This window comes from Spermophilus citellus, assembly GCF_964194105.1.
Source record: "Spermophilus citellus genome assembly, chromosome: 1".
NCBI lineage: Eukaryota > Metazoa > Chordata > Mammalia > Rodentia > Sciuridae > Spermophilus > Spermophilus citellus.
This window is the reverse complement of record NC_138182.1, coordinates 159909616-160043452: the sequence shown is the minus strand read 5'-3', so window position 1 is coordinate 160043452 and position 133837 is coordinate 159909616. Positions and strand designations below refer to the sequence as shown.

General features: G+C 45.1%; 2 pseudogenes across 2 annotated transcripts; one reads left to right on the top strand and one right to left on the bottom strand.

The window, feature by feature from the left end:
- Nucleotides 1-26300: 26300 nt before the first annotated feature.
- LOC308652702 (cTAGE family member 2-like) lies at nt 26301-54354 on the top strand (annotated as a pseudogene). The gene is made up of 2 exons: nt 26301-26424; nt 52089-54354. The product of its transcript is annotated as a cTAGE family member 2-like (transcript).
- A 9349-nt stretch (nt 54355-63703) lies between these two features.
- LOC308652642 (melanoma inhibitory activity protein 2-like) lies at nt 63704-91474 on the bottom strand (annotated as a pseudogene). The gene is made up of 2 exons: nt 91444-91474; nt 63704-66053 (listed from the first exon to the last, which is right to left on the bottom strand). The product of its transcript is annotated as a melanoma inhibitory activity protein 2-like (transcript).
- Nucleotides 91475-133837: the final 42363 nt, after the last annotated feature.

The window sequence follows — 133837 nt, the reverse complement described above, 5'->3', positions numbered from 1 at the left end:
CTATGCCTGGGACATTCATGAGAAATAAAAGGTCTCAGCAGAATGGCCCTTTGGCGAGTTCACGGCTGGAATGAATCCACAAATGGAAAGGCTGCCAATTCCCAAGGCCGATCTTCTGCAGGACCACCTAAGTGTCTCCAGGCAGATTGCCACCCCTCAGTCGAATGTCAGCACCCGTGGTGAGGTCCTGAGTTGGCAGTCAGAGTCCCAGGAAGCCAGAGACAGCCTCCCTGGCCCAAAAGCTGCTGTTTGAACTGCCACAGAGCCGAAGCAGAGCAGAAGGAGAGGGCTCCCTTTCAAGAAGAACCACTGTGCTCTATTAGCAAATGTGTGCCATGAATTTGCTCAAGAGGCACAGAACCAAGAGAGGAGGGTAGCCAGGAGGAACACTAAGTTTAGTGGCAGTGGCAGGCCAGGCCCTGGGAACCCCAGCCCACCCAGCAGCCTGCTGCTTCTCCCTGGCTTCCTCCTACTCTAAACGCTGCTGTCCACATCTGTATTCTACCCTCTGGAGGGAGAAGCAGCTACTGGCACTCCCACAGGCACAGAAACGGAGGCACAGAGACATGGACTTCCTGAATCACTAAGGCCAGAAATAAATCCCTTTTCCTTTCTCCCTCAGTTCCCTCCCTGCAGGGGACTCCTAAGAGCATGTCCACTGCAGTGGGATACACAGAGGACAAGTGCTGATATAATTTGATAACAAGGGAACCACTTTCTCATTCTCCTTTACCACAGCAGGTCTGGTGTGAACCGTTGCCCCCGGGTTTGATTGCTCAGGTAGAGCAGGTGGGCATAGGGAGAAATTGTGTACTTGGCCAAGAGAGTGGTCAGAGAGGGAGGAGCTGTAGGCTGGAGTTCAATGGCCAATGCTCTTCCAATGGCAACAGAGATGCCCTAAACAACAAATACGTGCCAGTCTGTCTTAGAGAGGAGGTAGTTTATCCAGAAAGCCCCACAGAGGAGCCTGTGAGAGCACCGGAGGAGATGTCCCTTGTGCTTCCAACAGTCCCGAATCCAGCCTACAGCTCCTCCCTCTCTGACCACTCTCTTGGCCAAGTACACAATTTCTCCCTATGCCCACCTGCTCTACCTGAGCAATCAGACCCTGGGGCGACGGTCCACACCAGACCTGCTGTGGTAAAGGACCTGCTCCTGGCCTTCTCTTGGTTTTTGGAGCCTGCTCTGCCCTGACCTTCTTCTCCTTTCTCTTGAGTCCTGCCTGACCTTAGATGTGGGGCTCCTTGGGGTCCTCATGTGGACCCTGACCTCCCCACATCCACCATCTCTCAGCTCACACCCTGTACCTTTCCTTCAATTCAGACCTGGATTCTGAGCTCAGAACGTTTCCTCTTCTCCATGCCTCCATGCAGATGGCCCCATGTCTCAAACACAGCACATCTCTTGAGAACTCTGTAACTAACTCTTCAAAGTGTTTGTCCTCCCATGCCCCCACAACCTAAAATGCATCTCCACCCAGTCAGCCAACTCCACCCCAACCCTGGGGACATCCCAAGGTCTCACTCCACCAGCCATGAAGCCCTGAGGCTCCATCTTCTCAATAAATTAACATCCAACTTTCTTTGGCAGCCAAGTCTGGCCTGTGCCACTGGGTCATGCTGGACAGAGGCCTCTGGGTCCCTCTGCCCTGGTCCTGTCTTTCCATCAAGACTGTGAGTCCACAGGAACAGGGCTCTGCCTTATTCTCTTTAGGTCCTGCAGAGCCTGGCGTAGCTCTTGTGCTCAATTTTCATTCAGTCCGCTGGGTCTTAAGTGGAGAGACCAAGGGCCATGTCTGAAGAAACTGCTGGCTGCTGGCAGCTGAAGAGAGAGTCCAGGTACAAAGCAGAGCTGACGAGGAAGCCATCTCATTTCTGGAGCAAGGCCCCTGCCTGGGCCTTTCCTAGAGCATCAGAGATGCTTAGCTTATTTCAGGCCCTTCAAATAAGCTAAGCCATTTTTTTTAACCTCCGGGCCTTGGCACTGATCATTCCCTCTGCGAGCAGCTCCCTCCAACTTGCCTTCTCAGAGTCAGCTTCTTCTGCTGAAACAGGGAGGCCTCTCTAGATCCTTCAGAAGTCAAGGTCTCTTGTCAGGCACCCCGTGTCTCCCTCCAGTTCTCACCACGTGGGTCCATCTCTGTGCAGTCTCTGGTGGCTCCAGGGGTAGCACTCGTCTGACTTGCCCACTGCTGCATTCCTGGGCTCCCCACAGAGTAGAAGGGGGGTAGTGACTGAAGACTGAGTGTTAGTATCTGATGGTAACAGGACCTTGGATGTGATCCTTGGAGTTTGGGCAACTGCCTTGTTCCTGCACTGGCCTCAGACAGTGGGAGCTCAGTCAGGAAAAGGAGAGGACTGCACTGTCATTTTCCAGGTGCTCCGTGAGCTTCTCTTTAGGAGCAGGGATTCCTTCCACGTTTGACCCATTACCCATTCAGTATGACACTTAGAGTTAGGAAAAGAGGCAAATGGCTGTAAAGTGAGATGGGCAGGCGGGCCACTGGGATCTGGGCCCGGTGCTGCTGGTACCCCGACTGTGTTTTGGAAGGTAGGGGTGGTGCCCTCTTAGGTGGTGTCCAAAGGATGAAATTCTGGGCCATGGACACACCAACAATGGGTGTCTTGCCAAGATGTGCCAGAAGAGGGCGCTGCTGCACAGCACTTGGGGCTTTCAGGCAGAAAAGGCCCCAAGGCTGCCCACTCTGGACAATGGCACAAGTTTTCCTGTTCCATTTATCCTGGCACTGACTGGCAGGGAGGCAGACTCAGTATATACCTGGGTAAGGAAAGATGCTGATCTGGAAGCTCAGACAGGAATCTGAGGGTGCCAGACTGAACCTTAGAGGCTTCCTAGGAGCTGTGTACTTGGAGGGGAGAACACCCCAGCAGCGACAGAACACCTGGGAACTTTCCCTGCCTTGATTTATCAAGGCCTCAGGGTGCCAGCCTCCTTTCCACCCAGGGTTCCAAGCCCTCAGTGCTGTGTGCTGTATTTATGCCATCCCATTTTTTAATTCTGGCAGGTGGGACAGAACTTTTCCCATTTTTCGGGTGGGAAGAATAAGCTTTAGAGAGGTTAAGCAATTTCTGCAAAACCACACAGCCAGTAAGTAGAGGGATATGAATTCACACCTGCTGCTTGACTCCTGGCCAAGACTCAGAAAGTGGAATTGACTTTCCTAAAGGTCCTTGTTCTCGGCCCCATGACTCTGCATGAATGTCCTAATATTTCTGCCTCAGTTTCTCTGCCATCAGTGAGACAGGATTCACATTTGTCAGCTCCATCATATTCTTAGGGCTCCTGGAAGAGATGACACAGTAATCGAGAGAGGAAAATGCCTCCCTGAATTCCATGCCAGTGCCTGGGCCATGCTGGTCCTTTCTTCCATGACTGGACCTTGTGGGCTGAGGCTGGCTTGGTGGGCTCTGAGTAGAAGTCCTGGCTCCCTTTGCTTTTTCTTCTCTATTTATGGACACAAAAGGGCTAGTGCTGAGGATAAGTGGAGATCAGGCAGTCAGGGATCCGGGGGCCTGGGCTGGGGGGGATCTGGAATTGAAGGGCACCTCTGGGAGAAGAGAATGTGGGAGGTCCTGGAAGGAGCCCTTGCTGGTGCTGAGGTCACCTCTCAAAGCCCTGCTGAGCACCTGCTAAGTGCTAAGCTGCCTGACACAGAGAAGTTTATGGTGCTGGCGGTGAGAGAGGCATTTGTGTCCCATGGTGGGTGTCCTCTGCCATGCACTCACCAGACATCAGCTGCAGGGCTCTTTGTGGAGACCAGCAAACCTCCCTGCCATTCCCAGCCCCCCCCCAAAAAAAAATAGAGGCCTCAAACAAACTACCATAGAGAGTCTGAGAGCCCACTCAGAAGAAGATCAGGGGGGCACTTGGTCATGGAGAAGGGACAGCAGGTGGAGGGACAGCCTGAGCTGTGGCAGGAGGGACAGAGTCTGGAGTTCTGCTCACCCAGAGCCCTCCCTGCTGTGGGAGAGGAGGCTGCAGTCTGATTCTGACCTTGACCAATAGGGTGAGTGCTCGGATGAAGTCTGGGCACAGTGGCATCTGCAGGTTCATGGCGGTCCTCCGTCCTTTTGCTGCTGAATGGATGGAGAACCCATGGGGTCCAGCTGCCTCTCTCCTGGGGGACCTCCATGGCCCACACTGGGACAAGCATGGATTTCTTATAAATCGACGTTTGCTCTCTGTGGGGACCTGGAGGGTTTGCCAAATCAGTGCACCATACTCAGTGGTCTCCTAAGGACCTGAGTGGGATGGAGACCAGATTTGGGGACATGAATTTGGGTGTCTGGAATGAAAATTATCAGTGTATTTTATTTCCAAGGAAAGCTCAGGTTTTCCCAACAGCTGTGAGACTTTGATACACCCCTGTTCCTTCTGGGCCTCAGTCTACGCATTTATAAAAACAAAGTTTGGCACCTTGCAGAAAGAGTCAGAATGTGATGCACCTCTCGGCTCTGAGCCCACCCAAACCCCACTATCCTCTGCTCCAGGGTCAGCGTGATCATGACAAAAGGCAGACTTCCTATGTGTAACAGCAGGAGGATTGTGAGGGATTCCAAAAGTAATCTCATTTTTTATGCAAACACAAAGAAAAACATTTTAAAAACCAAGGCTATGGATTTAGAATTTCTCCAGAACATCCAAAAGTTTCTTAAGTGACAAAAGCTATACCCAGGGTAAAGGCTCGGAAGAATCAACCTTATGTGAGGTGCCAGCCCAGCTGCGGTGGGGTAAGGTAGACAGCAAGCTGTTCTGTGCCCAAGTCTCCCAAGGGTCTCCTGGCCACACAGCCAGGCTCCTGTCTCCGCTCCTGCCTAGCTCCTGACACACAGGGACCAGAAGCACAACACCACAGCAGTTTTTGAAGTCCCTGCCAAATAGCCATGTCACCGTGAGCCACATCCTGGTAAAGAGGACACAGCACCATTCAGCCTCTCACATGGTATCAGAGGAGAGAGATCCTCAGGTGAGTGCCTCGATTCAGCCCACACCCTTTGGTCTTGTGTCAGGGTCTTCCTGGAGCACCTCCTGCTTCCACTCAAAGTGAAGTTCCTTTCACACATAGGTGGGGCAGGGGCTCAGGGTCATTGCCAAAAACCTCAATATGGAGAATGGGCCTCCCTTCATAGCCAATCTCAGGAGGGCCTCCTTAGGAAAGCTGGAAAAACAGGCTCAGGCTTTGGTCTCCTTTAAGAACAAGGGGGAAATGCTGAGGTGACCTCTAGTCCTCCCTCAGCCATGGCTACAAGATGCTCCAGAAACTTCAGTGGTTACCCGTGCTGATGGCACAGAATTGTCATCACCTGACATTCAAGTTTCTGTCTGGCCTCAATTCTGTCCTTCCACTCTCCTTCCTCTACTATTTCCCTGGCTACAGGCTCCATTTAGCCAGAAGGTGTCCCTTTTTATGATCTTAACCAATGCCTCGTTCATTATTCCAACAATTAAGACTCCACTGCTTGCTGTGTGAGCCCAGGTACATACTAAACCTCTCTGAATACCTACTAGGGATTACTGCTAGGTGGCAGGGATATAACACTTTTATTTTAGGCACGTCTTCCTCCATACAATGCTAATGCTACCCCCTGAATCCCCTCTCCAACTCCAGGGCTTGCCTGGTAGGATCTCTCTCCAAGAATCACCAGAATTTGGAACTATATTACAGATGATGCCATTAAGATAGCCTGACTTCAGGACGGTCCCCCGTGACCTCACCTCTCCTGCCCTTCTGAGGTCTCTTTCCACCTTGAACTAGAACCAATTTCTATGACAGAGCATGGCCTCTCCACGTGGCTGCGAGAGTGCTTTCATAACAAGGTGACTGCCTCCCAGACCAAGTGATCCAGGCACCCAGGGAAGGCTGAGGTCACTGCCAGCGTCCTGTGGCCATGAGTCCTGTGCTCACCCCTGCATCAGCCCAGGGCAGCTCCCAGCCCTCGTCGGCTGGGTGGGCCACAGGCCAGCTGCTCCTCCAGCTCAGTGCACCCCCTCGCCCAGTCTCCCCAGCTCTGGATGCTTCCTGCAGACTGCCCCCTCAGGGAAGGTCTCCTCAGTGCTGTGAGCAAGTGAGGTCCCTGTTCCCTCAGGCCCAGGATGCCACACACACAGTGAGAGGGAACACGCCTTGGCCCAGCTTGGACTGCCCAGGGACAGAGTGGCCCAGCTGCTCACACACATGTGGATACCTGTCAGTTCCAGTCTGTTTCTGAGGCCCGCTGAGGCCAGCTCCCAGGCCTGGCTCAAACCTATGCTGGTGGGAAATTAGAGGAAACAGGCTGATCCAGGCATGGAGTGTTCCTGGCAAAAATAGCTTTATTTCTCTCATGGTCTCCAACCCCAAGTGCTCTAACCCAAAGGGAAGGCATAAGAGTGCCTTGGAAGATCATTAAAAGAAGCTCCTCCTTGTACCTGGGCTGTTCCTCAGCTTCCCCGTCCTCATTCCAGGCAAAAACAGCAGAGACCACCCCATGGGGGGCAGAGGGTTTAGTGGGGGGCGATAAACCCAGCACCACAGGACAGAGTGGCTGTGAACTTGGGACCCACGGGTATGACTGGGTGCCAAAGGAGCCAGGCCCTTTGGCTGGTCCCAGGAATAAGCAGGGCCAGCACACTCTCACCCCTCCAACCCCTGTGTGCTTCAGCCACTTGGCCTCTGCCACGAGGCTGTGTGAGCCTGGGGTCGCAGGTCCAACTGGCCACCAGAAAACATGTCCACAGGGTCCAGGCCTAGAAGATGTGGGCTGAGTCTCTGTCCCCACCTGCTGCTTCAAAGGGCAGGGGCATGGGAAGGAAACACACATAGGCAACGGGTAAAAGGATCAGGTGGGGCTGGGTCCAGGGGAAGCCTGGGGGGCAGCATGTGGCTCTTTTCCTGGTCCCTTCAAAGGAGGGATGCAGTGGGGAAGTGCTTAAGGATTTAGGCCCCAAGGCCAGACAGAGCTGGTATGAATCTAAGCTCTACTTCTTTCTGTGAAAGCTCAGGCATGTTGCTTCACCTCTCTGAGCCTGTTTCTTCATCTGTAGAATGGACTTTAAGGATCATGGAGATGGTCTCTGTTCAGTGCCTAGTCATGGTCCATACATGGAAGCTGTGGCAGTTACTCCGAAGAACCAGTGCCAACTCTTGTAGTGATATGATTTATTTGCAAAACCAGCCTCTGGGTGTCTGCACCCCTTGTTGCTCAGCAGCCCCTCTGTTCCCAGCCTAGGGCAGGCTACAGATGGCACCGTTGAGGCCTGAGAGAAGATGGACAGCCTTGATGGAATCCCTTGAACTGGGCTCTTCACTCCTCATCTGACAGTACTTCTAGCTAGGAGAGCAAGTGGGGGCAGCCTGGGGGGTCTGCATTACTTCCTGGGGGACAGTGGGGTGGCTGAACAGGAGCCCAGGTGGAGCTTCTGACCTCAGCTCCTCCAGGAGTCAGGCAGACCCCAGGCCTGCTGGGGTGAACCCCAGGGTGCAGCGTTACCCAGGGGTCAGCTCAGGGCACTGAGAGGGCAGAGGGCCTTCAGTGGTGGGTTCCTCCTGCTGGCTCTGCAGGGCAGGGTGGTGGGATGCCCCTGTTAGCAGCCCCGGGCAGGGGGAATAAAGGCCTGATGTCTGGGCTCCCGGGCCAGCTCTGGTCCCGGGGCAAACTACTGAACTATGGTGAGTGACGCACTGAAAGGACTGACCGTGGGTGCCAGGGGCTGGTTGTCCAGGGGCCGCTGCCTCCTCACAGTGTGGCTGCACTGGGCCCAGGCAGCTCCCCTGAGGACCCCAGGCTCCCTGACTGAGAGACAGGAGGCCCTGGGCTGGTGCGCAGCTCCTCCTCGGGGGTTCTGTAGTAGGGCACCAGGCCCTCGGCTCCAAGGTCATGGCTACTGCAGACAGTGATGCCCAGGTTGCTGTCCCGGAAGCATCCCTCTGAGACCAGCAGGATGGGGCAGCAGCCCAGGGAGCATGAGGACCCAGAGAGGAGGTCGGAGCCCACAGAGACAGCCTGGAGCGGAAGGCCACAAGATGGTCGTCAGGCCCAGATGCCCGGCCTCAAGAGCACAATGGCTGTCGGGGGTGGGGTGGGGGGTTCTGCCAAAGGGGAAGCACCCGGCAGTGCCACTAACCCATCCAGAGGCACCAGTGGGGAGGGCAGAGTCTGGGATTCAGAGCCACCTACCGACTCCCCCAACTGTGTGGGCCCAGTTCACAGGGCCCAGCCTTGGGGGGCTGGTGTTAGGTATCGGTGAGGTGATAGGGGATAGGTTGGGGCCAAATCCCAGCCTTGCTACTTGCTAGTTTGTGTCCTTGGCCAAGTTATTCAACTTCCTTGAGACTCAATTTTCTTATCTTTAAAATGGGAATAATAATATGACTTACAGAACAAACTGGGGTTAAACGAGCTGAGGCACATGAAGCGTTTGTCTGGGTGTCTGGCAAGTCAGAGGTTGCTGTGAGCTCAGCTCCAGGCCAGGCCCTCTCAGTGTGTCACCATGTGCAGCGCTCACGGGGCTCTCAGGGAGGCCACTATGGCTCCCTTTCCCTTCTACGAAACCTGAGGCTGAACAGCATTCACCAGGCCACTTTCCTAACAAGGGGCAGAGCTGGGATTCAGTCTCTTCCACCCGAAATCTTAACGGGTGACCAATGACTCTGAAAGCCCCCGAGAGCCCTCTGGAGCCTGGCCAGTGTCCTGTGGAGTGGGGGCCTTGGTGGAGCAGTCTGGAGCATGTCAGGGACCCGGGGCTCCCCCATCCTTCCGCGGTCTCTCAACTCACAGAGCACTTGTCCCTAACAGTCATCCTGCAGAAACAGCCACCCTGTGCCTCCCTGTTGGGGAGTGGGCTTTGGGGGCCCCTGCACCACCCGTTGGGAGGGGCTAGGCTGGAGAGGCTCTCCTCCTCTGAGCGGAAGTAAGGGCAGAACCCGCTGGGCGGCTCGGAGTCCTTGGGGAACGGTGTCTTTGGGGTACTCCAGCCTCCTTGGTCCCTGCGAAACTCAGCCTGTGGGGCCAGCTCCTCCTCATCCTGGAGCTGCTCATCGGTGCGAAAGAAAGGCAGGTACTCTGAGGCCACCAGAGTCCTGTGGGGGCGTTCGAGATTGCTGAGGGAGTCCTTGCTCTTTGAACTGGTGGCCTGTAATTGCTGGGACAGGGACTCCCGCTCCTTCACCTCCAGGAGACTTGGAGAGGATGAGGCTGTGGACGGGCTTTTGCAGCTCTTCTGGGACATCTGGGAAGAGAGGGGTGTCCCATCTGTTCCTGGACCCCAGCTGCCTCCCCAGTCTTGTCCCCATTGGAGGTCAGAGAGGTCTCCCAGTGCCCACCCTCAACTGTGGTTCTCCTCTGTGAAAATGCAGCAATGGCTTCCAGCCAGGGTGAGAGGGGCCAAGAGCCCCAGGGACCCCGGCCCTGCCAAAATCTACAGCTGCATCCTTGGTCCTTGCCCGCTATCCCCTCCCAACCCATCCGTCCTCTTACCGTTCCTCAGTCACACCACACTTGGAAGCTACGCCCAAGCTCCTTCTCAACTCTCAGCTCGGAAAACCCTTCCCAGGTACCTGGCCCCCCAAGTTGACTTAGATCTCTTCTCCCTCACTGAAGGAGTTGTCTGGGTCTCTGGGCTGCCTGTTCTGTGTTTGAGAAGGTCTTGCCTATCTGGTGCCCCTGACTCATAGTAGATACTCAATTGGTACCTTTTCAAATCTGTTGATTCTAAGCCTGTCTCATATTCCTGTTACTTTGTTCAGTCCATCCATACAGACCTTCTCTTGACCTTTCTCTCCTGACACTCACACCTCTGCCACAGGGCCTTTGCATTTCCTAATGGTCCTTCCTACCTCTCCTTTTCTCTAAGTGATAGCTTTCTCCGTGCTTGGCTCAAGGTCACTTTCCTTACCTCCCTGGCTTATTATATCACTTTATTAAAGAAGGGTGGATGGAATAAAAGAGGTACAAAGAAAGAGAATATCAAATGGGACTTGGCCAGAAACTAAGTGCTTGCCAGATTCCATGTTGGTAGAGGGAGAAGCCATGTCTTGGAAACATGGTGGCAAAGAGGAACTTCTCAGGCTGAGGGGACTTAGAGGTCTGGAGTCTTTGAAGTGAGTGAAAAGCCAGCCTATTTGCCTGTCTGGTCATTCCCAGAGCTCATGGATACATGGTGAGACCTCAGCTGTCCCAACGTGTAGACTGAGTCCCAGGGGAGGGCCCATTGTGGTCTGGCCCCTGGTCTCCCTGGCTCCACTGGGGCCTTGGGGCCTTGAACCCCCTTCTGCTGCCACATGCCCATGTGGTCAGTGCTAGGCCCTAACTTCCTGCATGTAGCCTGGCCACAGAGGTTCCCTTTTAGCAAGAACCCTGGGAAGGTGCTGGTGCATACAGCTCCTCAAGAGCAGGGGCCAAAACTGAACTCTGAGCCCCAAGTACCAGTCCGGGGCCATCTTTGCTTAGTTCCTGCCACCTAACACTCTCCGCTGTAGTCTGGGGTCCCTTCTCTGCCAGGTAATCCTGAGGAGCCTGCCAGGATGGACTCACCTTAGGCTGAGTGGCAACACCAGGGCCTGCGGCCTCGTCTGCCCTCCTCTAAAGCCTGTACTCTTGGCACTGTGACTTGTATGTTGCTGCATGTCCCATGTCAGCTACGCCCAACTCCTAACCCCTTGTACCTGTGAGCACAACCTTATTTTAAATAGCATCTTGACAGATGGAACCAGATTAAGATGAAGTCATGCTGGTTAGGGTGGGTTCTACATCCTGTTACTGGTGCCCATATCAGGTCAGGGAAGTTTGGACACAGCCACACAGGGAGAAGGCCAGGTGACCATGGAGACTGGAGTAATGCAGCCACCAGCCAAAGACTGTTAGTCATAGCCATCCTAGAACGGAGGCATAAAACAGATCCTCCCTCTGAGCGCCCAAGAAGGAACCAATCCTCCCTTGATTTTGGATTTCTGGCCTCCAGAACTGTGAAAGAATAAATCAGGTGGGGTTTTTTTGGGGGGCGGGGTGGCGGGCACAGAGAATTGAAGTCAGGGGCACTCAACCACTGAGCCACATCCCCAGCCCTATTTTGTATTTTATTTAGAGACAGAGTCTCACTGAGTTGCTTAGGGCCTCGCTTTTGCTGAGGCTGGCTTTGAACTCGAGATCCTCCTGCCTCAGCCTCTGGAGCCACTAGGATTATAGACCTGCACCACCGTGCCCAGCAAATCAGGGTTTTTTTAAGCCACCAAATTGTGGTGACTGGTTATGGCAGCCCTAACACATGTAAGTGGATGGCTTCTTTGTTTGAAGGAGAGAATTTAGCTCAAGGGTTCTCCCAGTTTGGCCTTGTGGGGAGAAACCTGTTGTCATGACCACGGCCCCCTCCATGGGAGGCTCATTGAAGGCCTTACCCTTTCTGCTATCCAGAGGGTGCTGGCTGGGGCGGACTCCCCCATGGCGTGGGCAGCACTCTCCCACACCTCAGTCTTGCCCACGGGGGCCCTGGCTCCACTTCACCAGCGAGTCCCGGATTGCAAGAGGCCAAGTGTGACTCCACAGACTCCTCAGAAGGCCCTCAGTAAAATGGCACATGCACAGTGCCACTCACACTCTCCAGCAGGCTCCACCACAGTGTCCTGTGTTGAGCCAGCAGTGTCCCCGGGGCCTGATAATTAAGCATGATCTTCAGACTCAGATGGGAAAGAGAAAGCACCTCACAGGCCTCCTCCTCCTCACCCTGGCAAACGCCCCTCTGCCTGCCCAGAGAAGATTCCACCATGAAGTCACAAGGCCTGGTGCCAGGCAAGAAAGCCAGATGGCTCTGTTACCATGGAGACTCCTGCCCAAGCGTCCAGCACGTGTGGTCCTCACCTGCCTCTTCATTCAGATTCCCCCAAGAGATTCAGGGGAAACAAAGAGAACCCAAACATCTTCTGGCATTAAATCAGCTCTCCAGGGCGGGGCCAGTGAGCTCGCCCAGGGACTCTGCCCAGAGACTTCTGGGTGACGGGCACCTCAGTGGAAGGTGAAGGGAGGTCCCAGGGGTCTGCTCCACTAAGTCCGGACAGCTGGAATGAGCTGCCCAGGGCTGTGTGGATGTCCCCTCCCCTCGGCACCCCAGCCTCTCAGTCCCCTCAGGGTCGTAGCCTAGACATGGGTCTCAGCCCTTGTCACTTGATTTCAGCTGCTGGTTCTCTGTGGTCACTTGTGAACGGAGACAGTTATGGGAGAACAGGTGTGTGGAGCGTTTTCTTCCTCCTGCAGAGCCACCATCTCAGTCCTGTCCCTGAGGCCTGGTGCTCCTGCTTAGAGGGAAGGGACCAGTATTGTTGACACCATCTCTGTGTCAGCAACCGCCCTGGGCAATTCCCACATGGTGTCAGGACATCCTTAGGAGAAGCTTTCAAGTCTCCAGAGTTGAGCCACTTCATAGACGGGAGGACTGAGCCTCAGGAAAGAGGGCTGGCGCTTGTGTCTAGCCTTAGGAGTGAGCAGGGGAATCTGTACCCCCAGGATTCCCCAGGGCTATACCCCAGCAAAGCATGGCCCAGCAGGGTTCTCCTGCCCCCCCGCCAGGGTGCCCCATCTCTCCACCTTCCTCCTCCGCTCCTGTCCCTGCTGCCTTCCTGCTGCTGGGCCATCTGAACTGACTTTGCTTTTTTACTTTTTAATAGATTTAACTTTAAATCCTTGTGAAGTTTATTTTTTGTAAGTGGTAACAGGCTTCAATGTTACGTTGCACTTTGAATGATCCGTTGACTCAATATCTTTTATGAATGATGCATTTCTCCCCCAACTTGATTTGAAATACCAAAGTAACCCCATTATAAACTCACATTAGTTTCTAGAATTTATTTTTCCAGCCATCTCTTTGTCTCTCTTGATACCCATAACCATATTATAAGGACCTCTTTAATTTTATATAACTAATTCATATTATATAGTTATACTTCAAATCAGCTCTATTAATGGCGCGCACACACACACACACACACACACACAAAACATAAAGTGTACTGTTCACAAATCTATATGCCCATGTAACAGTCCCCAAATTAATAAATAGAAATGCCTCTTTTCAAGTAATGCCTCGCTGCTTCTCAGCCCCAAGCAACTACTAATTTGCTTTTGGATACTATATTACTGTTCTAGAATAAATGGAATCTCACAGCAGGAACTCTTTCAGGGATACCTAGCTTCCTTTTTCAGCACTATGTTTTTAAATTCGTCCCTGCCGTGTCGTGACATTTGCTCCTTTTTATCAATGACTAGCGCAGCATTGCATGGTATAATGCAGTTTCTGTATCCACTCATCTGTGCATAGACATTTCAGTTTTTTCCATTACAAATCATGCTGCTATGAATAGTTAAGCATAAGATTTTGTGTGAGTGTAGTTTTTATTTCTCTTAGGTAAATAACTGGAATTTGAAGAGCTCGATCATATAGTAAGTGTATGTTTACATAAGAGACTGCCTAATTGCTTCCAAAGTGGGTATGTTATTTTTGCATTCCCAACAGCAATGTATAAAAGTTCTAGTTTCTTTAAATCCTCACCATGATTTTTTAATTTTTGCCATCCCAGCAGATGTCGAGTGGTGTGCCTTTATGGTTTTAACTGTATTTTCCTGACGACCGAAGATGTTGAGAATCATTTCATGTGCACATTGTCGATTTGTGTCTTTTCATTCGTTAAGCATTCAAATGTTTTACCCATTTTAATAACTTAGTTGATACAATTAAGTCCAATTTTTATTAAAAAATTACAATATTTATTTAAATAGTAAATTTGACCAGTTTTCATCTACAGAAAACAGGAGAAACTATCACTACAGTCAGGATAGTCAAACATTTCTATCAACACTTAAACTTTCCTCTTGTACTTTTATAATCCACCCTCCCAGCATTCCCATCTCCAGGCTACCACTGATCTGCTCTCTGGCACATTCTCTAGAATTTCAGATAAATAGAATCAAAAGTAGATACTTTTATTTGACTTCTTTTACTCGCCATAATGCTCTTGAGAGTAATCCATGTTGTTTCAGTCAATATATTGTTTCCTCCTCTCTGTTGTTGAGTGGTATCCCACTGTATAGACAGACCACAGTTATTATTCTACTACATGTTCTGTGACTTTTTCTCTAATTTTTTTTTTTTTTTGGATACCAGGTTGAACCCAGGGGCACCTAACCACTAAGCCACATCCCCAGTCCTTTTCATTTTTTTTTTTTTTTTAATTTTAAGACACGGTCTTGCTAATTTGCCAAGGGCCTCTCTGAGTTGCTGAATCTGGCTCTTGAACTGAGATCCTCCTGCCTCAGCCTCCTGAACCATTGGGTCTCTAAATGTTTTGAAGATATTTATCTTTGTTTTCAGCACTTTATGCTGTATCTAAGCATGGTTTTCATTGGCCTTATCTTTTGGGGGTTTACAGAGCCTCTTGAATAGGTCAATTTATGTTTTTCACGAAATTTTAGGTGCTTTAGGCCTTTATGTCAAATTTTTTTTTCCAGACTATTTTTCCTCTCCTTCTGGGACTCCAATGGCATGCATGTTAGAGTTTTATAAATGTTTCCCCCAGAGCTCTCTGAGGCTCTGATTGTTTTCTTCTCTTTTTTTTTCCTTGAGATTGTGTAATTTCTTTTGCTATGCCTTTAAGTTTACAGACTCTCTCCTCTTGCTACCACCATCAATAGCAGATGATTCTTCTCTTGAAATCATCCACTGAAATTTTCCAGCTTGGATTTTATATTTTTTGATCCTAACATTTCCATTTGGTTCTTTTTTTTATTTTTACAATTTCTGTAGAGAATTATTTTCTTATTCATTCTCAATGTGTTTTTCTTGACCTGATGGAACATACTTGAATAGCTTTTTTGAAGTCTTTGCCCTGTAACTTCAACCCTACTCACTTTGGGATTAGCATCTGTTAACTTTTTCCCTTGAGAATTGGTCACATTTTTTTTTTGGCTCTTTGCATGGTAGATAATTATGGACTGTCTTAAATTTTGAGAATATGTCGACTTTGGGTTCTATCAATAATCCTCTGGAGAAAGTTGATGTTTTTTGCTAGGCAGATAATCAATTTAGTTAGATTCAAGCTGCAAGTTCCGCCTTGCCTTCTGTATACAGTGGTTGAATTCTCAGTTTAGTTCCCTAAGCTTTTGCTGAATTGATTTGGGTCTGTCCTGAGCATGCATTATTTAGCAATTATGTTAAAAATGTGTGCACATGGTTTAGATCTTAGTTTGGTTTTCAAAGCTTTGCTGTGCTGGTTCGGGTCTTTTTCATTGATGCTTAGCTCAGGGGTTAAGCTCAGTCTGAAGTACATTTGTTCACAGAATTAGGGAACAACTTTGCCATTTACCTTCCTGGATTTCCCTCATACTCGATCCATCAGAGGCCCCATTCCTGGTACTTTGGGTCAGAAAGTTGGGGTTTCTTCTGCAGTATTCTTCTGCCACCACTTCCTTGCTATGTGCAATTGGATCTGGCTTTCTGGGCAAAGCTGAGGGAGGGAGGGAGAGAACCTGAGCCAGGTACCATGGCACACACTCCTGTAATCCCAGCTACTCCGCAGGGTGGGGGTGGAGGAGCTGAGGCAGGAAGGTAGCAAGTTCAAGCCCAGCTTGGGCAACTTGGCAAGACCCTGTCTCAAAATAAAAAAATAAGTAGGGCTGGGAATATAGCTCAGTGGTAAAGCACCCTGTGGTTCAATCCCCAGTACCAAAGCAAAAGCTGGGAATGGGCATGAATCTGGAGGGAGGGGAGACTCTCTTATCCATGTCCAAGTTTTGCTCTTCTCCTCAATCTACTTTTTAGAGTTCTTGGGTATAGCTTTTAGTTATGGTAATTGGTAAGAATGAGCTACAGTGAGCGTATGCTATCACGGTTATTATTCTTATTTTGCCAATGTCTTATGGGGCCTCTTGTCTTCCTGTTGAGATATTGTAAGAGCTCTTTGTATATCCTGGACACTCCTTTGTCAGAAATATGTAGCGTGACTATTTCCCCCCAGGCTGTGCCTTAACTTTTCATTTTATTAACAAAATCTTCCTAGGAAACAGGAATTTCAATTTTTTATGAAATCAAATTTATTATTATTATTATTACTGCTACTTCTACTACTATTATTTTCATTTGTGTTCAGAGTCCTTGACCTTCCATGGCCTCACTGAATCCTCACTGGACCCTCTCACCCTTGGATTGGACAGGTATGATCAGGCCCAGGGGTGGGGAATGACTTGTCTAAGCATGTGGAATGGTGGACCCAGGACTCAGCAGAGGCCCTGAGCCAAAAAAGCACTTTAATGTGGCCTCTCAACACCAGGACCTGGGATTCCGCTCATTATGTGAACATGCAGCCAGCAAGTTCAGTTGGCTTAGAGACTGTCCCAGGTCCCTCTGACCCACAGCCTGTGCTGCTAGCCCCCGCTCTGCAGGAGGAGTATGCTCTCTGCAAGGCCTGGGTGGGAGGAGCACTAGCCTTTCCTAGGCCTCAGGTCTCATCTGTGGAGCAGGGACCATCTCCTTCTCATCCTGGCAGGCGCAGGTAAGGACAGTGTGAGCCTACCATCTTGGGTTTCCAGTAACACATGGTCCCCTCACTGCTGATTGAAGTTGGAGCTCTGAGAAGGCAGTGACTAGGGAAGTCTTGTGGGGGAAGGTTCTAGATGAGACAGAAAGCCTGGCCTGCCACCAAACTGATTCCCCCTCTCCATGGAACCTCTCTGAGAGACAAATGCCCAAGTAGCAGCAGCTACAGGAAAGGTACCTGAACAAGGCCCAGGGCGCAGAAACCCATGTGGGGCCACCCACTGCAGTGGCACTCCTGGGCATAGGTCCCATGCTCAGTGAGACATCAATTGCAATTTTGTCCCATGGTAGAGGGGAAAAGCCCCTAATAATCTGAGACTTTCTTCTTTTGCTTGAAGTGACATGTTCAGGACCCAGAGGTGGCTCCTAGGGTTTGCAGCAGTTGCACTGTTGGAGTGACATTGGGGAGCTTTGGTTGTGAGTTGCTTGTCGTGGGGTCCATCAGAAGCAGAGCCTTCCTCTCACCACTTGTGGACATTCCCCGCCCCCACCCCCGCCCCCGCCCCCATCATGCTTCTCACTTCTCATTTTCTTCCTTCCAGAACTTTCTCATTCTCTATGGTTTTTTAAAGAATAGGTCCAGTAAAGTTCCCACTCTAAATCATGGCACAGGATAAAGGCCCTGTGGCTTTTTAATGATGGAAAAACCACCCAGTACCTTTCATGTCTTTCATTTCTTTCTGAAAGGATGGAGCTGCTTGCCAACTCCCTCCTCCAATCCTGATACGAGTTTACAGCATCAGAAAGACAGGCATTCACTTTAAACTAACCCCTGCCTTTCAACACTGGCAAGTCAACGATGTGATTTCATAGGTACCTGTCATGTGGGGACACCTACGGGGGTTCTATGGCTCCTACCTAAGCCAGCTCCAGGCTCCCTCCCTCGTACCCTCACCTCCCTCCCCAGCATGGTCATAACATCCCACCTATCTGACCATGTCATGTGGATTCCTTGTACATGGCCTCTGGGTCACATGGAGCTACTTCTTCTTGGGGACCCTCTGCTGACCCAGCCCACCACATCCATTCCAACCCCTAAGACTCTGATCCTGGAAGGCAGCAGCCTCTCTCAGCCGGTCCCGACCTTCAAACACTCCCCCAACACAAACCTGCTGCTGAGCTGCTCTGGAACTCTGATTTATCCCATCACTTCGTTGTCCAGGACTTTGGTGACTCCTCTGGCTTTGGAAGCCAAATCCAAACTCTGGTTTGGTGTTCCAGGCCTTTCCTGGTCTGGATGCCTCTTTTCAGTAGAAAAGTTCCCCACTCTGGCTCCATCCTGGGCTTACTGTCCCCCAACATACCTGCTGTCTTCCCTGCTCTGTGCCCTCTCACGTGGCAGCCCGTGACAGTCCCAGGAAGGTGGTCATCGGCCAACAGCCTTCCTCCAAGGGCCTTCTTAACAACTATGGGCATGGGACTTGCAGGGTCAGGCTCCTGTAACAAACTGCCAAAGAATGGGCAGCTTAAACAACAGGAAATTATTTTCCCATAGTTCTAGAGGCTAGAGGCCCAAGATCAAGGTGTGGGTAGGGTTGGCTTCCTTTGAGTCCCATGGTCTGCAGTTGGCTGTCTATTCTCTGTATCTGCTCTCCCTTTATGTGTTTGTATCCAAATATATTTTTCTTATCAGGATCCAAATTATATTGGATTAGCACTCACCCTAAAGGCCTTGTTTCAATTTAATTACCTCTTTTAAAACTTCGTCTCCAAATGTAGTCACCCTCTGAGGTACCAGGGTTGGGATTTCCACATAGGGATTGGTGGGAGACTAATGCAGTCTGTAACAGGTTCTCGGATCGCTTCTGCCCCCTTTTCTCAGATTGCTGCAGGGAGAATGGCCACAATCTCCCGAGGACAGGGACCTCCCGCTTCCCCCAGAGCCCAGAGCTTCTCCAGAGCTTTCAAGTGCACCTCGCAGGGAGTCTGCCGCTAGGCCTCTGGTGCACCCCGGCATTGGGCTTTGGAGTCAGGCAGGCCTTCCTTACCCCCAAGCTCTGCCGCTTACCAGCTGCGTGGCTGAGAAAGAGCAAGGTACTTGGCCTCTCTGAGTCCGGTCTCAGCTGGAAAGTGTAAGCTTGTATGGGAATTAATTCAGAGAACAGTCATAAGGAGTAAGAATAGCACCGGACTATTCTCATTCACTCTCTTCTGAGTCCCCAGAGTTTCTTACTGTGACCTCTTTGTATAACCTGGATCTCTCAGCTCATGAAGTCTAGACAGGGACAGGAGAATGGCTTACTGATGAAGTTGCCCATTGCTCCAGATATATGAGACAGGAAACGTGAATTATATACACACACATATACAAATACTTAATTGTTATATGTATAAATACACATTATATGTAAATATGCATGTATAATTAATATATAAATTATATATGTAAAATGTCACCCCTTTTACTTTTTTAAAAATATTAAAGTGTCAAAGTATTATCTTTAAATACCAGTTGTAAAGTCATTAGCTATTACAAAGGTATGTGTAGTTGCTCTAACACAGATTTTACATAAAATGTCCTTCCTATTACTTTTAAATGAGGAAGAAAAAAGAATACACTCTCTGCTTTCCCCTCAGAACTAATTTCTACATTCCAAGTAACTTTTAGTGGGGAAGAAAAGGCACTTTCCTAGTTATCCACAAGGGGGAAGACTGAGTCCATTCCTTCAGGAAGGTACCATCGAGTCATCATTAATGGTCATTTAAAACTGATATTTCTGGGTTTTGTGACTGTGTCCTTCACAGAAATGAAGTTTTCCTACGCAAGGAAGACACCATGTTTTAAGCTGACAACTTGCAGATGGCCATTTATTTGGAAACATGTTTCAAAATCATTTACATCCATGCAATCATTGAGGATTCTAACAAATGCCACATTCGGAACATAAGAGCACTGTGGTCTTTCCACTAGAAAGCCAGGCAAATTATTTAAACTCACAGGAAAGGGGGAAAAAATCTTTTCTCAACATCAAACAGAAAACATTCTGTCTTTGAAAATGCAAATCCCTTAAACATATTCAAGAATTTTAACAAGCATCCCAGAAAGCTATCCTATTACTCTTTGAAGCCCTTGAAGACTTTTCTTAAAATAGTCGCAGCAGGCTCCTCAGGGTGGGGAGAGGGCCCCTTCAGCAATGAGGGAGGTGGAGCCTCTGCAGCCGGCGCCCAGGAGCTCCTGGGTCCCTAGGTACATTCTTCCAGAAAGGAAGAGCAACCCCCAGAGAATCACTAGACAAAGGTAAGGGGGTAGGGGAAATCTTCCAGAAAGAGTTAGGCACAGGATCCATTTCCCATCTGTTCTGCATCTGGGGTTAGGAAAAGGACACAGAGCTACAGGGACAGCCTCGAAGAAGATGCTGAGCCCTGGGTGGTGGAGAGCTGGGACGGCTCATCGGCCTGGCATTCTGAGAAGACAGGTGGGGTAACAGGCAAGGCAGGAGTGAAACAGGGTTTAAGCTAATGACCAAATCTCAGCTTCGGGTCAAGGAATTGGATCTCCACCTAGCATCAGAAAAGAGAAGAACCAAGAAGATATCAGCAAATTCACTCAACAAAATCTTTGCCAAGGAAATGATTTAATATATTTCAGAGATATGGCTTTAGGATATTTTTCACAGTGTTGCTTATAACAAGGAAACACACAAAAAAAATTCCAAAAGGAAAACCTCTAAGCATCCAACAATAGAGGATTGGTCAGATAAATGATGCTGTAGCCACAAAAGAGAATATTACAAGACAATTGAAAATTATGACATAGAAATGTGTTTATTGTCATGGAAAAGGTAGTAATAGTCCACTTATCTGCTAAGTAAAAGCTGGTTATCAAACAGTCCTTTGCAGGATGTTATACTAGAATTTATATGAAAAGACCAAGTAGAATTGCTAAAACAATTTTTGAAAAAAGAATAAAATGAGAAGGGTCACTCTCCTGGACTTCAAGACTTACTATGCAGCTGTAGCAATCAGGACTGTGGGATTCTGATTCGTTGATCAACAAGTCGGAAGAGAGAACCCAGGAACACACTGACACAAATATGTCCACTGTCATTTGACAAGAGAGCAAATGTGAATCAATAAGAGCACGGAAGACGCTCCTCCAACAAACAACACTGGAACGATTGTGAACAAAAAAGAACTTCAAACTATCTCCCGCATGTTACATTAAAATTAAAAATGGATCACAAATGTAAATGTAAAAAGGTACTGCTTTAAAACCTAAAAAGAAAGTAAGAAAAAAATAGAAAGAAAGAAGAAAGGGAGGGAGGGAGGGAGGAAGGGAGGGAGGGAGGGAGGGAGGGAGGAAGGAAGGAAGGAAGGAAGGAAAAAAAATCTTCAGGAACTGGACTAGATAGAGTCCTTCAACATGGCATGAAAAGCATGACCCATAAAGGGAAAAGTGAATAAACTGAACTTCATCAAAATTAAAAACTTTCCCTCTGAACAAAGCCCTGCAAAAGGAGATAAAAAATTCAGCTACAGAGCAGGAGAATATATTTGCAAACCACATATCTGAAAAGAACTAGACTCTAGAACACATACGTGATTTGTAACACTGAGCAGTAAAAAACAGACCAATTAGAAGACAGACAGAAGAAGAGGTTTTACCAAAGAGGGTGGTGTTCAATGTCATTAGCTGTTGGGAAAATGTAACTTAAACCACAATGAGATACCACTACATCAGAATGGCTAAAATAAACCCAGTGACAGTGCCGACTGCAGAGGAGGCTCATTCAGACACTGAGGAGAATGTGAAACAGGACAGTCACCCTGGAAAAGATGCATATGGGGAACCACCGCAGTTCCCATAGAACCCAGCGGCGGCAGTCCTGGATACTCATCCTGGAGGAATGAAGATTTATGTTCAGGCCCAAATCTGCACGAATGTGCATAGCCGCTTTATTCACAGTAGCTGAAAACTAGAACTAATCCAGACAGCCTTCAGTGGGGGAAAGGTCCAATAGACTGTGGTACATCCATACTTGGAATACTACTCAGTCCCTGGAAAGAATGATCTATCGACAAGCACCATCTAGATGGACCTCTGGAGAATATGCTGAGAAAAGCCAATCCCAAAGGCTACATACGGTCCGATTCCATTTTTATAACATTCTTGAAGCGACACAATTTTAGAAATGGAGAACAGTTTAGTGGCTGCAAAGGGTTAGGGAGGAGACAGGCAGGAGGGAGGCAAGTGGAAGTATAAAAGGGGATTATGGAGGCTTCTTCGATGGTGGGAAGGTCTCTATTGACCGTATCAGAGTCCATATCCTGGCTGTGACACTGTGCTGCTGTTTTGCCAAACGTTACCATTGTTAGAACCTGGATAAAGTGCCAATGGACTCTGCTATTTCATCAACTGCTTGTCAGAATGTATGATGACCTCATAAATTTAAAGTTTAATTAACAGAACAGAGTGCAAGACTGTCCCCAGGAAACTGGCAGACATGGGTGTGTGGACTGTGCCACTAGGCTTCCCGAGGTCTGGCATTCTGCAGGGGACCCTGGTGGGGTGAGGCTTATTATATATTCCAGGGGGCATCTGGGTGGTGAGGCAAAGCCATGGGGTGGTGGCAAGAGGAGTCCCCACATGGCCTGTCAGTCTCCTCTGAGCCCCTGGGGCACTCTCTCTCCTCACCTGTCAGCAACCCTCACATCATGGGAGTGGGATGGAGGAGAGGACCCTCCAGGCAGCACAGGGTTGCAGGCAGAGCGCCGTCAGACACCGTGGGCCCTGCTCAGGCACTGTCTTCAGGACTGGTGCACACCCACCCCAACCCTGCCCACAGGGGAGGAAGCAGCTACACCATGTCCTTACAAGTGAGAGCTACCTGTGAGTTAATGTCCATCAGCAACCGGCAAACGAGCAGGCTCATTGTCTCCTGGAGTAATGGACTATACTGCTGATTGCTTAACAAGAGCAGCTTTCTCCAATTAAATAACCACAGACAGGTTTTGTTGCAAACTTTAGTGCTCCTCCTAGTAACCAAAAGGTAAACAGGATGTGATTTATCATTTTGCAAGGCCCAAGAAATGAGATTTCGATCTGTTAACTTCTCCTGACAAGGACGCGGCCATCAGAGATGTAAACAAGCTCTGAGACTGAGAATCCGGAGGGAGATGAGAGTTAGAAAAGCTGATGCTGTGTTAGCACACCAGCCACACACGCATGCACACAAATACAGGCACCCACAGGAGAAAACATGACCACAGAGACAAGGAGGAACTTGGCCCAAAGAGATAACACGAGGAAGGGGAAGTAGGCCTGGAATCCTGGGGGTTGGGGAAAGCTCTCTTTTTACTCTAAGCAGCACTAGTGCTAAAACTAAAATAAAATCCTTCCCATTGGCTCATGGAGTTGTTTCCTACCTCAGGGCCTTTGCATTTGCTATTTCACCTGAGAACTCTGCCCCCAGATCTGCACCTGGAAGATTTCTAGGTTCTGGTCTCTTCATAAGTACCATCCCTAATCACTCCCCACAAACTGGTTTCCAGCCCCAGCACCTCCAATCACAGTTCCCCTGTTGTGTCTCCCTGATTATCTATCTCCTTCAATGTGTTTATCTTCGGGAACTATCTCATTTGTTTATGGTTTATTCCTGCCAAAGTGGAAGTTCCATGAAGGTAGGATGCTGGTTCATTTCACTAAATCCCTGTGCAGAGGGTCAGTGACAGAAGCTGTTTCTGCAGTAGTTTTAATTCTGTCCAGGAAATACTTGTGGTCCTCATGAAAGGTCCCTCCCAAGTTTTTGCAGCATGAAAAACTCAAAAGGGCAAAAATCCTTCACCTTTTTGGAGATATGGGGAGCTTTTATGAGAGGCCTGACAAGGCAAGTCAGTGGGGCCCCAGAATTGTGTCCCCTATATGTCTGAGTCTGTGCCAGGTGCCCCCAGGTGTCTCCAGGTGCCAGGTGCCCCCATCTCTCTCCACCAGGCTCTAGCCACTGCCTTCTTCCCCCCCAACCACCACACCCCGGGCAGTCTGCTCAGGTGACATCACTAGCTTTTTTTTTTTTAATTACCTGGGATTGAACCCAGGGGCACTTAACCATTAAGTCACATCCCCAGATCTTTGATTAAAAAATCTTTTATTTAGAGACAGGGTCTCACTTAGTTGTTGCCTCACTAAGTTGCTGGGGCTTGGTTCCTGAACTCGCAGTCCTCCTGCTTCAGCCTCTTGAGCCATTGGGATTACAGGTATGCACCCCCATGCCTGGTTCTATCACTAGCCTTTTCTGAGCACAGAGCACTTGGCGAACTATAAAGCCTGGTTTTCAATGTCAGGTGGGGCCTGTTGGAATCACTTCCTAGAGAGGGGGACAGAGCCCTGGTCATCAGGAAACTTGGATTCGCCTAGCAGTGCCAGTGACTCACCCTGTGACCTTTAGTCTTGGGCCCTGATTTCTGCCAGACTCCTGGCCTCTCGGTTCCCATCTCAGCCAGGCTAGCTCTGTCCTGTCCAGGCTGTGGGGTGTAGAGGGCTTGCTTTTCCTCCTAAAAAGAACTCTACCATGGGTAAGGATTCCCAGGTCCAGCAGCCTGCTTTAGGGGCGTAAGATCAAACTTCCCCGTGGGGGAGAGGCCCTCCCTGGAGGAGCTGAATGGTGCAAAGGTGCACTCCTCCCTGGGGATGGCTCCAAGGGCCAAGGCACCGAAGGAGGCAGGCAGCCTCTGGTAGTCGAGCTTGGAGAGCCATTAGACCTCCAACAAGCCACGCCAGCATGCTGCGCCTCAGGGACCACAGCCATAACTGAGAACAACAGTGGCAATGAATGAGATTCAACAAAATAATGATCCAAGATATATAGAGTGCCTGGCGCAGGGAAAGACTCAATAAATGGCTGCTCCTAGAAAGTCCATGACTCCGAGGAGGAGGATGGGGCAGATGAAGAAGAATTGAAGAAAGTCACTGAAAGGAGTGCTCTCTGGTTGGGCGGTGTAGACAAAACGATGTGCACACGCATGTGGGCTTGAGCCTCTTTAGAAGACGGAGGCATGCGTGTGAGCGAGCGGATGATTGCCGTCTGGGAAACACGGATGCTCTTGTTCCAAGGAAGTACATGATTGCCAGATATTTCTAGAGTTCAGCAATACTGAGAAATTATAGAAATCGTCTAAATGGTTGTTTTCCAGCTAACTCTGGCTCTTCCAAGTAACCTTGTGATGGCCACTTAGGGGGATGCAAATTCCAGAAGCCCCACTTGATGGAATGGAGTGAGTCATCAAAAGTATACTTGAGAGAGTCCATAGAGCAGCGTGGGTCGAGGGTTAAGAAATAAGGGGGAGACTTCGAAACTGTGTTATGATTAAGTCTGTTTAGGAAAATGTCTGCTTACAGGCAGAGTTTGGGAAGATTAAGGAAGGGAAGATTAAAAACAGTCGATGTGCTTGAGCGGTGGGATTAGGGGTGATTAAAGCGCATTTCTGTTGCGGTTGTTACAGTGTGGCTTGTGCCAAGTTTTAAGTAAAAAAAAAAAGAGAGAGGATTGCAAGGGAGTCCATGTACCTCAAGGGTCCCTGGAGCTGTCCCCTCTCCTTTCTCTCTCCCTTCCTCTTCCTCTTTGTGACAGTCTCTTCCACTTGCTCTCATTGGAAATGCACCAGTGTGAATGTATGAATATGTAGCAACAAATCCCATCATTATGTGTAACTATAATGCAACAATTAAAAAAAAAAGTGAAAAAAAATGTCTCCAGCTCCAACAAGACCCAAAGAAGGGGGAATTTCGAAAATTTAAAGTAGCCGAGAGAATACTAAATTTGTGACTTTGCAAAAGGCTCCATCAGCCCGCCACATGATGGAGGCCAATTGGTGAAGAGGCAAGGCAGTGGCAAAGAGAGAATTCTGTTACCATGAGCTAGCTGATCAGATAGATGATGGTTTCATCCAGAGGGGCCATGCTCCCCAGAAGCAGATTTGAGGGAGGTTTATTTAGGAGATGGGTAACTGGTGGGTGCCTTCTCACAGGAGGTTTGTACCTGTCACTGATGAGTTTGCCCACTTGCAGTCACATTATATAATAGACAGGCTAGAGGGGGAAGTTGCCCAAGGCCTGCTTGCTGATCAAACTCACAGCAATGAGAAAAAATTAAAACATACTTTGCCTGATGACTGTGAAGGACAAGGGTCGGGTGAGATTAAATAGGGAGTTGGCAGGAGATGTGCTTTCACTGTGCAGCTTCAAATTGATTAGTCAATGCAAAACCATGTGTTGGGGGCTGGAGAGTGTAGCTCAGAGGAAGAGTATTGCCTAGCATGTGTGAGGTCCTGGGTTCAATCCCCAGTAACACACACACACACACACATACACACACACACACACAGAAATAATTGGACCTTGTCAGTCAGCACACTGGGGAGTTCAAGAGCAGGAGAACCAAGTGATGAGGGGACAGACCATGTAAATGTGTGCTTTAAGGAATCTTGAGTCCACAGGTAGGAGCCCACAGGGGCCAGCTCTTCCTTAGCCAGAAGATGACTAATGATGCAATCTTCCAGGAAAGAGAGCAGGTGTTGTGTGGCACGCAAAGCAGTCATTGAGGGTCCTATCTGGAGGCTGTGCACAGCTTGGGTGGAGAGCTGCAGCACCTCTGGGTGTTGATGGACTCTGCCTGAGAGAGGCCATGGGAGCTGGAGAGGCTGAGATGAGATCAGCCTGACTGGATATTACCCACAAGGACAAGGCTGGCATTCCAGAGCACCCCCATTGTCCCCTGACTATTGGGACAATGATAGTCGTTGCTGTTATTTCCAACACAAGCCCTTACGATGGGCCACCACTGCTCTATGAATGCACTATGGAATCCTCACAGTGCTACACAGAGAGCACGCTCATTAACTCTCACCTCACAGGTGAGGAAACTGAGCCTCCAAAAGAATAAGGAATTTGCCTGAGACCCAAGGCCATGCATCCTTGGAAATGAAATCGTGTGACTCAAACCACCATCATTTCCCTAATGGTTGCTGTAATCAAGAGTGTGGAACACAGCCAAGAGCCTGGAAAGAGGAAGGAATAACACAGGCAGATGCCCTCTGCTCACATGCACACACATGTTCACACGCCCCTCAGAGGGACCCGTCCAGGCGGTGCCAGCTGCTGCTATTAGCATGAGGAGCTTGGGTCAGGCAGCATGGAACTTCAGCTGGATGGACCAACAGACAGGCCCAATCAGCCAGAAAAAGTGCTGTTTTCAAGTACAACAAACCTGAATGAGAAATGTTAAAGATTTCAAAGAGACAAAGAGGAAAAAAAATAGATTTTTGATCCATGGCTGCTTAGTTAACTTGTTTGTACACAGATTCAGAAGGAGAATGTACTTGATTTTGTAATTTTTTTTCTGCTCTGGGCCTTCAGAAATTGTGGACAGCAATGACAAAACCACAGTTCACAATTCATGTCCATGGGGGTTCAGAGCCCCTTGGGCTAAACTCTTCTCAGGGCTGCTTTGGAGCAGGCTTGGAGGAGGAAGAGCCGACCCCCACATACCTGGGCTCATTGCCCTCCTCGATGGTCATCTCTGGTTTTCAGCAACATGCTGTCACCAGAGCACAGCTTATAATAATTGAAGAGGAATTCCAGGGCACCACAGCCCCATCTTCCTTGGACTGTGCCCAGGTTAAGCTTCGCAGAGGTTTGGCATCCCCTCCCCGTCTGTGAGCAAGGCTGTCAGCTGCTCGCCCCAGGCACCCAGGACTTCCTAGTGGGTCTCTCCCTCCCCCAGCCTGCACCCCCTTAAGAAGTCTCCTCCTCTACAGGAACGGTCCCCCTACCATCCGTCCAAGGTGTCACTCTCATTCTGGAAGCTGAGATCTGTTCTGGTGGTGCTCACACATCTAGCTGATAGCTTTCGAGCAGCTTGAGCTGTTGAGTCCTTTCAAAATAGCTTTAGGTGGGCTCCAAAGTGCAATCAGACAGAAGAGGCACAATTCTGGCTAAATGGGGTGGGAGCCATGTCTCCTTCTGCCACCTGTCTCTGGGTACACCCCTGATATGCCCAAGAATGCTGAGATATCTGGGCAGAGCGGTGCCAAGGTAGGGACAGAATCCAGGTTTCCTGACGCCAGCTGCGGACTTCTACCGTACTCACCCTTCTGCCTACCACCAGAACAACAAAACGTGGCCTTCCTGCCCTAGCCTGCCCTGTGCCTTTCCTTGTTAGGTGAGTCCAGTGGTTCCCAGATCTGGCTTATTTTCGCTTTCCCCTCTTTTCCTATGCTGGTAGCTCTGTTCAATGCATCATGGGAGACAGCCATGTGACAGGACCCACCATGATTGTACCAGGACTGGGCTGTGCATGGGACAGAGAGGTGGGTGTTAGACACTGTGGGCATCATTCTGAGGAACCCACCATTCTTCAGTGTTAGAGCAGTCCACATTGGACTTGTGTCATTCACTCCTGTGACTGGTCACTTCACTCCTCTATACACGCGTCCTGAGTGGCGTGAGGCTAACTGGTCATAGAGGGTTTTGCAGTTTAGGTGGAGGGACACTGGAATGGGTGTCAAGAGAGGCAACTCTGCTGCCAACTCATGGAGGGGAGGGGTCTCTGGACAAGCCCCCCTCCCTGAGAGCTACAGTCTTCTGAGGCCCTGCTGAGTGTACCCTGGGGATAGAAAGCGAATGGCCGTGCTGTGGAGAGCCCGGTTGCTGGAATTGAACATGCCTGGGTTTCACTGTGCTGTGGGACACCAGGCAGGTTCCTTCATCCCCACCCCAACCCAGAACAAGGGTCAGCTGCTAAAGTGAGGAGGGCCTGGAGGGACTTAGGGCCTCTCCATTTTTCAACCTGTAGCTGCCAACTAAAAGAACAAAGAAACAGATGACATCCACTTTCAAAACAAATGGTTCAGGGAGCCAGCCGATCAGCTCATCCAGGAGTCCTTCGGAATCTGGTTCCAAGGAGGTTTTCTGAGTGCACTGCAGGCAGACAGCTCAATGACAGCACCTCTGCACCTCTGACCTCCACCCAGCCACTGCAGAACGTGGTACATGTTCTAGGTGTCTGCCTCAAGGAATGGCCGCAGGTAGGCAGGTGAGTCACGACTCCCACAGAGCTGGACGTGCAGAGGGAGCAGGTGCATTCCCCAGAGATGATGATGAAGCCTTCTCCAGGGATGCCCTTGGCCTATTTGTGGCCAGGACAAGCAACGGTCATGTGGTCATAGGCAATGGACACTGCTGTACTTGTTCTCCCTACCACATTCCTGAGCAGGTCCCGGCAAGTCCCTGATGGAAGGTTCTTCAGGCTCAGCCTCATCCCTCTTCAAGTAGCAGCTTGACGGCAAAGCTTCCCTCCCTGCCTCTGCTGCTCCTTTGAAGAGACATACCCAGAGGGACTATGGGCAGCGTCCTCACTTGTCCCAATCATCTCTCCCCATCACTTCCCTTGGGGCTCCACAGGCAGGGGTGGGAGCCAGGCTTCCTTCTCTGGCTTCTCCCCCACTTCCATTTCTCCAGCCTGACTGCTGAGCAGCCCCAGCCCAGACTCTGAGACACACACAGAGCCTGGTACAGTGGGCTCACGTACACATCTCCCAAGTCAGCGTAACTGAACACGCTACATGGCCCTAAGGAAAATCCCAAAGGGAGCTGGGTGTGATAATGCACACCTATAGTGCCAGCTGCTCAGGAGTTTGAGACAAGAGGAACTGGCAAACTTGGACAACTTAATAGGACCCTACCTCAAAAGAGAGAGAGAGAGAGAGAGAGAGAGAGAGAGAGAGAGAGAGAGAGAGAGAGAGAGAGAGAGAAAGGGAAAATTCCAAAGAGAAAAATAAATTCTGGATTTGAAAAATGAGAACTCAGTTTCAGTTTCATTCTCTGATTTATTTTGTTTACATTTCTATTTTCAAAGTTAGCTTTTCTCAATTTAATGCTTTGAGATAATCACAGATTTTTATGCACTTGTAAGAAATAAAAGCTCCTGTGTGCCCTTCATCCAATTTCTTCCAATGACAACATCTTATGAGGTTATGGTATAATATGACAACCGGGATGTTCTCATTAATAGGTCCATTGATCTTGTTCACATTTCCCCAGATGGACTTGTTCTGTACGTGTGTGTGCACACATGCGTGTTTGTTGAGTTCAGTTCTGTTTTATCTCCCATAAAGGTACATGTTCCACCACCGCAGCTGATATACAGAACAGTTCTGAAGCCACAATCACCCCACGCCCGCCCTGTTGCCCTTTTATAACCACATCCACTTCCTTCCCGCCCCTCACCTCTGCATCTGCCAGCCTGCACTCCGTCTCTAACACTTCGTCATTTCATAATATAAATGGAATCAGACGGTACAGAGCCTCTGGGGGGGCGGATTTTCTCAGGCGGCATAATTCTCAGGAGATTCATTCGAGTCTCTGTAGATATCAATCACATTTGTTCTCTCTATTGCTAAGTGTATTCCAAGGCTGTTCTTTTTCAGAAGAGGATCTTACTCTTTACAATTAGGATCATCATCATCATAAGCACTTTCTATTTGCTGTTACCACAGGCCAGGTGTGTTGCTCTTTTGTAAATCTTACTTCCACTTGATCTGGAAACTACTGTTACCCCATTTTACAGAAGCAGCAGCTGAGGCACAATGAGGTCGGTGGGAATAATGTTCAAAGACACAGCTTCTTTCCCTATCATTGTGACCTATGTGATTTGGGGTGAATCACGTAGCCTCTCTGGACCCATTTCTCCACCATTGATTCACGGGGTTGATGGGAGGAATCAGCTTTGTAACTTGAGCCTGGTGTCGGTTTATTATTTTTCATCATGACTAGACACAGTGAAGGTTCTAGAATGTTTTATGAGAGAAGGCCTATTTGAGAGGAATTGGCCTCCCTCCATCCTCTCTTCAAAGTCTGAGGTTACTCCTTGAAAGGGCCTGAGAGGCCATGATTAATTTCCAGAAAATTGACTTAAAATTTTACTCACATAGCCATAAACTGAGAAATATGTGTGAGGGGGGAGGCCCTTTACCTTCTCCTTCCTGTTACCTGCCTGTGTTAACTTCCCAAGTGGACGGTAACAGAGGCTGCACCTGAGTGAACTATGGGGATGTGTTCCCCAGCGCTCTGGAGGCTGGAAGCCCAGAATGAAGGCTTGGGAGGTGGTGATCCTGCTCCGGGCTCCAGGAGGAATCTTCCCTCTCCTCCTCCAGCTTCTGGTGGCTCCAGGCAATCCTAGGAGTTCCTCAGCTACCTCCTGTCACTCCAACTTCCACCTCCATCATCACACGGTGTCTTGGGATGTGTGTGTGTGTGTGTGTGTGTGTGTGTGTGTGAGTGGTCTTAGTCTCTCGTAAGCACACTGGTCATCGGGTTTAGAGCCCACCCTAATTCACTATGACCTCATTCAATTTTATCTAGAAATACCCTACTTCCAAATAAGGTCACATTCATGGATACTGGGATTTGAACTTCAATGTCTTTTTCAATTCAACCTACTGTATCACCAAAAGCCCTCAGTGTCTGCTCTGAGAGTAGATTGGCTTTTATATAAGGCAACCTTGGTGACAAGCAGGGAACAAATGTGGCATGAGTGGTCACTTGTCACTGGCTCACAGGTCAAATGGGCAGCGGGGACAGGTAATGTACTCTCTGTGCCTGCAGGAAGCAGAAATAGGTCCAGAAGGTGAGACCTACAGGAGGAGCAGTCTCTCAGCACAGACTGGCCATCTCTGGTTCTCCCCTCCAGAGGAGCAGATAGGGAGCTCTCCAGTGCTAGGGGCATCCAAGCAGAAGCTGCACAGCTACTGATCAGGGAAATGCTATAGAGCAGGCTCCCTCACAGAGGATGGTGTCACCTGCAGCAGGACAAAAATTCATGACGGCGGGGGGGTGGTTGTTAGCTGTCATAATGTCCCTCCAAGAGGACATAAACAACAACAGAGTAGATCTATGATATTGAAATCTCATGGAAGGGACTGATTAAGGTAAATGATATTTAAATAGTCTCTTTTAGGAGACAATAAAGAGAAAAGGCTGCTGTGGAGGGAATACCCAGCCGTGAGGAGTTCAGAACAGATGGTCCCCAAGGCCACCTTCCTGTAGAACTTCCTCCTACCTAAATTCTACTTTTGTAGTTTAAGTTTGCAGGCCCACTGACTGCCCCTAACTGACCTTTTACACAGATAGAAATTGCCAGGGATTGCACTTTTATTAGGAAAGCTTTGCTGTTGGACAAGATTTCTTTCTTTATCCCCTACTGGCTCACAGATTCCTGAAACCTCTTGAAGAGGAAACAAAGCCAGTCATCCCCATAAGAGGGGATTAGAAATGGCAGGCACCTTCACACTGAGTTACAAAGAGAGGATAACCAGTGAGGTCAGAGAATGACCGTCCCTTTGAGAGTTCTACTCACTCTTGGTGGTAGCAGAAGAGATTCTGGTGGCGATTAGATCAGCAATAGGCTCACCCTCTTCTTGAAACCTAGGCCACCACATATATACCTGCCAGTCCATTTAAAGGTGCTCATCAAAAGCCCAGCTGTCTAAGCCAGTATGGCAGCTGTTCACATGGTGGATGGCATTGTGAGGTCAAGTGGCTCTCTTCAGTTTTCTCAATGATTCTGCTCACCTCTGCTTCTCTCCCATATGAGGATCCTGCGGGATATCAGGATCTATGATCAGGTCACACAGAAGAATCACTTTTCTCTGTAGCAAGCAGCCTCCATCTCGGGGAAAGGAGGAATGGTTAGCCAACCAGGTAACCAAGTAACAAGGGCTCCATGATACAGCCATCACCTAACCTTAGAAATCCAGCTGTCAGAATCATGCTTCTGGGTAACTGGCAGTTATTACTGCCAGCGAAAAAAGAAAAAAATCACACAGGAATCTACTTTTCCACTCAAAACACAGGAAATAAAAAGCAGGAGCCTCATAGCCAAGAGAAAGAGCATGTGAACCTGATTTTAGCCTCAAAAAGAGCACATCCCGATCAAGCCAGGCCTTCCAGCTGTATTAAAGAGCCACAGCCTCCTAATTACAGGCACAAGTGGGTCCAAGAGAGAAAAGGCTTGGGATCCAAGTTGGAAGTTTTCTTTCAGGAGGCATTAGCATAGAACGGATGGATTCTAATTTAAGAAATTTCTTTTTTTTCCTACAAATGCCCCTTTATGTGCCAACATTCTGGTGCCCAAACTTTCATCATCCCCTGGGGCTTTAGAGAGTCCTGAGAGGTGAAGTCACCTCCAGCCATTGCAGCCTCCCAGCACTCTCCTGGGCAACAGCCCACCCAGCCACACAGTTATCTGTAGGAGCCAAGAAAGGACAATGGCTCAGGCCATGCCAGGGATGGCTGAGGTTTGAGAAGTTCACCAAGGTCAACTCGACTCCTCCCTATCACTTCTGGAGGTACCAGAGCCTACCTACTACCTTGCTAGGCTTGCTGGGAAGAGCTGTGCTGCCTTGGAAAGGATGGGGGCCACTGGGCCAAACTTTAGGAACCAAATCTAACCTCAGTCCACTTCATCCCTGCCATGTGTCATGTAGAGAAGAGACACAGGGAGCTTGCCCATTCTGGTTTGGAAGCCCCAGCCTGGGAGAGGAACCATTGCAAGCACCTTTGTAGGGGCTGCATTCTATCAAATGCACCTCTGCTCTAATACACAGTTTGTCTGCTCTGCCCTGCTTCATCCCTCACCCCTCATCTCTGTCCTGCTAAAAGAGCCTCCTCCCAGCCTTCAGGCCTCCTGCCTTTCCAATCCAGTCCCCAGGATACATAGCCCAACAGTTGACAGATCCTTCTATTTGTCCCAGGGTGAAGCTCTGATTCACATGTCCCTCTGTCAGTCATTTCTCCTGGTCTTCATCCACAGGCCTGAGCCCAGAGCACTGAGAAGCATGGTCTGTGTCCCCTGGGCACAGGTCCTCTTGCTGCACTGTACAGCAGGCCGTGATGCCTTTCTTCACTAATTTACTTAAAGAGGAGCTGGGGTTGTGGCTCAGTGGTAGAGCACTTGACTGTCATGTGTGAGGCACTGGGTTTGATTCTCAGCACCACAAATAAATAAATAAATAAATAATAAAGATAACTACAACTAAAAAATATATTTTTATATGTACTCTAAGAGGTGGTTGAAAGGGCTCTTCCACTCTGTGTGTGGCTGTGGGCAATTGTGTGGCATTTTGTAGTTCCTTTGCCCCATCTGTAAAATGTAACAGGTCTTTCCTATATACTAGGGTTGGGATTGGGATCAAATGATTGAATGCATGTAAAATGCCCAGTACTGGATATGCTCAGAGTGTTAACTGTCACTAACATTATTATCTTTGCCCATCTGTTCTTCACAGTGAAGGCACCCAGGTCAAAAAGTGAGTGAAGTTGCAGGGGACAGTGACACACCATGAATCCCAACCCCTGAGCACCTTGCTACTATGGCCACCACTGCAAATTAGAGATAGTGTGTGGAGCTTGCAGTCCCCTGCACTGAACCTTCTCCATGTCAGCATGGGTTCAGGGGCACCATGGTGGAAAACGGAAGACAGGGCACTGAAGGAGAGACATCTGCCCTCCCTGTTCCTTCGCCCAAATAGAAAAGGTCTTTTCTAAAGCCAGGACTGAGACAGGAGGAAATTGTGAAACAACAAAGCCTTCATCTGCTTCTCTCCTTGCAGTTGATCCCTAGTGAAGCCTGGAGCATTCTTGCTGTCCAAGGTTTCCGTGCTGAGACGCCCCTGCCCTTCCTGATTACTATGCCTGTGTCGGCCTCAGCGGAGACGTGGGAGCTCCTCTGCTAATGCACCTCCCTGCACTTTGGCCACATCTAACCAACTCCAGGTGGATGGCCAGAGCCCAGCGCCCTCGAGGAAGTGGATCCTGGCTGGGGTAGATAGTTTCAGCTTCACAAGCCCCACAACCCGGAAACCATTATCAATAAGCCCTGCCTCACCTCTCACCCACACTCTTGCAAGGGCTTCGTGGCCCCTTCCTCTCTCTGGGTCCTGGAGAGGTGGGGCTCAGGGGATGAGCAGCAGGTGTTCGTCTCCTGGAACAGTTCCCTGCTTGGTTTCCCAATGAGACCCAGATCCAAGGAGGGGGGGCTGTGCCTGGTGCAGATCGGGTCTGCAGCTGCTTGCAGGATGGAGCTCTGGGGGGCCCGTGCAGATTGCCATAGGGCTCTCTGTCCCACAGGCAGTAAGCCCATTCCTGGGCCTCATTTTAGAATTTGAAATCAGAGTCCTTAGGGCATGATGGGAGGGGGTGAGCCCTCAAATTTCCCTGCTACAGAGCATCAAAGAGACTCCTCACCCGAAGAACTGACTTTAATAACAGGACACAAAGACAGAAGCCTGGGCTGGAGTATGAATCCTGCTTTTCATGAGCTGAGTCATCATGACCTAGTTGAGCCTTAGTATTCTCACTAAAACACAAATAGTGTCCCCTGTCTTGTCTCAGGGGACTTTGCATTTATTAATTGGTTAGCTACTAATTAAATGACTATTAGAATCTTTCAGGATCTTGGTGCTTTCAAGAACTCACAGACTAGCTGTTCTGACGAAATGTACAAGTTCATATTTGTGAAAAAGCTTTGTAAAAGTGTGAAATGCCAAACTACTGGAATCTTTAACATGAAATATCTACCCTTAAAAGTCATAACACTATTGAGAGGGGCAAATTATATAGATCAGGTTAATGCTTCTTGGATTGTAATGTGTGTTTGAGTCACTTGAGGGTCTTGTTAAAGTACAGATTGCTATTCAGAAGGGCTGGAGTGGGCGCAAGAGTCTACATTTATAATGCACTCTCAAGGGGTATTATTATGTTGCTGCTACTGGTCTGTTATGGTTTAGGTATGAGGATTCCCCAAAAGCTCATGTGTGAAACAATGCAAGAAAGTTTAGAGGTGAAATGATTGGGTTATGAGAACCTTAACCAAATCAGTGCAATCCCCTTATAGGGATTAACTGGGTGGTAACTGTAGTTAGGTAGGGTTTGGCTGGAGCAGGTGGGTCATTGGGGGGCGTAGCTTTGTGATAAATATTTTATTCCTGGGGAGTGGAGCTTTCTCCCTCTGCTCCCTGGTGTCATGTCCTTGGCTACTTTCCTCTGACACACACTTCTGCCAGGACATTCTGCCTCACCTCAGACCCCAAGAAATGGAATTCATGACTATGAAACTGTGAGGCCCCCAAGTAAACTTTTCCTCTAAAATTGTTCTTGTCAGGTCTTTTTGGTTGCACAGAAAAGCAGACTAAATCATGGCCTGTGGGCCACATTTTGAATAGCAAGTTCTTAGGATAGTGTTGAGCAATTACTGTTCTCTAAACCCCCCAATATAATTTAGTTTATCAGGTTAGTTTGCTAATTGCAGGATTTGCTGGGAGGGATCAGGATGCCTGAGACTGGGAAAGTTCTAGAACTCAGGGCCTGCTTGAGTGGTGGCTATGGAGGATGGTATGTGCACCAAGATGTTTTTCAGGGTGAGTCAGTACATTTGAGGAAAGTGAGGTCTGGGGCAGAGAACAGGTGAATGTACTTCATGTGCTTAACAGTTGTATCCAGAAAGCTCTGTGGAAAGGCAGGTCACCCAGGAGCAAGGGGCAGAGGTGGTTTGAGCTTACATCTGTGGCAGCTTCTTTCCCCAAGTGTTTAAGGGAAGGCAGCTGGTGGGTTTTTTTTTCCTTTTGGTTGGGGAGGGGGTCTCAGCAGAGGAGACTACTTGGATTGAGGGAACCACCTGACTTAAGCCAGAAAGTATCCTCAGGATGTCACATCAGCTCATGAGCCTGAGACAGAAAATAAAACCAGGTCTCAGGGGCAGCAGAATAAGGACTGGCCTCTTCCTCAGGTCCTCTGCCTTGTCACTCAACTTTGTTCCTCTCTCTGTGTCCCCCAGAGTGTCTACCATAAGGCTGCAGAAGGGCCCCAAGGAAGTCAACAGAAAAAGGGTTCAGTGAGTATTGGAGTCATCAATTTGACCTTGAAAGAAGTAGACCACTCTGAGACATCCTCATGCTTTATGCTTAGAATGGAGTGGGGCACCTAGAAAATTCTGTTCTTCACTTGACAAACTCTTTGCTCCAAAAATAAAGCCCATAAGCTCCTTCAACAGCTGGAATTTTCCCTCTGAAGAGAGTACCTCCTCTGGCAGTTGACTTAAGCAGTTATTTGCAGCCTATAATTTTCACAAAAACAGTAGGGTGTGCCTGGCGGGAGATGTTTTCTACAATCCCATGGAAGGAAAACAATGAGAAAACTTTGGAACAAAGAAGGCTCTGATTCCATTAGAAAACCATCGACAATTCAGGGTCAAAGCCAACAAAGACATGGAAAGTTTTCAAGCAGACTGTGAGGAGCTGGGGAGCTGCGTTGCAGAGGGATAGGAGGAATGCAGCCACAGAACGGCTGAGTGGGAGGGCTGGGGTGCTGGGGCAGGGGATTCTGAGCAAGGGGCTGCAGGGGGCCAGGTGAGAAAGCTCAGAGGCCCCTGGAGGTGACAGCAGTGGAAGTTAGGAGGAAGAATCCAGGTGAAAATTTGCATGGGGGGGAACTGTCAGGGCTTGGCAATGAGCAAACTGGAAAGAACCAGTCTAAGAGACAAAGGTAGCCTTGTAGGCTAACCCCAAAGAGCTGAAGAATACAGCCCAGGAGGCAGGAGGGGGCACAAAGCAATGGGCCCATCTTGGCACAATGGGAAGAGTTTGAACACCAGTAGCAATTGAAAGTAGGCCTCTGGTTTTCATGTTTAAATGGATCTGCCTCCTAGGGCACTGTCTTGCTAGTGGTCCTTAGCACCGAAACTTTCTTTGCTCCTAAATAGCAGGGACAGAGAATCACAGGGTACTCCTGAGAGTCCACCAGTGTAGTTAGTTCATACCTACACAAGGGACCAAGACAACCTGCAAGGCAGCTCCTAGAGAGGTTTGCCAGTCTTTCCCTACAGCCTGGGGACACCAATATAACCACAGAGCTGACGTTCATCAACTCTCTGCAGGGCCTGGGCCATGCCTCATCATCTCTGCACCCAAGTTTCCCTTGGAGAGTAGCGTAGGACAATACAGGGCAATGGATAGACCTTTGCTCTTTATTCTAAACCAGCTGACCTGCCTAGGGTGGCTTGGAAGATACTTCTTTCTATTCAAATTAAAAATTGGGGGGATGTTGCCACATAGCACGTGTAAAAAGCACATGGCAAACCATCTGCTGTGCAGAATCTGTGCCCTTGTACCTTTTTGAATCTGCTGATTGCTTTCTCTATCTGGGTCCTCCCACTAGGCAAGTTTACCTAAGACATTGACAGGACCATGAGAGTTCTTCCTGTACCTCAGTTTAGTGGCTCTGGAATATTATTATCTATTTGAATGGTTCCCAGGTTGCTTATATGATGTATTAGTCAGATTTGCCAAAAGTTAGCTGCTGTGATAGAAATATCTAGAATCTCTATGATTTATAGTTGATCCTTGAATCACACAGGGGTTAGGGACACTGACCACCTTCCTCACACAGTTGAAAATCCACATATAACTTTTGATTTCTTAAAAACTTATGATAGCCTGCTATTGACCAGAATCCCTCCTAATAACAGTAAGTTAACACATATTTTGTATGTATATGTGTTTTACAGAAAAACAGTGAGAGATCCCTTTTTGTGAAGATAAGCAATTTAGTGAGAGAAAACTGCTCCTACTGGGTGATCAGAGTTACATGGCATTTTAAGTGATGTGACCCTTGAAGGGGTCTATGAAATTATTACAATAGTACAGTGTGTACTACAGTCAGTTTTATGCAGGTATGATTTAATATTGTATCTTTGCATTTCCAGATTGCATGATGCAATATGCAGTCTGTAATTGTGAAGATAAATTTTGATACGTTTAGCTTTGTAGAATAGATCTGTGGATATTTTCTGGTAGCAAATGGTGATATAGACTTATGTACATGTGTTTTTATGATATAACTTTTTCTTAATTTTTTCAATGCTTCTAGGTTCGTAGTTCATCTGCAATTTTTTTTTTTTCAAACTGTTACAGATCTGGAAAAAAAAAAGAGAGAGAGAAAGGGGAGAGAAAAATCCATGTATAAGTAGACCTACACAGTTCAATCTGTGTTGTTCAGGTTCAACTGTATTTTTCACTCATAGAAAGTCTGCAGTGGGTTTCTGGTCAGGCAGCTGTCCTGCAAAACTCTCTTCAGGGGAGACTCAGACTCCTTTCATTTTGTGGCTCTGCTATCTTTGAGCTTTTCTTATCTTATGGCCAGGCTTTTAAGTGACATGTAACCATTTAGCTCAGATATATAGATCTGAGGTGTTCATTAATACTCCCACTTTACAGAGGAGCAAACTGAGTGCCCAAGAGTTTGGATAACTCTCAAGGTCACAGAGATCTTATTAAGTAGCAGTGCAGGGATTTGATCCCAGACAGTCTGGCTCCAAGACCCACACTTGTTTTATGCTATAAACTTACTATTCTCTATGATCAAAACAAAACCAGAACCAGCAAAGGAGACAGAAGTGGCTTCAGAGGCATCACACTCTTTCATGCGGTCCATGGCAAATGGTAAATATTAGCGGGTTGGAGCCTTCTCTGCTCTTTGATAATCATTTCTGCCCTGGGTTCCCAATGACAGTAATTTGAGGCTACAATTCCCATTTCCTGCACCATCTATGACTACACACAGACTGCAAAAATGTGCAAAACCCAGCTGCCCCTTGCAGCAGGAGGTAGCAATTACATCAGATCCTCTGTGCATAGCTGTTTGCATTTACCAGATCCAGCTGAGGCTGCAGCCATGCACTTCGGGGCTCACAGTGAGGGGGACTTATTGGTGGTACATGGGAGCCAGTTTATACCAGCACATGTCAACCGATTGTGCATATCACTTCCCAAGTCCATGTTCAATCTGATCACTTTGGAAGCTCTAAATTGCCTGTGGTGTGAATATTGAAACCACAGAAGTTGATAAATACTTCATATTGGGGTCTAAAACCCAGAGATATAATTGATCATATTCTAAAAAAAAAAAAAAGCCAGGGTGCAGGAAGGGGAATATGCATATGTGCAGTGGGGGAAGGGTGGGAATTAGTATACTAACATACTAACACAGCCAACACAAACTAAGCCCTTGCATCATGCCAGGCACTGTGCTAGACTCTCAAGACATTGTCTCACGTCACCCACAGAAACCAAAGGTTGCAGATATTGTCATTATCTGCATTTAAAAGGGAGAAAACTGAAGTGTTGGCAGGTTAAATTAGACAGTCAATAAGCCAAGATTCAAACTCAGGATTTCCAATTCCAATAATCTTGCCCTTTACTCACCATGCTGTGCTTCTCAGCAGAGCAGTGATTCTGCAATATGGTCCAGGGTGTCCTGCTTCAAAAGCACTAGGGCTAGCTTAGCAAACTGCAGGGTCAAGGCCCCTGACCTGTGTATTCACTGTCAGAACCTTTGCTGTGGGGCCCAAGAATCTGGATTTGTATCAAGCTCTTTGGCTGATTCTCCTGCTCACCAAAGGTCATAAATCAGAACCTATGGGTTAAGATTTTGGAAGAGTCTTCCCACAGCTTCTCATAAAATTTAGTAGGAAATCTGGCCAAAGGTCTAGGACTTGGGTGGGGTTGGAGAAAATGGCCCAAGAACCCATGGGGAGGGAGTCCAGACTGATTCTAGCTCCTTCCCCAGAAGCAGGTCAGATCCAGGTTCAGTGGGCTCTGTAGGCAGCTGGACAGCTGGTGGCTGGTTGGGCCCGGGGACTGGGACATCTTAGGAGACACCAGGAATCTTTATTTCACTGTCATGAGAAGAGTTGTTAGTTGAGATCTGTTTTACAACAGATTTCAATATGTGAGGCCAAATCTGCTTTGTATTATTTTCTTTTCAAAATGGAGTTTTCCATATTTTATAATAAAATCATTTTGGCAGAACAGTCATGCAACCTAAATTAAAAGATCATCCAATGAAAATGGCACTTTACCAACTTTGAAATACAAAGGAATGTTCTAGAAGGACAGAGAAGGGAGGCATTGATGTAACCAGCCCATCTAGCCATGGCTGTGGCGAGGGCCAGCTCAGCTCTCACAAGCAGTGGAGGCCCCACCCGCCTCTCAGGGATCCACAGGGATTGACCCTGGTGTTTTTCCACCAGAAGTCACCAGGAATGACTTCTGAAGACACTTGGGCTCCCCCAGAACAGCCCTAGCTCAGGTCCTGACTCACAAGGAGCCTTCATTCCTTTCACTGTCCGCACCCTGCTCTCTGCAGAGCACCCAGCACAGGCTCTAGCCCAGCTGAAGCTTGGGTCACCCAGGGACAGGGAAGGCTTGGTCATCACTCCCTGCCTGCCCCACCATTAAAACACGGAATTTGGAAGAGCATATTGTCAACCTAAGATCCAGTGCAAATCTCGGTCATTTATACCTTTGTGGGAGTGTACTTAGCAGATAGGTAGCATGTTGAAAGTTAGTCTTACCTGGGAAGAAGGCAGGGCTTCTGAGGACTCTGGGAAGAGTGAGGGAATCTGAGAGGTTGCAGGAAAGTATTTCTAAACTTGCTACAAGAAAGAAGCGCCCAGGGATTAGCTTCAGAAACCCTGGAGTGTGGGGCTGTAGAATATATTTTAAAATTTTGCCAAGGGTTGGCCACTGTGGAAGGTGAGTGAGAAGTGCATGGATTGGATTGGTTTGTACTATTCACTTTTTGCAGATGGTTGAAAGTTTCTATAATAAAAGTTAAAAAAAAAAAAAGCCCATAGATAAAATTTACATTTCTGTCCCCAGTCCCTGATGCCTGAAAGGATGAAGGGTCCATGTCACAGTGGACTAGACCCAATAATGGCTCCTGACTTTCCTCATGCCGGGCTGCCAGGCACCTTCCTCACCCATTCTCCATCACCCAAGACACAAATTTATTGATTGCCTACCACGAAAGCCTGCCCCATGCCAGGAACCAGGGTACCACAATCAACACAATAGTCATGGGCCTAGTTTGATGAGTTCACAGATGAGCTGAAGGGAAATAGACAATTACCACCTGAACAAACCCTTGATATTATTTCAGACAAATAAGACATTGAAGGCAATTAAACACGTGATAGGAAGGAAAGGGATGGAGAGGCCTCTCCAAAGAAGTGACATTAACACAGCGACATGAGTGAAAGGATTCGGTGCCCTGTGAAGGTATCTGTGGGAAGTATTCCAGGCTGAGGGAAGGGCAAGTGCCGAGGCCCTGTAGCAGTTTGGGGGATATATGAGAAATGATAAGGAGGCTGTTATGATTTGGATCTAGGAATGTCCCCCCAAAAACTTATGTGTTAGGCCATGCAGCAATGTTCAGAGGTAAAAAGATTGGACTGTGAGAGCTGTAACCTCATTGGTGGATTAATCCAGTTGATGGATTAATAATTCAAATGGACTACTGAGTGGTAGTTGTAGGCAAGTGTGGTGTGACTCGAGGAAATAGGTACTGGGGTTGTGGTCTTGGATTCTACCTGTCCCTGCAACTGTCTCCTTGCAGCTGAGAAAATTTCCTTCTTCATGCCATTCCACCATGATATTCTGCCTCGCCTAGAGCAATGGCATTGGCCAGCTGTGGACTGAAACATCTAAATCATGAGCCCAAAATAACCTTTTCCTCCTCTAAGTTTTCTTGTGAGGTATTTTGGTGGCAGTGATGAAAAGCTGATTAATCCAGGGGCCCAAGTCGTGAGAGTACCATTAGCAGGAGAGAGGAATAGGAACTGAGATAGGAGAGGGGCTCAGGCAAGGTACGGCATGCAGGAAGAGACATATGGATGCAAGTGAGGGAGATTGGAGAACCGGACTGCAGACGGTGATAGTTTTTGAGGCAGGAGGTGAAGAAAGCTTGGGCCATGCTGGTGGTAGAGGAGAGAGAATGAGGACATCAGACCCAGGAAGTGTCTTGCTTGGGGATTGGCTGGAGCAGTAAGGGAAGAGAAGAATGAGGGGTGGCTTCTTGGGTTGAGGTCTTGGCAGCTGGATGGAGAGATGCTGAGCACTGAGAAGGGGAGGCCTGAGGAAGGACCCACCAAGAGAAGGCAAAGGAGGAGAGATGAGGGATGATGCTCGAGAAGCCAGCAGGAAAGCAAAGGGCCTTCTTTTGGGTTATAGAAGAGGCTGAACAGGTGGGGTCAGGTCCTGGGGACCTGCCACCTCCCTCGTCAGTAGACTAGAGGCTGTAGTTTTAGTCTCCAAACCCAGTGCCGTGCCCAGTGGGATATGAACAAAGGACCATGGGAGACTCCCTGGCCAGACTCCCCACCCCGTCCCTATCACTCCAGGGACACAGCGGGGCCACGGCCGCCCAGCCCTGAGCCCTGGCTCCTCCACCTGGGGGAGCTCAGAGCCCACACCATTCGCCCACACCCTCCCTGCTACACTCTTCATTTTCTTGTGCTCTCCCTGACCTGCTCTACGTGGCCAGAAATTGGCTGCTGGTAGAAGCCATCACATACTTTAGTTCTCTTACGATGACTTTCCAATCACTGAAGGGAGAGGGGACTCCTGTCCTCACCTACCACTGCCCTTCACTCAGAAATTCCATGATACTTGTCATGGCCGGCATGTCACATGGTCCTGAAATGGGGAGATAAGACACATCCACGTGTTAGTGGCTGGAAAGAAGGGATGTGCCCCTTATACCTCGGGTCCTCCTGGAGGCTTCCTTCCCCTTGGCCGTCATACAGTGACACCTTCAGGATGTCCAGGCAGCTCTGGGTGCCCTTTTCCAGATCTCCCACTGCATCTGGGACTTGCACTAGGACAGTCCACGCTTGTCCAGCTCCTTACTAACTAAAAGCTTCTTGGCGGAGTATAATGATGCATGGATAATGATGGTAAATCGTGTTTTACACCAAGCCTTGTGCTAAGTGCATTTGATCCCATCCACCCTTGAGGAAGATAATGTTGTTAATCCAGGTGAGAGAGGGGGAAACTGAGGCTAGCAGGAATCACGTATGTTACCAGAACTCACAGTTGGGTGAATGGCAAAGCCAAGGTCATGTGCAGAGTGGAGTGCAGAGATCCCAGTCTTGCTCTATTATATCTCCTGCACCCAACTCCAGGGCTCATAGGCTTGGGTCACCTTTGCATTCCCAGGGCCTGGCACATGTCCTCAGGGTCCCTGGAGGCTTATGGCTCACATCCTGCTCCTGACTGCCCAGCCCAGAGCCAGGCCCTACCCTAGGGAAGTGGCCAGCAGAAAGGCAATATTTACTCAGGTGCCAGGTGTAATGGGCAGGGAAGTCTGGCCTCAGGGGCTGGGCACCTTCTCACAAAGAGGAGGTTCATCACAAAAAAAGGGCTAGGCTGGTGACCGGATGTGCAGCCCCAAAGAGGCAGCCAGTTTCAAAGAAAGCGATTGCAGGTGAGTGGCTCCTGAGAACAGAGGCAGGAGAGCTGCTGCACAAACCCATCACCTGGTTCAGCCAGACCAGCTCTCCTTCAAGAACGACCTCTGCCACCCTGCTAGCGCCACCAGCAGCAAGAATTTGCCAAGGAGACCAGCCACTCATCAGATCTGCTGACATCTCCAGTGCCCTGGGAAGACCTAACCCTACCTCCCAGGAACGAATGAAGCCCAGTCCTACTCCTGCGGGCAAAATTTCTTCCCAGTGGATGGGCTCAGAGTGACTAAGTAACTTTCTTTCTTTTTCTTTTTTTTTTTTTTGAGAGAGATAGAGAATTTTAATATTTATTTTTTAGTTTTTGGCGGACACAACATCTTTATTTGTATGTGGTGCTGAGGATCTAACCCAGCGCCACACGTATGCCAGGCTAGCACGCTACCGCTTGAGCCACATCCCCAGCCTGCTAAGTAACTTTCATGAGCTCACACAATTTGTAAAAGTCAGAGCCTCGATACAAATTATAAGAATGACTCCAGCCCACTTAATATATTGTCAGTTTTATGTTGTCATTTGCTCTTCTAAGAAAGGTCACCCCCTTACATAGGCTCTGAACCATTCTAGTTCATAGTCTAGCGCGGGCTGGAACCTAGTAGATAGAGACCTCCTGCATTATTGTCACTATTGCCAACCCCATCATCGTTATCCTTATACTCAAGGAATATTTAGCTCGTGCTGACCATCTGCATCTATGATCTCATGGACTCCTCTTGATGACTAGATAAACGTTAAAATCCCTAACTTATGGAAGAAGAAATCAAAGCTCTGAGAAGTTCTAGAACATGCCTGAGGTCCCGCAGTACTAGATGGCAGAGCCAGTCTTCCCATTGATTGACAGTTGCCACTGTGTTGGGACCATCACAGCTGCTGGCCCTGCAGGGGGTACAGAGGCCACAGAGGATCTCAAAGGTACAGGCCTGAATGGAGCTCTGAATCAAGGGGTCTCATCCTTAGAGCTTCTGGCACAGGCCTGCACAGAGGACCCTGGGTCTTACGAACTAGGGAGTGATTTCAGAGATAGCAAGAGGAAGTCAGGAACCAGGAGACAGTCGGTGCCTGTTGGTCCCAGGTCATTATCACTCACTTAAGAGCATTACTGGCAGCCTCCAAGTCCCCTTTAATTATCCCAGCCATGCCCATCTGTGTCAGAGGCCATCCGCAGTAGCCCTCCCAGCTGCCAGAGCCTGAATGGCAGTCAGAGACACTAATGGATTTTTACATTAACCCAGGGCACATAGGACATCTGTCTGACCTTAGGGGACTAGCTGGATATCTGGAAGCTGCCAGAAAGTCAGTTAAAAACATAGCTTTCCTATCAATCATCAGCCAGTGTTTGGTCATATATCAGTTGTGTTATCCTGGGCAAGTTATTTAACCTCTCTGTCCCTCAGTTTCCTTATCTATAAAATGGGGATAATGCCCACCTCAAAGAGTTAATGGAGGGATTAAATGAGATCATGTACATAAGGCTTTTAGCAAACTTCCTGGGACATAGCAAATAGTAAACAGATAAAAATTTTGATTCAACCTGATTCTCTTGTGTTCATTAAAGTAACCATCCAAATAACAGTAGTCTGGGAGTCAAAAGTCCTGAGCGTTTGAATTTAACCAAAAGAACAGCCCATTTCTGGCCCTCAGTTTTCTCTTTTTAAAATGCCACCATCTTGAGATTGTAAAGTAGTACCACCACTATGGAAATCAACATGGAGGTGCCTCAAAAGACCAGGCATGGAACCACCATATGACACAGCTATACCACTCTTGGGTATTTATCCAAAAGAATTAAAGTCATCATCCTACAGTGATACATTCATGCCCATGTATGAACTAGGGAGTGGTTGGCACCACAATTCACAATAACCAAACTATGGAAACAGCCTAGGTATCCATAGTTTTAGTGGATAAATGGACAAAGAAAATATGATAGACAATGGAGTTCTTTTCAGCCATAAAGAAAAATGAAATCATGTCATTTGCAGGAAAATAGATGGAACTAGGGACCATTATGTTAATCAAAATAAGTCAAACTCAGAAGGAAAGGTTTGTATGTTTTCTCTCATATGTGGAAGCTAGAGAGGAAAAAGGGGGGGGGGAGTGGGAAGCCAAGGATCTCATGAAAATCAAAGGGAGATCTGTAGAAGAAAGGGAGAAAGGGGTGGGAGGTAGAAGTGATATTGGCTAAATTACATCATCATATCGTGCACATGTATGAATATGTAACAACAAATCCCATCCTTATGTACAACTGTCATGTACCAATAAGAAAATGTGGAAAGAGAAAAAAAAAAACTAAAGTATTAGAAGACGGCTTGGACTCAGCTGCCATTTAAAAAAATAAAATAAAATGCCACCATCCTACTCCCTAGTGAGGAAAATGACATATGTTGCTGATGTGGGAGAATAATCTTTAGAAATCCCAAAGCCCAGGGGGAGATGAGTCCACTGGTCCTCTCTGTAGCTAACCCAGAATCTACCTGTTCTAATTAAATGCAGTCCTAGAGTCAAGACGACGGGTGTAACTGAACCTGAGCTGGTTGAGAAAACAGTCTTATTTTTAACTTGATTTGCCACTGATACACTTTCAGAGAAATTGCTCCACAGCAAACCCCATAACAGGAGACCTCCTCCTGGACCCCGGGCTCCCTCCTCTCTGCACCTGCACAGTCAGGAACAGCACATGAACCCATCACTGAAACCTTGACCTTCTTTGCAACCTCAAACCAAGTTCAAAATGGGATGTGACAGCCAGAACACTAACTGAATGATGCAAATTGACACAGATATTTGTTGCACCTCAGGGTGGAAATCTTTGCAAGAGCTTGAGACTGCCATAAACACTGAACACGAAGGTGGGGGGTGTTTGAGTAAAGATAACCAGAGGATGCTCAGTTAAAGGATGCTCTGGGCAGGGTAGTGGGGATTGAGGGGAAGACACATGCATTCATCATCATCTGAGGGACAGACACCTCTGTGTGCTGGGAATATAGCTGTGAACTTAGCCACCCAAACCTCAAGTCACTGTGTGGTGTTCAGTGCCTCAAAGGAGGATGTCCAGGGTGGCTGGTACATCTGGGCACACAGTAGGCTGGGGAAGGCTTCCCAGAGAAAGAGACATTTCTGCCAAGAAGTTACCCAGGAAGAGATGGGTGTTGGGAAATATGGTGGGCAACAGGATGCCAGGTGCAGCCCCTGACCTTGCTTCAAGGTGTCCACTGTTAGAACACAACAGGGCTACCTGAGGGACACGGCCCCTTGCAGACCCAGCAAGTGTGTGGCCTGTCTGTCCTCAGGTCTACATATGGGTAAGTTCAAAAGATGAGAAAATGCTCCCTTTCGCTTTTTGGGCACAAGCAAAAGGGAGGCCTAGCTGGGCTGCCCCGTGGGTGCTGAGGCATGCTTGGCCCTGAGATGGAGGCCTGCTGGGGCAGCATCACAGAGTAGTGATTGAGGGTTTTGAGCTTGCCTTTGGGGAAATTCCTCTCAGAAGCTGCTGTAGAATTCCCCCAGAGCTGCTCCGCAACTCAGCCTTCTTGCCTTTCACACTTGAGAAAAGGCGACGCAGGCCTGCATGTCTGCCTCTGCTATTTTTTGCCTGTGGGTCCCTGTCTGATATTAAATATTACCACGGTGAGTGGCACTTTCATAGCGTTTCAGATAATAATTCAATGTGCAGAGGTCTTTTGTGTTCTGGCACTGATGAGAGTGGGCCAGGGCCTGTCAGAGCGATGACTAAACATGAACAGGCTGGATTAAGGAGGAGGCCCACATGTGGCTCTGGGGACTGCCCTGGCCGAGCCAGGGAAGAGACTTGTTAGGCACTGAGCAGCATTTCTAGAAGTGTGCTCCCCCTGCTTCACACCATACTAAAAGGTGTTTTGTGAGAAAGAGACCCCAAGGTCAACTTCATTTAGGAAATAATTGATTAAAAAATGTTGAACAAGTTTCCTGGCTTTGGGCCTTTGGCCTTTCATGTGTGGATGGCATTGAACATCTCCACGAAGCAGATTCCCTTAGAAATTCAGAGAAACTTCCTGACAACGGTTTTTCTAGCTCCTCACACTGAGAGTGGAGGCTGAAGACCTCCCCTGGCCTGGCAGGTGCTGGGGAACCACAGGCGGACACGATTCTGACGAATACAGCCTAGTTAAACCGACACGTGTCCTTCCTGCCTTTGGCATCATTCTGCCTTCTTTTCTCTTATAAAATCTTTCTGCCAAACCCAAGGAGCCCAAAGATGGAGATTTGAGACAGAAATTTCTCCTATTTCTTCCTCAAAGCTGGCTTTGAATAAAACCATTTTTCTTGCTTCCTGCCTTCCAAGTTTTAGTGGAGCCATAAGTGGTAAAGCCATTCCTTCTGGGAATATCCAGGAGCAGAATGCAGCACTGCATGACTGGGACTCTCCCCGTTGGAAGAATAAGATGACACACAGCTTCCCTGGGGATGTCATAACTACTACCACCATTGAGTACCTTAAAACAGTAGAAATTTGTTCTTTCACGGTTTGGAGGTTAGAAATCCAAAATTAAGGGGTTGGCAGGGCCATGCTCCCTCTGAAGTTTCCAGAAAAAGGATCCTTTGTTGCCTGTTCCATGCTTTTCTGGTGGCTGTGGTGATCCTGGGGCCTCCTTGGTGTGTAGATACCTCACTCCAATCTGCCTCTCATCATGTGGTGTCTCCCTGTGTCTCTGGTTCTCACATAGCCTGCTGATTAGGACACCAGTCCTTGGATTTAAGACCCACGCAATCCAGGCTTATCTCATCATAACTGCATCATACCTACAAAGACCCAATTTCCAAATAAGGCCATTTCACAGGAACTGGTGGATGGACTTGGATATGTCTTTTAAGGAGGCACTGTTGAACCCGCTATGGATGGGTCAGGAAGAAAATGAAGAAGCAGGAAGCAGGGCATAGGGTGACTCAGTGAATAGACTTCCTAGCCAGATCTCACCTTCTACAATACCTGGCTGTGATTTCCAACAAGGTAGTAAGTGCAATCTCCCCAGACTCACCTTTTGCATCCATATGCAAAAGTGTTAACTCCTATCCAAGGGATTATTATAGGACTAAAGACACAAATATATATATATATATATATATATATATATATATATATATATATATATAGAGAGAGAGAGAGAGAGAGAGAGAGAGAGAGAGAGAGAGCGCATAGACCCCAGTGCATGGGAACATATTAAGGGCAGGAGATGACATGGTTAGGGTAGTTTTCTGGGAGGCCAACAATTACTCTGATTTCTATAAGGAGGATGGGTGAGCAGAGGTAAGACTTGCTTTCATCTTGCTGGGCCCCATTTTGGGTACATTCAAAGAAATACTCCACAGAGCCTGGCGAGGTTTTTAGCCCCCTCTCCCCTCCCCCGTTTCCTCCTGACCTGCAGGAGAGATGGGGAAAGCACGCCCTGACCAGGAAGGAGCCAAGAAAGGCAAAGGTCGACTGGCCACCTGCACCCAGCCATCCCTCTCCGGAGGACAATCAGACACACCAGGGAGACCAGCCAAAGCAGGATCTCTTTCATTGAGGAAGTACACACAGCTAATATAATGCGCAGAAACCAATCAGGATAAAGGTCAGAAGGGTGGAGCGAGTTCACATGTACACCCATCCCATGGTCTGTAAGGGAAAGCACAACCTGTCCATGAGGGCAGAAGAGTCCTGGACCTCTCCTGGAGGTGGTCTGTTTTTTCCGTCACCACCCACAGCACCACCACATGGCTGATCGCCAGGTGCCATCCCAGCCACATGTGCAGCCCCAAGACCAGGAAGCAGACAGCAAGTCATGCCCTACAAGAGCCTACCTGACCACAGAGCAGGAGTGCCTAGATCTGGGCCACTATCAGGCTCTGTGAGAGAATGAAGTATGGGCTGTCTGTCCATCTGTCAATCAGATACCACCATGGATGTGAGCGAAGCCACCAAGCATGGAAGTGATAGTCCCTTGTTGTGTCTCTCACAGGATAACATGGGGAATGGATGACAAAGTGCACAACAAAGAGCTTGGTCCTATGCAATTCAGTCTTCAAAGTGTGGGTAAGGGTAAGATGTGCTCATTCAATCAAAAATAGTTTGGTAAAAGTATGAGTAATTCCATGGATTAAAATTGTATCCCAATGAGTCAAAAATTGTACAAAATCACAGGGCATAAATGCAGGGATGTTATCTGTTTTTAAATAAGCAGGCTTGCCCATAGTGGCAAAGCAGAGTAATAAATGAGAATTGGAAGCAGATAATTTTTAGATCAATCTGCAGTAGCTCAAATAAAACCAGAATGAGTATAAGTGGAAACAAGAAGAAAGTAATAAGGATGAAAAGAAGGGAAATGGGTTAATACCCATGTGCCTAAGTGCTTTAGAAATGTATAAATTAAGGGCACAGAAAAATATTTTATACCCAAAGAATGGTTAAAATAAAAGGATGGTTGACACCATATGCTGGTGAGGACACAGAACAACAGAGATTCTCTGACATTACCGGTGAGAATGTAAAATGGTAGAATGGCTTTCTAAATCACATTGACAATTTCTTATCTACACATGTTTATAAAATCCCCCAGTGTTTCTATTCCTAAGTATATATACAAGCATCCTCAGTGCCCCGTCTCCTGGTGGTCATCCTAAGGATGCTGCCCACATCATGCTCTCTTCCAAATTGTCATGCAGCCAGGCTCCTAAGAACTAGCTGGGCTTCAGAGGACAGAACTTCAGAGGGAACCCTCAGTGACCAGTCTCCTGGTGGTCATCCTAAGGTCGGGGTGGGAAACTTCTCTGGTCCCAGGGCTGCTATAAGGCCACATTGTGGTCGGCTGAGTTAGTAATCAAAGATTAGTGCCACGTGGTTGGATCTAGGGAAGTCAACATAGTTTTTCTTTGGCTGGGGGTTCTGTTTGTGGCCTCAGGTCAGTAAAGGGTACTTCTGTGGATGGTCAAGCCAGGACTGTAACAAAAACCCTTTCTTAGAACTGAAATTAAGTCTTCAGCCTGAGGCTTAGTTCAGGTCTAATCCTGCAGAGAACCTGAGTGTTTTCTTAGCACTTATGACTCTAGACAACCACCATAACTGAAATAATAATAATAATAATAATTGGAGGCAGATCATCAACTTAAATGTAAAACATATTCTACAAGGGGAAAACAATAGGAAAACAACCTTACAATCTTGAAGTAGGTGAAGATTTCTGAGACAGGATACAAAAGGCATTAACCATAAAAGGAAGTGGAATGATCTGAAAATCAAAAAGTAAAAGTTTCTATTTTTCATCATCAAAGAACCCATTAAGCCACACATGGAACAATATTTTAAATACATATGTCTAATAAAGGAATTATAACCAGAATACTTAAAGACCTCTGTAGATTGGTCAAAATAAAAAGATGAGCCAGTTTTGAAGATGAGAACAAAGGTCTCACAAAAGAATGGAATGTGTGGAGTGTCCAGCAAGCTGGTAAAAGGGTGATCAAGATCATCAGGCATCAGAAATAATTCCTATGACTTCTATGATAAGTGTCAACAGGACTGGGATGAAGCTCAGTGGTAGGGAGCTTGCCTAGCATGTAGAAGGCCTTGGAGTTTAACCTCTAACACTGCAAGAAAAGAAAAGGGAGAAAGAATAAAGGACGGAAAAAGAGAAAGGACTGGGGGGGGGTAGAGGAATGATTCATTAGAAGGGCAAATGATACAAAAATAAATATATGATTTACTAGCTCTTTAAAAATTTTACAAAGGTTTAGAATTTTCGTTACATCAAACTGGGTGATATTATGACTGTATAGAACACACATAATAAGTTCTGTCCTCACCTGGCCTAAACCAAATCAACAGGTAGGTGACCTGGAGAGGACTCCTCTCTGGCTCCACTGGGACAGACTTGAACCTGCGCTACTTCAGGATGCACAGCATAGGGGAGGGGCCCAGATTCCCTGACAGGCAGTGTGAGTATGCTAGGCCCCTGGGAGCCCATGACTGGGGCTCCCATGCCCATGCCCACAGCACCCCCCACCCTCACTGGTTCACAATGGTCTGCTCCGTTGCCTGGTGCAGCTTTATATTCCTGACCAAAGGCCTGAGTGTCCATAGCCTCTTTTGGCTGGGCACGGTGTGGTTGTGGAGGAAATAGCCAAAGTAGCCCTAGTGTGGTGGAGGGGCAACAGGAGCCCCTCAGCCATACTTCGGGGTGGTCCTGGAAGAAGTAAGTAGGGTTGTGGTGGGCCTTGTCTGAAGACATGGAAACACACCCTAGTCCTTATGGCTGTCCATGGGAGTTGGGGATACGTACAGCTATTGGATTTTTTGTTGTTGTCTTGTTTTTGTGGAGAAGTTTTCAGTCTGTGAGAAGCAGGCTTTACTTGAGAAGAGAAAAAAAGCTTGCTCTAAAACTTTCTGAAATAATTGAGAAAAAATGTGGACTACTTGAAAAAGTCAGTCTTGTCCAAAAAGAATATGAAGACTTAGAGTCATCTTTAAAGAATGCCATTTTGGAGAAGGAGTCGATACAAGTGGAAAATTTGGAGGCAATATATGCAAACCTGGATAGGTCCGTATCTAAATTGGAGGATGAAATACTCTTTCTAGAAGAAGAGCTAAAAGAAGAGAAAACTAAAGATTCTCAACAGGATGAATTGATAAGAGTATATATCAAAAAGGATTAAGTCCCCAGAAGAGGAATCAAAAGCCCTTAGATCACATATACCTGAAGCTACAACAACCTTAACAATATTTCACCTGAATGCAGAAGGACTGAAGGTACCAATCAAAGAAGTTTCAAATGAAAATTCCCAACTCCTGGAAAGTCAGAAACAGCTTTTACACGAAGCGGAAGTATGGGAAGAAGAAGTGAATGGCCTTAATCATCAGAAAACAACACTTGAAGACTCCAAAGAACATGAAGAACAAGTTCTAAGAGAGAAAGAAAATCACATTAAGTCTCTGTCTGAACACTTGATTGGGCTCCTGGGCTTGAAGAAGACCTAACAGACGATGGTAACTTGGACTTGGAAATGAAAAGTGAACCAGAAATTGGTGCTCACTTAGAGGATCAGCCAAAAGGAGCTTTGGAGAAACAGCTTTATGCTGATAAGTTAAATTCCTCTTTTAAAATCTTGGAAGGAGAAAGAAATCAAGTTTTTACTTTAGTATCTGAAGTTGTTGAAACAAAGGAAGACCTTACAGAGGAGATTAAAAATCTGAAGACAGAACAAGCATCTTTGCAGTCAAACAATACACAATTTGAAAGTGAGAATCAGCATCTTGAGCAGAAACTTAAACTCATTATTGAAATATATGAAGCCATTGTAAGGAAACTCCAGAGGAAAGTAAGAGAAGAGGAAAATGACCGGGTAGTGCAAGAGGAGAAACTTTTCAAAATGGAGGAAATCATCAGCCATGCAAGTGAACAGCTTAAGACCTAAAGAAAGCAGGTCAAATACCTTGAAGAAGAATTAGAGAGAACCACTTATTTTTATCAGGGGCAGATTACACACTATGAGGAAAAAGCACAAGATAATGAGTGGGCAGCTCAGAGGGCTGAAAGATACCTCAATGATTTAGGGAAACAAGAGGCTCACGACAGTCAAAACTTCCCCGAAAATGAGTTTAAATTTAAAAAAGATCCTTCTGCACTTCATGTTTTAAATACAGCCATTGGCAGAGAGCATTTCCCAAATGGTCCCTCACCATTGGGTCGACCTTCATCTGAAATGAGAGCTCCACTTCTGGGAAAGGAGGATCCACTCAGACTCTCACCTTTGCTTCCAGGGGTAGGAGGAAGAGGCTCAAGAGGTACAGAGAATCCTCTGGGCCCTCAAATTATCAATGAAAGAAGAGAATCCGGCTATGATGGGATAACTGATCATCAGAGAGTGCCTTATAACATTAGGCCCCTGTCATCTCCATGGGAACAGAACCCTAAGATGATGATGGCTCCACCAGGCCAACCATATTGTGATCTACGTCTTCCTCTACCAAGGCAAGATGGATGTTACTCCAAATTATGGTGGACCATCGGGACCAGCAGAACTCAGAAGTTCTACTCGGCCACCTTTGGATCAAATGGATGGGCCTATGTTTTCTGAAATGGAATCCAGTAGAAATGATTCCAAAGTGGATCTTGATAATTCCAATGTGTCTGATTCATCTCTCCCTGCTGAAAACCAAGAAACTGCCTCTGGCTTTGCTTTCTCACCTTTCCCTCCAATCAGAGGTCCATTGTTTCCAGTGGATCCAAGGAATCAGTTCATGAGAAGAGGACCTTTTTTTCCTCCACCTCCTCCAGGAAACATGTATGGAGCATCTCGAGAATATTTTCCATGGGGCCCACCACCCCCTCCATTCCCAATGGAGCCATGGTGTTTTCCTCATTATCTCCCTCTAAGAGCTGAATTTCCCCGCCCTCCCTCCTGTGCATTCTGAAAGTAGAAGTGAGTTCCCTTCAGGGTTGAGTCCACCTTCAAATGAGCCTGCTACCCAACATACAGAACCACAAAAAGAAACTTGACAATATTTTTTATCTGACTTCAAAAGTAATCTATCTCTCATTTTTAGTTTAAATATAACTGCTTTTACTCAAATGATCATACTTTTAAATGATTAAGCTTCCAATTGAAGGTTAATGGAATTATAATTGTTAGAATTGTATTTTGTAAATAAAGATTATTTAAAAATTGATTTTATCAGTAAATTATTTTTATTTCATTTTATTCTAGATAGAGTAAGTCAATTTGATTAATTTACTATTACATAAGCATCAATGGGAGTTCTATACACATAATCTTGAAGTCGGGGATTTTTAAAAATTCAATCAAAACGTGTGCCTTTATGCAAAGAACTGTACATATTATGATTGTAGCATATGTGAAAGTAACTATGCTCAATGAAAGATTTTTATTGATTTAAAGTTTTGTTTGGCATTGAGGATAATAATAAAAATCAGCTAGTTTTTCCATTAAAAAGTAACCAGAGAGGTGACTCAAAACAGAGTAGGAAGGAAGAGCATGAGAAGAAGATTACCATGAAACAAGGAAGAGAGGAGTGAGGGAAAGGGCAGGAGAAGGGGAAGTGCATGGAAGATGGAAGGAGACCCTCATGGTTTCACAAAATACATATACAATTGTGTGAGGGGGAAGGGAAGAAAAAAAAGAGAAAGAGATAAGTGTCACAGTAGAATGGGTAGAGAATAGTGACGGGAGTGGAGGGGAGGTGAGGGAGGGGTAAGGAGGGCATCAGAATACAGCTGACACTAGGATTGCTGTATGTATACACAAGGATGTATAATCAATGTGATCCTGCAATCTGTACACATGGAAAAATGAGAATTCATACCCTATTTGAATCAAATATATGATATGTCAAGATCATTGTATTGTCTTGAGCAACTAATAAGAAAATATTAAAGACTTTCAAAAGTGACAAACCAATGGGGGGAAAAAAGAAACACTGGGAGATTTTATAAACATGTGTAGATAAGAAGTTGTCAATCTGCTGAGAGCTGTAGCCAAGTAGGAATGATGCATGGCATTTTTAGTTGAAAGGTGAAGCCAGGGAGCCATTGAGATGATAATGGTTATGTTAAGATCTGCATTCAATTGGATATTAGACCTCTGCTGTCCGCCTCATCCTGCTACTTTGGAGCTCTTGCGGGACTCCCGGAGAGTTCCCATTGGTTGGGGAAGTTGGGTAGGAGGGATTTCCGGAGGAAGGATGTCCTGTTGGTGGAGTGTGTCCCTGGAGAAGGCCGCGTGCATGGTGTGTGGGAGAATTCCTGGGGAGCGTATGTGGAGCATGCTGGTGGAGTTCAGAAATAAAGTTGTTCCTGCTTCAGTGGCTCGTGATTTGTGTCCAGCCACACTGTAGCATTTGGTGGCCCATACGGGGAACACCTGAAGCTCGGAGGTAAGTGAAATTGCTCACCCCTGAGGGAAGGCAAGAGAATGGGTGACCATTTCAAAAAACAATGTGTTCTGGTTTTGATTTATTTTGTTTTTGTTTCAAGCTGTCTATTCCTAGAACTTTCTCAGGCAAACTTGGAAAAATGGTTGGCTCAAGGTTTGAAGTTGTTTGGCCCTGAGGAAGAGAAAATTGATTCAATGATGTTTTCTTCCTTTTTTGTTTCATTCTGTTTCGGTTTTGTTTTGTGTTATCTTATTGGGTTGCATTATCTTTATAGTAATTAGAAATTAGTAAAAAACAAACTGAAAGAGTGTTTAGTAAATTGTTAGAGGTTCAGACCATGGAGAAAGACATTTTAGATCAAGCAAAAGAGAAGGTCTCTCGAGCTAGTCAGACAGAGGAAGAAAATTTAAAGGAAAAGGTGCTATTAGGGAAAAAGCTACAACAGGAGGCTGCTACTAACACCGTTCTATCACCAGAGGGCGTAATTCAACCAAGAGCTCCACCTATAGAGACAGCTGAGTGGCCCTCAACCCCCGTAGTTGATAGATGGAATCCTGAGACAGGACCTCAAAGATTAGCATGCCCTGTACTTGAGCAGGCAGGAGGGCAGGGAATTCACCATGCTCTAGATTTCAAAACAGTGAAGCAGTTAAAGGAAGCTGTAACAACCTATGGTCCCCAAGCACCCTTCACCGTAAGCATGGTGGAATCCATTACCAACTTGTACATGACGCCAGCAGATTGGGCTAGCACGTGTAAGTCTTTGCTAAATGGAGGACAATATTTGTTATGGAAGGTTGCCAATGAGGAATTTTGCACGGAGACAGCTAGGCGAAATGCAGCAGCCGGGTACCCTCAAAGAAATCTAGATATGTTGTTAGGAAAAGGACCTTATGAGGGTCAACGGCAACAAATTGAATATGAACTTGCTATATATGCACAAATTGCTGCAGACGCAGTTAGGGCATGGAAGACTTTACAAGGAGAGGGAGATTTACAAGGTCAATTATCCAAGGTAATACAGAGAGCTAATGAACCTTATGCTGAATTTGTAGATAGGCTTATTCAAACAGCTGCCAGAGTTTTTGGGGATACAGAACAAGCAATTCCATTAATAAAACAACTGGCTTATGACCAAGCAAATCGTTGCTGCAGAGAGGTCATTAGACCATGGAGACATGAAGATTTAAACACATATATTAAATTATGTAGACACATTAATGAATAAGGGCAAGTCTTGGCAGCTGCAGTACAACAGGCTTTAGATGCCAGGCCAAAAACATGCTACAATTGTGAACAAACAGGACATTTTAAAAGGAGTTGCCCCATAGGAGGAGGGTTTAACAAAGCTAGGTATCAAAGGAATAGAATACCGGGTATTTGCCCACGATGCCATAGAGGGAGACATTGGGCTAATGAATGCCGTTCTCAAACCACCATAGAGGGTACTCCATTATCAAAAAACGGACAAGGACCAGGTGTTTACCCATGATATCGCGGAGAAAGGCATCAGGCTCCATTGCCAAAAAAACGGACTGGGGTGCCCAATGCTCCAGGGCCCACAACCACAAATATACGGGGCAATGGAGGAACCCAGCAACACCATCAGGGTAGTGACCAGGACACATTATCCATTAAATCCCTCATCAGACAATCCAGAGGGAGTGCAGGGTTGGACATCTGCGCCTCCACCACAGCAGTACTAACTCCAGAGATGGGAGTTCAAATCATTCCCACAGGAGTAAAAGGACCTCTTCCCCAAGGAACAGTAGGCTTATTATTGGGACGCAGTTCTTCTACACTAAAAGGACTTATGATAAGTCCTGGGGTAATTGATCCCGATTATGAAGGTGAAATAAAAACTATAGCTAGTTCTCCAAGAGGTATATCAGTAATTTCACCAGGAGATAGAATAGCACAGTTATTAATAATACCCAGCCTGCATGATAAATTTTTCCAATCGTATGTAGAAAGAGGTTCCAGGGGATTAGACTCCACAGGTGTAGATTGGGCTATGCTGTCTTTAAATTTAGATTCTCGCCCAATGCTAAAACTAAATATTCAAGGACATGAATTTAATGGGCTACTGGACACAGGTGCTGACCTTAGCATCATATCTCGTCAAGAATGGCCAAAACATTGGCCATTACAACAAGCCACTCAAACACTTCGAGGCCTAGGAGTGGCAACTAATCCCCATAGAAGTGCAATGGTATTAGATTGGAAGGATCCTGAAGGATGTGAAGGAACTATACAGCCATATGTATTGGATCATCTTCGTATAAATTTATGGGGATGAGATGCCTTAGATCAATTAAGTTTGACGTTAACAAATAACATCAATCCTAATGCGCCCACTACTAGGGCTAGACAAGGTTTTAGGAAAGAAAAAAGATTAGGAGAACAAGAACAAGGTATAGCAGCACCAATTCAAACAGATCAAGGAATAAATAGACATGGATTGGGTTTTCAGAAGGGGCCACTGAGACAATCAAAATTACTTGGAAATCAGAAAGACCAGTATGGGTTCCTCAGTGGCCCTTGACTAAAGAAAAGATACAAGTAGCCCATGACCTGGTCAAACAACAATTAGCGTAGGGACATATACAACCTTCTGTATCTCCCCATAATACTCCCATTTTTGTCATCAAAAAGAAATCTGGTAAATGGAGATTATTGCAAGATTCAAGAGCCATTAATAATGAGATAGTTATTATGGGACCTGCTCAATCAGGGATTCCTCAATTGTCTGCTTTGCCAAAAACCTGGTGTTTTAGCTACAGATATTAAAGATTGTTTTTTTTTCAATTCCAATTCATCCTGAGGATAGTCCACATTTTGCATTTACTATCCCTGCACTGAATCACGAAGGTCCTGATCAGAGATATGAATGGAAAGTACTCCCTCAAGGGATGGCTAAATTTATGTGTCAAATTTATGTTAACAAAGCAATCCAGCCACTTAGAAATCAAAATCCTGAACTACAAATATTTCACTATATGGATGATGTATTATTAGCACATAAAGATAAAAACACATTGCTAGAATGTTATGCCACACTTACAAATTTATTAAAAAATTATAATCTAGAGAAAGCAATAGATAAAGTACAATTAAATTTTCCAATTAATTATTTCTTAGTTCTATTATCCTCGACCATGGTCCGTCCACCAAAAATTCAAATACGAGTAGATCAACTCAGATCACTTAACGACTTTCAAAAGTTATTGGGAGACATAAATTGGATAAGGCCTTATCTAGGCATACCAACAGGAGAGTTGGGACCTTTATTTGATATCCTAAAAGGTCCATCAGATCCAAATTCACTCTGCATGTTAATGCCTGAAGCAAGAAAGGCATTAAAAATTATTGAAACATATATGGAAAATATGCATTTGGATAGAATTGATATAAGTTTGCCTTTATTATTTATTGTACTACCAAGAAAAAATATTCCTACAGGAGTATTTTGGCAACAAGGTCCATTATTGTGGATACATTTATCTTATTCTCCTAACACTATTCTTACTAGGTATGCTAAGCCTGTAGGACAATTAATACTCAAAGGAATAAAAGCAGCAAAGGGAGTGTTTGGAATTTCTCCCAATAAAATTATTACTCCATATACTATGGATCAAATTGATGAGTTAGCTAATGAGTTAAATACTTGGGCAATAATCATGTGTAAATCTAATGTTTCATTTGATAATCACTTACCATCTAATCCTTTGTTGTCTTTTTGGTCTTCGCATCCTGTAGTTTTTCCAAAAATAATAAGAAAAACACCTATCATGAATGCTCCAAATATATTCACTGATGGGTCAAATAATGGTACAGCAGCAGTAGTTATCCCTGATCAAACTTTTACATTTTTAGTACCCAAACAATCAGCTCAAAAGATAGAGCTTAATGCAGTTTTACAAGCTTTTGTGATGTTTAAAGATTCTGTATTTAATTTATTTTCTGATAGTCAGTATATAGTTAATGCTATAGTATCCCTTGAAGTTGCTGGTAGGATTTCCACTTCCTCTACTGTTTTCTCTTTGTTTTCCACTCTACAAAGTCTAATCTGGGACAGAAAAGATCCATTCTTTGTAGGACATATCAGGGCACATACAGGATTGCCTGGAGACCTTAGTTTGGGCAATGATTTAGCAGATAAAACTACACATGACATACATATTTTCTCTACACTAGAAGAAGCTACAAATTTTCATAAAAGGTTCCATGTCAATGCTAATACTTTATAAAAGCGTTTTAAAATAACTAAGGAACAAGCTAGACATATAATAAAACAATGTCAAAATTGTGTAACCTTTTTACCACAAGTTAATCTTGGAGTCAATCCTAGAGGACTAATACCTAACCATATTTGGCAGATGGACGTCACACACTGGCCAGAATTTGGAAAATTAAAATATTTGCATGTTACAGTTGATACTTCTTCCGGATTTTTGATGGGCTCCCTTCATGCCAGAGAAAAAACTAAAGATATTATTTTGCTCATTGCTAACAAAATTTTGCCACTGTGTGCGTTCCAAAACAGTTAAAGACAGATAATGGTCCTGGTTATACTTCTACCTCTTTTAAACAATTTTTATCATCATTTGGCATTACTCACATAACAGGAATTCCATACAATCCACAGGGACAAGGCATAGTTGAAAGAGCTCATCAAACTATTAAAATGTACTTATTAAAGCAAAAAGAGGAAATTGGTAAGGGGTATATATCCCCCAAAGATAAACTTAAAATAACCCTTTTTATTCTAAACTTTTAAAATTTTGATTCATCAGGGCTTAGTGCTGCAGAAAGGCATATGTATCCAAAAATGTACATAAGCCTAAGGTACTTTGGAAGGATATTCTAACAGGACAATGGAAAGGTTCTGACCCAGTGATTGTCTGGAGTCGGGGTTTTGTTTGTGTGTTTCCACAGGGAGAACAACAGCCGATTTGGATTCCAGAGAAACTAACCAAAGCGATTTCTACAGACCAAAAAGAAGATGATCTGACTCAAATCCATAACAGCTGATATCCAGAGCTCCAGCTTGGCTATTCTTACATCTGTGACAGTGATTAACCAGGATGCTTTTTTCAGGATCTATTTTATTATTGCCTTTTCCCACATCATAAAGTTCTATTTTATTTTTTGAGCTCATAAAGACCTAGGTTAATGTTTTTCTGATCAGTTTTATTTTTTGACTATGGAGTTTTTAAACATTGCAATGGAGATTTCACCTGTGTAAAGCTACAAGGCCTTTACTATTGTCTTATGTGTTGTACGTTTGTGTGCACACTTGTGTTTTGTGTTGTATGTCTGTATGTGCGTATGTCCATAGATCATATATGAGGAGTGCTCATGAAAAAATGGATCCAAATATTTTTATTATTCACGTGATTTAAATAGTTTAATTTAAATTGGGTAAACAGCTGTTGAGGATTGTTTTAATATGTGAAGAAATAAGGAGGTTAACATCTGTTTGTTTACTTTCACCTTTCCTTTTCATTATATTTAATAATTCTGTTCAGGTAATGTAAATTGTTCAGAAAATTGTTTTTTTAGTACCTGTTGGAATGTTACATTTTTTTTTTTTAGCCATCATTGCCAGAATTCCTATCTTCATCCCAGTGCCGGTGAAGACAAAGATAAAACCAAACTACAGCTTCTTCGATAGCTATCACAGTAAACTGTATAAACTGATGCATCAATGAATAATAACTCAAATAATGCTCAATCAAGGAGTCGATTTACTTTGGGAGGAAATGGACATATTGATAGATTCCTCCGCTTTGAACTGCTTGCAGAACTTGCCTGGACTATGTATCACTTGTATACATTGTGAACTATCTGTTGGTACAGTGAATTGTGGTAATGCTGGAGTATCTTTGCTGATGGTGTCACTGGTGGTACAATTTTTCAAAGGAGCCATCAATTGGCTTAGTGTCATGGCATTTCTGTATCCTCCTCCCTTCTGCTAGTGATGGTCTAAAATTTGGGGGCCAACAGAGGTGAGGCAGAGAACCTCACCACCCCTACTGGCACCAAGGCCAAATTTGGGGGCCAACAGAGATGAGGCAAAGAACTCACCCCCCCACTGGTGCATAGGCCTATCCAAAAGTATGGCTGTATACTGGACCTGTAGTCAGTGACGGGTATGATCCAATTGCAGTGGTACCAACCTAACACAGGAGGCTGACGCCTAGACGTCAGATCATCTGATGACAGGTAAGGAGCATATGTTGTATTGGACAACCTAACAGGCACAGTCCCTAAGCCACATTGCTTGTTGTTTAATTAAACAGAAGGGGGTAGATGCTGAGAGCCATAGCCAAGTAGGAATGACGCATGGCATTTTTGGTTGAAAGGTGACACCAGGGAGCCATTGAGATGATAATGATTATGTTAAGATCTGCATTCAATTGGATATTAGACCCCTGCAGTCTGCCTCAGCCTGCTACTTTGGAGCTCTTGCGGACTCCCAGAGAGTTCCCATTGGTTGGGGAAGTGCGGTAGGAGGGATTTCCGGAGGAGGGATTTCCTGTTGGTGGAGTGTGTCCCGGGAGAAAACTTCGTGCGTGGTGCCTGGGAGAATTCCCTGGGAGCATGTGTGGAGTGTGCTGGTGGAGTTCAGAAATAAAATTGTTCCTGCCTCAGTGGCTCATGATTTGTGCCCAGCCAGACTGCGGCATAAATCTCTTTTAGAAAGCCATTTTACGATTTTACATTCTCACCAGTAATGTCAGAGAATATCAGTTGTTCTGTGTCCTCACCAGCATATGGTGTCATCTGTCCTTTCATTTTAATCATTCTTTGGGTATAAAATATTTCTCTGTGGCCTTAATTTATACATTTCTAAAGCACTTAGGCAAATGGGTATTAACCCATTTCCCATCTCTCCATCCTTATTCCTTTTTTCGTATTTCCACTGATACTCATTCTGGGTTTATTTGAGCTACTGCAGATTGATCTAAAAATTCATGTGCTTACAACTCTCATTTGTTACTCTGCTTTGCAACCGTGGGCAAGCCTGCTTATTTAAAAACAGATAACGTCCCTGCATATATATTCTGTGCTTTTGCACAATTTAGGACTCATTGGAATACAATTTTAACCCATGGAATTACTCATACTCCTACCAAACAATCCTTGATTGAATGAGCACATTATAACCTAAGACATGGCAATTAATAGAAAAATTTTTAAAACGAACCAAACCCACAGCATTATACAATCCTTAATTTTATGAAAATGGGAATAAAAGAAAAGATATAAGAGACAATGGTGATCAAGTGAACTTAAATGGGGGTTTATAATTCCGAAAAATTTTCCTGAGAACTGGAAATTTTTTCTACTTAAAATCTCCTGTTTACATGACAGTCATGTTTTCTTTTATACTCTTAATATGCTCTGTTTTTTTTTATAAAAAAACTAGCTGATTTTTATTATTATCCTCAATGCCAAACAAAACTTTAAATCACTTTAAATCTTTCATTAAGCATAGTTACTTTCACATATGCTACAATCATAATATGTACAGTTCTTTGCATAAAGGCACACGCTTTGATTGAATTTTTAAAAATCCCCGACTTCAAGATTATGTGTATAGAACTCCCATTGTTGCTTATGTAATAGTAAATTAATCAAATTGACTTACTCTATCTAGAATAAAATGAAATAAAAATAATTTACTGATAAAATCAATTTTTAAATAATCTTTATTTACAAAATACAATTCTAACAATTATAATTCCATTAACCTTCAATTGGAAGCTTAATCATTTAAAAGTATGATCATTTGAGTAAAAGCAGTTATATTTAAACTAAAAATGAGAGATAGATTACTTTTGAAGTCAGATAAAAAATATTGTCAAGTTTCTTTTTGTGGTTCTGTATGTTGGGTAGCAGGCTCATTTGAAGGTGGACTCAACCCTGAAGGGAACTCACTTCTACTTTCAGAATGCACAGGAGGGAGGGCGGGGAAATTCAGCTCTTGGAGGGAGATAATGAGGAAAACACCATGGCTCCATTGGGAATGGAGGGGGTGGTGGGCCCCATGGAAAATATTCTCGAGATGCTCCATACATGTTTCCTGGAGGAGGTGGAGGAAAAAAGGTCCTCTTCTCATGAACTGATTCCTTGGATCCACTGGAAACAATGGACCTCTGATTGGAGGGAAAGGTGAGAAAGCAAAGCCAGAGGCAGTTTCTTGGTTTTCAGCAGGGAGAGATGAATCGGGCACATTGGAATTATCAAGATCCACTTTGGAATCATTTCTACTGCATTCCATTTCAGAAAACATAGGCCCACCCATTTGATCCAAAGGCGGCAGAGTAGAACTTCTGAGTTCTGCTGGTCCCGATGGTCCACCATAATTTGGAGTAACATCCATCTTGCCTTGGTAGAGGAAGACGTAGATCACAATATGGTTGGCCTGGTGGAGCCATCATCATCTTAGGGTTCTGTTCCCATGGAGATGACAGGGGCCTAATGTTATAAGGCACTCTCTGATGATCAGTTATCCCATCATAGCCGGATTCTCTTCTTTCATTGATAATTTGAGGGCCCAGAGGATTCTCTGTACCTCTTGAGCCTCTTCCTCCTACCCCTGGAAGCAAAGGTGAGAGTCTGAGTGGATCCTCCTTTCCCAGAAGTGGAGCTCTCATTTCAGATGAAGGTCGACCCAATGGTGAGGGACCATTTGGGAAATGCTCTCTGCCAATGGCTGTATTTAAAACATGAAGTGCAGAAGGATCTTTTTTAAATTTAAACTCATTTTCGGGGAAGTTTTGACTGTCGTGAGCCTCTTGTTTCCCTAAATCATTGAGGTATCTTTCAGCCCTCTGAGCTGCCCACTCATTATCTTGTGCTTTTTCCTCATAGTGTGTAATCTGCCCCTGATAAAAATAAGTGGTTCTCTCTAATTCTTCTTCAAGGTATTTGACCTGCTTTCTTTAGGTCTTAAGCTGTTCACTTGCATGGCTGATGATTTCCTCCATTTTGAAAAGTTTCTCCTCTTGCACTACCCGGTCATTTTCCTCTTCTCTTACTTTCCTCTGGAGTTTCCTTACAATGGCTTCATATATTTCAATAATGAGTTTAAGTTTCTGCTCAAGATGCTGATTCTCACTTTCAAATTGTGTATTGTTTGACTGCAAAGATGCTTGTTCTGTCTTCAGATTTTTAATCTCCTCTGTAAGGTCTTCCTTTGTTTCAACAACTTCAGATACTAAAGTAAAAACTTGATTTCTTTCTCCTTCCAAGATTTTAAAAGAGGAATTTAACTTATCAGCATAAAGCTGTTTCTCCAAAGCTCCTTTTGGCTGATCCTCTAAGTGAGCACCAATTTCTGGTTCACTTTTCATTTCCAAGTCCAAGTTACCATCGTCTGTTAGGTCTTCTTCAAGCCCAGGAGCCCAATCAAGTGTTCAGACAGAGACTTAATGTGATTTTCTTTCTCTCTTAGAACTTGTTCTTCATGTTCTTTGGAGTCTTCAAGTGTTGTTTTCTGATGATTAAGGCCATTCACTTCTTCTTCCCATACTTCCGCTTCGTGTAAAAGCTGTTTCTGACTTTCCAGGAGTTGGGAATTTTCATTTGAAACTTCTTTGATTGGTACCTTCAGTCCTTCTGCATTCAGGTGAAATATTGTTAAGGTTGTTGTAGCTTCAGGTATATGTGATCTAAGGGCTTTTGATTCCTCTTCTGGGGACTTAATCCTTTTTGATATATACTCTTATCAATTCATCCTGTTGAGAATCTTTAGTTTTCTCTTCTTTTAGCTCTTCTTCTAGAAAGAGTATTTCATCCTCCAATTTAGATACGGACCTATCCAGGTTTGCATATATTGCCTCCAAATTTTCCACTTGTATCGACTCCTTCTCCAAAATGGCATTCTTTAAAGATGACTCTAAGTCTTCATATTCTTTTTGGACAAGACTGACTTTTTCAAGTAGTCCACATTTTTTCTCAATTATTTCAGAAAGTTTTAGAGCAAGCTTTTTTTCTCTTCTCAAGTAAAGCCTGCTTCTCACAGACTGAAAACTTCTCCACAAAAACAAGACAACAACAAAAAATCCAATAGCTGTACGTATCCCCAACTCCCATGGACAGCCATAAGGACTAGGGTGTGTTTCCATGTCTTCAGACAAGGCCCACCACAACCCTACTTACTTCTTCCAGGACCACCCCGAAGTATGGCTGAGGGGCTCCTGTTGCCCCTCCACCACACTAGGGCTACTTTGGCTATTTCCTCCACAACCACACCGTGCCCAGCCAAAAGAGGCTATGGACACTCAGGCCTTTGGTCAGGAATATAAAGCTGCACCAGGCAACGGAGCAGACCATTGTGAACCAGTGAGGGTGGGGGGTGCTGTGGGCATGGGCATGGGAGCCCCAGTCATGGGCTCCCAGGGGCCTAGCATACTCACACTGCCTGTCAGGGAATCTGGGCCCCTCCCCTATGCTGTGCATCCTGAAGTAGCGCAGGTTCAAGTCTGTCCCAGTGGAGCCAGAGAGGAGTCCTCTCCAGGTCACCTACCTGTTGATTTGGTTTAGGCCAGGTGAGGACAGAACTTATTATGTGTGTTCTATACAGTCATAATATCACCCAGTTTGATGTAACGAAAATTCTAAACCTTTGTAAAATTTTTAAAGAGCTAGTAAATCATATATTTATTTTTGTATCATTTGCCCTTCTAATGAATCATTCCTCTACCCCCCCCCAGTCCTTTCTCTTTTTCCGTCCTTTATTCTTTCTCCCTTTTCTTTTCTTGCAGTGTTAGAGGTTAAACTCCAAGGCCTTCTACATGCTAGGCAAGCTCCCTACCACTGAGCTTCATCCCAGTCCTGTTGACACTTATCATAGAAGTCATAGGAATTATTTCTGATGCCTGATGATCTTGATCACCCTTTTACCAGCTTGCTGGACACTCCACACATTCCATTCTTTTGTGAGACCTTTGTTCTCATCTTCAAAACTGGCTCATCTTTTTATTTTGACCAATCTACAGAGGTCTTTAAGTATTCTGGTTATAATTCCTTTATTAGACATATGTATTTAAAATATTGTTCCATGTGTGGCTTAATGGGTTCTTTGATGATGAAAAATAGAAACTTTTACTTTTTGATTTTCAGATCATTCCACTTCCTTTTATGGTTAATGCCTTTTGTATCCTGTCTCAGAAATCTTCACCTACTTCAAGATTGTAAGGTTGTTTTCCTATTGTTTTCCCCTTGTAGAATATGTTTTACATTTAAGTTGATGATCTGCCTCCAATTATTATTATTATTATTATTTCAGTTATGGTGGTTGTCTAGAGTCATAAGTGCTAAGAAAACACTCAGGTTCTCTGCAGGATTAGACCTGAACTAAGCCTCAGGCTGAAGACTTAATTTCAGTTCTAAGAAAGGGTTTTTGTTACAGTCCTGGCTTGACCATCCACAGAAGTACCCTTTACTGACCTGAGGCCACAAACAGAACCCCCAGCCAAAGAAAAACTATGTTGACTTCCCTAGATCCAACCACGTGGCACTAATCTTTGATTACTAACTCAGCCGACCACAATGTGGCCTTATAGCAGCCCTGGGACCAGAGAAGTTTCCCACCCCGACCTTAGGATGACCACCAGGAGACTGGTCACTGAGGGTTCCCTCTGAAGTTCTGTCCTCTGAAGCCCAGCTAGTTCTTAGGAGCCTGGCCGCATGACAGTTTGGAAGAGAACATGATGTGGGCAGCATCCTGGGGCTGGATGGAGGCAGATGGTCCACAGGGGCTGAGTCCTGAGCCCAGCAGACATCAGAGCCCCCAGCATGACCCTACCTGCCTAGCAGAGACAGAGTGATATGGGACCTTGGGCCAGAAGGTGTAGGAATTCATGGGATAAGAGGCGAGGCCCTGGGAGATGGTGATTTTAGGATCGAATGCTGGTAGCATCCTCAGCCTGAGAGAGCCTGCCCAGTAAGCTCACCCCATAGCTAGTGCCTATGAGCTGTATTCTTATTGCTCTGAGGACACAGCAGAGATGGCCTTCTCTCAGCCCTGGGAGAAGGTTGCTGAGTGTTCTCTGTCTGTAAGGCTCTTGCCTGCACCTCAGTGTCCTGCTTGTCTACATGCTCCTGGGTGGTACATGGCAGAAGTTGAATCATGGTGCTGGCTTGTGAGGGGCAGGGGTACAGAAGGGGCTCATGGAAGGGCAAAGTCCAACTTCCTGCAAAGGGAGCTTCCTCCTGGGCACTCTTGTACTGGCCCAGCTCCTCAAGGAGAGGAGGGGCTCTGCTGGGTCACAACTAGTGAATGGTGGCACATGGATTTGAGTCTGGCAGTCTGACTCCAGAGTCATGAGATATCTATCCCCAGGAAACCAACAAACTAAAGGTGCCTGATGGCCCCCTTGGTTCCCTGAGCCACCCCAGGGCAGAGCAGGAGCCTCTGCAAACACACAGACAACGGGGGTCTCAGATGGCCCTCCACAGGAATAATATTGGAGGCCTTAAGTGGGTAGCAAGAGATGAGCAGAGGGCAGGCTGTGTCACCTCTTTCCTGAGGAGGGAAGCATCACCTGAGGTGACCTGGGACTTGCTGGGTTTATCCACAACTTCAAGTTTTTAAAAAGCCAAGTTTCCTCTCCCTGGGTCTCTGGAAGAGGCTCATTCCAGCATCGTTTTTGTTCAAATGATTTTGGATGTCAATTGTCTGTCTTTAATGAGCCCAGAAATTTTCATAATTATCCTTTTTTTTTCAAAAGCCATAATTATAGGTTAGAGTATATGCTACAGGCAAGAAATTTAAATAGAGCTTTTTACACACTTAAGCATTCTGCTTCTTCTTTCAAAAAAACATTTTTTTTTAAAGAGGGCTTCCAATTATCCTTCTGTTACCTTTGTTCCCTTCCTGAGGTGATCGCTGGGAGATGCAATGGTCATTGTCAATGGTAATTGTCCAGAGCCTCATCCCCAGGTGGCGTCCCCAGCTCCAGGCCCATCCATCCCCCTGCTCCTTCAGTTGACACCCAGCTCTCCTATGTCTGCACTGAGACTGGAAGGAGGTGGGAAGGGTTGGGTAGAGCTGCTCCCCAGTTTGGAAGGCTCAGAGTAGCCCCAAAGCACACTGGAGACCTCCCACAAGTACCCAGGAAATGAAGGAAAGAAGCCCCAGTAGCAGGCGCTCCTCAGGTGGGTCTCTCGGAGTTGAACCTGCATCCAGTGAAAATCTGGGACCTGCCCCAGTTCTGAGGCATAGATGTGAATTGGCATGCAGGTGGAAGGCCCAGCAGAATAGGACAAGGGGTTCGGGAGATCATGGTACTGGATTCAACCATTCATTCACTCAGCCTTCACCAAGCATCTCTGTTCTTCTGGAATTTTCTTCCAGGCATCTCTTTCTCTTCCCTCATGCCTAACTGTGTTTCTGGCCTAGAATTTGGCACTTGGGGCCAAGACCAATGAGGCTCAGGTCTCTCTCACCTAGCACACTTATGCTTCCAGACAGTATCACCAAGTTTAAATCGAAATGTTCCCTGGAGGACTCAGCCTCCTATTGTGTCCTCAGCTGGAAGCAAGGGGAGGGCTTTATCCCTCCCATTTCCCTTTGATTCACCCCCATGAGCCAAGGGTTCTTTCTGCAATGTTTTCCACTAACACTCCCTGGAATTCCCTGATTTTTCCACACTGAACTCATTCCACGCTCTTTCCAGGGCTTGTACTGCATTCTGGACTTTTCACAATTGCCCTGGGTCTTAGAAGTTACTGCTAGACCCATTTGTGAACAATGAAACTGAGGCTCAGAGAGGTCACTTTGCAGCCATGGGGCTCTAGCCCACATATCTCATCCCTGGCTTTGCTTTAAGTCCTAGTAAAGGTTAGAGACTGCAGGCTTGTGTCCTCTTGGGTTACAACAGGTTGTCTCACCTGTGAATGGGCAGAGGTCCTGCTTTTGGTGAGAATTCTACATTTTCTCTCTTGCCCCGTGACTAAGAATTGACCTCCCTTCCTCCCAGAGCTTCTGGGAATTTGTTTACTTCTGAACTCAAGAGCCCCTATCCCAGGGAGAAGGTCAGGACAGGAGCAAAGGCATGTGGCCAGCATCAGAGGAGATACTCCCAGGAGCCTCTGTCCTCTGGCTGGGCTCCAAGAGGAAACACAGCCACCTCCAGCACAGGCAGAGGAGGAAGGTGCCAGCACAGCTGCCCGAGGTGGGGGGCCGGCCAGAGAGAGGCCCCTGTGGATGGAAGCAGCTCATTCTGTGTGAAGCAGAGGCTGAGTGAGAAGGGTGGTGCTAGGGCTGTGCACACATCACTTTGGCACACAATCTGCAGGAGGAATGAGGTTGTGCCCATTACAGCTCCCACCTCATAAAGCCTGCTGGGAAAACACAAGGAAAGAAGATGATCCTCTAGTCCCAGGAATCCTAGGAAAGGTCCTTCCCTTGTCCAATTCTTATTGAGAACACACTCTGCACCAGGCACTAGGTCTTGGCCATAATAGGTCTTCTAGAGCGAGACTGACAATAATCAAGGAAAAAAGTAACTAACACAATTGTTTCAGATAGCTAAGAAGACAAGCAAGGTTATATGAAGAAATTACTGGAAAGGGAAAGCAACTCCTTGAATCTGGCTGGTCAGGGAAGGTATCTGTATGGAAGGACCCTTGAGTTGACCAAAGCAGTTAACCCATACAAATCCAAGGAAGAGTGGCAGAAAGATGCAAATTGTAAAGCAGAAGAGCTTTGAGGAGGGGAGTAGCTCACGACCTTATATTCTAGGGGGCTAAGAGTTGGAATTTTGCACCAAGAGACTACAGAGAATTAAATTTTGAAATAATTTTGCACCTACAGAGAATTAAATTTTGAAATAACCATCTGGCTGCCAGATAGATAATGAAATTCCAGGGAACAAAAGCCCAAACCAGACAGTGGGAACTGAGCATTCTGATTTTAATATTATCATCTGCAGCTATTGCCTAGTAGGCACGTACATCCCTAACTGCCCAAGAGGTATTCTCCTAGCAGGAAGAAGCTGTTTTCATCTCCATACACCTCAAGGTGAAGACCATTCACATAGTTTCAGGCTCTGCAGTGAGGACTGGGCCTCTGAAGCCTGCGTGGGTGGGACACATCTGTATACTCGGTGGTTCAATAAAAAGCCTTAATACAGCACACCAGGCCGCCCAGGGGACCGGCTGCGTTTCATCCAGAAGCCAAGAGTCCTCTTTAAAGTCTCTGCCTGCCCCTGTGCAAGGCCCCGCCGTTGTTCCTGCCCACCGTTGTGGCTGTCTGACTTCCTCTGAGATGCTTTGTCCAGAAAGACACCCCTGGCAGGGCCAAAACAGTGAGCTCCCGGCCTGGAGTTCACCAGCCACACCCTCTAAGCAGCCTTTCTCATGAACCATTTGGTGAAGAAGTGCTCTTTCTCTGGAATGTTCCATCTTACCAATCTCAGAAACCCACAAAACAAGGATCCAAGAGGCTGATTGTTTTTCTGGGAAGCTGGGGAGACTCATCTCCCACATGCCCTCAAACACTGTGAGGAGAGGGGGATGCTGCAGGCCCATTCAGACTGTGAACAGTGACTTCCGGTGGCCATTTCTCTCTTCCTTTCCTCTAGCAGGATCTCTCTCTCCCATGGCAGGCACTCAGACAGGCTGCTGTGAGGCCAGGATGGCAGCTCTGCTTCACTTTCATCTCAATTCTACTCCAGTGATAAGTGGCTACTTTGAGAATGGTGTTAATAGGGGCCTCAGATCATGTTTTGGCACAAGAAGAAAGAGCACAGAAGAAGACTAAAGGTGCAATTGTCATTTATCTTCTAGTCCTATAAAGGCTGGAAAGCTTGGTGACCTCAGCGAGAGACCTGGCATACCACTGCATCTTCCTCTTCCTGCTGCTGAGAACCACTAGGCAGAACAGGTCCCAGTATTCCAATCAGCTCACCTCAGGGTGGGGCTCACAGGATAATCCCTACTCGGGAGAATTGTCTAGCACTACTCAGGCCTGACTCATTCCTTTCCTTGATTGGATGCCAAATTTTCTATTTACATAGCAACTAAAACAGGTTTCAAACCCAGAATCCTCTTGGAGAGGCATTCTCTATAGTAGACTATGCAGCCTTCAGATCCCACTAAATATACCAAGCTTAATGGTAGGTGTTTAAATTAATTATAAATTGAAGGAAAGTATAAATCTAGATAAAAAGCTAGCTATGAACACTTCAAATTATTAAAATTTTCCTCATGAAAGTAGTATGGAGATTCCTTGGAAAACTTGGAATGGAACCATCATTTGACCCAGCTATCCCACTCCTCGGTTTATAACCAAAGGACTTAAAAATAGCTTACTACAGGGACACAGCCATATTCACGTTTATAGCAGCACAATTCACAATAGCTAGAATCAACCAATCAATCAATCAATTGTAGAATCAACCAATCAACCAATCAATTGTAGAATCAACCCAGATGCCCTTCAGTAGATGAATGGATAGGGAAACTTTGGTATATATACACAATGGAATGTTACTCAGCATTAAAAAAGAATAAAATCATGGCATTTGCAGGTAAATGGATGGAGTTGGATAATATAATGCTAAGTGAATTAAGCCAATCCCAAAACACCAAAGGAATGTTTTCTTTGATATGAGGTTGCTGACTCATAATGGTGATTGGTAAGCATTGGAGGAATGGAGGAACTTTAGATAGGACAAAGGAGAGGGAGAGGGCAAAGGAGTAGAAATGACGGTGGATGAGTTAGACATCATTATCCTAAGCACATGTATGAAGACACGAATGGTGTGAAAATACTTTGTGTATAATCAGTGATTTGAAAAATTGTGCTGTATATGTACAATATGAAATGAATTGCATTCTTCCCGCATGTATAACCAATTAGAATAAAAAATAATTTTTAAAAGTTTCCTCATGGATCAAACAAAGAAAAAGTAAGTACCATGAAGAAAACAAAGAAAATGCAAGCCAAACACACAAATACTTTTGAAATTCAAGATGATTTGATTTGAGCTTTTAATTTGAGCTTAATTGATATAAAGATTCATTTTCAAAGGAGGACAGACATTTAGAGAAATGTCACTCTTTGGACCTTACATTCTAATCTAAATTTTCAGTCTTCAGCTTCAACTAAAGACAGGCAGGAGCAAATTCAGCTCCATTTGAAAACAAATATGCATCTCGTAGCTGAGTGGCAGCTTTAATTAGCAGGCACGTTCCATTTTAATTGCTAGATTATCAGCAATGACAGCATCTCCACGGATGACTGCACTGCATGTAAATTTGGAGTGAGATATTCTGCTGTGTAACTTTTTTCCAAAGAGATTCAAACATGTGGAGCGGGCTGATAGCTTCCCTGAGTTCCCAAAGGGGCGCTTCCTGTCTTGTCTGTAGCTTTGCCTCTGTCTTTTTAATAGCAAAACCTCTCTGAAAAAAAACAAAGTAAGAGAGAGTTCTTGAACACTAAAAAGGCCTCCTTAACAAAGAGATAATCCATCTGAGTTGTGGGTTTTCCCGCTTGTATGATGCAGCCTTCTCAAAATATGATAAATTAGAAAATCAACAAAGCCTGTCTCAGAGCAGGACATCTGACTTACCATAGGACACTCACCCTCTTCACTGGGCCCACTGCCCGATGAAGAACTACTGTGAACTATTGGCCACCTCTTCCAAAGATTTGTTAGTTTGAGTAACACAGTTTGAGTATCTAATGGGGAGGACTCTGGACTTCTCTGAGCCCTGAAGTTTCCTAAGGCTGCTGCAGGGTAAATAGAAGAGCCCTGTAAACCAGCCACACTGAGCAAGGACAGAAGGTTAATGGGCTCCACAGCTGGTCAGTAGCCTTGACTGTGTCTTTGCCCTGGGCTCAGCATGCTTAATCCTCACATGAGGGCAGAGGGTGGAAATATACAGATTCCCATTTTATAGCTGCAGAGGTGGAGGCAGGGGGTCTAAATCCAACACCTTTAATTTTATGTTCATTTTGTGAAATTGTTGGGCAGGAAATAACTCTTGCAAAAAAAATATCAGACTCATTTACAGAGTGGCCAGATTATCCTAGTTTGCATGGGACTCTTCCAGTTTTACCAGCCGAAGTCCTGCATCCCTGGACACCCCTCCATCCTGGGCTAACTAAGATGGCTATTGAGCCTATTCCTAAATGCCCAAATAGAAGCACACAGAAGACATTCCAAGCGGGGCTTTGCACCTCCCAAGAAGCTACAAGAGCGATGCTGAGCTTCCCTGAGGACCCTGACAGCTCCCACCTCCACTCCCCTGCAGCAGCAGGTCAGAGCACAGGCCTGGGCTCGCTGGAAGGCCCCCAGGACAGCTGGCAAGCACGACACATGCCTTTTATCACCCAACTCTGAGTGAGTAGGCGCCTGCTCTCCTACAAGTCTCTGAATAACGAGGATATCTGTGAACAAAATTTATGAGTCGTGTTTCCACTGGATTCAACCTTTTAACCCAGGGAGCGCTTAATTGCCTTTTCCAGATTTTGCTTTAATAACCAGTTCAACTCTTGCCAATTGTGGCTGAATTGAGAAGCACTGAATGTGTGACTGGAAACAGAAAGCTCATTACTTGATACTTGATATAGCTTGTGCCAAATCCTCAATCCATTAATTTCATTCATTGTGGCATCTTCTCCTAAATGATAGAAATTCAAGTCATATGTGAAACTTGCAAACTCAGGGGGTACCCTCAAAGTTGAATTTTAAAAAAATGCCTTCTCCTAAGACATACTTAGGGGGAAACTCCTGGCCATAAATCACAGGATGGCTTGGAATTCTCAGTCTTTCCCAGAGGAGCCCAGCCTTTCTATCAGAGCTCTCAGGCCCCACACTCCTCCGTCCAAAGCAAGCATGGAGTAAGGTGCAGACATCTGGTTCCTGTTTCTGGATTCAAAATTGATCTGCTGGGTGCTTCTTGGCAAGTCACTTAACCTCTCTGAGTTTAAGCTTCCTTAATCCTGGCTCACCAGACACCTCTCATGGGGAGGGGCAGGTGGCCAGTTAATGAGCAGGTGTTTTGGGGAGAGAGGACTCGTCTGTAGCAAAGTCTAAGTGAATCCCAAGAAAGGGAGAATAGATGAGGGGTGAGGGCTGGAGGAGGCTGGGAATCATAGCAGAGCAGTAGCTAAACCCTGCAAAACACAAGTGGTTTCAAGTAGGGAAAAAAAGTTATTTCTAGAGTGACTCATGTCTAAGACAAGCTCCTCGTACAATCTCAGACCGAGTCCCATTGGTTCTTAAAACCTCTGCAGCATGCTGGTCTCCAAGAAGCTGGTTCTGTTCTACAGGGAATGCTCCACAGCCTCAGGTGACTCTTGTCTCTCTGCAATGCTTCTCCTACCCTTGTTGCAGGGGTCCAAGCTTCTCAAGTCTTATCACCTTTAATTCTGTCCTACATTAACTTTGAGGACTTGTTAGCATTCTCTATTTTCAGATAAGAAAACTGAGACATAAAGAGGTTTAGTAGGTTGAGAAAGATGGCAGAATAGAGGAAGGGCGCATCTCCCAGAAGTTCTGTGGCTTGGGATTCAAGCAGCCAGAGTCCAGCTTCATAGGAAGGTGGGTGAAAGAGGGAGCTCCCTGAAATTTCATATCAGACAGTAAAAAGTCCCAGAGATGTGGAGATTCAGGCACTCTGAACACAGGGCAAGACACAGTACTTTGGAAGCAGGTTAGTGGCACCAGTAGCACCAGTCTACCTCGGAGGGGAGGGATGACACAGGCAGAAAGACAAACAGAGCAAACAAATTGGCATGGGAAAATTCATGGAGCAGAGAGGTGGTTCTGATCTTAGCTGAACCAGAGGCTGTGCGGGAAGCTGGTGTTTAAAAAGTGCTCCGTGTTGCTGGGCTGGTGAGCAGAGAGCTGAGGCAGGGAGCCATCCCAAAGTGACCATGCTGAGGTTTGCTGCTGCAGGAGCCTGGGAGATCATAGGAAGCATTGCCAGGCTGTTCCAGTGAGTGCCTCTGGTGAGGCACAAATGAAATGAGCATGGAAAATACTGTGCCCAGGGGAATTCAAGTTGGAGATATGGAAGGGAGTATGGTTCATTTTTCCTTTGGGTCTGGCAGCTCCCAGTAGGGTTCAGAATTTGGACAGGCAGGTATGATTACACTCAGCATCTGATCCATGGGTAGTGGAGTGTAGAAGATTGTGGAAGGTTACTTACCCTGCTCTCCCAGAGGAGTTCTTGGGAGGCCCCTGAGATCCAGACGCCCAGAAGAGATCAGCATCTGCCCAGCCTTAGAATGTGTGTGGATCCAATCTCTCTGGAGCAGATAACTCATGAAAAAGTCATAGGTTCTGATCAGAGCTGAATGCTAGCAGCAGGAACTTCCCACTTAAAACTCTGCATCAGTCCTGCCCTGGGAGTGCATCCATCTAGTCTGTCTGGAAAAAACTCCAATTGTCAGTATTTCCTGTTCCCTTATGCTGGTGAGTACAAGGGAAGCTGAGAACTATTTCAACCAGCATCGATTCCAGGCCATTCCAGTTAGTGAGCAACACAAAGAAGAGAGGTGTAACAATGCCCATCCTTGATCTCCCTAAAGGATTAACAGCCCAAGAAGTGGGAAGAAGGACAGTATGGCAGGGTAGTGTAGATCTGTCCTTATCAGCAACTTTGAGGACCTCAGAGGAGACAATCTCTTCATTTTTCATTACAAATTTTTTCACTTTTTTCTTTTTCCATTTGTGTGTGTGTGTGTTTTATTTTTATCATCTTTTCCTCACCCATTTATTATTTCACCTTGTTTTGTCTTTAGAGGGATAGGACCATTGTTTGGTGGGTTGATTTGGTTTGAGTTTTTGTTTGTCTGTTTGTTTGGTTTTCAATTTTTGTTTCTCTTGTCACTCTTCCCTTTCCTTTCTCCCCCCTTTAATAGCCAAATTTCTTGTTCTCTATTTAGTTTGTTTATTTTTAGTTATTTTTCACTCCTCCTTCTTTATAGCCATCACTTATTATCTCTCTCCTGCTTTCCTATTTTTTTAATATTTTAAGTCTTCTTCTGCCTGCCTACCCCATTTTCTTTTCCCTTAGTGAATTTCAATTATACCATCTTTCAGAACTCTTTAGTTTATATCCATCCTGTCCTCACCATTCTTGTTGCTGTGGTTATTAGTACTGTGGATGGTGTAGGTGACACCTGCTATTTACTTTAATGCTATATCTGGTTCATTTATGTTTACTATTGTTGCTGTTGTTAACTGCTGACCCTGCCATTTCTCTTTTTGTGGTAATTAGTGTTGTAAATGTCATAGTAGTCACCAGGCATTTATTTAAATATTGAATATTGTTCACTGCTGTTGTTGCTGTTGTTTATTTCCTGTTTTTCTGAGAGGAGCTTGGAAGTGACTGGGACACTACCAGTTCACAGGATAGAGACTCTGCTGTGTAGCTACATGCCCAAGTCAGTCAAGTGACAGTGCACCTTGCTTCATGCAAACCAACCCTGCTCAAGTTTCAACAGTACTTTAATACGCAGAATAGAGGAGACAAAAACCCCAAACCAATGACCCAGGTATTGGGCTAGGGAGGACCTTGGTTCCCACTTTTAGACATCTGTTCCTATAGCAAAAACAGAGAGAGATTCCAAGATGGTAGCTCAGAGGAACCCACAGTATTGCAGAAGCACTCCAAGAGTGTCTGAAATCATCAATTCTACAGAACCAAAGTGAGAGGCAAAATGAGAGACAGTTGAAATTTACACTTGGATTATGCTGAGTCTAAGAGTCAAAGCTAAGATATACCAACAACACAAGACTTATTACAAAAGAGATAAGGACACACGAAAGTACTCTCATAAAACATGAAAAGGAAACCATCTCAAAGATGCACTAGTCCAAGACCTCTGAAAACATGAGGAAACTGTTACAATGCTCTCAAAAAGGAACCCACAAATAAAGGAGATAAAATTCCTGAGAAAGAGTTCAAAATTGATCATTAAAATTATTAATGAGATTTTTAAAAATCTAAGAAATAAATTAAGAAAGAAAATATAAGAGGTTAATGACCATTTAAATAGAGAGATTCTAAAAAGAAACAAAACAGTAGTCTTGGAAATGAAAAACACAATAAATAAAATAAAAATTTACTGGAAAGTATCACCAACAGATAAGATTATATAGAAAACAGAGCTTCAGGCCTCAAAGATAAGAAATGTGAACTTTAACACTCTGTACACAGAAAACAAATAAATAAAAAAGACTATGATCAAAGTATACAAGAACTTTGGGACAATATTAAGAGAACAAAGTTAAGCATCATTGGATTTGAAAAGGACATGAAAATACAGGATAATGGCATTTAGAACCTTTTCAGTGAAATAAAAGCAGAATATTTTCCAAGCCTTATAATGAAATAGAGAGCCAGATACAGTAGGCATAGAGAACCATAAATAGAGAATATCAAAAAAGAACCTCTCCAAGATAGAGCATAGTCAAAATGCCAAACAAAGAGAATTAAGCTAGACTATTAACAGTTATAATAAAAAGGTCATTTTAGAAGTAAACCAGTAAGATTTACTTTTGATTTCTCAGGTTAGATTCTAAAATTCAGAAGGCTAGGAATTAGATAACACAAACTCTGAAAGAAAACAATTATCAATCAATATTTTTGTATCCATCAAAGCTACTATTCAGAATCAAAAAAGAAACTTTAAAAAAACTTTTTAGAATAAGGATTAATTTTAAAAATTCATGACAACTAAGACAGCTCTACAGAAAATACTTAAAGGAATACTACATAAAGAAGAATTCAAAATTAAACCCCACAGCCCTCAAATGGATGAAGTTCACTAGAATAGCAATTAAGCCAGTGAAACCTAAGCTCAAATTAAGTATATGAAACAAACCAAAATGGCAGGAAGTAATAAGAATCTCTATATAATAATTATTAATGTAAATTGTCTCAATTCTCCAATTAAAAGAAATAGACTGGGGAGTAGATTTAAAAACAAGACCCAATTATATGCTGTTCGCAAGAAACTAACGACATCCATAGGCAGGATGTAAAAGAACAAGAAAACATACTTCATTCAGATGCAGTCAAAAAACAAGTAGGAAAAAAGATTTCAAGTAAAAATTAATCAGAAGAGACCAGAAAGAGCATTACATACTGGTAAAGGTAGCAATCCAATGAGAAGATATAACAATAGCAAATATTTATGCTCCAAATATAAGTTCACCTAATTACACTAAACAAAAACTTGACACAAAGTGTCCAACACAATAATAATGATGATTTCAATGCACTCCTGTCACCAACAGACATGTCACCCAGACATAAAATCAATAAAGAGACTTCTGACCTAAATAACACTATGAATCAAATGATCCTTATAAATATCTATGGAATATTTCATTCAACAACAGTTGGATTCATTTTTTTTCTCTGAAGATAATGGAAATTTTTTCCAAAATAGACTATATTTTAAGACAAAAAGCAAGTTTATAACAAATATCTAAAAAGTCAACATAACCCCTGATTTATTAGAATATAAGTTTATAAAACAGTCCCTAATGATTTTATCAGATCATAATGGAATAAAATTTCAACAGCAAGAAAAAGTATAGAAACTACATAAACACATGGAGTTTGAACAATAGTCATTTAAACAAGGAATGAATCATAGAAAAAATTAGAGAAGAAATTTAAAATTTCTAGAATCAAACTAAAAAGTGATACCGTGTACCAGTTTCTATGACACTAGGAGGGTGATTCTAAGAAGAAAGTTTGTTGCACTAAGTGCCTACATTAAAAGAAATATCTGAAATAAATACTTTAATGCTACATCTCCAGGCCCCAGAATAGTAAGATCAAAATAATTCCAAAACCAGTAGAAGAAATAAAATAATTAAGATCAGGGCCAAAATTAATGAAATAGAGAATAAAATATAATACAAAGGATTAATGCAACAAAGAGTTGGTTCTTTGAAAATTCATAATTCCTTACTTAAACTAATAAAAAGAGAGAGAATACCCAAATTTTCAAAACTAGAGATGAAAAAGAAGATATCTATCACCACAGACATTTCTGAAATTCAGAGAATCATTATGGACTGTTTTGTAAACTTGTATTCTAATAAATCAGAACATCCAGATAATACTGACAGATTTCTAAATGTATATGTCTAACAAAACTGAACCAAATATAGAAAACCTGATCAGACCAATATCAACCAATTAGTTTAAAGCTGTAATAAAAAACCTTCCAACAATGAAAAACCCACCACCAGATGTAAAGAAGGATGAATGCTATGTCTTCTCAAATTATTCCATGAATATAAAGAGAGGGAACACTCCCATTGTGTACCATGGTATACAATCCTCATAATGTGTTTTGAATACAATTTGCTTATATTTTATTAAGAATTTCTGCATCTATGTTCATTAATAATATTGTTGTGTAGTTTTCTTTCCTTGATGTGTTTTTATCTAGTTTTGATATCAGAGTGATACTGGCTTCATATAATGAATTTGGGAGTGATTCCTCTATATTTCATGAAATAATTTCAGAAGATGTGGCATTCATCCTTCCTTATAAGTCTGGTAGAACTTAGCTGAATATCCATCCAGTTCTGGGCTGCTCTTGTAAGCTATTTTAGGGAAACATCTTGCACAATTCAGCATTACAGACAGCAGGCACTTTTGAGCACATCTTTCCTCTGTTCTCTTGTCCACAAGGTTCTGAGTCCACATGGAGTTTTAGAACATTTAGGTTTCTAAACAACATCTGCCTCCCATCCTTGGTCTCAGTAGATCCAAATGTGCTAATGCACAGAATAGAACTTTGAAAAGGTACCTCTGTTATCACAGGACTCTGTGATATCAAGTTTAAGCTTAATGTTTCACTCAAGGGCCTTACTTTTAGTTTATGTTCAATAATGAATGCTTGCTCTCACTGGGACTTGGTACTAGGGAGCACAAGCCTCTGTTGACCAAGTATCTGATTTCTCTCTCCACAGCCATGAGCAGCAGAGGGAGGTCTATTGTATGGGGAGTCAGGAAAGCTGGCCCACGTTTCAGGGTGACAGTTTAGAGGGTGCCTGTAGATTCCCTCCTAAGACTTGGAAGGGTCCTGCCTTTGAGACAAAAAGAACTGATAGAAGATCTGGGAGGCTCTGGTGCACTCAGATCCTTGCCAATGAAGAACAGTAGTGGGAGAGTATCTGCCTTGTCTCATTGGCTTTGTGCAGACCAGGATCAGAAGCATCAAAGCATGTCGGGATGAAGTTCATAGATTCTGGAAATAGACAGACCTACTAGACGTATATGTTCTAACAAAACTGAACCAAGAGTATATAGAAAACCTGGTCCCATTAGCTCTAATTCACATACACACACTCACACACACACACAGAGAGATCTCTGCCAGGCTGGAGTGGTGAGAGCATGTATTCATTGTCCCACAGGCGCTTGCTTGCCTTACTGTGCTAGTCAGAGCTGGAATTGCTCCTCCAAAGGCACAGACCCAACCAGCAGGGGCAGACTACTCTTCCACTGAACCCTCTTGCGTAGGATGAGTGTTGGCTTTTCACACCAAGTGTTGGTGTTCTAGCCTTTGTTTTCAGCATGTTTACAAAATCCTGAATCTTCAAATCAGTAGTCCCTGGATAATAATCTCCTTGTTCCCTCCTGGAATCAGTTCTTGAGACATTTCCATCCATCTGAGTATGTTTAAGGCTGCAGTGGATTGTTCCATGATGGGTGTCTTCAGCTTGGCTGTATCTTGTCACATCTGCGCAGCCCTGAGTAAACACAAGGGAACATTTTGGTTCCTAAGTCATCTCCCACAGGAAGGTGTGGGTTGTCCAGAGACCAGAACTCAACAAGGTCAGCCTTTCAACTGGGTCAAAGATGCTGTAAAGAAGCTTAAGAGAAATAGAAGCAACACAAGTTTCAGTGACAGATGAATGTAAGAGCAAAATGTGGTACCTGTGTCTAAGGAAGCATTATTCAAAAGGAGCATGATTAAAAAGGAAGGAAATTCTGACACATGTCATGACATGGATGAGCCTTGAGCACATTGTGGTAAGTGAAGTAAGTTAGTCATAAAAAGGAAAAATATTGTTTGATTCCTCTCATGTGGAATTATAGTAGTCAAATTCATAAAGACAGAAATTAAAATGATGGTTTCCAGAGGTTGGGGGAAGAAGGGAATGAGGAGTCATTGTTTAATGGAGATAGAGTTTCAGTTTTACAAGTTGAGAAAAGTTATGGAGATGGATGGTGGAGATGATGGTTGCACAAAATTATAAATGTATCTAATGCCACAGAACTGTGCACTTAAAGTAGTTAATATGGCAGGTTGTGTATTATGTGATTTTACCACAATAAAAAATTTAAAGGTCTCATAGAAGTAGTTATCTGAAAGTTCATGCAAAAAAAAGTCACCCTCAGGACAAAGGGAGACACACAAGAGGGAATATGCAATAAAAAGGAAGAGGAGAAGAATCATTAATAAAAGCAAAACAGATGCCATTTCATGCAAGACCAACTAGCACAGCATGAGCAACAGCCCCCAAGAGCACTGAAGAATACAAGACTTGGGGGAAAAAATGTCTGTTATAATGATAACCCTAAGCCTTCATGAAAGTGTGACTGTTTCTATAAGGCTGTTTGTTACGTAGGGAAAGGGATATATCTTTATAAAGACTTAAGAAGATGCAGAGAAAGAGGAACTCTCATACACTGATAGTAGAAAGGTAAATTAGCGCAGTCATTATGGAAAATGTATGGAGGCCCCTCACAAAACTAGAAATAGAACTGCCATATGATCCAGAAACTCCACTATTGAGTATATATCCAAAGGAAATGAAATCAGATGTCAGAGACATCTGCACTCCTATGTTTATTGCAGTACTATTCACAATAGCCAATATATGGATCGATCCAAGTGTCTACCAAATGGATGAATGGATCAAGAAATGAATAAAAGAAGGGAATGTTATTCTGCCAGAAAAATGAAATCCTGTGTTTTGCAGCATCATAGATGAGATGGGAGAACATTGTGCTAAGTATCAGACATAGAAAGACAAACACTAGATGTTTTCACTTATATAGAAGCAAAAAAAAAAAAAGCTAATCTCATAGATGTAGAGTGTAGAGTGATTATCAGAGTCTGGCAAAGCCATGAGGGAGGGGGAATCAGAGAGAAGATAGTTAATGGGTACAGAATGAGGACACTGAGGTTCATATAAGCACACAGCTTCACATGCTTAGGTAGAGAGAACGTGGGTAAAGCAAGTCTATCAGCCATGGTTTCTTAGTGGATTAATGAGAAGAGGTTGTTCACATCAGGCTTCTACTGAAAAAAATGTTTCTCTTTTTTTGAAATTAGCAAGTCAGGACCTTCAGAAGTTCATGAGGCCCTTCCCAGAGTGTCTAATGACACCCTAGGCTCCTCTATCCCTCCCCACCCTCCCTCACTCCTTTCCTTCTTTCCATTTCTCCATTCCTTCATTCTTCCATCCAACAGCCCATTCATTCAACCTTCCATCTATGCTTCAGCAAATCTTCGCTGAGAGCCTAGTGCCCTGCTTTCTGATGCTGTCAGCCTGGAGGAGACAGGCCAACAGGAGTGAGAAGTGCTGTACTGCAGCATGCCAGGGTAGAACATGGAAGGGGCAACTAAAGCTTCCAGGGAGCAGGAGTGTCCTGGGAGGCATCTATAAGCAGGAGACCACTCTGAGACTTACAAGATGGTGGGCCTTAGTCCAAGCACGGGCACCCAAAAAACTGAAAGACGTTTGATGTGGCTGGAGTGCAAGCATCAAGACAGGGACCAGGGAGCTGAGGGACAGAGAGGGACCCTCCAGTGAAGGGCCTCTTGAGTCATGTTGAGTAGTTTGAACACTATCTCATCCAATTCTCTCAGCAACCCATGCAGATGCCTGTTATTTTCCCTGTTAAACAAAGCAGGGATTACATCTCAGAGAGAGATTCACTAGCATGACCAAAGGGACATGGTGGTTAAATGGCAATGGGAACATTTGAACCCAAGTTCAACTGTCATTCCTATAACCCAGGACACTCCACCTGAAGCTCCAACCAAGCTCAACTCTCTCTATCCTCATATAATCTAGTCACAGAATGTACTGAAATGTGGGGGGTCAAGGGGCCACTGTTCAGTCTGTGCTCTGGATCCATAGGTTCCACATCTGCAAATTCAACCAAACATGGATTAGAAATATTCAGAAAAAAGTGCTTCTGTAATGAATACGTACAGTTTTTTTCTCATCATTATTCCTTAAACAATAAAATATAACAATATTTACATAGCATTTCCATTGTTTCCATTATTATAGGTAATCTAGACTGAAGTTCTAAGGGAGGATGTGCATAGGTTAATTTTATATAAGGGACGTAAGCATCCATATGGGCTATCCATTGCTGGGTAGAACCCACCCCCACCCCTGCGGAAACTGATGGACAGCTAGAGCACCAACCCCATTGAACCAAGAATCAGGAGCTCACAAAGAAGTTCAGGTTACGATAGACCAGATCCAGGTCAAAGATTCCCAGGGAAATTGCAGGACTTTCCGTGCTGCTTAAATAGGGCACATGTCACTAAAGGAAGAAAAGCTGCCACTGGCTTCAGCCCCAGCATGGGGACTCAGTGACGGATGGAAGAACTTGGTACAAGTGCTGGAATTTGAAATGGCACAGAAACTACTCCTTAAAGTGTCCTCAAATACAGGACAGTTTCTTCTTCTTCTTAAATTAAGTAAAGAGTGAATGTTGATTTATTTTACAAAAGTCTCATTTTCGTAGTTGTTATGGTTTGGGCTTAGAAATGTCCCCCCCACCAAATCTCATGTTTTGAAAGCATGAGTATCAGTGCAGAAAGGCTCAGAGGTGAGGCTTTTAGACAATGATGAGGGCTGTAACCTCAACAGTGGATTAATCCATTTGATGGGTTAATAATCTGAGTAGACTACTGAGTGGTAACTATAGGCAGATGGGGTATGGTTGGAGGAAATCAGCCACTCAGGGATTATATCTTGACACTGATTCTCCTCTCCTCTCCTCTCCTCTCCTCTCCTCTCCTCTCCTCTCCTCTCCTCTCCTCTCCTCTCCTCTCCTCTCCTCTCCTCTCCTCTCCTCTCCTCTCCTCTCCCCTCCCCTCCCCTCCCCTCCCCTCCCCTCCCCTCCCCTCCCCTCTCTCTCTCTCTCTCTCTCTCTCTCTCTCTCTCTCTCTCTCTCTCTCTCTCTCTCTCTCTCTCTCCTTCCAAGCTGCCATGAGCTAAGCAGCTTGCTTTCCTCCACCTCGCCCTTCCACCTTGATGTCTGCCCCTCCTCAGGCCCAGAGTGATGGAGTGGGTTCACCATGGACTGACTCTCTGAAACTGTGATCCCCAAACAAGCTTTTCCACCTCTAAGTTGTTCTTGTCAAGTATTTTGATCACATCAATGAAAAGCTGACTAATAATATTACATAAAGAATTTCTGTCAATCAACTACAGAATGGCCAATGGCCAAAAGAAAATTGGACAAAACATTTTCAGAAAATTAAATTTAAACAATAACAACAAGATACTTAATCTCACTCATGAAAAAGAGAAGTACAAACTGAAACTACCACAGGATTCCATTTGCAACCTAATTTGGAAAAATTTAAAATCCGATAATGTAAGGATGGCAAGGGTTGGAAAAACAGTCTCATACCTTGCTACTGGGAGGGTGAACTGATAGCGCCCCAGACAGAACTGGATAATATCTTCCAGAATCAGGGATGCACATATTCCTTGACCTTTGTACTTGTATTTGACTATTTGTCCATGCGTGAAATGATAATTCTATACTGCAGAACAGGGTGTAACTACAAAAAAAAAAGATAACTACTTGTCCATCACTGGGAAATATGTAATTTATGCTATGCCCACACAATGGAACACTGTAGCCATTAAAAACGGAATAACAAGCTTATCTATGGTGAAAAATATCTTCAAGATCTACTGTAAAGTGTTTTTTTTAAAGCTATGTACAAAATCATGTACATCATATGCTGCTGAGTAGATGCTATGCGGGCTCACCCAGATCCCCCAGTACTGTGAGTATTGGTGATTGATAGCTGAGTTCACTCCAGAGAACAGCTTCTCAAAAATTATACCCGTATCCAAGGGCTAATATAAGGCCTGCTCAACTTACCCCAAACTGGGGCATCTCTGGAGGACCACTTCAGATTCTGAGCTCTTTGTGGGACCAACTGAGGCTTCTACTGAGATTGCAGTATTGTTTAATTCCTCTCTTTGCTCAGTCCTATTTCCTTCTCTTCTCTTACAGATGCTGACCTCAGGAGCACTTCCAGTAAAAGCCCTACCCTGTAAATCTCCCTGGAACTTAATTGCTACCCAATCTGTGAAGGGAAAGGAGGGGGTCGTAAAAAAAAAAAATTACACATTTACATACTAGCTGAATTTGTACAAAAATTACCACTAGAAAGACATGAAAAATATGAACTACTGGGTAAATCTGGGGGAAACAGGGTAGCTGGGAGTTAGGAGAAGAAAGAAGACTTCGTGGTTTTACTTTTTTTGTGCTTTTGAAATTTGTATCACGAGCACATATTACCTATGGAAAATAATAAAGAAGGAAAGTAACGATGCCCTTGAGAAGTGAAGGTGGAAGATGTTCAGGACAACCTAACAGGTCTCTCCCAGCTGTTAGATGTCACCCGCATGCAGCACAAGTCTCTGCCAGGCCCATGTCCTAGGTCATGGCTCTGAACCAGAGTTCAAGGCCACCATCTGGCTGCTGACAATGCAAAGAGGATATTACTTCTTATCCATTTCAAATCCCACAGGGATATTCTGGATCCAAGTTGGGATGTGAATAAGAAATGGCTTTTGTAGGGCTTCCTTGCCTGGGTGCTCCATGGGGCTGTTTCCAAAGGCCAGACATCTTGGAAGAACTTTGAGCCTTCCATGATAACCCACGTTCCCATTACAAAGGACTGGAAAATGCAAGGTAGTGTTTGTCCTCTGACTGTAAGCAGTCTGATGATGACGGGGCTGACCCTCCCTTTAGGCCAACTTCTGGGAAGTCATCAGAAGTTTGGCCTCACCCCGTCTTGGCATTGCTGACCACCCAGCTCTTCAGCACATATTTTGGGGGTGGTGCTTTTCTGGATGATCCCTCCAAACCAGAACTGCCTCCTTAAAGATTTGCCAAGTCCTCACTTTCAAAGTTTCTTTGTTGCCCCATTTGTGAGTATAGAACTGAAATGTTACAAGAGGTAAACTTTTAAATAATTGCTCAGTCAGCAAGAATGCCGCTTGGCAAAAGGCAAGATTGGGAGTGGATGCACTTCCCAGCTCCTGCAGAGCCTGGGGGGCCAGTAAACATGTGATGCCAACAACTCTCATCCTGGCCACACCATAAAATGCCTTTATGAGGTTCAACTCTTCTCCTTTTACTAGATGTCTCCTCATTCCCAGACCCTTTGCCCCCTGCCCTCCTCCCACTCCATTCCTTGGTCAGTACTGATTAAACACACAGTACTTTCTCCATTTCCGTTCTGTTGGCAGCAAAGTGTAGAATCTGGAGGCAGGGCCAGGCCCATGGAGGGTTGAGATGGATACTGCAAATGGAAGTAGGGTTAGCAGAGGAGAGTCTCCCTGGTCACCCTCCAGGGGCTTCCTCAATAGAACTTCAGCTCTCAGAAACAGCTGTGGCCATTCAGTGACCAGCAACTCTTCTGTTTCTCACACTCAGCCCTGAGATGACTTCTCAGAAGCAGAATTGTGTGGTAACTGGTAACAATCATGCTAATAAAGACAATCTGTTGTGCCTTCCAAGGAGATCATGATAGGATTACATTTTTAAAATAAAAGTGATAGTGTCAGGTATTATTTTGACCCTATCTTCCCTACCCCTTGCCACACACACACACACCTGGATTGACTTATTATCTGCTACTCATCTTTAGAAAGAGAAATTTAGCTTGTCATTTCTGGAACCTGAATTATCATTTCAACTGGACCCACCTTCATATACAAAAATCTCTTGCACATAATAATGTAAAATTTGCAATGTATGTCATTCAATAAAAAATTATTAGGTCTGCAAAGAAGGCAAAGACTTTGATACATGCTCAAGGGAAAACTCAGTCAAAACAAACAGACCTACAATTAATATATGGAAGCTTCTCCCAGCCGTCTTCTCTCTTTTAACACCAAAGGAATATGATTTGTGTACACCCTGCAAGTATGTCCTACACAGAGCCCAAATGATGTACAGATTAGTGAGTCTTTTTATGTTCTTCAAGGAGAGGCACACATATCTGCAAGTGTACACATATACATATGCTCACACATAGGTATGCACACATGTATGTATTTATCACACATGTAAACAAACAGAAACACACACATGCATACTCATACCTACCTTGCTTCATCCCTGACCAGAATGGGAAGTATCAAAAAACTGCCTTCACTGTGAGTGAGGCTGGAGATGTTGGAGTAACTGGAATTGGATTTATTCTCCCACCCTATACAAAAATATATGAAATAGCTGTTTTCAAGCATTGATCTATATTAAACTATACAGAATCCATAAGAGAAAGGAAACCAAATGTGAACCCTACTTGGCATCCCAGATTACTGCCAGTAAAGTTCCCAGGCCATAGCACAGAGCAAGAATCCAAACTGAGCCCAGAAGTCTCCCTGAGTTAAAAATTGGGGAACGCCAAGGCAGCTAGAATTCACAGGGCAGAGTGCCACAGAGGAGGAAGCTGTGAAGAGAAGACGGAGTAGCACAGTCAGCTGCAGAGATCTGCAAATTTGGTGAAGAAACTACCTAGGCCAGAAATAATTCACTAGAAAGGAATGGACAGCATTTATCATACACATCCAGGAATAGTTCATAGACAAAAATCTCTTGCACATAATAACGTAAACTTTGCAATGTATGGCTTCAATAACAAATTATTAGGTCGGCAAAGAAGGCAAAGACTTTGATACATGCTCAAGGGAAAATTCAGTCAAAACAAACAGACCCAGAAATGACACAGGTGACAGAATTAGTAGACAAAGACACTGAAAAGCTTATATCTCTATTCTCTTTGTTCCAGAAGGTGGAGGAATGCACAGGATGTTAAGGAGAAGTAAAGATACAAAAAGGACCTGAACTGAACTTTGAGATAAAAAAACACAAAGTCTGAACTGAAACTACTTTGGATAAGATTAACAGAAAAATGGGGTGGCTCAGTGGTAAAGAGTTTGCCTGTCACGTGTGAGACACTGGGTTTGATCCTCAGCACCACATAAAAATAAATAAATAATAGAAAGGTATTGTGCCCATATACAACTAAAAAATATTTTTTTAAAAAGATTAACTGAAAATAAGACACTAAAAAGAAAAATTAGTGAATTGAATACATAGCAATAGGAACCATTAAAAATGAAATGAGGAAAAATACTAAGGAATTAGTATTTGAAGGAATTAGTAAGCTGCAAGACAATTTCAAATGGCCTCATATACTTTTAATTAGAGTTCCAAAAGGATAGGAGAGAGGGGATGGATGGAAAAAAAATTTTAAATACTTTAAAAAAGTATGGCTTATAATTTTATCATTTTATAACAAATATATCTATAAATTCACTTTAATTCCAATCAAAATATCAACAGAATTTTGGGGTAGAAATTGGCAAGTCAAATGTGGTGAATGGAAGTATGGAGGACCTATACTAGATAAAACTACTTTGAAAAAAAAGAATATTGGAGAACTTACGATTCCTGATTTCAAGATATATTATAAGGCTACAGTAATTTAGACAATGTGCTATTTACAGAAAGATAGGTATACAGAAAAATGAAACCTAAAAGAAAGTTGAGATATAGACTTAGACATATGTGGTTGGTAGATTATTTTTTACAAAAGATGCCAAGGCAATTAAGTGGGAGGGAAATAGCCTTTCCATGGATTGCATAAGAACAATCAGATTTGTTAAAAGAAAAAGAATTTTTACCCTTAATTTCTACCACATATAAAAATTAACTTGAAATAGGCAATAGATCCAAATATAAGAGCTAAAACCATGAAAGAAGGAAACTTGAGAGAAAAATCTAAATTAAAATCTCACTAAATTGCTGAGGCTGGCTTTGAACTTATGATCCTCCTGCCTCTGAACTCTGGACTTGGGAAGGATTTCTTAAATGAGATACAAAATCAAAAACCATTTTTTTAAAAACAATAAATTGGACTTCACCAAAATTTAAGATACTCATCCACTAACAGACACCCTTATGGAAATAATAAAGGCCACAAGCTCAGAAAAAAAAATTGAAAAACATCTGATACAAGACCTGTAAAAAGAATCTATAAAGAACTCTCAACAATTCAGTAGTAAGAAAGAAAAAAAAACAGCTGCTTTAAAATTAGAAAAAGATTTGAGCCAGGCATGGTGGCACATGCCAGTAATCCCAGTGGCTCCAGAGGCTGAGGCAGGAGGATCATAAGTTCAAAGCCAGCCTCAGCAATTTAGTGAGGCCCTAGGCAATTTAATGAGACCCTGTCTCAAAACAAAAAATAAATAGGGCTGGAGGTGTGGTTCAGTGGTTAAGTGTCCCTGGATTCAATCCCCAGGGTTCTTTTTTCAAAAATAAATAAAAATATGAAAAGATTTGAGCAGACATTTCCCCAAAGAAGATGCACCAAGGTCAAGCACATGATAAAATATTTGATAATATTAGTCATTACAGTTATACAAATGAAAATCACAGATGAATGCAAAGCATGGATGAATGTCAAAATAATTATGCTAAATGAGATATCACTTCTCCCAGAATGGCTAAAATCGAAGTGTCCATATTGTGTGTTAATGAGTATGTGAAGCAACTAAAGCCCTCATGAACTAAAATTTCTCAGGTAGGAAGACCTATGGAACAGCCACTTTGAACAATGGTTTGGCAGTTTCCTAGAAAGTTAAACACTTACCTACCAAACAATTTAGTCATTTGATCCTTACGTATTTACCAAAAGAGAAATGAAAATACATTTCCACACAAAGTCTTATCCATGAATGTTTATTGCAGTTTATTTGTAATAACCCCAAATTGGAAGTAACCCAAATCCCTATCAACAGGTGAATGAATAAACACATTGTGGAATAATCATGCAATGGAACACTACTCAAAAAGGAATAAATATGGATATATGCAATGCATGGATGAATGTCAAGATAATTATGCTGAAAGAAGCCAGACTGACAAAGATACATATTGAATGATCCTATTTGTATATAAAAAATAAATGTAGAAAATGCAAATTAATCTATAGTGACAGAAACCAGATCATTGTTAGCCTGGGGATAGTCAGAAAGGGAGAAATGGATTTACAAGAACCTGAAGAGACTTTGGGGGCAAGAGTTACATTCATAACCCTGATTGCACTTGTGGTTTCATTGGCATATACTCATGTCAAAACTCATCAAAATGCATACTTTAAATATGTGCGATTTATTATACACCAATTCTCTTCCAATAAAACTGAAATTAATAACAACTAACTTTTGCAAGTCTATGAAAACAAAAGGGGGAGGTCAGGTGTCCATTCCTGGAACACCTGGCCAGGATCTGACGGCCTAGCCTCACTTTCCCGTATCCTCCTCTCCAGCTTGGCCATGGTTGGTCTCCCTGGTCAACAGCTGGAGCTGTGACCTTCACACTCTGGTACCGACATCTGAGATGAGACCATGAGTTTGAACAGCAGTGGCCACAGTCTCACACTCTGGCAGGGGAGACTCTCTTCCTGCCATTTAACCTGCTCATCGATGGAATAATGGCAAGAAATAAATAAAAGGAAAGGCTCACCGGGTGTCTCGGGTGCTGATGACAGCTGCTCAGAAACCTGCTGTGGTTATGAGAAGTTCAACATGGTCCGCTGCTCATTTCAGGCCCAAAGCCCACATGGACCTCCTTACATTTGCTTTCACATCCCTCGGAAACCCTCTCCCTTTACATTCTCCACCTCTTCCCTGGCACATCTCCAGAGAGGTCGGTGATTGGGTTACATACAAGTTTCCGAGCTTGCAACCTCCTTGCGGTCATAAATCACCTCGTACACACTCACTTTTTCCTTCTCATTGTTCGTCGGTATTAATAGCCCCAAATCCTGGGAGCATTTGGAGAACTGTTCCAATTTTGGTTTGAAAATCAATTTGGAAGCTAGTGGTTGGCTTTGTTCAGACTTCCAGTCCCTCCGGGAAGGCCAGTTTCTACAAATTGGCCAAACCAGGGATGAGGGGCTTCTCTTGTAATGCTAGATACTTTGGTCCTTGTGTTTTTCTTTTCCTCTGCCTCTAAAATTAAAACATTAATTCTGGGGGAAGAAAACTGCTGTCTGCTGAGTGAGAGGATAGTACTTTTTTTAATGTTCATTGTAGGATAGGTCAAATTCTGTTATGAAAACAGAAAAATAAATTTGAAATCTGGTTGTGTTTGTTGAGACTCTGATATTCTTCTCAATTTTTTGGAAACATCTTTAGTGTAAGTATGTTCTGTTCCCTCTGTAGGCTGCTGACCTCTTGCAGAGCATGTGAAAAAAATATCAGATAGAGCACTCACCTAGCACGTAAGAGGCCCTGGGTTCGATTCTCAGCACCACATAAAGATAAATAAAATTTTAAAAAGCATTGTGTCCAACTACACCTAAAAGTAATAAATAAATATTTTTTTAAAAAGTGTCAGGTCTCATCAAATACTAACAGGGTGCAGCACCAACCTAGATGCCCTTCAGTAGATGAATGGATAAAAAAAATGTGGCATATATACACAATGGAATATTACTCAGCAATAAAAGAAAATAAAATCATGGCATTTGCAGGTAAATGGATGGAGTTGGAGAAAATAATGCTAAGAGAAGTTAGCCAATCCCAAAAAACAAATGCTAAATGTTTTCTCTGATATAAGGAGGCTGATTCCTAGTGCTGTAAGGAGGGGACCATGGGAGGAATAGATGAACTCTAGATACAGCAGAGGGGTGGGAGCAGGGGGTTAGAAATGAGGTGGAATGTGATGAATATCATTATCCAAAGTACATATATTAAGACATGAACTGGTATAAATATACTTTATATACAACCAGAGATATGAAAAATTGTGCTGGATATATGTAATATGAATTGTAATGCATTTCACTGCCATATATAAAAAATCAATAAAAAAAACAATGACTTTATGACTTTTTCTGGTAAATGGATGGATCTGGAGACTACCAGCTAAGTGAAATAAGCCAATCCCAAAAAACCAAAGGTTGAATGTTGTCTCTGATATGTGGAGGGTGGATACAAGCTCAGCAGATTAGACAAAGGGGAATGAAGGAAAGAGAGGGAGGATATGAATTGGAAATATAGTGGAATAAATCAGATATAACTTTCCTATGTTCATATATGAATACACAACAATGAATCTCCACATCACAGACAACCATAAGAATTGGATCCTGATTGGAATAAGTTACTGGGCGTGGTGGCATATGCCTATACTCCCAGTGGCTCTGGAGGATGAGGCAGAAAGATTGTGAGTTCAAAGCCAGCCTCAACAAAAGCGAGGTGCTAAGCAACTCAGTGAGACCCTGTCTCTAAATAAAATACAGAAAAGGGGTGGGGAGGTGGCTCAGTGGTCAAGTGCCCCTGAGTTCAATCCCTAGTTCCCACCACCCAAAAAAGAACAAGTTATACTCTATGTATTTATAATATATCAAAATACACTCTATTGTCATGTATATCTAAAAAGAACAACAACAACAAAAAAGTAGAGAAAGTGGGCCATGAAAGGCTCTGTTCTGCTGTAATATGACACAGAGCCAACACAAGTCACTGGGCTGTGTCTGCCCTGAACTGCAACTCAACACGGGTAAAGAATGAGTGCCCTTTACATTTGGAGGAATGTAATTCACACATTAAGAATTTATTGACTTTAGCATATGCAACTATGTGACCATGAGCCCCATCATTATGTATAATTATAATGCACCAATAAAAATTATGGGGAAAAAAAGTGAGAAGAGGCTAGTGTACAGTGTCCATCAGCTCACCGGTGACAACAGCCTCCCAGGCTTGCCTGGACACATCTGCAAATTACAAGCCGGAGTCCAAGCTTGAGAGGCCTGCTTTCCTTTTCCTTTCTGTAGCTCCTTCAGGTCTCACTCCACCCTCTGATGTTGAGTCAGAGTTTTGACTTTCCCTGCACAGCTGGTTAGGGGGCCAGCCCATGGGCATCTGCCATCTGTCCCCTGACTGACCCTCAAGCCAGTCTATGACCACAGGCTCCCACCTCCCAGCCAGGGGTGGGACTCAGGTGCACCAAGGATGAATTATTGATTTCAGCATGGCTCCCTGCAGCTCCCCCTTTGAAATGTCATCAGCGTTTTCAAGAGGTGGATAAAGACTTGCATCTGGGGAGGGAGGCTATTAATCTATTCATTAGTATGAGACAATGTCTCTTTTGAACCTGATATGTCTAATTGTGGAAGAGAACAAAGCCTGACAATTACAGACAGAGACAGGCAAAGAGCATCTGCTTCCATGACGTCAAGACCTCTGAACAGCTCACAAAGTGCCTAGCGCTCCCTTCTGGCACCACTGAGTGGGATCCACACAGGACAAAGTGATGGTAACAGGAGGCAGAGGTGAACAGGGTCCTTGGTGTGCACCGCTGGCTGTGCAAAGCCCTGTGCGTGCTCAGTCTGATTCAAGTCTCAACAATACTAAGAATTGTGTGTGTTTAGTTGCATTGTATGAGGGGGAACTGAGGCTCAAAAGGTTGTTTGGCTGGGGTGGTACAGCCAGGGAGCAGTAGAACCAGAACTCTGTCTCAGTCTGCTGGTCCCAAAGCCTGAACTTCTACCCAGCTCTCTGGGTCTAGCCCTAGGAAAGAGCAGCAGGAGGCAAGACCCAGATCTTGGCAGTCTCCAGCCAGCAGCCCTCATTATGAACCAGAGAGAGTTCACACAATGTGTCATTTGCCCTGTGTTCCCCAGAAAGCATTCTAGATCTGCACTGGGGAAGCTCATGCAGTAGGCTGGCCAGTCAGGAACCCAGAAGGGCTGGTCTGGTTGACAGTCCCTTTTCACAAACAAGAAACCTAAAATTCAGGGAAATTAAACAATTCTCCAAAGACGCAGAGCCACAACATGACAGGGCAGAAGCTCAAATCCACGTCTGTGCCCTGGCACCCAGTCTGGCCTGAGACGCTCATGGACAAAACCTTCTACACCAGTCTACTAACAAACTTGCAGGTCAGTGATCTCGAATTACTGGGACAACGGTCATTCTAGGCATCCAGAAAAGGTTTGCAAAGTACCCATGGCCCTTTATGCATAAGTTTGCCTCTGCTAGACTCAGACTTGCCACTGAGGAGCCCAGAGACCTCAAATCCTGAAAAGGAGTTAATGTGGCGGGTCTCCAAACTCCAGCACAGCATGTACCTCCCACCAGGGGTGGGGGACTAAGATGTGCGCTGCCATCTCTTCATCCCTTGGCCTTGAGGCTTCATTGTCCAGGGGCCACAGACTTGGGCACACCTGGAGCAGAGTGCTCACCTCCACCTTAGCATGTGAGGCTGTTTATTGAGAGCTCAGAGACTCCCAGCTGGGTGGCATTTTGCTAGCTGTGGGGGACATGCTTGGCCATCACACAAGCATGTCAGCAGCATTCCTGAGAGTTAATGCCCCTGGAAGTGTCCCCAGCTATTGGTGGGTGATGAATATTCCCAGCTTCACACTTAGTTGGAACAACTCTGAGCCATGATCTGTGTTGTCACACAGAGGTCCCCAGTAGGATTCACTTCCAGTTGCCCACATAGGCTGCTTGCTCAGTCATGTGCCCTTGCTTAGTTTCACTTCCTTCCCTCTGTTTCAGCCCTGCCCCCTTACTCCTGACCAGCACTTCCTGGGATCACCTCCCAATAAACTTCTCACAGTCTACCCTGTGTCTGAGTCTGCTTATGGGACAACCTAATCCAGCAGAAAAGTGTCTCTCTCACCTCCAATCCCCAGAAAATGTCCTTTTCATCTCTTCCAAGGATGTCAGACAGAGGATGAGTGCTCAGGCTGTGGAGAAGACTGGCCTGGATTTGTACATCAAATATGTTCCTTATAGGTTGTGTTATCCTGGGCACATCAGCTGACCTCACACAGCCTCTGTCTGCTTTTGCAAAGGCAAAACAGTGTGCTGCCATTACCCAGGTATGGGATGTATGTGACAAGAACTTAATCTCTGTACCAGACACACACTGAGTGTTCACTCAAGGGCAGCTGCCATAATGGTTATTCCTGACATTTTTTTCTGTTAAACTCACCCAAATTCCTGTCTTCCTCCCCTCACTAATCTGTCACAGTTTCAAAACCACACATCATTGATATTCATCTCTGCCATCTCCAGAAAGCCCTTCCCAGAGTTGATGTTCATTATATACCTATTGCATCAAAAATGGATTTGTTTGATCTTTGCATTACTTCTTCCTGGATGAAAGCAAAGGGGACATGCTAATTATTAATACTATGTTTCAAACTCAGGGAACAGAACTCCTAAAGTACTTCTAGATCCTTCTACTTCAGTCTTTGTTTGTTACTCTGTGCAAGTCTATGTGCTGGAGGAGCAACTGTGATTTGTCCCTGGATTAAGAGTTCACTCTCCATACCTTCATGTCTGCCTCACTCCAGACAGTGAGTGCCTCTAGACAATGTCTGGATTTATCCATGCCAGGCCCATAGTAGATGCTCAATAACTGTCTGCCATTTACTGAAATAATCTGTTATGAGAATGTCAAATAGCACCAGGGAGCTGTTATATGAACTCTAGTCACTGACAGTTGGAGATATCCAGAGCCAGAGTAGGCCGATTTTTGAGAGAGATTTCAGAAATTAGAAGGTGGCAGGTTGTTATTACTTTATAACTTTGCCTGGCTAGCTCTGCTATAGGGATGTCAGGTTACACTTAACTTTGCGTTGTGCATAGCTTATATTCAATTTTCAGATCATATGTGTTAAACCTTCTCAGTTTATAGGACCCTGAGTTCTGATCATTTGTCCATTATGATGAAATCTCTGGCCCCTTGTTAGCATCAATATTTATTAGCTGAGATTTTAAACACCTGATTGGGAATGAACTCAGCCACCATTTCATGACTGTTCGTGAAGCATTAAGACCTCTTGGAGTGTGGACAGGGCCATTTCTTGGCCCTGGGCAGCTCCATCATTGGAGTCTTTCACTGGCAGCTACAACTTGTAGAGAGGCCAGTGCTACATCTTATCACTCCAGAGATTGAAAAACAGATTTTGTGCTTAGGAAAGAGCTGTCTCCAAGCCCATGCATTTAATTCCACAGGTGAGACTAGGGTCATCCCCAAGCCTGATTTGAATATATGGATTTAGAATTGCCTACAAACCCTAACTGCATGTTAGCTTCAGCTAGGGAGTTCAAGACCCACCTTGAATAATTAAATCAGAATTTCTGAGCATGGGACACAACGATGGAGATTAAATGAATTTCCCAGGTGCCTGTAATGTGCAGCCAGCCAGGGTTGAAACCCACTGCTGTAAGGTAGGCATGTTGATTCCACAAGTTCAACCATCCATTTTCCTAGACATCAGTAGATGAGAAGTGGCAGGTTTAGAAGAGAAAGAGAAATGGCAAGAGGCAGATGTATCTATCAGGTCTATCAAAAGTGACAGTGAAAACAGAAGAATATGGAAATCACAGAGAACTTCAAAAATTTCTTTGTCTTAGGCTATTAAGCATAGGGGATCCACCCCCTTTGCTAAGCTCTCTGGCATGTGGGATACACCCCAATGGAGTACTTGTGATATTGAATTGTGTCCACTGTAATTTTGTTCATTTTAGATCATTAGCTTTTTGAGGGGAAGAACTAGGTTTGATTCATCCTTATGCTCTGATGTTGGAACCATGTCTGGGAAACATTTGCAGAGTGAGTAAAACAATAGACCATCTTTCTCTTTTGGGGATGCCCTTGGAGCATTACCGTTTGGAAAACAAAAGAAAGTTCTTTACCAACTAGACAGAACTTTACAATGGTAGGGGCATTTTGGCCCTGTCATTCATTCACAGATATTTATTTGGCACTTGTGTGTGTGTGTGTGTGTGTGTGTGTGTGTGTGCGCATGCACGCACGCACATGTGCATGCTCATGCATGCATGTTTGTCCCAGATGCTAAGGAGAATGCAGAGATGAGAATGCAGAGGATGCAGACACAGAGCCAGGGGCACCAAAAGCTCAGAGATGGAAGAGCATGGAGTACGTTCCAGGATGTGGAACAGGCAATTGGCTGAGCTCAGGGTGCAAGTGAGAGTAGACAAAGAGGAAATATGGAAAAGGCAAAATGATGCCCCATGTACTACCTTTAAGATGGCAGAGAAGGTGTAACCATTAGAAAGATTTTCTTCCCAAATAATTATACTTTTCCAAAATCTGCCTACAGGGTTAATATACTGTATTCTGGGAAGTCCATTCATGGTGAACCTTACTCCTGATTCATACTGATTCTGGATAAGTGAGGCATTGTTCATCTATACTTTCTCATCTCCTTCTTCCCTTCACCACAGTCATCAACTCATACCCTCAGTTCTCCAAAATGAGCTAGGATAGGAATTCTTTCCTTTTCCAAGTGAGTAGCAGCTACAAACCTCAGGACCATCACAACTCTCAACTGGACCTCTGAAAGACAAAGCCTCTCATCCCTAAACCCTCTCTGATTCTTTGAGCCATGGACTTCTGTTAGAAACCAAATCTTTCCCAAAACCTTTCCAGAGTGAGTACCCTGGTTTTTACCTGCAGCTGTAAGTTGGTCTCTACTTCTAGAAGTTTCTCAAGACTACAAAAAAACTTTGAAAGAGCTGAGGGATACAGGCCAGGAGGGAAAGGAATTGGGTTTCAGTCCTCGCTCCTTCCTCCTGAATGTGAACTCTTCATATGAAAGCTATCCAAAGACAGGAGATCTCTGGGGTATTTTACTGAAAATACCACATCACTATTTCCTGGTCTAAAATGTGCAGATTATTGAAACTAGCCCTCTAATAAGTGAAGAAGTTTTCTTTTCCATGGCTCAGTGCACTGAAATAGAGTCCCACCAGGTCCCAGGGTAGGGACTATTTTCCCCATCATACGGGTGGGACATTGTGAGATGGATAAGTTAGGTGAATTAGCCAGGGTCCCAGTAAAACTCTAGCAGAATGACTCCGGGATCCTGTTGTCCTGGGCATTCACTGAAGGACTTCAAGTTGTACCATTCTTCTTTCTCACAAGCACATAACAAATGTCATGTACTCAGGGAATAAAATCACATACCTGGCATTTCACCAAACAGTGATGGTACCCACTGAGGGCTTAGAACACTCTGTTCTCTGAGGGAGAAAGAAAAACACACAAATACCATACTCCAGATCAGGCCTCTTAAAGGACCCACGAGAGAACAGAGTAAAGGACCTTGTAGGAAAGCAAAAGCCCACATCCCATCCTACTGAAAGTGGACAGGCCAATGGATGCTCAGCAGTCTGGGACGCAGAATTTTGGGAGGGATCCGATACTTTCTCAAAAAAGAATAACAGGCATGTTTAAGAAAATTCAGTATCAAAAAGTCATTCATAATCTCATTTCCCATTGGTAAGCATGGGCCAATCTGGAATTGAAGCCTTCCAAACATGCCTAAATATGTCTGAATTCCCATGGAGCAGGCCCTACCTGCTCCAGAGACACAGGAGCCTTCTAGGAGAACAGCAAGCATAGCATAGTGGGTAAGTAACAAGGCTGAGGTGGTGAGAATTATGAGCCTGCCATGGCATTCAGCTCTTGGCTTTGAGGCCCAGCCTAGCCTTCCGTGGGCTGTCCACTGTTCTGCAGAGAACCCAAAGAATGCTTTCAGGGATGCAGGGTCACATGGAGCCTACAGAATCAGTGTGCGTGGTGGAGGACATTGGAGGATGGGCATCACCCATCCTGACAAGTGTCCAAGGACAGGAGCAGATTCCATGGGACAGGTTATTTTCTGTCACAAAATTCTTTCCTGAAGCCACAGGAGATGAAGGACCCCCAGGAATTTCTGGGGCCAGAATCCTGCAATAACAGTGGAGGTAAGAGACAGATAATGCAGTGGGGTTCTTAAAAAGTGGTTATATATTTAATCCTCAATAAGAGTAGCACAAGGAAACTCACATGGTTCCAGTCCTCCTTCACTTGCACACACAACCCACAACCATCATAGTATGCACTTCACTGTATTTGGCTTTTTCAAATGTATCCCTGTGTTACAAAGAGAGGAGGAGAAATATGGAAAGAGTTTTCCATACATATGAAGCAATAAGACTTGAGAGCAGTGGTTTTCATCAGGGGGTGATTTTGTCCCATTGGGCACATTTGGCAACATCTGGAGACAGTTTTAATTGCTGTGAATGGATGAGGGGGAGATGCTACTGAGTTCAGGCCAAGGATTCTGCTAAACATCTTACAACACACACGACCATCCCCACCACAGAATTATGTGACTCAACATGTCAATAATACCAAGGTTGAGAAACCCCTGCCTTCGAGGCAAAGAACAGAAAGCATGCGATCATTCAAGTAATTGTAGGTAGGATACGTGGAAGGAACTCAAGATGGAAATCCAGGAAGTTAAGTTAGGGCAAAACCCAAAGAGCCTGGATTTTATTCAGTGGTCAGTTTTGTGGTCATGGAAAAGTTCCCTACTGACAGAGGGAGGGCCCAGAGCAGGAGGTCTTTAGTCTGAGTGACTAGTGACATCATCTATACTAGGACATGGCACACAGGAGAAGAAGCCTTAAGGGACAAACATGCAAATGTGGGACTGTGCTTGTCCCTGGCCCAGGATGCCAAGTGCACCTGCTCCAAAGGCAGAGGAGAGGCGGCTGGAACCCAGCAGAGAGGACCTGCCTGGGAGCCCGCTGAATGGGGACAGCACAGCTGCTCCAGAGGCCTCTGAAATGTAAAGGGACTTGGAAGACACCCAGATCAGGACTCTGTGAAGGCAGAAGGAGAGGAGGGGTCACAGGGCTGGGAGAGGAGTGGACAAAACAGGGCCACCAAAGTCAAATTGGCATTTGAGAGCGGAGAAGAGGGTGAGGCAGGTCCAACTCCGAAAGTCGGTGAGGAGCTTGAGGAAGACCTGGGACAGCTCACCCAAGGCCCTGCCCAGGGGAACCCAGTTTAAACTTGGGTTGGCTCTCGCCTCGAGCCCAGGACTCTTCCCACAGGCTGCATTGCACCATCTCAGGACCGTGCAGATCTGTGCAGGGGCCCCTTGCTTGGACACAGCAGCCTGGCTGCAATTGCACTGTTACAGACACAGGATGATGAGGAACAGTTACCAGAACAGTGGGGAGTCTGGTGTCCCACGGAAGCTTTCTTCTTTCTTCCAACATGAGCTGCAGGCTCCCTGGGGGCTGCTGAGGCTGCTTCTACAGCAGCTTTACGTTCAACAAATAAACACCACCTACCTCCTCTGGGCAATGCTCGCATTTCCAGTGCCTCCTCAGAGGTGAGCTGAGCTGGGCAGTTGGTGCACCCTGGCCAGGGGCCTCCTCCAAACCCAATTTCCTGAGATGCAAGCAGAAAGAAACATCAGCAGAGAGACTCAGCCATTCTAGTGATTGGAGAAATGCAGTTTAAAATAAGCACAAGATGTGTTTCCAGTGGCACGTTGTGGCGCACGCCTATAATCGCAGCACCTGGAGAAGCTGAGGCAGGAGGATCTCGAGTTCAAAGCCAACCTCAGCAACATCAAGGCACTAAGCAACTCAGTGAGACCCTGTCTCTAAATAAAATACAAAATAGGGCTGGGGATGTGGCTCAGTTAGTGGAGTGCCCCTGAGTTCAATCTCCAGTACTCAAAAAAAAAAAAAAAAAGATGTCGTTTTCCCCAGCAGACTGACAAGAGGGCAAGGCAACAGCAGCAGTGGATGTGAGAACTGGACTCACAGGCACTGTTAGCGGAAGCCAAACAGAGGGCACGACCTTTTTAAAGGACATGACCTGTCCAAAATGTACCATGCACTTTTCTTTGCTCTAGAGATTCCACTTCTAGACATCTGCCTTAGCAGATGCTCACTGCAGCCTGCAGAGAGAAAAATTTAGAGAGAAACTGATTTATCAGGGAAGCATGATTAAGTCTACCATGGAATAGCCATAGAATCCTGTGCAGCTCTTAAGAATCAGGCACGTCCCCCATGTTTATATGAGGAAAAAGGCCCAGGATTTATTACGAAGGGAAGTCAAAACCCTGTGCTCAATATGACCTCGCTATTGGTGCATGTGAATGTTGGGGTGCACAGAGACTCAGAAGACACACACCAATGAGTCGACAGTGGTTGTTCCTCAGGAGAGGGCAGTGGTCAGCTGTTTGCATTTTAATACCTGCTGTTTGCGCTTTAACAAGGCTGTGGTCCTCCTAGGCTTCCAACCATCTTGGACAGAAAAAAATCCCAGCTTGCTCACCTTCCCCAGGCTGCTGGCTCAGGACTGGTACCCAGGACAAACTGGGATGCAGAGATCCCAGGAGGGCCCTGTGGGGCTGCCCGCAGGATGTGGCTCCCCTTCCCAGCGTTGTCACTGGTATACTAAGGGCAGGCCAACCTTTGGCCATTCCGAGCCTCTCGCAGCCCCCCGGGGAACAGGTGGTCTTGCTCTTCTCGCCTGTCTGGGGCTGCTGCTGCTCTCGCCCCCACACCTGCCTGCCCAAGTGGAGAAAGGGAAGCAGTTGCTGCTCTGGAGGGGGAAGAGGAGCAGGGAGTGCAGAGATGGGTCCTCCTGGGCCCTGCCTCTTCCCACAGGAAGAAGCCCCAGGGCAGAGAATGGGGACCGGGGCACCGTCCTTAAAGGTGTACTACCACCAGCCTTACTCTTAGGGGACTAATCTGGCCCTGGGATGGGCAAGATTAGGGATGTTTCAGGGTCTGAACCCTGAAGTTCAGGCTCACTGCCTCCGGTTCTGCCCAGCATAATGGCAGGCTCTCATTGAAAGACATGGGCAATGATGGTTCCATGCTTATTCTGTGTCAAGCACTCTGCTGAAACCTGAGCTGTGGACCAGCAGCAGAAGCAGCACCTGGGAGTTTGGAAATTAGACATCTCAGGCCCCACCTACCCCATCAGAAGCTGCATTTTAACAAGTCCCTGGTGTCTGTCAAGACATTGAAGCTTGAAAAGCACTGTTCTTGATACTCTAGTTCTATTAACTTGGTTAGTCCTTAACCTCCTCAGCTGAGTCCTCTTAATATCACCACTATTTCATATACAAAAAACTGAGGCACAGAGAGGTGGAGCAATTAGTTTTAGGTCACACAGCCAGTAATTTTGATAGATGGGATCCATACCCAGGCAGTCTGCCTCTAGTGCCTGCACAGTTGTCCGCATAGTACAATATTGACTGTATAAAGGACATGGAGAGTATCTTCTTTATCTATCTAAATGGCAGAGGCTTAGGACACTAGTGAGGGATAAAGTCAACTTCACCAAGGTTGGCCTGACAGAACACATTTCCTTCAAAATTATAGAAATGAACAACAGAGTAGTGGATGCCAGGGCTGGAGATGGAGCTGGTGGGAGTAAGCTGTGGTGGTAAAAGACGGCTCCGTATCCTGAGTGTACCATCAATATCCTGGTTGTGATATTTAACTATGGTTTTGCAAGATGTTATCAGGGAAAGCAGATAAAGTTTGCAGATGATATTGCTGTGTTATTTCTTACAACTGCACATAAATTCCAAAAAAGGTCTAATTTTTTTAAAGGTATACTCTGCAGCTAAAATCTCCAAGTTTAGAGCCCTGCTAAATCAGCCAAAGTTAAATTTCATGCATATGGGCCAGAAGTGTATTCTAATGAAAATATGCAGAATGAAGTCCCAGGGAATGAGTGGGGGTTCCAATGCCAAGTGCAGCTATACCAAAACCAAAACCATTTGTGCTTCCATACATAATTCTCCTCAATTCCAGAATCCTAGCTTCAACACACACACATACACACACTTCCCACGAACGCAGCCTGTCTGTGAGTCATTTAGATGGAAATAATCTCCTATTGCTGATGGAAAAGAACAAAATATGAAGATCCCAAAGTGGGGAAACAGTCCCAGCTTGCAGGGGAAGAGAAGAGCATCCTTTTGGCTGGAGTTGACTTTTAAGAGCAAAGTGCCAAACCAGACTCCTGCTTTTCATGGAATATTCTAGGAAGGCAGTTATCTGGCTGTAGATAAATGCAGGTAGGGAAATGTCTGTTAACGATTTGCAAAAAACACAACCAACAGACCAAAGCGAACACCAAAGCTCTTACACGAGTGTGTGCGTGCGTGTGTGTGTGTGTGTGTGTGTGTGTGTGTGTGTTTTGTGTATCACACACTTGATGGTTGGCTGAGGTCATTGGAATTGGGCAATTTTGTAAAAGACCAGAACATTCTACAGTGAAGAGCAGAGGTCCCTGGAGTTGGTTCACCTGTTAATGCATTCTTCCTGTTGATTGTCAACCACGGAAACCTGCATGTGTCAGAGGCAGGTGAGGCAGGCGCTCCTAAGAACCCAGACTGAAAACACACAGCGAGCAGCACGGTAGGGCTGGCGGAGCAGAGGGAACCCTGCACAACAAAGATAGAGCCCTCTTGGGAAGCCATGACCCAATCACTTTGCATGCTGGTCTATAACTGGTCTTCCTGGCTCTGACCACTGCCAGAAGCCAGCCCCTGGACGGCGGCAGACATCCCAGCGCAGGAGGCCCCAGGAAGCCATGGTGTGATTCTCATTCTGGGTGGCAGCTGAAAAGTCAGGCTTTAGTTTGGGCACCCAGCGAGAGGCCCTGGTCCACCATGCGTAGGGACCGAGGTCTGTGTGGGATGGAAGCTGGGAAGCTAGTGTCAGTCTTTCCTCTTGCCACTACCTCCCTTTCTGTTTCCCTTCAGTCACATGGGAAGAAAACATTTAGCTGAACATTTCTTATTCCACATCCTTCCCTGGAAACATCCAGAAGACTGGCCAATATGTTTCCAGTGATATCTATCATCTAATCCTTACAGGGGTCTTCGACTTCTCCCCAGTGGTCTAATGCCAACCCTCAACAAAGCATGCCACCAGTATCAGACACTCTGCCCAGCTTCTGACCTGAGTCACTTACCCTGACCCAGCACACTTCCTTCCCAATTTGTTGGTGATCCTTCCAGCATAAGACTTCCTTCCTGCCTGGTCTTCCTGATTATGCTCTTATAACCCTTTTGAATGAAAACAGGAGGGCAGGGATTTCAATCTGGTTTGTGCATCACTATTTCCTCAGCACATGGTTCCTGGTACATAGTGTCTGCTCAATAAACATTTGTTGGAAGACTAGTGGTTTAAGATTGAATCTCTCAGAGCTGAATCTCAGACTTGCTTCTCTCACTTGAAACCTTGCTTATTGACCATGACTTATACTGGTCCATTGGCCAGTCTGGAAAAATTCTTTCTCCTACCAGAGCCCTAGAACCTCATTTCTTCTCAGCCATATCCTTCCTCCCTGGTATACACCCAAGTTCACAGAGCAAGTTCAGACATGGAGCCAGAGCTAAGTCCATATGTATTAACGCTGGTCTGAAGTCATCCCTCCCCAGAACCTGTGTGGGAACCACAGCCTTTGATAAAGTTACTAAAGACCAGGAGGGGCATCTAGACACGGAGCCCTAATGCCAAGGGCGGTTGAGAGATCGAAGTGGAGAAGAATCAAAGCGGGGACACTTTGGAAAGAATATCACATCAAGAAAGACCAAAATGCAGAACTACATACTCAGGACCCACAGAGCCCAAGGCTAGGTGAAAAAAATTCCCTAACATGACTGCATACACAGAGAACAAGAGCTGGCTGCTGGTTTCATCCTTACCATGACTGCTGTGTACCATGGAAATGTGCGACAGTTTGCATTTCACAAACATTTGAATTTCACAAGCGTTGCATTCCCCGCAGAGAGCCCTGCTCTATCAGCATTCTAGAAATATCTTTTATCTAACCTGGGTCTCAGCTTGGCCTCTACAGTGAAAGAGTACACGGAAAGGAAAAATCATACATGTTGGACATCAGCTCCAGACTCCGACCCTGGTCACCTGCTAGATGATGCAACTCACTTAAGACTTAAAAGCAATAGAAAGAAAAGGCAGAGTGGTCAACAGAGGAGAAGAAGCTGGGGTCAGTATTGCCTCCGCAACACTCATCCTCTGAGCAAGGCACCCAGTGTCATGGTTGCCCCTGAGGAGGGGTGATGCTGGGCCCTCCTGGAGGGGGTGGTGCAGCTGCGACTGGGACAGGAAAACTGCTCACCTGACATGGAGTGTTTTCGGCTCCTAGGGCTCCTGTGATAAGTACCCCAAACTGGGCAGCTTAAGACAACAGAATTTATTCCCCACTATCTTATTTTCTGAAAGTCCAAAATCAAGGTGTCTGAGGGGTCTCTGTTCCTCCAAAGCCTGTAGGGGACTCCTTCCTGGCCTCTTCCTGGTTTCTGGGGGATTGCTGGACATGACCACCTCCAGGCCTCCTTGGCTTGCTGATGGATTGTGCCCAGCTCTGCCTTCCTCATCACATGGCCCTTCTGTGTGTCTCTGGGTCTCTTCTTATAAAGACACCAGGATTAAGAGTCCACCATACCCCAGTATGATCTCTTTATTTAACAAATTACATCCGCAATGACCCTTGTTTAATCAGCTTTCTGGACTCTGTGACCAAAAGACCTGACAAGAACTATTTTAGAGGAGGAAAAGCTCATTTGGGACTCATGGTTTCAGAGGTCTCTGTCCATAGACAGCTGACTACGTTCCTCGGGGCTCGAGATGAGGCTGAACATCATGGTGGAAGAGTGTGGCAGAGAAAGCAATCAAGACTTGGGGAAGCAGAGAGAGAGAGAGTTCCACTCAACAGGGACAAAATACGTACCCCAAAGGCACACCCCCAGGGACCTACCTCCTCCAGCCCCACCCTAACTACCTACAGCCACCACCCAACTAATCCATTCAAGTGGATTAATACACGGATTAGGTTAAGGCTCTTCTCATAACCCAATCATTTCACCTCTAAGCTCTCTTGCATTGTCACACATATGAGCTTTGGGGGACACCTTACATCTAAACCATAACAACCCTCTCTCCAAATAAGGTCACATTCTGAAGTACTAGGGGGTTAGGATATTAACATATCTATTTTGGTGGGGACACATACAGCCTGTCATGAAGAGGAACAGTTTCTAAAACTAAGAGTTGAGAGTGGCCCAGAGGTTTCACGAATGTTTATGTCCAACGTCCTGGGAGCACGGCCAGAGGAGAGCAGACCTCCAAATGAAACAGCTGGGTGGGAGCAGAGCCCAGCAACAGTCTGATGCCCACACTCAGCACAAAAGAAGCAAATCCTTGAGGGCTTGGACCTGGAGCACCCAGGTGCAGTGTAGGCTAGGGTCAGAACACCTTTCCTCGTATTTGGACCAGTGCTATCCCGGGAACATGGGGAGGGTGTCAGAGTAGGAGTTCCCAGCGGGAGCTGAGATGGAATCTCACACCAGGCCCTGGCCTTGAAATTAAGCTTATTTTGGTTTAACAAAATAATAATAATAATAATAATAATAATAATAATAATAATAATGTAGTAAAGGGAGTTCTTGAACTAATATGGTGATTACAAATTTATAATGATCGTAAACATATTCCATCTCCTAGGGTCACGCTCTTATTTCCATGCACTGCTCAGAATATGGAAGTTTTGAGTCAACGTAGCAAATGGGGTCAAAAAGGACAGAAAGAGGCCAAATAAGGATGTCCGTGGGGAATAATGATGAACCTGGAGAAGCCAGTGTTGGTCCAGATCCACCCCCCCCCCAAATCCCTGAAGAAAAGAATATTAATAAAATAAAACTCCAAGATCTGATTCCGGAGCAATAACAGAGCAGCTGTGCCAAACTTCACAGCCGCGCGGAGGATGTGTGTAGCTGAGCAATCTGTGGACAGCATTTCTCGGCTGAAATTCTTGAAAGCTCGTAGTGCTCAGGCCAAGTGCTCTGAAAACCGATTCCTGTGGAAAACACAAACTTTATGAATTGCACATGTGGCCACAAAGCCAGCTCTGTAGCTTGGAGTGAAAAGATTTGCACAGAAATCTGTCCCCACGCAGAAGACCACCGGGGCGGATGCAGAGTATACCATGGGTCCTGAAAACTCACTTAACCCCCCGGGACTTTCTTGGCAAACTCAGGAAAATAGAATCCTGAGGAGCTCTGGGCTGGAATTAGATGTGAAGGACACAAGGGCCACTTGCCTTTGCCTGAGGGGAACTGCCTGGAGAAGAAGCCCCCAGGGGAAGAAATAGATCCTTTCCTAGCTACTTCACCTCTTTGTTCCTCCCTCTTCCTGTCTGTAAAGTGGGGATCACCTAGCACATCTCGCCGGGGTGTCCTGATGGAAGAATGAGTTAATATACCGGAAGCGGGAGAAAGTGACTGGCTCTCAGTGGCTGATGTCCTTCCCCCCTGCAAGCGCTCCTCAGCAAAGCCACAGTCTCAGAACCTTCCTCCTAAGTCACACTGATTCCCACATTCCCCCAAAACGTTCGGTTTTCCTTTATAGATCTCCAATTCCTTTCCCATTTATCTCCCAACAACCTATTCAGAATCTGGAGCACTTCCCACTCGCTGTCGCAGGATCTAAGGACAGGAAAGGCCCTCCTTGGTCCCCTTGGCTTCCGCCTCTGCCCCAAGGCAGAGCTCTGTTCACACCGACTCCGACAGATGGATGTCGTTTCAATACAGGAAATATTTATTGAGCGTCCAGGCCGGGCCAAGCCCTGTGCTCGGTGCTGTTAGGAATACACACAGGAGTGGAGCAGGCTGAGTTCTTGCAGTCTGTGTGGGAGAACTGGAAGCCAGGCAAGAGCTGATGCTTCAGACCACAGGCAGAATTTCTTTTTCTCTTGGACACCTTTTACATGCTTCAGGCCTTTGACTGATTAGATGGGGCCCACCCACATGATCAAAGGTAATCTTCTTAACTTAAAGTTAACCAGCTGTAAGTAAACCACAGCTGGATTCATGTTGGATAGCATAACTGGATCCTGTAGCATAGCCAAGTTGACATATAAAAATCAACCATGACACACAGCTTCACTGGTACTTGCCCTACCCATTTTGTGTCTAGTTTTCCTAAGGAGGCTGTGGCTCTCTGGTTGCTGTTGCCCCTAAGAAACAGAGCTTCCACATGGCCATACCAGGTTAGCTCTGCCCCTGCCCATGTCACTATCAACCAAAAGGCTCTGGATCACCAATCTTCCTAGCCCCAGAGAGAACAAAGTTCCTTTTGAGAATGCTGAGCACATACCTGCCCTGAAGCCACCTATGGTTGCAGAATCTCTGGGACCACCTGAGTCCTGGATCCCAGGACCTTCTGAGGAAATAGCCCATGGCAATGAGACCCTCCTTCTTTGGCCACCCATCCCCTCACCTACCGTCTTCCTCACTGCCTTCAGCTCCTTTATCTCCCAGGGAAGCTCAAGGAGAGTTCAGATCAGTCAACTTTATGGACAGCTTTCTTCCCTCTCTCTGGCTCTTCAAACATCACCCACCCTTTCTCCTCTACAGGAGATAGGCAAAATGGTTCAGTCCTCTCTTCTGAGACTGGTCTTGAGGTTATCACCAATATCTGTGGTTTTCTTCTTTTAATACCAATCATGTACTTTGCCATACTCAGGAAGGCTGGGTCCCCCTTGCCCATCCAGTGGAATGGATAAAACCTTCAAGGACACCCTAAGAAGTACCCCTGAGAGTTCCCCGAGTTCCAGGTCTGAGTCTTTCTTGCTGCTCTGCCTCCATACCCCTGGGTGGTCAGGATCAACTGCTCCCTCCAGCAGAGCAGCTCTCCGTTCTGCCTATTGATTCAGTGGCATAAGAAGCCCCAGATGGCCAGGTCTTATCTTCCAGTTTAGTGGAAACTCAGTTAAACACCATAATTCTCTGTGTGGGTTGTTGGACATAATAGAGAAAGAAGGCAACCCCTGTTTGTATATCTTGTTCCCAGACTCATGTGTTCTGGCTACAGGGAAACAGCATCATGGCATGGTCTCCGATTCAAAACATACCATGTCCTCTAAACACCACCCTTTCTTTTGTGTCCCAACTGAGCTACAACGGAGTCTTCTGTACATCACTGCACTTTTCATTTAACAAAGCCAGCTCCAGTTAATGGGGTACATGGAGAGGCCAGTTTGTTCCATGGGCAATAGTCTATTGCTATATTTTCTCTTCTGAGACCTGGGCTCCTGAGTCAGAGGCCATGCTCTGGAGAACATCATAAGGCATCCTGTGGCTCCATGGTCGGTGGTGCTGGCAGAGAAGGCAAACCTGTATGTAGAATATGCTCCTATCCCAATGATGACAAATATCTGCCACCTCATGATGGACAAGGCCCAATGTAATCACCCTGTCACTAGCTGGCTGACTACTTGCCGTAGGAAATAGGGTCCTATCAGGAGTTCAGTGTTGGTCTCTGCTGTGGACGGGTTAGATACTATTAGCCAACATAATGGAAGAAGTCCGTCCTGTTAATCCTCTACATCTCTGCCATCTTGGCTCCTCTGTTCATGAGTCCATTGAGCAAGCCCTGGGTGGCTGCTGATGCATAGATACTGAGCATGTGATTTTGTCCACCATATTATCAACTTCGTCTACAGTGGATGATGCCCTTTGGGTGTTCCCCCAGCACATCTTCACAGTTAATCCTCATTCTGGGAGAGATCCATCCATATACCTCTTGCCTGGAATTCCTTGTCACTGATCTTCCAAGTCTGTGAGCATCCAGCCAAACCATGAGCAATATCTGCAAAACTATGTACATGCACGTGCCTGGCTACCTGTCATCTCACACTAGTGGAAAATCAAACATTCTGCTCAAACTTCTGCTCATGGGCTCCAATCAAGATATAGAAACTATACAGTAATTTAAATACAAAATATCTAACATAAAGAATTACAAAGGGGCTGGGGATGTGGCTCAAGTGGTAGCACGCTCGCCTGGCATGCGTGCGGCCCGGGTTCGATTCTCAGCACCACATACAAACAAAGATGTTGTGCCTGCCGATAACTAAAAAATAAAGATTAAAAAAAATTCTCTCTCTCTGTCTCTCACTCTCTCTTAAAAAAAAAAACAAAGAATTACAAGGATTGATGTAAGGGCTAGTGAGAGTTAAAGAAAAACTCTTAAGAATCTAAGACTTTGCAGTTATAGTAGCAGTCACTACGCCTAGGGCTGAGATCCAATACAAAGGAAGAGCCCTTCTCTCCTCCCAGGGCTGGAATTAAGAGCTCAGAGAGGGCACAGTCAGAGCCCCCCAGAGAGGGCACAGTCACAGCCCCCTGGATCTCAGAAAGGTCTCAGAGATGCCTTGCTGGTGGGATTTGCTGAGAATGTGCCCTCTGGAGTGTCAGGAGATGATAGTCACAGAAAGGTACCATCCCTCAGAACTTGCTTAAAGTCACCAAAGTGAGTGCCAGGCAGGGCATTCACAAGGAGGTGCCTGGCTGGCAATGCTCCTCTGGAAAACTGCCAGAGAAGATGGGGGTAGGGTGGAGCTTCTAGACATAGGGCACTGCAGGAGCCCAAGAAGTCCCCTTCTGCTGGAGTGAGGCAACCCCTGCAGGAGCTCAGCATAGCAGAAACTGCATGATCTCAGGACATGAACCTTGGAGAAAGCATGCGCACAGGAGTCCACCAAGCTCACAGGAACCAGGGCAAGAAAACCTCTTCTCTCCCCAGCCTCCCTCAACACACTCTGTCAAGGAGGCTTCCGTGTGCTGGCTGGCAAAGGAGAAACATTTACAAACCCACCTCCATTATCAGGGAGCAGGCAAATAAGGATGGATGTGTTGCTGGCTGGCAAGAAATTGATCAGGGGTGCTAGGAGATGGGATCAGAAACGTGCCAACACATGACTGTTGGGAGTTGCCCCTGCTCCAAAGACTAATTTCCCCATCCCCTCCCCAGAAGAGCTGTCCAGTGGTGAGCCCTGCTGGCTCACATGACCCTTACCCACCAATCAGAGTAGCCCTGCTGGATCACATGATTCTTACCCTCCAATCAGAAAGCACCCCATGCCTACTGTCAAACCATTAAACTGTTACACTGTCATAACTGTCAAACCACCCCTGGATCTATAAATATGCAGAGCTGTTCCTCAATAATGGGCATTTTCTCCGAAGACAAGCCTTCATCGTTCTTTCAATGACAGTACATTACTCTACAAATAAACGGAGCAAATAAAGTTCTTGATCAGGAGAGGGGCCTAGCAGGATCTGGAAAGGCAGAAAATGAGCTTTTCTCCTTTCCCCAATAAGATGACAAGCTCAAATGACAAGTAGGGGCTGGGTGGTCCCAGTTCCATTCAACCAATCAAGTCGCCCTTCCCGAGCAGGCCCTGTAGCTCTGATACTGAACTGAGGACCTTCTTCCCCTTCCCCAGTGCTCTGCCAGGGCTAGGCTAACTCTACGTGCTTAACAACTGAGTAGCTTTGGAAAAAGTCCACTTTCAGCCCCCCTTTCATTACTTCCTTGGACTTTATCCCCAAGTTTACCCCCTATCCTGGCAACATCTTTCCCCAAGGCTGCACCGTCTGATGAGCCCGATTGGCTTCTGAGAACTCCCTGTGTCTGGAAGCTTCCCTCCACCCCACATGAAGGAGCATCGTTTCCATCACTCTCACCGCAGCTCTGGTGTCCTTCCAGCCTCATGACTAAGTGGGCTTGGCAGTACTGGTGATGGAAACTAGATTTTTGGGGGCGGGGGATTGGTCCTCATACATCTTGATGCTGGTTCATGATTGGGGGCTCTCTGGCCTTTGTCCTTGGTGAACCAGGCTTTTGGAAAGAGAAATGGAGATGCCAACAGCCACTCTAGGATCTATGGCATTTGGGGTTAAGGAAAAGATGTAGAGGCAGGGTCCCGGGCACTGCACTCTCAACCTTATAATAGCTCCAAGATGTGGCCTTGACTTCATAAACATCTCTGTTCAGGATTCATGAAGTGAAAACTGTCTTGGACAAAGAACATTCCAGGAGATCCACAGCTTTCTCCAAGATTCTTGAGACCCGGAATAAACTGCTCATAAATACCTTCTCTTCTCTTCTGGGCTCCTTGCCCCTCATCTCCTCCAAAATATGTCCAATCAAACATGTCCTGAGTCCCTACCTAGACAGCCCTGATCCTTCCCAGCTTGGCTTGCAGGGGCCTGCTGGGGCTCTGACCTACAGGGGTCCCATTCCAGAGTCCCCAACTGAGGAGTCAGAGTAGCTGGAGTGGGAGGTGATTAAGGTTGCGGGCACAGCCTCTGCAATTGTAATGAGCATGAGGATGGCTTTAAATGAAGATTCTGATTCAGAATGTATAGGCAGGGCCCAGAGAATCTGAATTTCTAACAAATCCAAGCAATACCAAAGCTGTCAACCATGAACCATACTTTGCATGGCCGTGGTCTGCAGTGTGTGGCGTACACGACAAAAGTTGACATAGGATCTCCAAAGCCCTGAGGACACAGGGCTCAGCAAGGTCTGTGACGCTGCAAGAAGCTTCACAGAATTGCTGACCCTGGAGCTGGGGCTCAGAGACCAGGATATTTGGAGGATGGGAGGTGTTTGTGCAGTGCCCCCAACAGAGCACACGAGGGGGGCAGTACCCAGGCTTCTTCCCCCATGACCAAAACCCCTGCCTCTCATCCTCGTCACCCTCCTCCCCTCCTCCACTTCTAAAAGATGGATCCAGTACCCACTGTGTGACCAGGTCAAGCTCTTCTTCCTTCAGTTCCTTCTCTGACCCCTGAGGGCAAGGAGTCATTTTGTCACTGGAGGACAATTGAGAAACTCCTGCCCACTCTTTCCTCACACAATTATGAGCCAACAGAAACAATGGGACTACAGGAAGTATAAGTACGCATATTTGGGGAAGATCTGAATAATCACAAAAAAAAAAAAAAGAACTAAAGTTGCAAATGGCCTCTGACGAGGACTGGCAGGGGAGTGAGTGGAGGTGGACTTGAATGAGTCATGGATTTCAGCTTCTTACCCACGGGTCTGGCATTTAGCTGCATGGATGTCGAGCTTGAGCCAGTGGGCAGGGCTTGTCCCTTCCCAGATCTGTGATGGGTGGTCCTCTGCGTCCTGCATCCACACAAGCATCCTAACCACAAAGCTGCCCCTCCTTCCCAGGACACAGATCGAAGCGACCTTCCACATGCATCTCCGGTGCCTGCACTCTGCTGCTCGTTCAAATCGCCATCTCAGAACCTGGGCCCACAAGGCCCCTGGGTCAGCTTGGGATTCCCTTCCCCACACTCAGCACATTGGCTCCATCCATTTTCACCAGGGCATCCTGTCCACCACTCACCACCGCTTCCTCATCTGGGGTCCATCTGTTCATGTTCTTCTCACTAGGCCCCAGCCACCATCAGTACCTTGTGTGTAGCAGACATTCCATCAACATTTGATGGAGGAAAGAATGAGCCCAATAGGTTCATGGTTCTCTCATGGGAGTCCCCAACCATCTGACACCAGGTTGATCATTGACACCAATCTTTTCCAGTTTGTGCTATTAGTAACAGAGCTCCTTAACATCTTAAAGCAATCTTATTCCAGAAATCTGAAGGCCCACATCTCATGGCTCCTATGGGTAGTAGACTGCCCAATATCCCAGGGTGAGGACCAGCCACAGACCAGAATTTGCCCCGTGGCCTCTGCTCCATTTTCCCATAGAACACCTAGCTGGGGACCTCACCCCTTGGTTGTTTGGCTAAAACAAGATGGAAAGCTGGTAATAGGTAGAGCTCTCCAGAGGAAAGCTGAAAGTCTGGATGGTAGGCTTCCGGGCCTTATTCTCTAGGGGAGACAACTGAAGGACTGCCCGCATAAGCCCAGTCACTTGCCCCAGCCCTGGCAGCCGTGGGTGAGTCCTGCAGCCGGGGAGACCAGCACAGGCCCTTGCCTTTCCAGCCTTCTTGGTGTTTTTACCATGTTGCTCATCCAGACACCAGCAGACAGGGCTTTTCTGAGCACTGTTTACATTCTTGCCATTTTTGCCTGTGTTTAGAGTTACTAAAAAACACTTCTTAAACATTTACAAGCAATCATAGGCCCTTGTGGATTTCAAATAAACCTTTCTATAAACCAGTCAACTTCAAGTCTCCATCCCACAAGGATCATAAACCTCAGAGCCGGTAGGCCTTGAAGATGCTCTGCTCCAGCAACCTCGCTTTATGGCCAGAGACAGACGCCCAGGAGGGCACCGCTGGCTAGAGCATTGGTCTCCTGCTTCCACAGTCTGTGATTCCCATTTCAGAGGCAAAACATCAGAGACCATCAGCACGCTGCCTCTGTGGGCATGTGGTTCTAGTTTTTTAAAAGAACAAAACTAATTTGAGGTTTCAAAATATTAATGCGCTTAGGATTTGGCGAAGGAATGTGCGTTAAGTGCACATTCTTGGGCGTCGGCCATGCCACAGCGCCAGGCAGGCTGGCTGCCTGATGAGAATGTCTTAGAACCTGGTGTATGGGGACCATTTGCTGCAGAACTCCAAGGCACAGGCCCCAAAAACACTGGACTGCAGCTTGGCTCCATATAAAAGTACCTAGTCCAAGAGGCAGCCCTGAGAGCAGGTCCTGAAAGAGGATGACACACACCTGCCCTCTCCAGCCACAGCAAGGGCCTCGGGTTTTCATGTCAAACTCTCCACCAGGGTTTGCTTTAATGGAGGGTGGGGGTGCTGGGGACTACCTCCCCTACATAAGAGTCTCAATGGAATGGGGAATGTTCTCCTGGATGGCAGAGTGGACCAAAGGCTGGCTCAGGAGTCTCAGAAGCCAGGTGACCCCTTCCTCCCCCTGGGCATAATGCAAATATTTCATATCCTCTCCCCTTTTTCCAAACCCAAGGAGACTCCCCTCTCCAGATGTCCTAGATTCTGTCCTCTATAAGGTTGGAAGGCTGATGGTTGATAAAGCATGAGGACGGCCACCCTGGGCTCTCTTGGTCCCCCCAGACCACAAAAATTGGGGGCAAGTTGTTTTAGAGCAAAATCACTAATAGCATCCCTAAGCTCTGGTTGCGCCACAGGCCCATGCCTGCCTGTGCTGTGGTTGAGAGAAGAGAAGATACTGACGTTTGTCAGGACCTCAGGGTTATAGGCCAACCAAAGAATAATAAAAACAAACCTACCTGTAATGTGGAGGCCCAGATTGGATCATGGAACAGAAAAAAGGCCACTAGTAGAAAACTAGTAAAATACAACTAAAATCTTGAATTTAGTTAAATTAATGTACTCATAATTGGTTTCTTAGTCTTTTTTTAAGCTGTGAAACACCCTTTCCAGCTTGAGTGAAGTATAATTGACAAATAAAATTGTGTGCGTTTAAGGTGATTGGATATACAGATACACTGTGAAATGATTGCCACAATTGAGCTAATTAGCATATCTATCACCTCACATCATGCACTTTCTATATGCGTGATGACAACATTTAAGATCTACTCTCTAGAGACCATCATGTTAAGTGAAATAAGCCAATTTCAAAAAAACAAAGGTAGAATGTTCTCTCTGATATGCAGATGTTAACACACAATAAGGAGGGGTGGGAGGAAAGAATAAAAGTTCTTTGGATTGGACAAAGGGGAATGAAGGGAAGGGAGGGGATATGGGAACAGGAAAGACAATACAATGAGTAGGACATTACTTTCCTATGCTCATATATGTATACACAAATAGTATAACTCCACATCATGTACAATCAAAATAATAGGAAGTTATACTCCATGTATGTACAATATGTCAAAATACATTCTACTGTCATGTATATCTAAAAAGAACAACTTAAAAATTTTTAAAATAAAGAATTCAGATTCTGAGTCTAAAAAAAAAAAAAGATCTACTCTCCTAGCAAATTTCAAGTATACAATATCATTAGCTATAATTGCCATGCTCTCTAAAACTGATTCATCCTGAGAAACTGAAACTCTATACCCTTTGACCAATGTCTCCCCATTCCTCCCATCCCCCAACTTCTGGCAACAAGCATTCTATTCTCTGCTTCTACGAATTCAACTTTTTATAGACTCCCAATATAAGTGAGGTCATGCAGTGTTTGTCTTCCTGTGCCTGGCTTATTTCACTTAGCATAATGTCCTCCGGTTCATCCATGTTATATAGCATATGTCGGGATTTTGTTCTTTGTTAAGGCTGAATAATTTCCCATTGTGTATATACCACATTTTCTCTATCCACTCACCACCTGTGGACACTTGGGTTGTTTCTCTGTCTTGGCTATCGTGAAGAGTGCTACGATAAACACCAGAGTATGTGTGTGTTTCTCCAAGATACTGACATTTCTTAGTCTTGACCAATGCATGGTGGTGACATAAGAAATTAACATTAAGGGAACTGGGTAAGGGGGGTCTATGGAAATCCTGCATTCTCTCCTTGCAACTGCTCTGTAGATCTAAAATTACTCCACAGTAGAACATTTATGTCCAAAAAAAGTAACCACCGATTATGCAGTCACTGCGTGTCAGTTGCTACACTAAGGACTTACATGGGAAACGCCATTAATCCCCTCCAAAACTGTATGGGGACTGCAATTATAACCTCTATTCCACAGGCCAGAGGTGCAAGCATCCTGAGTCAACTCAGGCAACAGGTAGCAGCTCAGAGGTCACCAGTACTTGGAGAAGCAGAGACCAGGTGTCCACCCAAACAAGCTAGAGGGACAACTGGATCAACTTGCTGAAAGGAAATCCCAGGCCAAGTAAAATGGGTGACTTGCTGTAAGTCCTCTGAAACACAGGTCAGGAGTTCTGAACTTTCTCCAGGGCCAAGGCCACCTGAGAGAGCTCCTCTTCTGCTGGCTCGGATCCCCCCTGGCCCCCGGGGCTTGGTGCCGGCCCTGGTTTCTTGTTGTGCACGTCAAAGAGGCCAGCTCCCAAGGCCTTGAAAGATTTGTGGTGTCTGTTTTCATATTCAGCCTATAATGGTCATGTGGGAACGTCCTGACCTGCTTGGGTCTGATAAGGTTCCTGGTTGAAGGCTTAGTATGAGTCGACAAGGACCACCTGCCCCCCTCCGTCCTTGCTTCCGCCTACCAGTAACTTTCCATTCTGTCTGAAAGAAATATATAAGTATGAGCTGAGAGAATAAAGACAGTCTCCCCCTGGATGAAGAACCTTGGTGTCCTGTGAATTCTTTTAATCCCGACGTCTCCCGCCGGACTCGGTCCCATTCGCCGGACGCGGCACTCTTCCACGTGCAGGGGCCTCAGTGAGAATGCTGCCACCACCCATCCCTGCAGCATGCAAGTCCTTCCAGGGGAAATTAAATTTCTCCCTATTCCCTCCTCAGAGGACTGGAAATGTAGTCCTCAGAAGCTACAAAGGGAGAATTCCTTTTTCTTTCCATTTATAAGTTTGTTTTTTCAAGACTCAAAACACTTCCTAGTGCTCTTTTTCACACACACAGAAAACCTGCAGCTATTCCCAGGTTTACTTACTGAGCACAGGCCCTGTGTCCTTCATGGTGCCTGGTGCTGGTGAAGAACAGACCGCCCATGAAGGAAATAACACAAAGTGGCATGCATTGTGCACGCCCTGGGCCCTGCCTGGGCCCTGAGCTTCCCTGCTGGGGATCAGGTTTCAGTTCTGGAAGGAAGAAATGAAGAAGCAGAAATTTTTGTCTTTTTTTTTTTTTTTTTTTTTTTTTTTGGTACCAAGGATTGAACCCAGGGGCACTTAACCACTGAGCCACATCCCCAGCCCTTGTTTGTATTTTATTTAGAGACAGGGTCTCTCTGAGTTGCTTAGGGCCTCATTAAGTTGCTGAGGCTGGCTTTGAACTCATGATCCTCCTGCCTCAACCTCCCAAGCTGCTAGGATTACAGGCATGTGCCACTGCACTCGACAGAAGTTCTATTCTCTCCCCACCAGCCTGCTTGTTCACACAGACAGAAGAGCAGGTTGTAGTTTTTGAGGCTTCTCTTTTTAGTGTCTGCTCAACTAGATGTTGGAACTAGGAATTCCTGGCAGCTACATGGCCAAATATGAGCTGGTGAAGAGCAGACCTGCCCATGACAGAAAGGGGGAGGTTTCCATTGTGTGGTTCAATGGCCTCTGGCCTGTCTTAGTCTCTTGGATGAGTAAGAGAGGCCGGGCCAGCCTGTCTTCCCCCAAAACTTTTCATTAAGGGGAATTATGATCAGACCAAGCAGAACTTGTGTCACCGCGGCTCAGACTGAACCAGAACTTGATGCATGTGTCCAGGTTTACTCCTGATTCCTGGATCAACCTCATTAGGAAAAACAAAAACCCCTACTTGTCCTTGAGGTTTTAACCACTTGCTAGTAGTGACCCCAGCGAGCAAGGCTGCAGCTGAGATGCTGACGGCCACTCGGGGGTATTTCATGCTCAGTGAATAATTATGTGAACAAAATAACACAAAGTGGTTGCCAACAGCTATTAGACTTGTGAAAAATAACAATGGAAACCTCTATTGACTGGCTATCAAAGGCCCTCACGGAAAGGGGGAAACCAGCTGTGGCTTCACATCTGTAAACCCCAACACAGCGCAAAAGATGCAAACAACCAAAGAGAAACTGCCGCAAGTCCTAGTGTGCGGAATTGCAGCCATGCTCCCGCTCACCCTTTAATTGGCTGAGAGTTGGATCCATTCCAAATTGGCATGCACCTGACAAGAGCTGAGGATACCTTGCAGAGCCTCTGTCTGTCTGCTTTAGAATCAGGACAGATGGAGAGGGGACAGGAAAGCAGTTCCCCCACCCCAGAGTTCTCCCTTCAGAGACCACACATTGGGCTGTGCTGCCCCTGCCTGGGATCCCAGCCCCGAGGTCACGTGATGGTACAAAGGCCCTACTATAAGCCTCATCATCTATTCTAATCTGGGAAAGTGGCCTCCCAGGAGGGAGGATAAGAAGAAAAATGGTCTTTGCTTCATTTCTAACTCCATATAAAATGCCCCCAGTGTTGCACAAAGAGCATGGCTCGGGAATCACCCAGATCTAAGATTGGACTCCTAGTTCCATCATTCATTTGCTGGGTAGCCTTGGGGAGGTGACCTAACCTCTCTGAGCTTTAGTTTCCCAATCTGCTATGTAGGGCTTGGGAAGTACTATAGATAATGAGAGTAAAGCCGCCAGGATGGTGGCAGTGATGCAGACACACAGAACAAATGCACTTCGTTTCCACAAATATTAGCAGGTAACCCTGCCTGAGGGAGACTAGCGACCTGAGCACCTGGGGTTTGTCAGATGTCTCCATCCATCACATCTGCAACGGATCCGACACATCAATGTCCCCAATCCTCAGTACTCTCATGATCTGCTTCACAAAATCAGACTCCAGATTCTTATTTGTCCCATGTCATCTTGCACCACCTTCTGTCACAGAGCCCAGGTTCCTACAGCAGACTTCTTAGCCTGAACATGTCCCATTGAGTTCTGGTGCTGCAATACCATGCTAAGGCTGGTCCTCCCACCGGGGTTTTTCTTTTTTTTTTTTTTTAATTTTCTTTTTTAAAGAGAGAGAGAGAGAGAGAGAGAGAGAGAGAGAGAGACAGACAGAATTTTTTTTTTAATATTTATTTTTTAGTTCTCAGCGGACACAACATCCTTGTTGGTATGTGGTGCCGAGGATCGAACCCGGGCCGCACGCATGCCAGGTGAGCGCGCTACCGCTTGAGCCACATCCCCAGCCCCCACCGGGGCTTTTCTCTCCCCATCTGCAGCTTGTTGAAATCCCATCTGTCTTCCAAAATATATTTCATGAGTTATCTCAGAGGAGTCTTCCTTAATCTCTTTATCAGAATAACACCTTGGCCGGCCAGAGCACAGTTGGGTATAACACCAATTGCTTCTCATAAAAGTTAGACTAGAATATCCCTTTTCTCTCAGATCAGCCTTCTGGCTCTAGCAAACAGTGAGGACTCCGCTGTTCAATCCCACCCGACTCTTTCATTTCCTAGCCTTAGTCTCCTTATCTATAGAATGGGATGATAATCATAGTGTCGGGTGTTAGGGATTAAATATGACCATGCAGGTGAAAGTGTCTGCCACAGATTGTCCAGTAAACACTGGTCGCTGCTCTATGAACTTGCATGTGTTAACGGGGTTGTTGGCCCTCAACCCTGGAAGCTCCCAAAGCCAAGAACTGTATCATCCCCAGAGAAAAACCAATGTTCCTAGAATGTCCCAAAGTTCCATAAGTGTTGGCTGAATAGGATTGCACCATTCCCTAGGTGAGTAACCCTTTGGAGATGAGTCAGTGACTATTCTGACCTCTCTGGATAGTGCTGAGCAAAAGCAGAGGTCACGCCACCCCTTCACCAGCACTACAGGAGAGCAAGGCCCAGGAGACAGGTTAGACTGGGCAGCAGCCTTCTTTTTGGTGATGGGGGCCAGCCACCGCGGCCCTACCCCAACCTTGAAGGGTCCCCCCAGTCTCACAGCAAGAAAACATCAGCACTTGTCCCACCCTTGGCCCAAAGACTCTTCCTCAGAGAGCAGCTGAGTGATATGCTGAGGTGCACCATGGAAGAGTCTAGAAACTCAGTTTTGTTCTCTTCACAGGCCTTCCATGTTTAGGCCCAGAGTGGGCAGGGCCACAAATGCACAAAGACCTGGGCTCATTCTCACTGAGACTGCAGCTGTTCTCAGCTTTTCCCCACCTCCCATCAGGAAACAACTCAGAAACATAATTGAGCAGCTGTGGCTGTAAAAAGAACCTACTTCATGATACATGGTGTCCAGCGAGTGTGTGCCGCAGTCTCAGTGATAGTGACAGGGGAACTAACATACTCACTGGGCTGAGTCCGCTCAGCGCACTCCAAACTGTTCAGACTGTTCTGTGTCCGCCTCTCCACCTGTGTGCCATGGGTTCAGGACTTGCTGTGCTGTCCCCTCTGGCTCCCAGGGGCTCCTCCCCTCCCTCAGAGCCTGTGTATGGGGTAGTCTGCTGCTTCCTTTTCAGAGACCTTAGTGATGAGCTCAGGGCTGTGGATACCCGCTGAGCCCCTTGCCCTTTACTTTGTACACCTGAGCAATTGCCCATCAGAAGCCTGCTAACTGATCCTGATTCTTTTTGTCTCCTTCTACTCACTGTGGATGCCTGTGAGTTTGTAGCCTTGTTTGACCAAACCACTCATGCACATGTGTTATTTTGAAAGATTAGCACAGAATCCAACACAACATTTCCCTTGGATTCCTCTTCCAAGCCAACAGAGAAAAAGCAATTTCCAAAAAAATAACACATTATTAACCAATGAATAAGAGCCAAGAAAACAATGTAGCCAGCATATTGATTCCAAACAGCTTGTTTAGAATGCAAATTGCAAATATATCTAATTCCAACAGGCTCTTTGGGGAAAATGTGGTGAAGACCTCTTAGAGCCAAGAGTCAAGAAAGCCACTAAGTGACTGGGGCCTACTCACTGGCCAGGGGCTGCCACACACAGGGCCCTGCCAGCTTCCCTCAGATCAGGAGACTTCTCCTGCCAAAGGACTCACTCCCAGACCCTGCTACCTCTCACACCTCCCACTGGAGAGAAACACCTTTCATCCCATGCTCGGCCTTTGCCTTGAGAACGGCCATCTGGCCATAATCAACAGCACCAAGATCCTTCCCTGTAAACAAAGGGAATTTCCCCATGAGGGGGGAATAAAAAAAACCACCACACTGTGACAGCCTCTATTAATAGATGTCAGAACTGGGCCCTGAGTACGTGAAGGTCCAGACAAATTTTATTTATGAAAACCAAGCAAAGTTTCCAGTAGGTTTGGCACGTCCACAGCATTGGAGGAAGGCTTTAATTATACTGCTTTTGTTCATTAAATAGATAAGATCTTAGCAGAGACAAGTTATGTTTTGTCTTCAGGAAAAAAAAAATGTAAATCCATCTGGCTCCATATTTTACAGTAGTCGTCAATAGCCTGAGGTCATGTGAAATGCTCCGAGTTTTCATCTTCCCAGTCTGGGGGTGGAACAGAAGGGAGACCTCAACAGGAGAACCCTGAAACCCTGAAACTTGTGGCATAGCGATGATGGTGATGAACTGGAGTGTTTCTGTCTCCACAGAGATCCAAAGCCACAGGGTCATCACATGAAGACTAGATGAGATACCAAAGCATAAAAAAAAAAAGAAAAGAAAGAGAGAAAAAGAAACAGCCCCAGAGTGATCACAAAAATGCCTCCTGTTGGGAAATCAACAGAAGGAAGATTTCTATTTTCATGGCTCAGCTGACCCCTTTTCCAGTCCAGAAAGGACCAGTTCTCTCTGGGCACAAGTCTCTGAGTTCCCTATTGCTACCTGAAGAGGTCATCACTAACAGCAAGTAGTCAGAATTAATGAGACACTATTGTGGAGACAAAGGACCCTATCATTGTTGTCCAACAAAAGTCCCTTGGAGAAAATAATTACTTTGTACTGAATCTACACCATAGATAAGACTATCAGAACTCAGGAAGAATCAACTGCATAAAACTAAAAAGAGTGTCTCTGTATGAAATTACTTGGATCTCTTCCCCTTCCCCTGTCCTTATTCCTCAGGGGATTTCATCCATCTGAAGGTTTTAAATGTCTCCTAAAATCTATTTTTACATTTGTATCTCCATGACAGTTCTCTCCTTTAAATCCTAAATTTTAAATATAACTTCCAATTTTATATCTAAAACTTGACATATCCTCCATCAAGCTTCTCATCAATCAGTTTTAGATACTGACCTGCAATTTTGTAGATTCTTATATAAATTCTAATTCTTGTTACTATATGTTCTTTAGCATTTTCTATAGACAAGATCATGTTGCTATGAATAAAGACAGTTCTATTTCACCCCAATTTATGTGCCTTTGATTTCTTTTTCCTGCTTTATCTCACTGGCTAGGATCCCTAATACAGTATTGAATAGAAGTGATAAGAATGGAAGTTCTTGCTTTGTTACTGATTTTAGAGGAAAGTTATTCAGTCTTTATTATTAAGTATGATTAGCTGTAGCTTTTTAATAAATGCCCTTTATCAAGTTAAAATGGTTTCCTTCTATTCCTAGTTTGGAGGGAATTTTTACTAAGAATAGCTATTGAATTTTTATCAAATGCTTTTCCTGTGTTTATTGAAATTAATATATGGTTTTCTTCTTTATTTTTGCAATATAGTGTGTTATGATGATTAATATTTTAGTGATAAACCAAGCTTACATTTCTGAGATAAATACCAATTGGTCATAATATATAATATTTTTATATATTTCTGGATTCAAATTTCTTAAATTTTGTTATGAATTTTTTTCTATTTGTTTTCAGAGGGATATTATTATTCAAGTTTCCTTGTTTTATCACTTTTTTTTTTTTTGGGGGGGGGGGGTCATAATATAGTACCAGATTGAAGTTTGTTAGATTTTCTTTTGTTTTGTTTTTGGTACTGGGAATTCAACCCAGGAGCACTTAACCACTGAGCCACATCCCAGCTCTTTTTTAAATTTTATTTTGAAATGGTCTCATTAAGTTGTTTAGGGCCTTTCTTGGTTACTGAGACTGGCCTTGAACTTGCAATCCCCCTGCCTCAGTCTCCTGTGCCATTAGGATCAAAGATGTGTGTCACCACACCCAGGTTATTAGGTTTTGATTTTTGTTTTTAAGCTCTTTTTCTTTTGTTTTCAGCAACTTAACTATGATGTACATTTGCATGGGGTTTTTAAAATGAATCCTTCTTGGGAATTCCTGATTTTCTTGGATCTGAAGTTGATGTTTGCCAACTAATTTGGGAACTTTTGATTCATTATTTCTTAACATAGTTTTCTGTTTCATTTACTCTTCCTTCTAGGTCTCCAATTACCCATATGTTAGACCATTTACTGTTATTCACACGCAGTCTCTCTTTAATTTTTTTTTAATACCTTTCTTCTCTCTTCTTCATATTAAAATACTTCCACTATAATTCCAGCTACTCTGGTGGATGAGGCAAGAGGACACAAGTTCAAGGTAAGCTTGGGCAAATAAATAAGACCCTGTGTCAAACTTTAAAAAAAAAATTGTTTAAGGATCTGGGGATATAGTCCCCAGCAACTCTAGGTTCAATCCCTAGTACCAAAAAGATCCATTGCTTTCTCTTCCAGTTCACCAATTCCATCTGATGTTAATAATCCAAGGAATTTTTTAATTTAAAAATTTGTGCTTTTCACATTAAAATTTCCATTTGGTTCATTTTTATAGTTTTTATCCATTTCCTCTCTATGTCTAGCTTTTCCTTTAAGTTCTTGAACATATTTATAGCAGCAGTTTTTACAACTTTGCTCACTAATTACAATACCTGGATCATCTCATGATCTTTATTTTTTTTCTTGACTAGCTATCACATTTTAAGGCTTCTTGGCATATCCAGAAATTTTTTTTATTATATTTCTGATACCTTATGGGAATCTAAAAAATGCTGTCATCCTTAAAAGGATATGGCTGTTTGTTTCAGGAGATATTTAAATCATGGGTGGATCTTCTTAGTCCTATTGAGTTTGGTTTTATTCTTTGTTAGGACTGAGCAAATTTTGTATTTTCCTTGGTTTCAAGGAGTAGCCCTTCCTCTAGGGTTTGGACCTTATTTCTAAGATGAGATATTTCCAGAACATTAACTGCACGTTGGAGATTCTTACTGTGTCATTTCCACCCTGGCTTGACCATCTCCTCTTTGAGATCTCTGATATTTCCATTCAGCTCTCAGGGGCAGAGCAGCCACTCTGGCAGGCTGTGTGGAGTCTCCCCCTGTGTGAAACACCCTAACCCCCAGCCAAGGATCCATCAGGACTCCCATTTAAATTCCTGAACAGTTTCCTTCTCTCTGATCCTCTATTCCACAGCATCCTCAAACTCTGATTTCGGCCTCCTCTGTCAATTTTGGTTTGATATATTTTATTTAACAAGCAGTAACAAGCAGCTAGTGATGCATGTTCATGGATTATCAAGGTCTCTGAACAACACAGAAGAGCTGAGAGACTGGAAGCTTTCATTGCCTGGCATCTCCCTGACTGTGCTGTAGTCCTTGATACAGAAAAGCAACTTCTGATGATGTTAGGATGATTATATGGGTAGAGTTTATAGCTAAAAGCTCTGTCTTTGCCAAATAACTTTTGCCTGAAGGAGCATATTGAATGGATTTTTCATACCTGTTGGTGTACAAACCTTATTTTTTAAGCCCCACATATTCTCTTTTCTAGCTGGTTGTTTGATCAGACAGCTTGGCTAAGAGACTGATGTGACTTAATATCTTTGATTCTCTGCCAATCCAGTTTAAAATTTGGGGCATCTCATCTTTTTTTGTTAAAAGAAAAATGTAGATTGAGAAGAGGGTAAGAGCAGAAACTTGAAAGCAATTAGAATCTTTTAGGTTTAAAACTGTGTGTATTCTCTCTCTCTTTCTCTCTCTGTCTCTCTCTCTCTCTCTCTCTAACATGATACCTTATCCTTGGCTTTCTTAACAAATGCAGAGGAAAAGTCTACTTAGTCCCTACATAGATAGGATACAAGGTGCTCCATGCTTTAAACAATAATAATGATGTGTATAGATTATGATATTTTATTAAATTTCAGGACATTTGATTGTAAGACATCATCATTTGGGTACCTCAATTAAACTATGACATTGCCAATGTCTTGGCTGGGCACAGAATCATGAGCCACCACACAGCTTTGTAGATTCAAACAGCAATTCTTTATTCCCGAACTCACACCGGCCTCCACACACGCTCTGGGGCAATCCCAGTTCTCCTCCGCCCAATTCACCTACTCCACGAGGCTTTTTTCCCAATATCCCATTTGAATCTCAGGAGAACTCAACAAGAACAAGCAGCAGGAACACCCTAATCCCGGCAGAAATAATCTTCAACCTCCAACTTCCCTAAAACCCCTATTGTCTTAAACCGGGAACGCCCTAAACCCAAGGACCGGGATACTTCCTCAAACCTGATCAGCTCTAAACCTGGATCCGCCTTGGTCCTTGAGCAAGGTCACCTTACATGCAATGTCAACAGCGAAATCCATTTAACATGGGGTACACTAGCAAGGAAATTTTGATGTGTCATTCCTACTTGGCAATGGCCCTCAGCATGACATGATATCAATAGCCATGTAGGACACACAAAATCCATCACACCATTACTGTTCTGAAATTTCTTTCATCCTATTACTGGAAATATTACATTTCTGTTGCCATTAATAGTAAGTGATACAAAATATGTTGCACAAGACTCAGCAACAAAATGAGCACAGGTTCATCTACTTGCAGCTGACTTCTTTTATTAGGTCTTATAAAACCTGGTTACTCCAAGTGCTGCCAGAACCTGCAGCATTGGTTAAGGATGAATCTCGGGCTGCCCCTTAGCACCACCAATTAATTTTAACAGGATTCCCACGTGATCTGTTTGCCTGCTAATGTTTTTAGCAGCATTTTTACAATGTCTGTGGTTGTTTTGCAAGAAACTATGGGATTTTAGTCATTTATCCCATGGAATGTATTTGCTTCACTAATATTCATTTTATATGCCTCTGCTCTTTTTTGTTGTTTCTTTTTTATATATATATATTTATTTTATAGTTTTCGGCGGACACAACATCTTTGTTTGTAAGTGGTGCTGAGGATTGAACCCGGGCCCCACGCATGCCAGGCGAGCGTGCTACCGCTTGAGCCACATCCCCAGCCCTTTTGTTGTTTCAATGCCAAAGCATAGTGCAATATTTTTAAAACATTATAAATGTCAATTAAACTTATCATGTATAGCATCAAAATGCACATAACTTCATAATTGATGTGACAATACAAACAGCCAAGACCATGTTTTCACACGCATACATGATGACAACTATGTCAGGACTGCTCTGTGGCCAACAGCAGCTGTGCAACATCATTAATTTCATAGATTTTAAAATGGAAAAAAATAAGGAAAAGATCCATACAAAAATTGAGGAAATAGAGTGACCTAAATCATGGTCTAGACTTAAACACTCCTGGCATCAGGAATCAAGGTGCTTAGTTACAACAACAAATACAATCCAGACATGCCATACAGTCCTTGTCTGTGTGATCTACCTACTCTGTAGAGCATCTTCAACTCCAATTTTTCCTGACAGGTTTCAGAGACGGCAGTTCCTTCAAGGTGGTGACTCCATGCTGTTCTCTGAGGCCCCATGAGCTTGGTTTGGCGCTGGTTGAACATTCCTCAACAGAAAACTGCAGATGCCACCTTAACTAAGCACAGGGGTTTGGACCTCCAATCCCACTGTAACCAGGGGAGGTTTCTGTTGCTTTTGAAAGGCAGCTTCTTTGCTTTGCTGCATACCAGAGTTGTCAACACACTTCCATTTCTTTCCCAATGGAAAGATGCATTTGCCAAAAAAGATTTTGACTAGATTAAATAGAATTGATGTACTCCTCACCTTGATCTGAAGTATGAAAAAGCTTATAAGTTAAGGGCCACGAATAAATGATCCCCTGAACAATTTCTCACCCAGTGTTCCCTGACCGGTTTTGGAGACCTGAGGTCCTTGAAGTTAGGAATCATCTGCGTGTCCTTGTGTGCTTGGTAAACCCTGGTTGATCATTCCAGAAAGTACAGGCAAGTGGGGGGGGGATGATTAGTTAATCTGGAAAGCCTGGGATCCTGCAGCATCTGCCACATTCCATAGTTTTCCTCCCCTAGTTCAAGTCTAGCAGGGGAATATAGTTTCTCTGTCTTGGCTTGGTGGTGATTTTACCATTTTCAGAACCAGCATGTGATAGAAAGTTTACCTGTTAGTTATTTGTGTTGACCACACAGATGAGAAGGTATACTTCTGAAGGTCACAGACGGAATCAGCTCAACTCAAAATGATCATTAAACAAATGCCAGTCAACACAGATGGACACCATAACTATTCACAGAAACTGGTCTTTTAAGGAAGTCTTTTATTCTTTTCCCTCTACTCCTAATAGACCCTCCCTCTGCCTCTCTATTACTCTCTATCCCTCTATCTCAAGACAGTGTAGAACTTGGGATATTCTTCTGGATTCCCATGGAAACTGTAACACTTCACAAAGCTGTACAATGTGGCTGGCTTGACTGGTAATAGCCCAGGTGTTTCTTGGTGTGGGAATATGGAATTTCTCAGCCTCAGGGATAATGGACATTGAAAATTGACACCAGAATCCAACATCTGAAACTCTGGCCACTGTGTGGGCAATTGCTACAAAGGATGTTTCTAGTACAAGAACTGTGGGCTTGTTCCATTCCACATGCTGAGCTGTTGATCAGATTAACAATGGTGCTGTCGAACCCTCAGTCTGTCATCGGTACATGGGCAGAATTCCTGCTGGCATGTGTGTAACAGAAGCTGCCCAGAGCTTCATGGGGAACAAACTCCTTGCTCTAAGAAGTCAGCCATGCCAATTGGTCCATTTCCATAGCACAGATCCCATGGACCACAAACTACAAACATTGCAGCAAATTATAGATGACTTCTATTGAGGCTTAAAATTTCATGTCTTCTTTGATCTCTCAGGCAGAACTGGTACCCCTAGCGAATTTTCTGTCCCACTGTCACAGAACAGCCCTTGAGAGAACATACTGATTTGTCTCTCTCCTCACTAAGCAGTAGGCCTCCGATGAGTTAAGACTGCATTTGAGTCATTATTTACCCCCATGCCCAGCACTGCAGCTGCACAAAGTAGATGCTTTACTATTTTTATGGTTTAGATGTGGTGTCTCCCAAAAGTTCATGTGTGAGACAATGCAAGGAGGTTTGGAGGAGAAATTACCTAATTAATCTAATTAGTGAATTAATCCCTGATGGGATTAAGTGAGTGGTAACTAGAGACAGGTGGGGTAAGGCTGAAGGTAGTGGTTCACTGGGGACATGACTATGGCGTATATATTTTGTACCTGGAAAGTGGAGACTCTCTACTTTCTGATCACCATGTGAGCTGCTTCCCTCTGCCACACTCTTCCACCATGATGTTCTGCCTCACCTCAAGCCCCCAGGTATGCAGCTGGCCTTCTATGGACTAAGACCTCTGAAATCATGAATCCTCAAATAAACTTTTCCTTCTCTGTTCTGGTTGGATCTTTTAGTCACAACAGCAAAAAAAAAAAAAAAAACTGACTAAAAAAACTATAATGCACTGGTATGAAATGACCTAGAAATGGACAATCTGGGGGTCAATAGAGGATCACTATCTAAGACCAGTCAACAAAACTACTTTTTTGTTTTGTTTTGTTTTAACCAGAACCATTTACCTCTAATTCCAAAGTCCCTCCTGTTCTTTAAATATCTATAGAAATAGAAACTACAAGTGAGAGAGAGTGGGTGGGGTAGAGGATATGAGAAAATGACAGATTCTGGTTTGATATAATTTTCTAACATTTGCTTAGGGATGGATTTATTTGGTTCCTCAAAGGATAATGAAATCTGACAGGCCCAAGACAGAAGCAGGGATAGGTAGAATGAGCCACCAAAAAAAAAAAAAAAAAAAAAAAGTAATGAGTCTCCTGTCTCTAGAGGAATACTCTTATAGAGTATTCAGAATCTGGCTCATACTTTCTCAGGAGAGCTGGCTGTGAATGTCTCTTCCCAACTGCGTTCAGGGATGTCATGTTGGTAGTTTGAAGTCAGTCACAGAAACTGGCAAAGTACAAACAGGATTTGTACATTTTCTCTGGATAGCCAATTGTTAAACGTTTGCCAGCACACCACCGATTAAAGGTTAAATAGACAGTATTAAGAAAACCTGTATGTGAGATCCTGTACTGAAACATGACTTGACAAGATAGCCTTTAAGGCCCCTCCAGCACCAAGGTTTTAAGACATGTCTTATTCTACCTGGAGAGAGAGAGATTCCAAGCAGGGGATTACTGTGGTTGGCATCACCACCAAGTTCCTAAACTTGGTTACCTTCCCCACTGAAACCCTTTTATGGACTTTAGAGGTCTGACTCCCCAGCACCGACACTCTCATTACCACTATGCCCCAGCTCAATAAATCTGGCCAATTCTGCTCGGGGCCCCGAGTTGGCAGACATCTTGGAATTATTTCCTGATCTGTGGCATGAGAGCCTCTCACAGACTCCCAGATGTGGAGAAGCCCTGGATTCCAAATGCTTGTGCACCAGAAGAAGTTGGATGGTGGGGTCCCAGCCACCAGAACTTTCCTGCAGATAGAGGAAGCCTTCCAAGGCCAGCTCCAGGGATCCTGTTCCCATGTGGAGCAGATGCACATGAGGCCCCTGGGAGGGAAGGATGGGTACTGGAGTCAGAGAGGACCCAGACGGAGGCAATTAGCAGTTGTCACAAAATAGGGGCACTCACTGCCTGGGGGATGCTCAGCTTCCTCCCACGAACAAGGAATTCATCTGGCTTCAGTTTTCTTCGTCTTCAGAGCCCCAACAGGCCTAGAGAAATGATGCTCCCCTGGATCTCTGGCTACTTGCTTCCTGCCTTCCATGTTGCATAGCCCAGGCCTGGCACACAGAAGATGCTCAAAAAGCATTTGCTGAGTAAGCAAACAAATGAGACAACCACTGGAGTCCTGCCTCTCTGCTTCATTTCCCTTGGAGGTTCCAAAATCCTGTCTCCTCCAGAGGTCTTCCCAAACCCAGGGGTCAAATACGTCATCAACCCAGGGCACTACTGACTCCTGCCTATTCAGACAGCGTGACCCACACATTCTCTAAAGTTGTTCCCTGGTGTCTGGTTGAAGGTCTCTGAGCTAGACATGTTGTAGGGGGTCCCATGGTCCCATGATGGTTGGTCACTGGCCAGGACCTCCATCTGCTGGATCACAGCTCAGTTCTAGAAGAGATTGTGCCCTGCATCTCCTGAGTGATTTTGGAAGAGCTTCCTGTTCTTTGTCTTTGATAGGGTGCACTGGCTTGCAGTGCCCACATCATCTCCTCAAAGTTTAACAGAGGTGGCAGCCACAACCCTAATAATGAAGCCAAGCACCAACAGTGCCCCCATCATCCAGGTGAGGATGGAACTGGCCTGCCTTTTGTCTTGTTCTAGGAGAGCAAACTGGACTGGGAAAAGACAGAATAGCAATGGAAGCAGCAGAAAGCCCTTGAACTTCCCCTGTTCTAACTTGATGTCAGAAAACAGCTCAAACTCTGAATGTGTGTTTTCCCTCTGATAATGAGAGAAGTCAGAAGTTGCAAGGGAAATATGCCAGGCGTTGGCCAATTTAGGGTTTAAGTTACATATTAAGTTCTGGGATGGAGCTCAGTGGCAGAGCATTTGCCTAGCATGCTCGAGGTCCTGGTTTCAATCGCCAGCACCACAAAAAGAATAAAAATTAAATTCCTTTTGGAGCTCTTCGTGTTTATACAGATTCTAAATCTGAGCAAACAAGATATTTGTTACTTCATTGTAGAAAGAAGAGGAAGCTATCACTCTCTCACTTCATTCGATTAAAAATCTAAATCCAGAAGAATTAGTATTTAGTGTGGGTTTCATACTTGGCACCATGAGAGCTGACTTGTTTGTTCAGATAAAATGCTGATATTAGATCACCCTCCCATCTCTGTGTCTGTCTTACTCAGCTTAGGCTGCCATGACCATGACACCTCAGACAAGGTGGCTAAACAAGACATTTATTTTCTCACAGTTATGGATGTTTGAAGTTCAAGATAGGAAAGCCAGCATGGTTCTGGAGAGGGCTGTACCTGGCTTTGAGACAGCCACTTCTCGCTGTGTGCTCACATGGCCTTTCTTCAGTGTATGCCCTCGGAGGGAGAAGAAGAGAGAGAAAGAGAGACAGAACTAATCTTCCTCTTTTTGTAAGGCCACCAATCCTATTGAATTAGGACCCCACTCATAGGACATCCTTTAACTTCAGTTATCTCCTAAGAGACCCATCTCTAAATGTGATCACACTATGGAGTGGGGGGAGGTTAGGGCTTCAACATTTGCATTTGGAGGAAGTCACCATTCAGCCCAGGGCAATACCGGTGATGAGCTTTCCTAACGCCTCAAGTTCAAAGTTCTTCCAGCCTGGGCATCTTTCTCCTGGGTGGATGTCTGTGTTCACACTGCGCAACCCACTTTCTTACAAGAAACCTGTAAAAATAATCTCCATCCACAACCTGTCATCTTCCCATTGCTCAGGTCAGCCCCACCTCTCTGCAATCACCATTAAAACGCAGAGATAATTACCCATCTGAAGCCCGAAGTCCTCCCACATAATCTGAAGCCCGCAGTCCTCCCACATAACCTGAAGCCATTGCCGTTTGTCACAACAGATCATTTCTTGAACTCCGACAGCCAGCCCTGGGAGCAAAAAGAATGCTCATTTTTCTCGCCCTGCCAGAACTTCAGAAAGAACTTGGCTCAAAATAGATGCTATTGAAGCAGGAGACACATGAGGAGGTACACAGCCTATCAATACCTCCATGCTGGCCTCGCCTCACCCTCCAATCCTATTGACTGCGTGAGAGCCTTGGCTGGAAGCTTTGTAATCCAAAACCATTAAGTATTCACGGGGCTGGCAACCACAAATAGAAAATGAATAGGATCGCTCTCTTTCAAATTAGTATAATGACATTATCTGGGAAATGATGATAAAAAGGAGTTCAAAATATGGGTTTGAATTTTTGTCTCATTCTTCTGCTCAAGATCTTTTCTCTCTCTTTCACAATGTTCCTATCCTGGTGGTTTGGAGACCCCTGTGTTCAGTGGCATGTTCCTAAGAATGAGAGAGGCCAAAGTCAACTTTGACCTTGTAGATCTCTTCTGCTTTCAAATCAGAAACTCAACTTTTCCTTCTTCTGCACCTTACCATTGATCCCCGAGCTCTCTGAAGTTTACCTCCTAGAGGTCAAATGAATGTGCGTCTCTTCTACATCCTATCCACTTCTTCTCTAGTGCAAGCTTCTCTAGATTTCTCACCTGGGGGGGGGGGGGACTCCCTGCTTCTCAATCGTCTCAGTGCCTGCAG